This window comes from Talpa occidentalis, unplaced genomic scaffold, assembly GCF_014898055.3.
Source record: "Talpa occidentalis isolate TD23 unplaced genomic scaffold, MPIMG_talOcc4v2.1 talOcc4.9, whole genome shotgun sequence".
Classification (NCBI taxonomy): Eukaryota; Metazoa; Chordata; class Mammalia; order Eulipotyphla; family Talpidae; genus Talpa; species Talpa occidentalis.
The window spans coordinates 112,224,067-112,368,245 of NW_023605305.1; the positions used below are offsets into that span (position 1 = coordinate 112,224,067).

The window sequence follows — 144,179 nt, forward strand, 5'->3', positions numbered from 1 at the left end:
GATTCACTTGGTTTGGAGTTGGCTAAGTAGGTTAAGTTGGTTAATTACCAAAAGAAGTAGAAAAGGTAAGTTAAATGGACCAAACCAAAAGATATCCCCTATGTCTGCTAATCTTATTTTCAGAAGCATTAGCATCCTGGCTCTCTAGAGTACTTAAATGAGACACTTACATTACTTGCTACTCGGGGCAAGAATATAATCATTTGACCTGAGGATTATTTCCCTATCAAAGAAGATTTCCCATTGCACTTAGAATAAAAAAATATTTGGAGCCCCTCCAAGACCCCTTCCTACTTGTACTTTTTTTTAAGATTTATTTTTATTTATTTATGCATACAAGAACTGGGGTGTAGGCCAGAGGTGGGGGGATTCTCCTGTCTTGCCCACTGCTCCCCTCAGCAGATCAGATCTGCCTGTTCTGTGCCCCACTCTATCTGGTGAATCCTCTCAACCCCGTGCCTCTGGCTTACCCCCCAATTCTTGTATGCATAAATAAATCTTTTTTTAAAAAAACAAGAAATGCTCATCCCCCGTGGCTGGTTCCTTCTTATAACTCATCTCACATCTCATCTTTCAGAAGAACTTTCCGTAATAACCATATGTAAACTTGTCTTCTACCCAACTCTGAACAGCTCCTAGCTCATCATTGTCTTACTTCCCTTGCACCGATCACAGCCTCACATTTTCTTTTTCTTATTTCCTTGTTAATTGGCTGTCTCTCAATACTAGAATAGAAGCTAAATTAGAGCAGGAATCTTGTTCGTTACTCACGGCTAAGTCCACCTGCCCAAGCAGGGCCTCATACAGAATACTGCTAAATAAACACCCGCGGAATGAGAAAATGGACAAACTGTGCAGTTGTGTTCCTCTCACCAGCAGACTGAACTTGGGGTAAGAGAAAAGGTTCAGCCTTAACGTGATGTTAACTGAGTTTCCTTCATACACCCTCCCTGTCTTCTGTCTTCATTTCCTCACTATCATCCCTCATTTTCTTTCCACTTAAACTGCTCAGAATTAGGTGATGTTCACTTTCTGGCCTAATGTAATGACGTTACTTTGATTCACTTGATCTTGATCTTCCTGCTGCCTTTGGCACTCTTGCACAGCTAGTCATGTGATTTTTCTCTTCAAATTCCCATTCTGCAACTTTATGCTCTCTCGCTTCCCATTCCTGCCCTTCCTTCTGTCTCCTTTGCAGGCTCCAAGTATTCCCATCCATCTTGGACGCCCTTCAAATCTCAGTCTGTTTTATTTTCATACTGGTCATCACGTGAACCCAGCCCAAAACAAATTTTCTAGGAGCCAAAAGATTTAAAGGGAACAAAGCTTGGCAAACCAGCAAGCGCAGAAACCAGAATTATTAGTAACCAGTGTTGCTAATATCAACTTATAACAATTTTTCTAGACACTTGTGTATCTCAATCATCTACATACTGACTAGAATGGATTTAGGAGTATTATAAGGCAGGGTTAAGCTATTCATAAAAATGTTACACTAGGAGATAAGACCTTAATGCTGAGAAAAAAAATCAAAGACAAGGACAAATATTTATGCCTAAATTTCTTCATTATAGCCATATTCATAATAAGAAAGCATTGGAGAGAAAAGTCAGCATTCAATACATATATTTATTTATGGGGATTTTCAATCATGCTATTAGATATGTTCATACTTTCAAAATATTTTCTGGACTATCTAAAAAAGCAAGGATGATTTTACAATACATCAGTTTTTTTAAGACCATAGGGCTGCTTTACTGTAAGTAACTTATACACATTTCTTTGCATTTATGATGTATTTCACAATGTAATTTTTAAAAATATGACCTCTTGGGGCCTCCCTGGTGGCACAAGGGGTTAAGCACCACACTATGAAGCAGTTCACAGCCTCTGCAGCACGAGTTCGATTCCTGGCCAGCCAGAGAGCAACCCACATGGTGCAGCAGACCTCTCCTGACTCTCCCACTGCTCCCCTCAGCAGTGTATTTCAGTCAGTCTGCCTGTTCTGTTCCCCACTCTGTCTCTGGTGGATCCTCTCAACACCCCGCATCTCTGGCCTGTACCCCGGCTCTTGTATGAATAAATAAATAAATCTTTAAAAAAATAAAAATAAAAATATGACCTCCGATCATTTGCAACGACTCCTTTTTTTGGTAGTTTTTGAAAAAAAAATATGTAAGTTCTGTAGCATCATGGTCAATGCAGAGGAGGGATCTCACGACTAAGGGGTTTGCAGGGTATGTTTGAGTGGAAGGAGGAAGAGGCTCAGCGTAAAATAGGGAATCAGCTCTTACGTTTTTGTCGGTGAAGATTGGTCTTCTTTAATTAATGAAAGAGATTGTTTGTCAATGTGATATCTAGAGTTTTAAAGGCAAGCCTCACACTGAAGAAACAACTGAAATTGCAGAGGATGGGATGGATATTTAATAGACAAGAAGAGTTGATATGCAGCAAATGGATGCTGATTCATAAATTGAAATGCATAATTTAATTATTAGAGATAATCAGCAGATCGTTATATCCACTAATGGAATAAAATACAAATTACACAGTCAGCACAATTCAGGGCTCACAAGCTCTGAGGATAATGCAAAACAATAAAGAACAGCAGCTAAGTTAATTGACCATTTCCATTTTTATTAATTGGGGAACTCTATGGCATTCATTTAAATTGAAAGGAACTGTATTTTGTGGCTAACACATTTAACCATTCCAGATACTTTCTTCAGTTAAGTGTTTAATTTTATGCTACTATCAGATTATTTTTATTATTGGGACTTTTAATAATAAAAGCCCAAGCAGTACACAATACCTCTGGGCCTTCATATTCTCATCTGTAAAATAAGGGGCATTGGAGCTCGAATAGTTCTAATTCTTCGTTCTGTGGCAATGGTGCTGCAGGAGTTCACCAATGCTTAATCCCATTTCATGCAAGCTGGTGTTGATAGATTGCTGTGATTATCACCCATATCCTGGAGTTCCAATTTTTCTTAGTCAAACAGCCTTAATGATTTTACTAATAAGTTTTATAATATGCAAAGTTTAAACATCTAAACTTATAAATAAGTACTGTGATGTTTTAAAATTAATGGATTTTGTTATGGGAACATGATTTACTGTTCAAGCAGAAGCAACAATAAAAAGTTTGAAAATTCTTGAGCTAGAGGAGCTTCAAGGGATGGAGAGGTGGCATGTAAGCACATCTCCAAACTTCTAGTTCCAAGGAGTATTAGACCTTGTCCTTGAAGCACCAAGCACATTCCTATACTACTTTCCAGGTTTGAAAAATCCCTTGAAGAATCTAATGGTCTCTTTGTACTTTTTGTCACTCATGGGAAGAAATTGCTGTTGTATCATTAAATGAATAAAGCAGGTTGTAAAGAAATATCCCATTTTATAAAAATACATAGCTGAATCTAGAGGGATAAATATAAGAGAGAGATAACATTACTTTTCAAGATCTTACTATGCACCAGACATGATTTGAAGCACTTTGTCTATGTTAACTAATTTATTGCCTTCAATTACACTGTAAGGTAGATCCTACAATATTACAATTATCTTCATTTTATAGTTGAGGAAACTGACACATAGCAATTAATTCTACAATGTACCTGAGGCTATTAAGCACGTAGAAAGAAATTTCAGGAAATATTTGTCCCAAAAGTTGTTAGACTATGGGTGACATTTGCTTCTTTGCATGTATAATTTCTAAAATACAGTCATATTACTTAGGTAACGAAAGGAAAGGAGAGGCAGTCAGGAGTCTCCAGGCTCATTTTCCTGGAGATCTTGAGGATCAAAGACCTTGCTGTGATTGGGAGTGGGCAGTGGAGGACCCACTGGGACTTCCAGATGATTCTCTACAATGTGTATTATGGGCATAGTAGCAATTTTATTTCAATGTCAGGAATTGTTGGCTATAAGAAACTGTCCTAGGAAAAAACCTTTGCACTTGTGGGTTGTCTCTCTTTTACGGAGGGTGAGTGTTAAACCCCGCTAGCAGGCAGGCTGACTGTCAGTGGCCAGGCCCCCACAAGCCAGGCTGGCTGTGATTATGTCTTCATCTGGCACCTGTTCCCGCCGGTATCACACTGAACTGCTTATTTTTGATTTGTGTTATTTATCTGTTTTAAGTCTCTGCGTTTAATTTCCCCAATGAGATTGTAAGCTCCTGGACATCAGCAATGCTTTCAAAAAGACTTTATTTTTCCCAGAATGCATTAAACACAAAAAGGGTTTGATGACTAGACATTGGATGGAATGAAATAAAAAGTATATATGAAATGGTAGATTTGGGCAATTTGGAGTATTAACTTAGTTTTTTTTTTTTTTTTTTTTTTAGATATTTGGGCAGTACATTGATAATTAAATCCATCAAGGTGTGTCCCATTGTATGTGTTCCTAAAGCAACAACAAAACGCCTTGGTTAGATGGCCTGGGTTTTGCCAAGTGCTGTTAGCCACCTAGAGGGTCCACCACACAGCGGTTCCCACTGATACAAGCTCAGTAAACAAAGAACTGAAGGGTCTTTGCTTCCTTCCCTTTCTCTTCCTTGGTTTTCCTCCTTCTCCTTTCTGAATAATTCAGCCCTAAAGGCATGATGGGAGGCAGGCAAGGCAGACATCTAATCAGATGGGCTGCTGGCATTGGGTATCAGAACCCAAGCAGAACGGGGCCGCTGCAGGGAAAGTGGCAGTGGCTATGATAAGAGTTGGCGACATACAGAGGAGTTGGTTGAATAAACAAATACATTAAAATTCATAGGAGCCACGTTTTTCACTGTTGTGTAAGAGAGAAATAAGAAACGGGAGAAAATGAGAATGAACACTGTGGGGCTAAATTGACGCTGGAGGTTATCATTGTAAGCTCACAGATTTCCATAAATATATATAGATAAGGGCATCCCCGCTGGCCTAGGGGTTAAGTCTCAGCTCTATCACCATGATGGGCTGAGTTGCAATGGCCTGAGTTCAATCCCCAGCCAGGGAGCCAACCCACCTGGCACAGCAGATCTCTCCTATCTCGCCAGCTGCTCCCCTCAGCAGTGGATTTCAGCGGATCCGCCTGTTCTGCTCCCCACTCTGTTTCTGGTGAATCATCTCACCCTCCACCTCTGGCCTGTACCCAGTTCCTCTATGAAAAATTAAATAAATAAAATCTTTAAACTATATATAGTGAGAGATAAGGAATTAAATTTAGACGTGAATATGTTTATTGTATCTGTCTACATGTGTCTAGACTTACATACATCATATTCCTTACCAAAATATTTTTCTGACTTTTTATATATTTTCAATTCCACATGCATTCTACTGGGATTTATTTTTGTGTACCATGTGAAATGGGGCACCACATTTTTTGACCTAATAGACAGGCAATTTCACCACCACCACTGAATAATTCATCTTTTCCCACTATCTGAGATACTTCCATTTCCATCTATTGTATCGACTGAAAACAGCTTAGAAAAGCAACCTCGATTGTTTCATTAATGATGGAGCAAGGCTGATACATCTCTGTTTCTTTAGCTCTGACTTCTTGGGCCTCAGTGGCCGATTTCCAACTGCGTGCCCAAAAAGACAACCTGAGTCAATGCTTCCCCAAAGAAACTGACTTTGCTCATCCTCATGTCTTCCTGGCCTCAGGAGACAACATCCATCACTCTATCTACCAAACGGATTCTTAACCATGTCTGACCCTGGCCTCCTTCTCACCCTCAGTCTTGGCTCCCTCCCCTGTTCAGTCTCTCAAGCTTCCCTCTGAGCTATACAAGAGCTGGAAAGTGTTTACCCCTTCTAATTCATTCTTCATGCCAATTTCTGAATGATAAATCCAAACAATAAATACAGAATACAGAATAGTAATAATGATTGGACCCTGGCCCTATGACTCTGCAGCTCAAAAACCTTCAAGTTTGTGCATTGTCTTGTTAAAAAGAACAAAAATCACAAATTTCAGGACCTGATTGGTTTTACTGAACAATTCATGAATTAGGCAGCATCCTGTGTAGGTGCTGCGAGGGCTTACACAGAATGGAGTATTTATAGACAGAAAAGGCAAGGTTATTAGCTAAAGAAAAGATTATTTTAGGTAAATCCACCTTCCCTATGGGAAAGGTGGTGGTGGTGGGGATCTCATTCAGGTTACCTCCCTGGAGCTGACTAGAAACTCCAAACTGGCTGGGTTAGGGTTCCACTTTGGGGAGCGATTGGAACTACAGTTAGTATCCAGCTGGGTGGGGACTGCCATGAGGGACTGCGTCTTGGACCTGATTCTTTTTTTTTTAAAGATTTATTTATTTATGCATACAAAAGCTGGGGTATAGGCCAGAGATGCAGGATGGGGTGGGAGGGTGGGTGAAAGGAATCACCAGAGACAGAGTGGGGAGCAGAACAGGCAGACTGACTGAAATGCACTGCTGATGGGAGCAATGAACAGGAGAGGTCTGCTGCACTATGTGGGTTGCTCCCTGGCCGACTGGGGTTTGAAGGATTGAACTCAGATTCCTCCATAGTACAGTGCTTAACCCCTTGTGCCGCCAGGGACATCCTGATTCTTTTATTTTTAACAATCTATCCAGGTCCCTGTGATTCTTCCAGTGGCTCTTTATTCACCTGATTTACCTGCATGCCATTAAGTTTTGGTCCTAGGGTATGCCAAATACTTGCCTATTTTTGTACTTTTTTCCCTGGGAAATTCTATTTTCTTTTAAGAAATTTTACTTTCTTATAATGTCCAGCTTAAGTACAGCCCTCTTCCATGAAGTATTCCCTTAATCCCCCGGTTGGAACTCATTCCTTCCCACTTGTGTCCGAAGCACTTTGTGAGTGTGTTATACTACATGCTTATGCTTCGTATTGGGTGCTAGACACCCTGGTTTCCAGATCTGGAGTCTAATCTCTGAAGGCTGGAACACATCTAGGTTAATGTGGAACCAAGCATAAGTATTCTTAGCCATTGCTTTGTCATTTTGTGTGTAACTGCCATTTTAGAATTTTAGGTTTTGCTCTCCCTGGAAAGACTGCATTCCAGAGATAGTTTCGACAGTTTCGACCCTCACTCCACCCTTGCCCTTGGTCACCAATGAGGGCGAACTTGCTGTAATTGGAGCTGCAGGCTGGAGCTGCATCTTGGCCTGGCCAGTCAGCTTAGAATGATAGCCGGGCAAAGTTGGAGAACGCATCCTTGTAGCCAATGAGTAACTGCCAGCATAATTTAACCTTATTAAAAGACCCCTGCTTCCTTTGTTTGGGGCTCTCGGTACCTGCCCTGCGTTGGTAGGTGCCATGAGCCCGGACTCGAGTCTGTAATAAACCCCCTTTTGTGTTTGCATCGGCTGTCTTTGGGTTCTTGGAGGCTATGCTTGCAGAGTCTGCTGACCTTTGGGCACAACAGTTAACTCTGACCTCTGCCCATAGCCACCAGGTTTAGCCCACTCCCTTAGGCACCTTGCTAAGTGCTGGAAGTCCCTTCTTTCCTCTCTCCCTCCCTACCTCCTCCATCCCCTCCTTTCACACTAATTTGCTAAATGGCAACTGCCCCCACCCACTGCTCTGGCACTGGGGTACTGTGATCACCAAGACAAAGCTCTTGTCCTCAAGGACCCTGAGTTCCATGCTGAGTCTTCTCTAATCCTGTGATGACTCTATCATCCCAGATTTATTCTCCCCATTTAAGTAATTCCTCAAGAGTGGCCACTTGTTCAATAAGTTGCAGAACTTACTGGAATTCAAACTCAGCTTGCTTGATATCTCTCCTCCCTAGCAACCCCCCTAGCTAAAATATCTATGGAATTAGAAAGGGGAAGTTTTCTACTTCAGAGGACTAAATAGGGCACCTCTTTAGAGTCTCGCCAGAGAGGAAAACAATTCTGTGTCTGGTTGAAAAAACTACAGCCCCCTTTTCTGTCTTGACAGGCTCAGGAAGTAATCATAGAAACTGAGTTTTCCACCCAAATTGGATCTTTAACTGAGAGTCTGTGTTGCTTTACTACTGAAAATCAAACAAAGAAACACATTTATTTATTTAGATCCATTTACATATTTTGCTTTTAAAAATCTTTACAGAGGGCCTCCCCAGTGGCGCAGCGGTTGGGCGCTGAGTTGCGAAGCTGCCCGCAGCCTCTGCAGCACCGGTTCGATCCCGGCTGCTCCCCGGCCACCGGAGGAGGGTCCCACACGGCGCGCAGACCTCTCCTGCCGCCCGCTGCTCCCCTCAGCAGTGTACTTCGGTCCTTCTGCCTGCTCTGCTCCCCGCTCTGGCTCTGGTGAATTCTCTCACCCTCCTGCACTTCTGACTGTACCCAGTGCTTGTATAAATAAACAAATAAATAAATAAATCTTTAAAAAAAAAATCTTTATGAGAATGCTGTAAGGTAGATCTGTTTTCTCAGTTTTTATAGGTGGAGAAACAGACCGAGGGAAGGGAGTTGAAACAACTGCCCACAATCACTCAGCTATTTCTGGCATTATGTTTTAAATAGAGCTTTTATAAATGTATAGATGGAACCTGCATAAATTGAATCATACTAAACAAGTACATGGAAAAGTTGCTATTTAAAGGACTCCTATAAAAGGTAGATTATTCAATAAATGGTAATTGGATTTACTGAATTGCCATTTTAGGGGAAAAAAGACAAGTAAAGCTGGATTCTTATCTCATTTCTTATACCAAAATAAGTTCCAGATGGAGAAAAGATTTACATGTAAAACATGAAATCACCGACATCTTAGAAGAACATGTGAGTGCCTTTTATTTTTTTTTATAATCCTAGCATGGGTAAAACTCTTAAAAATATATAAAATCCAGAAGTCATAAAGGAAAAGACTGATAGATTTGATGACATAAAAATTAGATTTTTGTATAGAAAATTTCAAAAAAATAAAATAAAAGGTGGACTTCCCTGAAGGAGTGCTTTGGGGGTTGAATCCAGCCCCTGCAGGTCACACTCCATGGCCTGGGCGCATTGTCTGAATGTAGGTCTCACTGGACCACTGCCAGGGACAGTGGGCAGCCAACCGAAATCAGGCCCGGTCACTGTTCTTTATCTTTGTCTGTTTCCTTCTAGTCTCAAATTACAATGAATTCACAAATTACAACTTGGGGACCTTTATGTGAAGAAGAAATGATGTGTTGTCTGAGGCTTCAAAAATGGAGAAAATGAATGTGAAAGTGAAGCGTGTGGCCTGTTTGACAGTCAGGACTGGTGTGAAGGATAGAATGACCAGGTTCCCAGAGCTGCCTGTCATGCCTTCTTGAAGCTGGGGTGCAGCCGGAAAAAGCAAGAATAAAGAGGCCAGCAAACCTGGCCGAGCCCTGGTGGGAATGAGTTTTCTGCACAAGGTACTCCATGGCTATTTTTAAAAGATATTGAGTTGAAGGTAAGTTGTGACTGAATGTCTGTGATTTCCCTTAGCAAAATTATAGAAATCCATTAATTTAGAAAACATTAGGAACTGGGTTAGAGATCCACCAGGGAATTTCTGTGGATTTACGTTACATTTGTATTTGCAAAGTGGATGTCCTCTATTTGAAGCTCTTTCTTAGGCAGAACAAACTGAGCTTATTGGGGTCCAGCCACAGACTTGCTTTTATATAGATGTGTTTTATTTTCCATGGTCAATAAGTTATCTTCTAGTGAGATGTTTTTGAATAAAGTTTTATAATAGGAAGATAGGGGGGTGTGGATCCATTCCAGTCTAGTCACTTTTGCTTTGTCACAGAACCTCTGTGTGTGTGTGTGTGTGTGTATGTGTGTGTGTCTGTGTGTAGGAGAGTTGAAAGGCAGCGTGACCAAAGAGCTGTCAAGCTTGGGGTCCAGGCAGCTAGGTTGTAGGCTATCTTCGCTGAGCACCACTCAGGAAGGTGGCTGAGGGAATCTTCTTCCCAGTTCAGAAAAGATTACTGAGCTGTTATCCAACCCTGAGCATAAAACATGAGCCTGGAAGGAGACAGTGGGTTCCAGAGAGACCATCACACTTGGAACCTTGAATAAAACAACAAGGGAGAGGGATCCCAAGCACGTGCCATCAAATTGGGCAGCTTCTGAGTGCTGCGCTGTTAGCCAGTCCGAGCTGATGTGCCCAAGTTCTCCCTGGAGTGCATGGAAACAGTTAAACAGCAGAGCCCAAGAAAGACTGGACTCGGCAAATTACCCGGGGAGGGGCAGGAGGCAGGCTCAGGGCTCTGCAAGGGTGAAAATGGCTGAGGCCTCACAGGCTGGTGAAGTGTGAATATTGTTGTTTTAGGATTTCTTCCAGGATTTTCATGACTCCTAATGCTGTGCACACACTTACCAGGACTAATCATTCCCTCAAAGAACTGCAGTCAATTGGCATTTGGAATGGTGTTGGTAGCACATAGCCCTGATGCGTAGGGATAGGTGTGGACTCTCTGCAGGGGCCAGTCAACAGGGAAGAGCCTGAAACTACAAACACCCAACAGGCTTCTTGAAAGATCCTGGAAAAGGATAAAGTGCTTGGCAAGTTTTTCAGAAAGGAAGAGGAAGCAAAGGCAGCCGGCTAGAGCTTAATTACTTTACATCCCCTAGAGAGATAAGTATCTGGAATACTTTGAGCTCTGCTCTCTCTGCTTGAGTACTGAATCGCTACAAAGACCTAAACTCTTCCTAGGTCAAGACAGACCATGAAAATCAGACATTATCCGGGCGCTTGGGTAAAAGGCCGCCTGCCCAGAGGACTTAAACCTAAGCCACCTGCCATAAGCACATAACTTCAAGTTCTTGGACAGAGGGTGGTGGGAGTCATGGGAGAGGCTAGAGGCCCACATGGAGGGGTGGGCCTCCAACTGCTGGATCCAGGAACAGGAACCAACAGCAACGACCTCAGGACTGCCAGGAGAGCAAAGACCTGATCTCAGACCGCAGGCTTCTGAGAAGGCCTACAGGTGGCCTCTTGCTACAAATTCCAGTCTTCCAAGAAAAAATGCAGGGAGCAGTGCCCAGGAAACTGCAACAAAATTGCCCTTGAATGTTTATCAGTGTAGGGAATCAGGCTACATGCAAAACAGAGATAGAGAAAACCCAACTGTACTATTCCCAAGTTAGAGCGTCACAGAGTCAGACACAGGCCAAGAGACACAGCTGTGAATTCTCCCTGTTCCTCGGAACAGCTGTCAGAGCTGTCAGGGCAGCAATTCGAGGATATGTGAGGGGTGGCAAAAGGGATGAGGGGCGATTGGGGTTCAAGTGTGGCAGGAGAGTGGGCCACAGGCAATAATTACTTCTCTAACATGCCACAAAACTGCACCTATCCAATCTCCTTTTACAAGAATTTGGTGGTTAGGATTATGTGGTTTTGTCATAAAAGCTTTGCCCCTACACACTTTGGAACTGTGAATACAAGGCTTGAGTTTTTCTGAAGGAGAGGAAAGGTGGGCATGGCGATACGCCTGAGAGGAGAAGGTAGGAACAAGGAGAAGCTGCAGGAAAAAGCCTGTTCTACTTTATTCTGGGTGCTTGCTCCACACGTGGGCAGTCAGCTGGGCCAGAAAGACCTGGAAGTTCTTCCCCGTCACCACCCCTGCAGACAGAAACTTGCAGGAGACAGGCTTGGGAAGCAGCCAAAGGCTTCTATTCTTGAAGATGTTCCAACTGGATCCCCAAGAGTAAACTGAGAAATCTTAGAGAGTGCCCCTTTTGGGTGTAAAGAGAGATGAGGACAGTGTATTTCCCTTACACCAAACATTCCCTTTCCTTGAATGCAGGGAGACCATAAAAAGAAAGTTACATGGTCCTTTTTCCCTTTGGAGAAAAGTTGGCAAAGATTGCATGACTTGACTGTAATGCAATCGCCTTGAGTAATTCCTATCTAATAAATGTCAAAGTCTTAAGTCCCATAGCTTATATGCATCTTCATGGCAGTGGTGGAAAAATCATTAGAAAAATATAGATTTAAGCTTCTGAGTAAATTAATTAAAACAGATGACTGTACACAATTCTTGCCCCAGAGGAATTAATAGAAATCATGACCTCATCTGTATATAATTTTGGTTGGAGAAATTTGGAAGTAGAATGACTGGCATCTAGGCCATATGTTATTAACAAATATGCTTCGAAAAAGAGCAATGCTCTAAAGCAATAGGAAGACAAAAGCTGGTGTGGTGATTTTAGGCTGGTATTTCCCAAACTTCAGTCATTCCTAAGCTCCCACGCTCGTTATTTTTGCCCTATTTTTGTACCTATTTGTCTTAATGTTTTTCTTTAAAGCGATGTGCACTTTAAACTTACACCTTTTTAAAGAAGAAACATTATAGGACCTCCCCGGTGGCGCAGTGGTTGAGCGCTGGGTTGCGAATCTGCCCGCAGCCTCTGCAGCGCTGGTTTGATCCCCCGCCGCCAGGCAAGGGTTCCACATGGCGCACAGACCTCTCCTGCCACCCGCTGCTCCCCTCAGCAGTGTACTTGGGTCCTTCTGCCTGCTCTGCTCCCCGCTCTGGCTCTGGTGAATTCTCTCACCCTCCTGCACTTCTGACTGTACCCAGTGCATGTATAAATAAATAAATAAATCTTAAAAAAAAAAAAAGAAGAAACATATCATGACTGTAAAAAGAAAACAAGTATCATTTGCCATAAATGAGAGTTAACAATAAAAACAAGCATTTATGTAATAAAAACCAAAATGTTCTAAAACTCCAGCTAGATACAATTACATGCCAAAGGCTCTCAGCCTGAGGCCTGCTCTGTCTTCTACAAAGGGAGATTTGCAGGTGGTAGACCTCCAAGCACCAAATGGAAACTTTTCCCTAGAAGTGATGAGCAGGACTGAGGAGGATTGGAAAAGGAATTAACTCTCACTGTGTGACTCCATGTCCCTTATTCTCAGTGTCTGGGTACCGATAATCATCTCCTGTACCATTTACACCCAAATCATGGGTTATGTGCTTGGAAGTTGACTTGGGAAGTTGACGATGTCAACTTCAGCCCCCCTGAATGGAGAATGGAGAATGGAGATAAGGAATAGGAGAAAGAATAAAAAGCACAAGTATTTTTTAAGTCTAAAAAGCAGGTTAGGAAAATTAAGGAGGAGAAGCAAAGCAGGAACAGAAAATGAACAAACACAAAGCAAAACATGAAAGAACTGGGAGATGAAGTTGTGTTTGCGTGTAAACAAAGACAACTAACAAGGAAGAAGCAAAGCTCTTTAAAAACTGAAAGTAGCTAGGAAGTGACAAACCATTGAACCAAGATACTCTTAAACAGAAATGCAGAAAATTCTACACTAACTGTAGGTCTTGTGGGCTGACGTGCTCAGACTTCTGCCCTTGCCGGCCTTGGAGGGGTGTTGGAGCGCCCCAGTGCCTTCCTTCCCGCACCATTGCATCATCACAGGATGGAACCAGCTGACTGGTGTAAAAGGACCAACTGGTGAAGCAGGTATTTCAGCTTCTTTAAACAAATACATTCTTTACCCCCAACATTCTCCCCACCCCAGGAAAAGCTTGGGAATTAGTCCAGCTGAGTTTGACTTCTCGGATAGCTGTTTTGCATGTGGAATGTGAATTGCCTGTCACTTAATTTGTTTTTCTGAAAGGTAATAAAATGTAATTTATAACTGGTAGGTTCAGTGGCCAGAGAGAGAGATAAAATTCCAAACCCAAAGCATTGGTATTCAGTACCTTTAGTTATTGTACTATATAATCTAGTTTACAGCAAAGCAAAGATGGATCCCTTGGGGCTCCTATAGTTGCCATTTATGCCTCAGAAAATAATTTCTAATAATCAGGGCAGGGTAAATAAATAGACGACCAATAAAGTTCCAGGTAAAAGCTATGTTTAGATCACATCAGAAGCTAAACATATGCTGACATAAAATAATGTTTTGTTGCTTTGAAAATTTCACATCTGGATTCAACAGTGAATCGACTAAGCAAACATATACATGTAATAATATAGTTAATGTGTATGCAATGTAAAACATATGAATAGAAATATACATTTTTAAACTTCAGAATGGTGTTTTTCAACTACTATTCCAAAAGCAATGACTTGGGATGACAAACGACAATCATGAGGTTGAGCGATGGGCATGAGGGAGGGCAGGGGACAGATGTCGAGGGCTGGGCAAAATGTCACGTGTTGACACTTTCAATGCGCTGTCACTATGATCACCAAGTGCGTTATTACCAGCACTACTTCTCGTCACGTGTCCCATTCTAGAAAGGAAGAAATTGAGACCCAAAGAGGTCAACTGATTTGCCCACAGTCAACCGAATAGTATGAAGATGGAATCCAACCCAGATCTCTCTCTTGGAGATTTTTGGGAGAAATGTGGTCATGATTATCTGGGAGGTGGTGATAGTGATGCAGGGGAAGAGGAGAGGAGAGAATGTGGACTGAAGAGGGAGGGGTGGAGAGAGGAGCCGTGGGAAGTGAGAAGGATCCAGCAACCAGCCCTTGCCCTACTTTCCTTATAAGCCCTAATGTTTCTTTTTTTTATTATATTTTTTATTTTATATATTTTTTACATCCTTCATTTTTGTACAATGTATGCTTTCTCATCACGGTTATAAGACCGAATATTTCTAAGTGCTTTCCAGGTGCCAGCGCCAGGCTCGTGGGCCCTCCACACACCACTGTTTTTAATACTTACATCAGTCTGGAGGTTCATGAGATCAGTTATGATTATGTTCATTTTAGAAATGATTAAAATGAGGTTTAGCGGGGCTAAGCATCCCTCCCAAGGTGGAATGGGAGTATCTTGGTTACAAAAACTCTCAAAGATTTAGCCTAAAAAGTTTTCTGACTCAAAGAGTACTTTATTTTATAAAGCTTGCCCACTAAGCCCCCCGATTACCCCCCGAATAATTCCTTGGGACCACTGGAAGCTCACGAGGAGTAAAATATTTGTTTGATGTCCTTTCGAGGCACTGCTTCTTGAGATAATGTTGTCATGGTTGAGCCAGAAGCTGCTTGCTCTGAATTATAACAGAAAAACAGGGGGGAAATTTCTCGTATGGTAGGTTAGGGCGTGCTTTGAATTACAACAGAAAAACAGGGAAAAGCTTGAAAGGAGAGGATCTGTCTACAGGTAAAAACTTCACACGAAGAGCCAGGTGGATTCTCTTTGAGTCTGGCCTGTTGACTGGCAGCATCAGTGAATTTATTTCTTGGAGCTTTATCCAAAGCCGAAGGCATTAAAATGACACCCTCTGAATGCAAGCTCTCCTTCCAGGCCTGCTCTGAAAGTGGAGAGGGGCTGCCAGCCAGACAAGAGGCAGTTCAGGGCTGGATTTAAAGTATTTTTTTTTAAAACTTTTTGAAATTATTTTTAAAAAGGTGACATAAATACCCTACTATGAACATATAATTTGATGAGTGGTAATAGGGAACCCTTTTCTCTTCTCCTTTTGTGAGTTTATAGCTTCGACATTATTTTTTAGAGGTTTGAATATATCATCTCTTCAGGACTCTGTGGATTTTAATTACCAAAGAGCTACATCAGTTTTTACGAAAAGCAGAATGACCTTATTTTATAAGTGAAGCAAAGCCCAAAGCTGGGTCCCAGCAGCAAGCAGTTACTAGGTCATCCCATAAAGATTTATATATACTTTATGGACAGGAGGAATTTCAACTAGGGGAAGTCAGACTGATGGAGGTGCTTACCTTGAATCATGCAAGAGAAAATTTGCTTAAATTAAAGGCTGTCTCATTGCTGAGTAAGGTTTGCTTTTACAAAGACTCCGAAAAACACGGCCATGCAACAACTTAGAAAATAGTAAATTCAGCAACTAATTTTAACGTATCTGCAGGGGAAACAAAATCAAGTAAGTTTTCTTTTAGCATGAAGGTATCTTCACTGCAGGGCTAGAAAAACAGGCCATGTTTCATAATTGTATTTATGCACCTGACATAAGAAAATATTCCTTCAAAGTGAAAGTAAGATCTCGGCCAGAAATAGCTGGATGTTGAAGGGAGGTGGGAATATGTGTGGGAGAGGGTGGGTGGGCTTTTCTATTATCTCTTGGATTTAGCAATAGCAATACCACCCTGTCTTCCAGTTCACTTTGCTCCTGTGAAATTCTTAAGAAAAAAAAATCTCCAATTAAAATCCTCAGTCTCTGCATCCCATTTCCTGAATCCCCTATTTTCTCCCCTCAAAATAATCTGTTGCCATGACTTTGCTATGATCCTTTCTTGTGTGGGTTTTCCCTCTGGAGTAACAGCTAAATCAAGAAAAGGGCTTGGCCACAGCTCACTGCTTCAGTGGCTACCTGCAGCCAGTCGGGGCCCGACAGTCTCAACTCCAACCAGTTGCCTTGCGTGCAATCGCTTTGAAAAGCCGTTCTCGTCACTGCTAACCTCACGTAGAATAATGAAAATGGGAAATGCAGGGATATTTTATTTCGTTTCCTCCTGCTGATTTTAGGAAATAAAATCAAGGGAAGGTACGATTGGGATAAAATAAGGTTTTTATCATTCTACATGCAGAATGAGTGCAAAATGTGATTTAGTGAGGATCTAAAAAAAAAAAAATGAAATGGCTGTTCTTCATCTTTCTATCAGTGAGGGGCTGGGAAGGAAAGTGTCATAAATGGTTTGCAACTTAGAGAACAGATAGCACAATTCTCATTTTGGAAAATGGCATTCAAATGGTTTTTTAGACATTACAAGTGATAACTTTGTTCTTATAGAGAGAAGTGTCCTTTAAGTATGCTTGGATGAGCTACGAAGAAGTGTTTTGAGATCTCTTAATTAACACTCTGAGAATGCCCTGCACGGTCAGGCATCCTTTGCAATTCAAAGCCCAGGCACCTATCCAATTAGGGAGGGTGATCAGGAGGGGCTGGTCCTCAAAGTGAGCAAGAACCAAGCCCAAGAGGAATGGACACAGCAGGTGGTTCCCAAATATACGCCACATCCTTTAGCCTGGACTCAGTAATACACGCCCTGGCTCTCTCTCCCTGGAACCACACTCAGCTCACAGCCTGAGTGCTGTGTCCCCTTGTGGGGAGGTCTCTGGGGCCTGCTTACCCACATGAGCAGAGAGGAGTTGCCGGTCTAATCCTGCCGTGAAATTGTAGCCCTGTCTTCACAGAAGGAAGGTCAAAGAGCCACCACGCTCTCTAGGTGTCCCGGAACAGCAGTAAACATCACCCAGATGACTCAGAGCTTGAGAGACATTGCTTAGCTCAGGAACCAGAATCGCTCAGCCTTAGGATACCAGTCCCCAGAAGGAGGTGGAAATCAGGCCGGGGAGGCCCTGGTAGAGGACGCCAGCGTGTCAGCCTCACTGGGTTCTCTGCCACCTGCTCACTTACTGATCTTGGACACATTTCTCAGCCTCTCCAGTTTCAATAGCCATCCTGTGTTTCCTTATCTCTCAAGCTGAAATAACTCTTCTGAAAATTCTAAGAGATAGCGTGTATAAATTGTCTGGCGTGTAGTATATACCCTTACTGATGGTTCGATAATGTTATCATCCAAATCAGAACACACTGATTTCTCCAATGACATCTGATGTGTGACTCATGGTTCTGTCGTTCCTCAGTCCGGGCTCTCAGATGGGCAAGTGGAGGAACACACTCAGACGGGCTCTAACTGATGGCTTTTATTCCAGTTCTGCAAATGTTGGTTTTGTGTTGGGCTAATTTCTGTGCAGAAGAGCTGGTGTGGAAGCAGGCCGAGCTCTCTGATGGGCATTTTCCCTTTATGCTCTACCTGGCTCCTTCACATTGCCTAATGAATATTAATGAGGCAGTATTAATAAAGGTCTACCTGAGAGAATTGCCGAGCAGTCAACTCTGACCTTTCATCCCTTCTCCCCTGTTTTCTGGGGTTTGATAGTGACAATTGTGGTTGTAACATCCATTTTTATTCAATAAGGAAAGAGACAAAATTAGGAAAATGAAGGGCTTGGGTGCACTTAACTATGCTGCCTTTTTTTTTTTTAATGTGTATTAACTGTTAATGTTGACTTTGTTTTGGGCACTGTGCCAGCTGCTTTCCTCTGCCCTGTACATTGCAAGAACCTATGAGAAAGTAATCTTAGCTCAACTTTATCAAGGATCAGAGAGGTCAAATAATCTGTTCCAAATCACACAGCTGCAGTGGCAGGGTCCTGGTGTATCAACAGTGAGCTCTATCTGTTCACTCCTCAGGTAACTGGGGTGTGTCTGCTGTATGTTATTCACTGTGCTAGGTACTTTGGTCGTAATGGTGAGTCCAAGGACTCCAACCTAGTGCGCAAGAGCTTCCAGCTTGGCAAGGAAAGCTGACACGTAAACAGGTAACTGGAGTTAAATGTCACAATACAGAGGGTGCGGGTGGCAAAGCATCCCTGGCTGGCGAACAGCCTCTGCTAAGCCCAGAGGCAGGGAAAAGCAAGGTGCTGTGGGGGAACTGCAAGGATCTCACTGAGGTGGTAAGTTTTATGGGATAAGCAAAGACCAGGTGGAGAGTTAGGCTGATTATTCTGATTTGGCATCACAAATTCTGTGGTCAGAACAAAGTCTTCCAAAGCAGTGCTAACAGGCACTGAGGATGATTATGTTTCATGTTCCTGGTTAGAATTTCCAAAAAAGTGGGGCCCAGGCTTCCCCACGTTCCTAGGCTTCAACGTGAGTAGGGAAGGTGCTATGACTGGGTCACGCTCATTAACTTCACCAAAGAAGTTATCAAAACAAGATACCACATGTGTGCAAGGGCCCAGGGGAAGGTTCTGATGCCCCAGGGGTGCAGCACAGCTCTCCTGGTGCCATCTGGGCCCTGGGCATCTCACCCCTGTGCCAGGCTGTGTGCTTGAGCTGTGCCACTGCTGCTCACTGAGTCTTATTCATGCTGCTGCAGAGGAGGAAACTGAGTCACAGAGAGCTTAAATAAGGTAGCAATACTCACACAGCGAGCAGGGACAGTCAGTGTTTAACCCATGGAGGGCATTGTGGCCCTCGTGGCTGTGCTTTTCTGTAGCACCCTGTATGTTAGAATTGCCAGAAGCTCATGAAATCATCCCTGTAAGTGATGGAGGGCGAGCCAATTGTTCCATACTCTGGCACTGTATGAATACGACTATTTATGGGCCACCTGGTGGCTAAATCTACCACCACCCACATCCGCCCTCAGCGCTTTTGACTCATTACCTCTATGCTGTCACCAAAAACAATGATGTTGCAAAGCCGGTTACCTTCCACGGAGCGGCGGGCAAAGAAAGGCGCCAGGCTCAAACCTTGACTCCATGGATGTAGTCACTGCAGGTAGGTGGTTGTGTTTTCCACCCAAGCCTAATACCCACTCCTGTCAGAGCGAGCACTCCAGAGAGTCTCAGTCTAGGGAGAATCGTTCTCAGTGAAGCACCTTAGGGTTCACTCCATGATCACATCCTGCTCCAGGAGATCTTGTGGCTCAGAGAAGGGGCTGGGACTTGAAGACTAGAAAAATAAATAAGTTCCATGGGTGATTATGATATGTAGTGAGAATGGAGAAACAATAGAATCGATCATATGGGCTCAATAATCTGTTTAACAGAGAAAGGTAAAGGATGCCTGATACTGATGATGATGAAGAAGAATTATTAAGTCGAATGAATATGTGAGTTAATGCTTCAGTTCTTAGGATTCAAACATTCCCAGCCTATTTGGTTATTTCATTGGAAGTAAACACAATTCCTCGGCTTTTAAAAATTTTTATTTGTGCATATAAGAACTGGGGTGTAGGCCAAAGGTATGGAGGAATGAGAAGGTTCACTAGAGACAGTGTGGGGAGCAGAATAGGTGGATACACCGAAATCCACTGCTGAGGGGAGCAGGAAGGACACAGAAGAGGGTTGCTGCGCCATGTGGGTCAGCTCCCTGGCTGGGGATTGAACTCATGCCTCAGTGGCTGGCAATAGCTTGATAGCGCTGAGACTTAAATCCCTGCACCATCAGGGAGGCCCCAGTTCCTAGCTTTGCTGTGTGTAAGTCTCGTCAAGAGACCCATTTATTTTCTTTTTATTTCTTTTTAATTTTTTTTGAAGATTTATTTATTTATTTATACAAGCACTGGGTACAGTCAGAAGCACGGGAGGGTGAGAGAATCCACCAGAGCCAGAGTGGGGAGCAGAGTAGGTAGAAGGACCAAAGTACACTGCTGAGGGGAGCAGCGGGTGGCAGGAGAGGTCTGAGCGCCATGTGGGACCCTCCTCTGGTGGCCGGGGAGCTGCCGGGGATCGAACCAGCGCTGTAGAGGCTGAGGGCAGCTTCGCAACCCAGTGCTCAACCGCTGCGCCACCGGGAGGCCCAAGAGACCCATTTCTTTTATGGAAAATTATGAACCTAGGATTTCTGTGTCCCTTTAACTCTCAGATCTGTGACCTTGTCCCATGTTCCCTTCAGACTTTGTTCAGATCGCTCTCCAGTACAATTTATATATATATATATATCTATATATATCCATATTTATTTATATCTGCATATATATGTAGAAAACATACATCTATGTATAATTAGAAAACATATATCCTAAATTTACACAGTACTTAGTTTGATTGGTTACCTTAGTGGTTACTGACCAGGCTGCTTTTACCCGTATAGGAATTTCTGCTGCTTTCTTTCACTATTTCACTAGCCTAAGTGAGCCTGATGTCCAGTGGATGCTGCGACCATCATTTCTCCCACCATTTCCAGGAATCACTGATAGAGATGTTAAGGCAAGAGAGAGGTTTGGTTTAGAGGCAGCAAACAACTTTTTATGAAACAGCAAGATATACACTTGAGGAATCCTCACCCTCAGATTCATAGAAATTAGACAGTCAAAATCTTGTGGGGACAGTGTGATTATTTTGAAAAATGAGAGAAAACTCTAAGGATCTTTCCAGGTACCTTGTTGCTACATTATAATGATTAACACTCCACTGTGGAAATGATACAATTAATTTTTTCCTTGTGTTCAAATCTTGATGAATTTCTCTGTTCGGTGTGTGTAGACCTGGAGCATTATTCCCGTGTACTGGCACGTGGCTTCCTCCCTCCTACGCCCCCCTCAACTCCCCAACCCTCCTTTTCTCTCTTCCTTCCATTCACATGTATTTCCAGAAGCACAGAGATGACCACAAACACAAAACACCCCCATCTTTAGCATATTTCTGGCTCAACTAGAAATAGAGAGAACCACACGTTCTATTGCTACGGCCTTTTCCCCTCCATACTGCTTAAATCTAACAAATTGGTATCATTTTGGAAACTATGAGAAAGGTTTGATGCATCTGTTTTTTCAGCCTATGTTGTAGGAAAGAAGAATCCAACCACATCTTGCTAGCAGGACTTCTGTGATTTTAGCATTTTCCCATGAAGAGGGAGACATCTTTGCCCAGGGTGGCAACCAAGTGATGCTTTAGAGCGGGCGAAGTAGCAACTGGCCTCCCGGAACAGAGCTTAGGTCAGTATTTTGCTTCTGAGGCCCCTGAATGCAGAGGGGCCATGATTGAAGAAGCAATATTATCTGATGTGAATTATATAATGATGACTTGCAATATACAGCAGGCTCCAGGTGTGACATCTAGTGCAAAAATTGCCCTCAAAGAAGGGTTAGCTCTAATATTCAGAAACAAACTATTTCCAGTGGAAGAGTAACACATCTCTCTGTGGTCTGTCACTATCAAGACATGTCTAGCCTGCAGAGGCCCAAGCCAGTCCCCTAGAAGATTTGCAGAAGGTTTCGGGGCTATTTGGGCATCCTGTTCCATATGGCAGGCTCACACTTTTATTTGATTCATTAAAATATGAGACTGAAATTGCACAGCATGTTTGGAACTTTAAAATGAAAATTCTTTTGATTTTGGGACTGGTGTTAAGATAAATACAAAACTTAAAAGTTCATAATTGGAAATCCATTTTTTAAGTCCTTAAATCCTTTTCATGCTTAAAGCTGCTAAATAGAGTGCCTTGGGAATGATAACGCCTTCGTTGTCAGCATTTATCAGCGACTTCAGGTTGGGTGTATGATAGGCACACCCCCGCCCTGCCCCACTCAGGTTAAAGCAAAATCTTTGTTCACTGAAGATTAAACACGCAAGGTAAACGCAAACATTAAAGTGATGAATAAAACCAGGAAGAGCAAAGGCGCTTCGTGCCACAAAGTCTAGGACTCTGTAAGATTCACAGGTAGAGAGATTGTGTTTCCTTGTCTTCAAACCAGCTGCATGCGAGGAGAGGCAGGGTGACTTTCTTACTTTCCTGGTTAAGCAGGCAGGTGTGTCTGAAAACCCACTACGTATGGGAAAATAGGAGAATCTGCAATGGCAAATACAAATAATCTTAAAGGACTGTTTTTGACTCTTACAGGGTGTAGGGTCAGGAATGACACAGCAGGTTTTCTGATCCAGCAGACCGGGTAAAGGAGGAGTCCGAGTCCTCAGTGGTTTTTTGCAGGTCTTTTATTGGGGTTCACCAGGCATATGGCAGGCAGGGGTGCTGGGGGGCCAGGAGGCTGGCAGGCCTCCCAGCCCCCAGCAGGTCTTCACTCTGTGGGCTCTCCGGCCTTCTCTCGGCTTCTCTGCTCTCGACTTCTGTTCGTTCTTGGCTTCTACTACTGGCGTCCCCGCGACACCGCCCTTAAAAAGCACAGTCTTAGCACAGGTGTACCCACTTCAGGTGCCTGTCATCAGACATGCATTCAGGATCACAGGGTTCCCTCATCTATCCTGATGGCGGGAGGGCAGAAAAGCCTGATATTTTTCCTTACCCTACACAGGGGAAAATGGTTCTTTAAAATGTACATGCATTTTCCTGGCGTTGTTAAAGTGGAATTCCCCTCCCAGATTATTGAAACATCCCATTGCAAATCTTTCTGGTACTGCTTCAGCACCAGCAGTTTAAAATAGAACACTTTTTCCACAGACACCTTTTAAAACTGATGTATGTACTACTTGCATATTGAAGATACTTTTCTAATGAATTAGTTTAATTGTCAAAATTGAGGGGTGGAGTTAAGTGGTATAATCAGAAGCAAGGACATTATATCTTGGTAGCAGAGCAAAGGGAACAGCCACCACTGGTGGCTACAGGATATATTTCAAAAAATATCAGGAGGAATTTTTTTTTAACTGAATACATTTGGGGGGGGGTTCAAGAAATGGGAAGAGTAAGACGTGTGATGGGAGAAGCTGGCAAGGTTTTCTAGGGCAAGAATATAGATATTTTATTTATTTGATAAATAAAATCTACTCTGCTGTCCAAATCCCTCTTGAAATGCCTGCTCCTCCACCCCAATGGCACAATAGTGCAGGCCAATAATGCCTCCTGGCTGGACGGTAGGAAGAGTTTTCGAGCTGGTTTTCCTGCTTCTGTGTAGTCTCACCACCCTGAAGTCCGTTCTCCAGAGCGATCCTTCTAAAAACGCTCATCTGATCTAATCATCTCTCTGCTTAAAACCCTTTAAAGGCATCCTAGTGCCCTTGAAATAAAACCTGACTCCTTCCTGTAGCCTCCTGTAGGCCCTTCGTGATTCCATTTCTCTTATGTTTGTTTTTTGCCTGCTTGATCAAGAAATGTCCGAGGGGATAGATTGTTAAAATCTCCCACCCAGGCCCTGGTCTTGTCGCTTTCTCTTTGTAGTTCTGGTTGGTTTTGCTTTCTGTAATTGAAAAGGTGTGTTGTTAGGTACGTTTAGTTTGCTGCTGGTGACCCTTTTTAGTTCTAGTAAAAGAGTGTTTTTTAGCCAGTTTGCTAGTAATCATTCTTCTTTTTTTAAAATAGTATTTCAATTCTTTTGGGTCTCTTTTCGTCATCTTTCTGTGTTCTCATTTTTGAATACCTGAAAAATCCAATTTGATGATGTCATTTAATAAATTGTGCTTGCTGATATATTTGGACTTAATTCTACAGTTCTGTTTTTTGTGTGTTTTGCTTGTCAACTTTTTCCCCCTTCTTTTTCTCCCTTTTTACCTTTCACTGAATTATTAGTTTTCTATACCAAATCTTCCCCCTCCCCCTTGGCTACTTTTATCTTTCTGCAGGTTTAGAAGCTCTTGATCATTTTTTATTAAAATACCTTATATACAAAGTATTCGGACAAAGTCATTATTCCTAACCCTCTCCCTGACCACACCTGAGAGTGCTTTATCCAGTGAACATTTCCTTCCTTCATCTTACTTTTTATTTTAACACAGCAGTAGTTATTTTGAATTCTATCACGACATTTTATAAATTTCTCCCCTCACCAGGATTTCTTACATGTTATGCTTTCCCTCTGGGCTGATTTTTCTTACTGAGGGAAGTACATTCTTTGATAGTTCTTTTGGTCCAGGGTGGTGGACTGTCTTTAGTTTTCTCATGATGGAAAATATCTTTGTTTTATCCTCTCCCTTAAATGATAGTTTATTTAAAAATCAAATTCTAGGTTGCCAGTGAGCATTCCATTCACTATTTCTTAGTCTATCTTCTTTGGGTTTTTGTTGTTCCTTTTGAAAAGTCTAGTTATAGTCCCTTTGTAAGTAATATTTTCTCTCTGGTAGCTTGAGGTTTTATCTTTATGCTTATTGATTTGTAGTTTTACTACAATGTGCCATAAGTGTTAGTTTATTTTTATTTATCTTGTTTAGGACACCTGGTGTTGTGTAGTTTTGGTTAGAAAACCTTTAGTCATTTCTTTATTTTTTTTAAAGTACAGCTTTTCTCCATCCACCCTCCCTTCCCCCTTCAGCTTTTCCTTCTGGAACTTCTATTAGATGTATATTGGAGACTCTCAATTGAAACTCATGAATCTTAACTTTTCATTCCCATCTTCTAATCTCCTTATTTTTCTATACTGTTTTCTGTGTGAATTCCTCAATACAGTCCTTTAGTTCATTAGTTTTTCTCTTCAACTTTGGCCAACTCTACAAGTTGGCCATGTATTAAAGTTTTCATTTCAATGACAGTATTTTTAATTTAGAGATTTCCATTAATTCTTTTTCATATTCACCTGTTCTGTATTCAGACTTTACCTGTTCCCTAATTTTTGTCCTTTTACAGTGAGTGTTAGCTTTCATTTATCACTTTTTGAGACTGGAAAGACATTTAAAAAACTTTGTCACAGAGTTCCATCAAGTTCATTTTCTGTGGAGTGAAATCATATTCTGAGCGCTCATCTCGTTGGCCATCTTTCTCAGCATTAGATGTCTCTATGTTTTTGGAACAGGGGTCAGACTCACTTTGAGTGGGAAGTTTTTTACTCCTGTTTTGTTTCAGTGTAGTGCTGCTTTTTCCCTCTTTTGCTCTCTGTGCTCACCCCTCCATTTTTAGTGATTTTTGCTTCCGCTTGCCTCCTTGAACCTCCATCTTAGAACTGGATATAATTTGGGCATTTGATACCCTTATCCTCTTGTTGTTATGTTGAGGGTATCAAGGACCAGTCGCCCGGCCATCTGCTTGGCTTGGTTCCAGATTCCAAGTCTGTCTCTTTGTCCTTCTGCTTCCCAAAGCAGTGGGCTGGTGGCAGTTTATGCTCAGCTTCCTTTCACAAATTCCTGACTTTGAGAATGGAGCTGGCTCCCGGCCTCCATCTTTGGAGCAAATTTAGTTCCTGTCTCCATGCAGGGGACGAACATCTTGGCTTCTCAACTAGGCCCACGGGGATCTCATGGCTTCAGACTTGCTGAACACCCTTTGTTTTGGTTCTATTTTTGACTTATGAAAAGGTTTGTTTTTGGACCTAGCTGTGCATTTTTGGTTTTCTCTTTTGATACTTAGTTATCATTACTATTTGTGTGGAGTAAAGGGAGTGATGACTTTACAGCAGCAGGAAGAATCTGTTGACCTCTCTGGTTTTATTCTGCACCACCCTCCCTGCTACAATCTGTGTTCTAGTCATATAAAACAACTCAAAGGATCAAGAAGGTGATCCTCCAAACGTCCTTCCTAGACCCACCCCACTGCACGCCTGAGTTGGGATGAAATGACGTAGTCAAGAGGAGATATCTAAAATGCCGGTTTAATTACAGATAAGTGAATAAAAAACAAGGCTTTTGACCTATAAACCCAAAAGGGTTTGTACTCTCTGCTAACTCCCAACTTTCGCAGAATTTAGCCTCAGAACAACCCACCAAAGGGCAGGTTGGGGCTTCAGAACAGGTATGTTTACCCAAGTTCACTGTCTAGGGCAGAAAGGGAACAAGGAGATACATTTGCCCATATCTGGGACCTTCTTAATAGATTAGCTCAACAAGTCAAGAACCATGAGCCAATGACTGCAGTGAAGGCGGTGGTGCACACAAATCAAGTGATCACTCCTGAGTGTGAAGAGCAGTGGTGTAAGGACCCACAAGTTATACTCCAGTAGGACAACTTCACTGCTCCCCTGTCATGGAAGCAGGGGCGGGGGTGGGAGGGTTGGGGAGCAAGGGAAAAGGAGGCTCCCCTAACACATACCCATGCTCTTTTTCCTCCCTCTAAATCTTTTCAAGGGTTCTTCCCATCTCTCTCATCTGCTAACTCCTACTCATCTTGATGTCTACAGTAAAAAGACTTCATATTTCCAGAATCCCAGCTATGCGGGAAGCAGTCACATTGTCTCATTTAATTTTTATTTTAATATTACAGATGAAGAAACTAAACAGACTAAGATCACACAAGACAGTTTGAGAATGCTTTATGCATAACTTATATATTAATGAAACACTGTCAGGCTAGGTGCCTTGAGTGGGTTAAAAACATCTGCTTGAACTTCTTTGGCATCAGATGGTTCTTTTTAAAGGTTTACAGGAGCATCCAATTTTGACACTTTTCATAGGGACTGCGAGGCTCTAGATCCCTGTTAGCTCTGTCCAGCCCTTTCCATTTAGTCTTCTCCCCGTGATTGTCCAAGAAGACAGTTGTTCTCTCTCATTTCTAGTCCAGTGTGTCCTTGGCCCAAGCTATTGGCCACCATAACAGTGAGTTCCTGATCCTTCACACTGACACAACTTGGTGCTTCTCATAGTCCTTGGCAGTCACTGAGCCTCTGTGCAAAGACATGCTGTGTATTGTTGTGGGAACCCTGATCCTTCACACTTACACAACTTGGTGCTTCTCATAGTACTTGGCAGTCACTGAGCCTCTGCGCAAAGACATGCTGTGTATTGTTGTGACTACACAGCAAGGCACAGAAGCTAATTGTGACGGAAGAGGAAATGTACAGGCTTGTGTAACTGAATGCACGGGATGAACTAGCCTTAGATATGGCTGGATTCAGAGATTTACTATGAGCGTCATGAAGCTTAAGTTTCTGGATCCTCATGGCTTGACACTGTCTAAGTGACTGGGAGACTAGAAGTGTGTTGAGTCTGTTTTTTTCTAAAATTTGCAACTTCACTTTCCCAGTGCCAAGAGTGTTGGGGTATCAGGGTCAGGCAGCTATTTGTTGGAGAGTAAAGCAGGGGAGGGATGTAGGAAAGAGGTGAGAAAAAACAGCTCAGGGTGCCTGTGTAGGTTCAGGCTGGAAGACCACCCTTCTCTCCTGGATAAGGAATGGCTCCGCTCAGGTGGCCCTTGATGCAGGAACCTTCCCTGACACTCCCAGTCATGACCCCAGGCCCCTTTCAGGTGCCCTTTTAGGGTTCCCATAAGCCCCCCGGCTTTATTCTTACAGTAGACATTTTCGGGTCTTGTAATTGTCGGTGCTGATCTATCCCCCACACCAAGCGGGGGGATGCAAGGTCACTGAGCACAGGATTCTGACTTTCTGCTCCAAATCCTTAGCACATACTAGAGGCCTTGTCGCAGCAGTCCTTCTGCAAAGGACTTAAATAAACAAATGAGCATCAAATACTTGACTGAGAGAGATCGCTGATGGCTCAGCTAACTTTCATGGAGCTAACTTGAGAGTTTCATAACACTGAACTTCAGCTTATCCCTGACCGCAGAGAAAAACAAAAAGCCTCATAGATGAAAGCGAGAGTGGAAAGAGCAGGGCCAACATCTGATTATTTCCTTACATATTTCTCTAACATCTTTCTTGAATACCTAGGGAACCAGCTGAAAGTAAGAAAGATTATGTAAGTAAATCAAAACTTTTGTTTTGTATTATATACCAGCTGTATTATTTTTCTAGTAGTAACTCTCCAGTTTCATTTAAAACAAAGCTTGACAGCATGTTTGTGTGTGTCTGCGCTGGGGCACCCATAGACTAGATGTTTAAATTGTTTCAATAATAGAAAAGTTAACATATCATTGAACAAATAGGAGTAACCTTTACATTGTAATGCATAAGTGAATATAATGGTGAAATATGTTGGGGTAAGTTTTGTGTTGTTAGAATTTGATCATTCCAATTCCCTAAAGCACTACTTTATATGGGTTTCCAAAAAAGGGAACGGTCACTTTATCTTCCATTTTGTAATTTGGTGTTTACCTTCCATCAAACTGTAACTACTCTTTGAAGGTGAAATTGTCTCTAAATTCTCTGGAATGAGAACCTTCCCTATGGCCATGTATATATTTATTTCATGCACAGCCCTCAGATGGGCTGTCCATCTGAGTCTACCTATTTGAAATCTGACTTTTTCTCAAACTGATTAAACCATTTAACTCTAAAGGTAACATATAAAAAATATAAAGGTAACATAAAATCATGTGTTGATAATATAATCTTTTCCAAATAGTCCCCTTTAATCTTTTTATATGCATATTTTTACATATTTATAATCAGAACTTACAAATACATTTGCCACTTATTTTTTAAATAAAGAACAACAGTACTGATTCTTTTAAAACATAGGAACCACTATGTAAGAACCTACACACACCCACACATACCCCCGTTTTTGCTGCTGGTGTAGGATTATAATAAAGTAACTAATATCATCAATGGCCTTAGAAATGTAGACTGCATTTGGACATCCACAATAACTTGTAATTTAAATAATTATTTAAATCTCCTGAAGGAAAAATGAATTTTGCAGAACAGGCAGGGCAACACAGAGCAAGAGGCACCCGTCTGCCTTCTCATCCGGCTGAGAGGTTGAGTTGGTCTGTCACGCTGCTCAGCTAGGACGTGGCTGGTTTTCTATGCTGGGTGTCGCTTGTGTCAACCTGCTATTTACATTTCCAGACTTGTGTCCAACACAACTCTCACTTTGGACTGGGCACTACTTACTGCCATCCTGACTGGGTGAACTAGTGAGAAGTGGCCCTTAACACTTTCATATCTTTGTTTTACTTGGTGAAGCAGGATCAAGAAAGAGTAACTTGTTTTGTCACATGTAGTTTAGACAGGCAGCTTCTGAAAACAGTGCATTCTGCAATGTGCTTTGGATCTTACCACTGAACATGAGGATTCTTGGCTTGCTTTTTCACCCCCTCCACTCCACTTAAGAGCCTCCTGTCCAGTCCCCACCAAAAATCAGCAAGGATGGTAGAGGGAAGTGCAGATGGAATTGTAACAGGGGGGTCCCCAGGAAAGGGGGAGGTTCCCTGCCCCACCCAAGGGAGGGTGGAGCTGAGCAGGGAGAGAAGAAGCTGCAGAAGAGACTGAGGAAGGAAGCAGGATGGAGCCAGAAGGAGACCTGGAGGAGGCGCATGGAGCCTAGAGACACGTGAAGAAACTGCGCCGGCCTTGTGGTCATGGACGGGGTGACACAGATGTGGGTGAGACCCATGGGGAGGTGACCATGGCAGCTTTTATCTTGATGTTGATTTTGCTCTTTTCCTTCAGGGCTTGTCTGGTTGTTTGTGACCCTTTTCTGTGGGTCCCCACTGGAAGATGCTTTAGACTCGTGGCAGGCTTTGGGGCCTTGCTCTGGGCCAATCCCATTTGGATGGACTTTTACCCACGAGGGGACGGGTCACTTTGGGTGCTTCATTTAGAAACTAGACTCTGCCTTACCTGTATTGTTTCCTAGTTTTATTAAAGTTCCTTCCCCTTAAAGTCTCCTATGTTTTCTGTTGATGCGGCGGATGGCAGAACCCATTTAGAATAGGCAGGTTTGCGGGGTTTGGGCTGCCCCTCTCCCTGTCCTATAACAGAATGACAACTTATGAAAACAGTATCAGAACAAAACACAACCTGATAAACCAGATGTGAGAATATATATTGCCAGGACATTCTTTTGGACTGAATCACAATACTATTCTTCTCAATACCATGGACCACAGAAAGACTCGGATTGTTAAGCCTAAATTTAAGCAATCATCTTGTCTTTTTTTTTTTTTTTAAGATTTATTTATGCATACAAGAGCTGGGGTACAGGCCAGAGGTGTGTGTGTGTGTGTGGGGGGTGAGAGGATTCACCAGAGACAGAGTGGGGTACAGAACAGGCAGAGTGACTGAAGTACACTGCTGAGGGGAGCGGTGGGCGAGCCAAGAGAGGTCTGCTGCGCCATGTGGGTAGCTCCCTGGCCGGCCGGGGATCGAACTTGTGCCTCAAAGGCTGGGGACAGCTTCATAGGTTGCGTCTTAACCCCTTGCACCACCAGGGAGACCCAATAATCTTGTCTTTTTAGGCTTTAGCACCTCCTCATTGACACTTCTTTCTTCTAAGGGCGGGCTGGAGGTGAAGCTGATAAGGGGGGGGCACCTTCCAGTAACCGACCCCAGGTTCGGGGCGCAGGCTGCCGTCCCCAAGTGTTCATGAAGGAAGCGAAGGGAGGGGGCCAAGTAGCCATTTTATTTTTGACACCGGTCGAGGCACCCGGTTCAATAGCTGTGATCAAGCCTCAGGTGCCCCCCAACGTGCACCCGGAAGAAGGCAGAGACGCGTCGTGGGGACCCCAGGGTTACCCCTGAAGGCAGGCCCTCCCAGGAGCCAGAGTCCACGTCAACGTCGCCCCACAGCGCCCCCCGCAGCGGCACCTTTGGACCCGAGCCCTCGTCCTGGCCGTCCACTCGCGGGGTGGGCCGCGGGGGCGCGGGGGGGCGCGGGGTGGGGCGCGGGGGGCGTGGGGCCGGCGGCGGCGCGGGCGGGGGAGGGGCGCGGCGGCCCGGAGCGTGCGCGCGCACCTCGCCCTCCGCCGCCCGGGGACGCCCACTCGCGAGTCGGGGCCTCAGGCCCGCGCGCCCCCCGCTCCGGGCCTGCGCGCGCCCAACGGTGCCGGCGCCCGCCGAGCGCGCCGCCCGGGCCCAGCAGGCCGCGGCCAGGCCCGGCAGCCGCTGCGCGAGCGCCGAGCGCCCCCCGGCAGGCGAGCCCCGGCGCGGCGGCGGAGGCGACCTCGGCGCGCCCGCGGCGCCGCCCGCGTCGGGCTCCCGGCCCCGGCCCCGGCCCGGCTCCTCCCCGCGCCGCCGCGGGGCCCCGGCTCGGCGTTCGCGGCCGGCGGCGGCCTCGCCCGGGCGGCGGGCGCGGGGCGCGGGGCGCGGGGGCGGAGCCGGCGGCGGGGGCGGGGCGGGGCGGGCGGCGGGCGGGCGGGGGCGCCCCCTCCCCCTCCCCTCCCCCCTCCCCCCGCGCGCGCCGGGGCCGCTCAGTGGCCGGCGGAGGAGGAAGTTCCGCTCCTGACAGGCCCGGGCGGCGGCGACAGCGGCGGCGGCCGGCGGGGCGCGGGGAGCGCGGCCGCGAATGCCCTTCGCGCCGGCCGTCGAGCGGGCAGCGTCGCAGCTCCGCGCGGGCCGGGAGCCGGGGGCCGCGTCGGGGGGCGCGGGGGGCCCGCACCTCCGCCCGCCTCCTCGCCCGGCGCTTCCCGGCGCCTCCCGGCGTCTCCCGGCGCCTCCCGGCGGCCGGCCGCCCTCCGCGGGGACCCCGCTTTCCCCGGCGGCGGCGCGGAGCGGAGCCCCGGGGCCGAGGGCGCCCCCGCCGCTCCCCGCGCGGCGCAGGCCCCTCCGGGGCGGGGAGCTCGCGAGGCGGCGGCCGGCGGCGGGGATGGCAGCGCCCGCCTCGCCGCTCCGCGCTGGGGCCCGCCCGCCCTGCCCGCGGGGCTGAGGGGGGCGCGGAGCGGGGGCCGCCGGGCCGGGGCCGCCTGCGGGGCGCGAACCGCGGCCGCTCGGGGCCGCGCGCCGGCTGAGGGGGCCGGACGAGCGCGGGCGCGGCGCCTCCTGAGGGGCGCAGCCGCCCTTCCCTGAGGCGCGGGCGCGGGCCGCCCGGGCCGGCGAGACTCGGGGCGCCGCCGAGGGGAGCGCGGCGGGAGGCGATGAGGACTTGACGAGGCGCCCGGGCCGCGAGCGCCACGATGACGACCCCCGCGCTGCTGCCCCTGTCCGGACGCCGCATCCCGCCGCTCAGCCTCGGGCCGCCCGCCTTCCCGCACCACAGGGCCACGCTGAGGCTCTCCGAGAAGTTCATCCTGCTCCTCATCCTAAGTGCCTTCGTCACCCTGTGTTTCGGGGCGTTCTTCTTCCTTCCAGACTCTTCCAAGCACAAGCGCTTCGACCTGGGCTTGGAGGACGTGCTCATCCCGCACGTAGACGCCGGCAAGGGCGCGCGGCAGCCGGGCGCCTTCTGGATCCACGGCCCCGACGAGCACCGGCACAGGTTGGTGGGGCTCCGGGCTCGGGGGGGACCCCCGGCGGCGCCGGGCCGGTGTGCGGCCCCTCAGCTTTTTAAAAAAAAATTAAAAAAATTTGGGTCTCTGTGGTGTCCAGTGTCCCTGCCGCGGTCGCTTCCACGCTGGCCGGCGCGGCCCGAGCTGGGGGGCGCCTGGGGCCGTGGATCTGACCCCCCCCACCGCACCCCACCCAACCCCCGGCGCGGGGTGCTCGTTGCTGTTTTTTAAAGAAGCGTTTTTGCCCGTTTTACGTGGGAGGGACCCTCTGGGTGCCGTGTGAGCACCTGGGAAGGGAGGCGTGAACATGGCACCACAGGGAGCGGGAGGTCCGCGCTCTGCCTGCCTGGGGGTGCGCGCCCCGAACCCCGGCCGCCCGGCAGAGGCTCCCCCGGGGTCGGGGACGCGGAGTCGCGGGGCTTCGGGGGGCGCACCTGTCGTGCCCCGCGGTGCGCGGGCGGGGTGTGCGCCCCGGACACCGTCTCGGGGATGCGCCCCGGTGTTTCTGAAAATGCACTTCGCTCGGATTTTTGTCTTTGTTCGTGGGGGAGACAGTCGGGCAACTCCTAGAATTTGACTCTCAGGTCACCGAGGCTGAGGTGAGCCCCTGGGAAGGGGTGGCCCCCCTGGGGTAGGCCCCCTCTCTGGGATGTGTGTGGGAGGCGCGTGTGGGAGACGGGGCGCTGCTCTCGAGCCTCTCCAGGCTGCGGAGTCTTCCGCCTCTCGGGGTTCTTCAGATAATTTTTGAGTCTTTGAAAAGAATATATGATTTTGTTGTGTTTCTGCCTGAGTTTTAACTTTCCGTCAGGCACAGGTTTTTGAAACACTTGGGTTCAGATGTGATCAATACTTGGGAAATGCACGGTTGTGCTGAGAGCTGTTTTGTCCTTTCTCTGATCCCAGGGCAGGTTCCCCCGCTGTCTGAGAACAGGACATTCCTCTGTGGGATAACTTGGTAGGTTACTCTTTAGGAGTAATAATAATAATAATAAAAAAAAAATTGTGCATATATTAATGGTAATAGTGTTCCAAAATCCAAAGAGTAGCCTATCAGTCCAGCACAGTAGGAATGCCCTACTTTTGGACTGGGGGCAAATTTGTGATCCATTATTTGCTTACTGGTCCCTTGGCTTTGGCTGAACCCTGTGCAGTGGTTATTTCTAAAATGGTTACCTACCATTTTTCTGTAAGTTCATTTGGAATTTTTTCTCATCCTCATCAGCTTCTGTACCCTTTTGTTTCTTATGTTCTCCCCTCTGTGACATTGAGAAAAATCCGTAGTGATCTGTGAAATGTGTTGCTAAAAACTGACATTGTAAGTACTGTTTTCTTTGGAAACCCTATTTCTCCTGGGGGTGGGGTGGGGTGGTTAGCACTGGCTTCAGAGTTCTTGGTGGCCACATGGTAACATTATTTAGCTCTGTTGTAGTAACCTGTCATTTACCAAGTGGTTGCCTGATAGTTTAAGTGACCTGAATGCTACAGTGTGTACATATCTACTCATGTGCACACACTCACATATAGATGTATTTACGGTAGCGTTTTAATTTCAAAACATTTACATCGAAAAATTCTTTTAAGAGTAGTTAAAATATAAAATGTGAATGAAAGTGTAGATGTGTGCATTTTATTCACATTTTTAAAATTGTCAAATTGCTAAACAAGAGTCCTAAGTTTTTGTATCCCATGGCTACATTTACTTGTGTGTTGTTACCCAAACGTTTCAGTTCCTGGAGTTGGTATGAGAGCTTAGGGAGCTAAACTCTGAGTTTTGAATAGTTAATGTTCGGACAGCAAGTGATAATATGTGAAAATTTAGTCAAATCTATTTGGTCCCTGAGTTTTAGAAGCAAGAATTCAGGTAGTAAGAATTGAGGCGTCAAGGGATCGCTAGTATCTCTGCGCCCGTTTCCTGTGTTTCTGTCGGTTTATTTTTATATTAGCATGTTACCTGTTTACCATGTCTGAAAGTGATTTAGTGTTCAGAATTCTAATTTGTGGTGAGAAGAATTCTTCTAATTTGAGCAGTGATACATTTCAAATTAGAGATTTCTCAGTAAGTTTAAACTGTGAAGTACAAACCATCAAACTAATGTTTAAACATCAACTTATTTAAAAATAATTCAGAATAAAAGCTCTTAAGAGTTTGTTGGTACTAAGGTCATTATTGTTGGTACTAAGATCATTATGGTTGGGATGTGGGTTAGGAAAATTTCTTAGTTTAAAAAATGCAATTGTTAACTTACCTTAATTTTGTGTCTGTGGAAAAGGGTTCAGGATAGAGGCATGAGGAACCTGTAACTGATGCGTAACGGGAAACAAGCCATTTCTTATTTCAGTACTTTAGAGATGCTTGGTGAATTGGCTTTTCTTTATTAAGTTATGAATTTCCTTAGTAGGTGTTTAAGATCTGTAGACAGACTACATGGATTCATGCATGTCACCGATTAGATGTGTAATCTTGAGCACAAAGTTCAAACTGTATCTAAATTGCTTTCTCTCTATGACAGTGACATTGTTACATTGTTACATTGTTACATTGTTACATTACAGATTGTTACATTGAATGAGATAGCACATGCAAAGTACTCATGGTTCTTCCTGTTTAATAAATGCTTAATAAATATTATTAGTTATCGACAGTATAGTTTTAGTTGAAAATTTTGTTTTTGAATCACTTACCTGTAACCACTTTATGTGTTCTGAAAAATTGGGTGTAGATTAATATTTCAAAAGTACAACAGAACCTTGTTTTCTAAAAAGAAACATTTTATAAAGAACTGGCTAGCAACAGTGTGTGTTTGCAACTGTGTCCTTGCACGTCTTCTGCCTGTCAGACCCTCCTTTTATGGAGCTTACCGTTTGCGAGGGGATGATGGGCGTTAAGTAATTCTTGAGGTGTGATTAGTGTGTTCTGAAGTTGTATGTAGTTGTATTTTCAGAGCGCATAGCGGTGTGATTTGTCTTATAGAGGGGGTTAAGGGCGGAGGGAATAGAGAGGATTTCTTAAGGAAGCAGTGGCTTAGAAATTTAGAACCAGTTGGAGATTGCTAAGAATTAGAGATGTGGGGGAAAAGTCAAAACTGAGGACACGTAACATGTGTCCTTGGGTAATAAAAGCTGGGTCTCATTGAGGATCTGAAAACTCTTCAGTGTGGCTGGTGTGGAGGATAGTGGTGTGGAGTTAGGTGAAAGGACAAGATGAGCAGTTGGATTTGGCCAGTCTGAATCTCTCTTTTCTTTTGAAAATTAGAGGATATGGCCACAGCCTCATCTGTATTTTCAGATGTCAACATTCAGCTGGATTCCTGCAACAACTGAAGGGTTCATTCAGTTCAGTTTCCAGATTGTTAAATTTAATGAATCAATATTTAACTTGGTTGTTGTTGAGGTTGGAATCCCTAGGCAGGACCCTGGAGAGTTTGTAGTTCAATGTTCTGGTCTTTATCCTAAGTATTATGGGACGTTATTGATGGTTTTCTTAAAGGTGGGGAATGGCATAATCATTTAAAGTTTAAGAAAAATTTGAATAATCACGTTGATTGCATTATAGAGACTGATTAGGAGGGAAGGAGGACTAGATTTAGTGAAATCAGCTAGATGGTCCAGGTCACAGAGGATATTGGCTTGGACCACAGTGGTGATAATGGAAGAGAGAAATGAGTGAAGAAAAGTGGTTGAGTTTCATAAAAATTGTTGGTTGATTGATTATGAGAATTAAGGTAGAAGGAGGAAGGTGTCCAGGCTAAGCTCCCAATTTCTAGGTGGCCTGGCTGTGGGTTACCAAGAAATAGGCGCTAATTAATACTTTAATTTATATAATTGGTATTGCCTGAATTGAAGAAAAGGTATTTTCATGAGAAAACCAGTATGTTCTCTTCTGGTATATTGATAGAAGCCTTCTCTTGTATTCATAAATAATCCAAGGTTTCCAAACAGTAGTATCTACTTTCCAGATCATAGTAACATATGTGTGTAGTGTGATGGCAATTATTTTTAGCTTTTAAAGTAACCAAAACAGGTATTGGTTATAATAGACATGAATGTTGTAAATATACACTGATAATACTTAAAGTGTCACATTCATAATTTGTGTGCATACAGACCTTATTAAAATTTCATTATTTAACTTTTGAAACTAATGTTTTATGTAGTAACATTATACACACACATAGTTTTTGTGATTTTGTTTTAATTTTAAATAATTATTTGAATTGGTAACAGATTTCATCTTCCAATCAGGATTTTGTTAGTCTGAATTGAATACTTGAGGGTCATGTGTATGGTAACTTCCAACAGTTTCTTCAAGCAGAAAGAACATAGATTTTGGAATTAGAAAGACCTAAAGTTGCATTTTGGCTCTAGTAACTAACTAGCTATGTGACAGACCCTGACTAGACATCGCTCTAAACCTGTGCAACTCAGTATGGTGGTCACGAGTGACAAGTGGGTATTGAACTCGAAATGTGGTTAGTTTAGATTGTAGCATGAATTAGTGAGCATTTCTCAAGATTTTCGTTTCTTGATTTTTATTTTTTTCATGATTCAGTTCTATTTTTTTAAAGATTTATTTATTTATGCATATAAGAACTGGGGTACAGACCAGAGGTGTGGGGGGTGAGAGGATTCACCAGAGACAGAGTGGGGAACAGAACAGGCAGAATGACTGAAAATACACTGCTGAGGGGAGCAGCGGGTGAGTCAGGAGAGGTCCGCTGCGCCATGTGGGTATCTCCCTGGCCGGGGGATCAAACTCATGCTACAGTGGCTGCGGATAGCTTCATAGATTGCGTCTTAACCCCTTGTGCCACCAGGGAGGCCCCAATTCTATTTTTCTTAAAGGAGGAGATACTTTAAATCTCACTGTGGTGATTTTAATTTTCCTAAGTCTTCCCTCATCTCATTCCTCGTCTATACCCCTGTCAGCCCCCATCTGATATGTTTCCCCCACCCCCAGTCCTTTTCTTGTGCTCCTGTTTTGGGGAGGGCATACCATTTTATCCTCTATGTCTGTTGAACTTTTCGCTTTGTAACATATTTTTCCCTCAGGGGTCATGGTTATTTTCCTTCCTTAACTCAGATGTGAGTTAGGTCTGTCTACACTTGATATTTGTCCATGGTCTGTGATGTCAGCACCTTTGTTACGTTTTTGGGAGGTCTAGTGTTGTGTGATGGCAATTATTTTTTATATATGTATATATATGTGTATATATATATAGGATATCCTTTTCTGCCCTTTATTATAGGTCTGTTTTCCTCTAATCGTACCATCTTCAGTCCTCACAACTGTTTTGATGTTGCAGTAGGTTTTTATGTAGTTCCCAAATTCAGAATACAGTTGGCAGCGTGACAGCTACTGAGATGCTTCTTGTCTTGTCCCTTACCATCTCGAAAGCAATTTTTCATTCTCTTTCCCATGCGCTTACTGAGAGCTGCTCTCTGGCAGAGCCTAGCATGTTACACAGAAAGGTAAGAGCTGAGAAGAGATGGTGGAAAGGGAAGTTGAACAGTGTTCTGAATGCGTGGAGACTCTCCTCCTTCTTCTCATTGGGACAGGCCCTTGAATCTCTGAGATAAGTTACAGTTGGGGTAGTGTAGTTGGGCCCTTTTTTGTTTCATGACACAAGGCTTAGTTCTATATGTAGGTTTGGCGATAAATAGTAAAGAGTTCTTACAGATTGTGGTATTTGCTTCATGATGGTACTTATATCTGAGTTTTTATCATTTTCTGCATCTTTCAGAGTTGTCATACTGATATAGAAGAGGCTGTATTTGCAGGCTGCTCATCAGATGACATTTTGTATACTCGTATTTAAAGTCTTGTGCTAAGCAAGGTGATAGTGCCTTTAGTTCAGCGTTATAAAATCATTCAAATAATCAGTATGTCATTTTTTTTCAGAAATGAATAAAAGTATTATATGACTTATATTGCTTAAAATCCAGAATGCCAAGCAAGGTAGAAGTCCTGATTTTCAGGTTGGTCAGAGTGTTGGAAAGTCAAGATGACATACTGTATATACTGCAAAATGTTATGCTTATCAAATGTAATCATTTGTACTATTATTTACTATTACAGAAATATTTAACTTATGTTTTGTACTGACTGTGTATGCAGGAGTTAGGAGAATTATTTCGCCCCTGTCATTTTCCATAATTTTGCAAATTCTATTAGAAAAGCTATTTTCACAGCAGTTGACTTTTTGCTGAAAAGTTTTCCCTATTAGAATATGGTAATAATGAGGGCCTCCCCAGTGGCCGCAGTGGGTTGAGCGCAGCACTGTGAAGCTGTCCACAGCCTTTGCAGCACGGGTTCGATTCCCGGCCGGCCAAGGAGATTTCCCACATGGTGCAGCAGACCTCTCCTGTCGTGCCTGCTGCTCCCCTCAGCAGTGTAGTTCAGTCTGTCTGCCTGTTCTGCTCCCCGCTCTGTCTCTGGTGAATCCTCTCACCCTCCCGCGCCTCTGGCCTGTACCCCAGCTATTGTATAAATAAAAAGTAAATCTTTAAAAAATATATGGTAATCATGAAATTTGCTCTGGAGATTCCTTTATAGGTTGAGTTTTAGGATTTATCATGAAGAAAAATCTTCTTTAAAGAGCATTCATTCCAAAGATTTATATTGGAATTTTACTTAGTTCAAGGGAAGGCATCATTGTATATTTTAAAGTACATCGGGCTCAGTGTTAAGAGATAGTGGCTGCAGTTTCAGCATTGTTCTTGTTAGAGTGTATTTAGATAAGCTATTTAATTTGCGCTTTATTTATGAAATGAGGGAATTGATTGAATCTTTAAAGATTCCTTCATCTCATGCATATGAAATACAAGTAATTTTATGAAGTAGGGAACTGAAGAATGTATCGTGATTTAGTTTAAGTAATCATGAATACTTTGAAAATAAAATGTATTCTACTAAACAGGAATTAGCAATGTCATTTTTATATATAAAAATTAAGATTTAAGGAATCATTTTATAAATTACTATAATTCATTTATATATTCTACTATTGTGATTCTTTATATAATGAAATTTTTGTCAATTTAAAAAGTGATAAGAAGCCAAATGCTGTTTTATAAAATTTTCTTATTTCTCATAAATTTAAAAGTATAATTTATTGAGTATTTTATGTGCCAGCCTGAAAGTAATAGGTATATTTATAGAAGTGTTTCCAGGTGTCATTTTTCAGCCCACTTAACAATTACATTTCTTAATTGGTTATCTGAGACTGCAGGATAGATTCTGTAGAGTCCTTAAGACACCAGACCCTGTGAAGGTTCTTACTACTCCTCATGTAAAATTTTCTTGAAAACTATAATTTCCTAACAGTAATATTGGAAAATACCATTCTAAGTGTCTGTTCTCTTTTTTTTCTTTTTTCCTCTCCATATCTTCAAAAGAACTTCAAGGTCAAGTAATAGAAATAGTGGGGGAAAAAAAGGATATAAAGTAATTTGGAGACTAAAAGAATAATGTGTGTATTGTTTTTCCTTTTGACATCTTTGAAATTTACATATTGTGAAATCAATCTGTACTAGTTATGCAGATTTCCTGGCCCCTCCTTAGTGATATTGACGTTACCATTTAAAAAACATTGGTCACATCAGCAAGTGTTTTGAATAGTTATGTGCCTAGCAATATGCTGAGTATTGGAGGTTATTGGGAAATGTTATAAAAGTTTTACTTTGACTCTGGACATTGCTGAAAAATGTCAATCTTAGATTCAAATATTAGTAGCATTCTTATATTGATCATCTTTGGAGTCACATTTTAGGGTCTTAGAGATAGATACCCGTTCTCTTTCACCTTGGTGAGTCTCTGATGGATGCATGTAGGTCATTGGTATCTTTTGAGAGTTTGGATAACTCATTGCTTTGTCTTTCCTCCTTTTTGTTTTGTTTTTCAAATATGCATTTATATTATATATTTATGCATTTCTGGCATATGGATTGGGTTATCTGGAAATAAGGTGTAATATTCTGAAGCTTTTTTCAGTCAGGAGCCAGTTACTGGCATCTGAAAAAATATGCTAAGCATTGTACTAAATTGAAATCTGGCACAATTATATATATTTATATATCTAAAGTCATTTATTTATAGTTAGATATGATCATATGTCTAAGTTTGTAAAGTTACATGTGTTTACATGACTTCTTCAATAACTTGACAGTAAGGTGGAAATTAAGTTTATATAGGTGATGTATATAATAAATGTGAATGATTTTTCTATTAATTGTGATGCCATTAACAAACAGCTTTTCCACCTAGATATTTTTCCTCTACTTAAAAATATTGGAAAGATCGATACTTAGAATGTGGTGAACATAGAACAGTTCACTCCTCTTGTGCTTATACAGTGGGTGTGAGTGTAAACTAACAGAATCATGTGAGAAGCAATTTAGTTTCAGATTTAAAAGTGCATATTCTTTGAGCAGCTATTCTAGGATCTTATCCTTGAGAAATCCTCACATCAGTAACAAAGATATGTTCAGCTTGTCCCTTAAAGTTATAACTTGACATCTTATAAATGATCCAAATGCCTGTCAGCAGGGGATTAGTTAAATAAATAATATATCTCACTATGTACAGTGTTCTCTCTTTCTCTCTCTTTTTTTTTTTTCCCTTTAACTCCCTATTTTTTTTTTTCGGTTATTCCCAAAAGTGCCACACTATTTGGTTTTATCTTTTGATAATAGTATATTTTGATATAAGGTGTGCATACTTTGTATCATTCTTGTGCTTTGAAAGATTATAAGCATTAAAGTCTTAACACATACTATTAATATTAATATACCCATTATTTCAAAACTTAACATTTTCCCAGTTTTGCTGAAGATTACCCTTTTTGAGGTAAAGCTCTAGCCTGACTTGAATTTGTCATTATTAGCACATGGTTTTATACAACTGCAACGATAAGTGTTCATATAAATTATATCTATATATATAATTTCATATTGTTTTGTATGTTCCTAAACATGCAAAACAATTTATAATTCTATAAGTTTTGCATATATCATTCTATAAGTTTCATATTTTGTTCAACAATATTTTTATTATTTATATATGTTGATATATTTACTATGGTTCCACATAGTATCTACATAGTATCCACATAGGTATTCCATTGTATGATTAAATATCAGTTTATGTATTCCCTAGTTGATACATTTTAGGTTAATTTTGTGTTTTGCTGCAGAAACATTCTTATACATATATTCTTGGCTCTTGTGTTTTTCTGTAAGTAGAAGAATTATTGAATTGTAAAGTATGTGCATCCTTGACTGAATTTTGTTGCTAGTAGTCACTAGTGTGGTTGTATCAATTTGTATTCCAATTGCATCTATGTAAATCATGGTATTGTTAGAGTTTAAAAATCTTTACCAGTCTGATTCCAGTTTTAATTTTCGTTGCTCTGATTTACTAGTAAGCTGGAGTTTTCAAAATTTTTAGTTTAATTCTTTTTGCATTTGTTTTGTTTAGTTTTTGCTTCCTAGTCTTTGAGTTGAGTCATTCAGAATTTTTTTTAATGCCAAATTTTCTTTGGGTTGTACTCCTTTGTCTTAAAAACAAGAATTTCTCAAAGTTTTGGGGACTAGAAGACCCACGATCAGGGCTGCACAGTGTTTAGATTTTGGTGAAAACACTTTTCTTGGCTTGCAGATGGCCACCTTCTTGATACATCCTCACATGTTCTTTAGTGCTTGAGGCATGGGCAGGTGAGGATGGTGTGCAGGTGAAGGGAGGAAGGGAGAGAGAGAGAGAGATTAATTGATTGAGTTGTTGTTCTTATTATCAAGAAACTAATCTCATCATGCAGGCCTCTTCCTAATTCAACCCTAATTTCTTCCCCAAAGCCAAATAGCATTGTGTTGGGGTTAGAGGAATTTTTAGGGCTCAAACTTTCAATACATATGCATTTGAGGTACACAAACATTAGTTTAAGAGATAGTGTCTTAGGGAGCAACCAAATAAACATAAAAAGTCCACAGACAAGTCAGTTTGAAGGGACTAGGAAGAGAGGGCGGATGTGAGCTACTAAGATAAGTTAGAGAAATGGGAGAGAAGTTTCAAATCTAGAAATGGGAAAACAGCTTTGAGAAATTAGCTGGAATAAGGCAAGGTGGCTATAGCGTTTGTTATCAGGTTTTACTGTTTTTGGGGTAGGAAAAGGTGGGTATGTGGTAATGATGCTTACAGTGAAAATAGCAGCTTTGGCCCGGGGGCTACACTAAAGCCTGAATGAATAATGTTTTACTCCACAGGACATTAGTGAATAACTTAAAGCATTTTTGAAAGGAGCCTTTTCAATAAACTCTTTTCAGTCTTGAAAATGACTTATGGTGACTTTTTGTTTTGAACTGATGTTCATTTCTTATAATGAACATCTGGTGTTATCTTAGTATTGTCTCTTTTTCTCTCCATTTAATGGTAACATTTTTAAAAAGATTTCTTTATTTATGCATACAAGAGCTGGGGTACAGACCAGAGGTATGGGGGGGATGAGAGGATTCACTGGAGACAGAGTGGAGAACAGAACAGGCAGATTGACTGAAATACACTGCTGAGGGGAGCAACAGGAGAATCAGGAGAGGTCTGCTGCACCATGTGGGTATCTCCCCGGCTGGGGATGGAACTCATGCTGCAGTGGCTGTGGACAGCTTCATCGATTGCATCCCTTGTGCCACCAGGGAGGCCCCATTTAATGGCAACTTTTTGATGGATATGTATCATATTTTGAGAGAGGATTATTACAGTAGTCAGAAACAATTCAGCTTTTATCCTGTATACTTTTTAAGTCAGTCATCCACTAGCACAAAAAATGTTTTGTAAAATATCGAAGTTGAAAGAAAGAGGGGGAGGGAGTTAGTGTGCGTTATAGGTTCTTCTTTTTCCTTTGAATTGTATACCCATTTTCAATTTCTGACTGTGGAAAACTATGCTATATTTTCATTAGAACCTGTGTACTGGGTTAGTGGTTTTACTATTTTTAATGTACTTTTAAACAAAACTATTTGAAGGTCCTATGATTAATGATGGATTTTTACATATAAAGTTTTAGTTATCTGTGTGTCTACATTATCTGTGTTTAGATTTTCGTCTCAGGCTATAGGGAAACTTGAGGGAAGAGAAGTAAATTGACAATATTTTTTTTTAACCTTCATATAAATGGTAAAAAATAATGTTGAAAAACAAGACATTTGAGAAACAAATAGCCATAGTCATCACATAAGTGAAATAGAAATGTACACAGCACTATTTTGTAGGGAAATGAAAAGTGTAATCAGCATAACCAGTCAGCTTGAAATAATATAGGATCTGAGATACCTGATGAGGATTAAGTTGGCTGTGTGGTTATTCATTAATTTTTCATCATATATTGAGTGCTTCATTTCAAACAGCAGGGATAGAACAGAGTAAGAAACCCAACTTAAGGAACTCATAGAAAAAAAGATAAATATGAAAATAAGGTTTACAAATGAAGGGCTATGGGAAGAATGACATCAGCATTCTGCATAAGACATCCCTCATTTTTAACTCCCTCACCACCAAAGAAAACTGGCATCCATTGTGAACAAAAGTGTCTTTGTGTGTGCTGTGAGTTCCTGTACCATATACCAATGCAGCCAGGAAGAGTCTCACCCACACATGCAACAGATAGTAGGTAGACAGCCCTGGGTTCCTGAGTACCTAAACAAAAAGAGATCTATAATAAGACACATAATAGTGAAACTCCCAAGAGTTCACAACAAAAAAAAAGAATATTGAAGCTGACAAGGGCAAGAAGCAGATGACTATTAAGGAACCCTGATCAAGCTAACATCAGCCTTCCATGAAAAAACACTACCAAAAAGGCAAGGAGTGAATGATGTGATCAAAATGCCTAAAGATAAAAACTGCAAGCTAAGAATACTCTATCCTACAAGATTCTGCTTCAACTATGAGGGAGAAATAAAGGCCTTCTCAGACAAATAGGAGCTGAAGGAGTTTGCAAACACTAGAGCCCCCCTCCAAGAAATGTTGAAAGTAGCTCTTATAGGTAAAACCAAGAGAGGAACATACATAGAGAACTAAACAAGTAAGTAGATACAACCACAAACTCAAGGACAAAATGAGAGCAACAGATTTTCACATCAATAATTATTCTAAATGTAAATGGACTGAACCTATCAAGTAAAAGACACAAAGTGCCTGGTTGGGTTAGAAAACAAAGTCTAACCTGCTGTCTCCAGGAATGCACCTGAGCTCCAAAGTTAAATGTAGGCTCAAAATAAAGGGCTGGAAAACAATCCTAAAAGCAGGTGAAACCCAAAGGAAGACAGGGCAGCCACACATGTCATAATAAATAGATTTCCAGTTAAAAAGTGTAAGAGGAATGGACACAACATAAATTGATTTCGAGGGCATTATGCTTAGTGAAATCAGAGAAAGACAGATAGTGTATGATTTTATACATGGATTCTATAAAAGCTGAAATCATAGAGTGAGAATGGTGGTTACCAGGGGGTGGGAGTGAGGAAAATGAGATTTGGGTAAAGTACAAATTTCCAGTTAGAGCATCATTAGGCTCTGGGGATCTAATGTACAACATGGTGATAATAGTAATTTGGTATTATATACTTCCTCTGTTGTGATTCTCCCATATGTACTTACTTTGTTTACTTATCTATTAGATTGTGAATCCTGGGGCAAGTGATGTATCTTAGTTTTCTTTGTATTCTCTGCAGCTAGCTCAATGTCCCTCACATTTGTAAAAGTTTATTGATTATCATTGAGGTAAGCTGAAGTTAATTCAATGACTGATTACTATTGATTTAACCTGGAATTACAATTCAAGTTAAAGCCTCCAAAACTCATTAGATTGATTTATAACAGCTATCTATGTAAACAAAAACTTAATAGCCACATAAATGACCTGTATCTAAGTTTTAGAGCTAGTGGGTTTGTGTTGATTGCCCATGAGCTGCATTATTACAATGGGAGCACTAAAGATGTTCTATGTGAGCAAAGTGACCAAATTAGATTTGGTGTAGAAGCTTGAGGGTTTCTCCATGCTTCACTTTCAGGTGGCTCACTATTTACTTGTACTGTGAAATAATTGGGCTTTTCTATTAACATTACGATGGGTTTCACTCTTATGGAATAGGAAGCCCAAATTGAGAACTCAAATATGCTGTTTGGTTCTTACCCACAAGTCAGTACATTGGAAAGTACATGCCTTAGCTTGAATGATAATTTTCAGAAAATTCTTTGCAGTTTACATGAGGGTGATATTCTGTACAGATACAATGTATTCACTTGCTATTTGGAAACATCTTAGATTGTATTTGTGAAAAAATAAAACAAAAAAATCCCAAATAATAGTTGACTTCGTTTCACCTCTTAGTCACTTCTGAGTTTGAAAAGCTCTTCCTTTATGAAGGAGTGATACTTCTCTTTGGAAGGTCTTAAGTTCTGTTTGGTCAGGAACGGCCACAGTGCAAGTTTTCTGATCCAGCAGACCGGGTAAAGGAGGAGTCAGAGTCCTCAGTGGTTTTTTGCAGGTCTTTTATTGGGATTTACCCAGTACACGGCAGGCAGGGGTGCTGGGGGGCCGGGAGGCTGGCAGGCCTCCCAGCCCCCAGCAAGTCTTCACTCTATCTGGGCTCTCCGGCCTTCTCTGCTTCACTCTTGGCTTCTTCTGCTCTTTTCGGCTTCTCTTTCAGCTGGCTTCCCCGTGACGCCGCCCTTAAAAGCCCCGTCTCAGCCCAGGTGAATCCCATCTACCTCTGCCCACGCCCTATTCCAGGTGCCCGCCATCAGGCATGCATTCAGGACCGCAAGGATCCATCATCTATCCTGATGGCGGGAGGGCAGAAAAACTTGGCATTTTTCCTTACCCTACAAATTCCTTTAGGCTTTTGCCAGTTTTATTGAATACTGTTATTTCAGTATTTATTATTTACTAACTATTCTGAGGTATTCCTGAAATCATCCTTGGCCTATAATTGTGCACAAATAGCTGTTCACATAGCTGCTTCAACTATTTTCGTTGTGCTTTCCTGGATCCTCTGGAATTTCTTTATAGTGCTGTTAAAACATAGGATGTTTGAAGAGGTTATTCACTTTTTTTTTGGTTATTAAAGACCATTGTATATATGTCATCATTTATCTTTTAAAAGATAACATTAGTCTACATAGGGGCTTGGTGAGGTACTCTTAGAATTTGGAGATTAGTAAGAATCAGTTTAGTAAAATTCACTTATAATGGTTGAAAATATATTTCTGTCAGAGTCTTTTTAAGGGCACCCAGATTTCTTAAATCAGAAGTATAGGGCCTAGAAATTTCAGTATTAAAATAATGCATGTGAATGAAAGCCATTGTAAACAATGGTATTACCATTTGGAGGAATAAATGTATCAACAGGAATTTGAATGCATGGAGTATAGAAGGATGGGGCCCAATGAATAGGAAGAGGAGGAAATTATTTTATGAGTGTTTGCTGTATGTCAGTTTTTTCCTCTTCCTTGTTCACTCCTATTTGTAATATTTTGTAGGTCCTTTGGGTTTTCTATGCAGAAATATTACTTGTGTCAGGCAACTTTTTTAACTTTGTTTTTCTTATACTTTAATCTCATTTTTATCTTCTTATTTTACTTTGCTGGCTAGGACATTCAGTGCAATCACATAAACACTTGAATAGTGAGTGTCCTTGAATGTTTCCTTCATTTTGAAGGGAATGCTTCTTTATCTGTTTCTGCTGAATGATTTATACAATTTTTCCTTAGTAATAGGTAAATGAATGTGGATAGAATTTTCTGATGTTGAACTATTCTCATTTCTGGAATAAGTACAGTTATGATGAATTTTCTTTCTATTTTTAATATTGGTGAGTAACATTGCTAATACATCAGTAAAAAAGAGTGTGCTCATGAATGAGCTTAGCCCGTGATTGTCTTTTTTCTGTAGTAATCGTTCAGTTTTCTCTTGGATATTTAAATTGGAAGTGTTTGGCAGTCAATGAAAAGTTTTAGATGGTGTTAGTAACCTGGCAAAGGCTGAACTATGAATTTTGATATAATTGTTGAGGAAATATATTTGGATGATGTTGAATAGGAAAAGTATTATAAAACAAGAATGGAAATAAGGTGGGAATACAACATTTTTGAGATGCATTGATGATGATAAAGCTGCTGATCAGAGGCTTGTTGGAAAGACAGGTGTGAGGAAGAGAGAATTTCAAAGCAACTCAGTCATCAGTTTTTCACGTGGAGGACAGCAGAGACGTGAGGTTAAGGAAAGTGGAAGTAGCAGTACTCTGAGAGAGTCCGCTGGTGAAAGGAAGAACAGGGCTTTTATCAATGAAGGTTGAAGGTGAAGTTAGGAGGAGTTTTTATTTTTTGAAGAACTTCATGTTTGTAGGTGAAGACTAAAACTAGTGAAGAGGAAGAGAGTAAATATAAAGGGGAACTCCTTGTATATCTGCCTCAGTCTTTATTTACTAAACTAGATTTTAGTGTATTTTTTACATATCCTTATGTAATTGTCATAGGCTATGATCTCCTTCTGAATCTAGGTACAAGGTTTTCCTCTGGTCAGGAGGTGAAGTGTCTTTGGAAGGCTGTTGTGCTTTGTCTACCTCCTTATCTTATCTGAGACTTCACTTAGCACCTGTGTACGGAGAGGATGCCCTAACCTGCCTGCATCTCCCTGGCTGCCTCCTCCCCACCCCCCCAACCCCTGCCATATTCCTCCCACACTCAGCCTTTGCAGGCCCCATGAGCTCCCCGCCCCCACCTCAGTGACCTTGTGTGTTCCCAAGTCCCTGGCTTCTCTCCCCACTCTTCTGTCTCCTGTTTCTCATCAATCCCTTCTCGCAACTCAGTTTTTTTTAAACAGTTGACATTTTATTTTTTTAAAGATATGTTTATTTATACAAGAACTGGGGTATAGGTCAGAGGTGTGGGAGGGTGAGAGAATTCACCAGAGACACAGCTGGGAGCAGAACAGTCAGATAGAGGGACCAAGACACTGCTGAGGGGAGCAGCGGGTGAGACAGGAGAGGTCTGCCGCGCCATGTGGGTTCCTCCCTGGCCGACCTGGAATGAACCTGCGCTGCAGAGGCTGCGGACAGCTTCACGGCGCGGTGCTCAACCCACTGCGCCACTGGGGAGGCCCTGACATTTTATTTTTGATATTAAACTTTACATTGATATTTTTCTTGTTTGGCTTAAAGTTCTATAATTTTTAACACATGCATGTAATTGTGTAACCGTCACTAAAAGTAGGTTACATAACAATGCTGTTATTCTAAATACTCTTGTGTTATTCCCTTAAGTTAACCTCTCCTATCCATCACTCCTGGCTCATCTATTCATCATGCTCCCTTTATTTTTGTCTTTTCGAGAATATCATGTCAAAGGAATCATGTAGAATAAAACCTTTTGAGACTGACTTCTTTCACTCACATAGTAATACCCTTGAAATTCACTCAAGTTGTGTATATTGTTTTTTTTTTATTAGTGAATAATGTTGCATATGTCTTTACCACAGCATAAACAGTGGTTTTATCACTTATTTGTTGAAGGACGTCTGGATTGTTTCCAGTTTTTTTAAACATCTGTAAACAGGGTTTTATTTTCCAATTTTTTTTTTATTGTAGCAAGATATTTGTAACATACAATTTATTATTTTAACGTGTTTAGGTGTCCAGTATAGGGGCATTAAGTACCTGCATGTTTTGCAGCCCTCACCACACACATCTCTAGAATTCTGTTGATCTTGCAAAAGTGAAAGTTTATACCCATTAAATAGTAACTTCTCACGTCCCCTTTTCCTCCAGCCCTTGAAAAACACAATTCTAATTCCTCACTGTGATTTCAACTGCTCTAAATATATCCTATAAGTGGAATCCTAATGTATTTGTCTGTGCAGGCTGGTGTAAGGGTTTTTGTGTGAAGATAAGCAGTATTTTCTTTGGGATAAATGCAGTTTGTTGGGTAAGTGCACTTGCTGGATTCTATTATAGTTTCATGTTTAGATTTTTAAGAAATGACTAAACTTCCAGAGTGATTGTGCCATTTTACATTCCCACCAACATGTTCTAAGTCCAGCTATCTAAAGAGTTTGATTTAAAATTCTGGAGAGGTAACTCTGGTCACTATTGGGTTAGATGTTCACCCTTGCAGTGGTCATTATGGGCTGATGTGGAAAATAAATGACCACATATGTACTCATTTTTGTGAAGTTGGGTGGAAGTAGAGAGAACATTGAACTCTCACAAAATTAGGGCTGAGTGGAAAACCCAGAATGTGTACACTGCATTAGTGATTTCTGAACTTGTGTGTACACAACAGTCATCTGGGGAGTTTGTAGTAATACAAATTTATAGGTTGCATACAGACCTACTAAATTGAAATGTACATTTTTTTTTTTTTTACAAGAGCTGGAGAGTTTTAAGTAGTCATGAACACAGAACCATTGTACCTATGGCATTTCCAAAACTTTAAGTTTCAAAAGACTATGATGTATTGTGTAACAAATGAAAAATTTTCCATCCTCTCATCTTTTCCACTAATTTCTCATTGCCCCTATGTGTCTATTTTTGTCCCGTCTCTGATACTTAATTTTATTTTTAACTTTTTTCCCTAACTAGTTTTCCACTTGTCTCTTTTGTTAATTTGTTCAGTCATAAATTACTGATTACTGTTTCCTCTGTTCTCATTTGGCTCTGAAATTATAACTTGCTTTCTAAGCTCCGTCTTTCTTATGGTATAAAGTCAGTTCTTCAGCATCCAGAGCTCATTTTTCTCTCATGGCGTTGTATTTAGCCTGTTCTCTAGGAAGATAGCTGTGAGGTGCTCTCACAGAGCATTCATGCCTTTAAATGTCAGGAATACAAAATTACTTTCAGGGCTTTAGGGAGTAAACTTGAATTTTAGGTTAGAAGATTGAAGTTTCTAAGGATCATTCTTACTAGTTTTTTTTTTTTTTTCCTCCTCTTACAGGGATGAAGAAGAGCGTTTGAGAAATAAAATTCGAGCTGATCATGAGAAGGCCTTGGAAGAAGCAAAAGAAAAATTAAAGAAGTCGAGAGAGGAAATCCGAGCAGAAATTCAGACAGAGAAAAGTAAGGTACTCCAAGAAATGAAGACTAAAGAGAAAAAGCCACTGCCTCCAGTCCCTGTACCAAACCTCATAGGAATAAATGGTGGGGACCCAGAAGATAACGACATAAGAAAGAAAAGGGAAAAAATTAAAGAGGTAATAAATACGCTGCAGACTGTAATATGGATATGTATTTGGGTGTGTATACACATCAGTTACACATACACACACAGGTAATATCAATTACACACACATACACACACACAGAGAAATATACCAATGCTGTCATACTTTGATCTTGTTTGTTTTGGGTTATAGTTGTAGTTCGTTTTCCAAGTTGTCAGTAAGAGCTAGAACTCTTTTTCTTAATTTTGATTATAGTATAATTATTAGACCCTTAAAATTTATGGTAGTGTTTGGGTGGTTGCACTACTCACCATGTGACCAGAGACCTTTTGATATTCAATGTTTTATAAATAATGTAGAATAGAGCCGTAAATAATTTATCATTGAATAAGAAATTTTCTTCAGTGCTTAGTTACAAGGGGCTCTGCTAGATATTATATTAATCTCATAAACTTGCTTCTGAAAACTTAGCATTATATCTGCCACCTTTTAAGGATCATGACATGATACCCTCTCAGCCATCGCTCAGCCATCGCTTAGCCATCGCTCCGCCATCGTGCAGATTAAGAACACCTTCGTTCCAAAGAGTGTGAATGGATTAAAGAGTGGAAAGCTTGATCTCAGAGTTTTTTTAATATTTGTTGAGTTGCAGATGTCTTCCAGTTTGTTATTCTAGGAATTGCTTCGAGAGAAAGAGAATGCCAGAGGGTAGAAGCATCTAGAGAATATTTCAGTTAAGCGTAGTTAATTAGAATTCCCGCCAATTCTGGGTGAAGATTGCAGTTGCAGCTGCCTGTGAAGGTTAAGATTTGTCACTGTAATGGCATTGGCGGTACTTCAGAGGGCGCGTTTCTCATGAGAAAGACAGTAAGCTTGCTTCAGATAGTCATGTCTATTTTGATATATTCTAGTTATGAATATGGACAATTTAGAAGATATTTTAAGCTTGTTCTTATGAATCATTGCAAGACCGTGACCTTGATGAAATCAAAATAGAGTCTATGTTTTACGGAGTCTGTGTTTTATGTTCAGGCTGTTTGAGGCATTTTATTTGGACAATGTTGGGGATTAATAGAGTTTTCTTCAGATGCTTGGCCTGTTTTTTTAAGATGGCACTAGAATTTATTGAAATGTACATAATTCAGAAAGATAACATCATGTAAATGTTTAGGGGACCCGAGGACCACCCACAGTTCAGATACCTGGTAGAAGCACTCACAGAACCCAGAGAAGCTATTGTTTCCTGGTTGTGGTTTATTATAGCAAAAATAGAAGATTAAAATCAGTAATAGAAAAGGCACATAGGACAGAACCCAGGAGAGACCGGGAACAAGCTTCCTTCCAGTTGTTCTCTTCGGTGAGGTTATATGAACAATGCTTATTTCACTCAATGGTAATATGTGGCAAATGTGGGAGAATTATTGCTAAGCAGGGAAGTTTATCTGAGCCTTGATAGCCTAGGTTTTTATGGGAGCTCGTTATATAGACTTGGCTAACCTTAGTTACCCAACTACCCCAGAGTTCAGACTCCTATCACATGGTCTGGGCATCCCCTGCCCCCTTCCCTTCGCCCATATTGTTATATTGCTAGCAAAAGATACCTGAAATGGTCTAAAACTTTGGGTAAACAAAGATAATCTTAACAGTTGGAATGATGAAGGTTTAGAGGTTATTTTTGAGGAACTTGGCATTGGCCAAACCTTTCCTTGGGATGTGGAGGGTTGGGACAACCTAGACCTGCTGAGCCAACCATGGGTAACTCCTGTTAGGAGGTAGCTCAGGTAGCGAGTCTTGATCGTTCATGGGCAGCCTTTGTCTGGTAAGTGCTTCATTCTTAAGTGAAAAGCAAACAATAGATCACCAGACATTTCAGAAAATTTCTCAGCTAATAGAATGAAATGGGGAACAAAGGATACAGAAACAATACAGGGAGCAGGAAAAATACATCAAGAAAGAATTAACATCCTTGGAGTGACAAAAATTCAATTCATGGAATGAGAATAGTATGTTCCAAAAAGGAACAAATACAGTATGAGAAATAACTCTTGGAAATTAAAAATATGATAGAAGTTAAAAACTGAATAGAAGAATTAAAAGGTAAAATTGAGCAGATCTCTAAGTAGGACAAAAAGATTGAGAAAATGAGAAAAATGGTAAGATCAATTCAGAATGTCTAACGTGATTAGTTAGGTGCTTTAGAAAGAGAACAGGGAAAATGGAGGGGAAGAAGTCAAAGAATAATTGAGGAAAATCAGCTAAAACTAAAAGATGTGAGTTTTCAGATGGAAAGGACTTGCTAGGCACCCAATGCAATAAACAGAAAAAGACCCTACTGAAATGTTAGAAAAATAGAGATTAAAGAAGAGATCCTAAATGTATAAGGGCTATGAAGGAAGTAAAATGATTCTGTGAAAAAGACTGGCATTGTATATAATGGGTTCAAATATAGCAGATTCTTCAACAATAATATTGGAAACTAGAAAAGTATGGAGCAAAGGCTTAGAAATACTATTTCAGATCAAATTGTCTGTCAAATCTGAGGGTATAGATCTTATTAGACATTTTCTAAGCTTTCTGCTGGAGAATATATTTCAGCACAAAAAATAGGGAAGAAACAGTTTTGGAAACATGGAACCTGTTGCTGGAGAGTGAGCGGAAAGGCATCTTCAGGGATGTAAGTAAGAAATCTGCATCTTGGCTGTGCTTCAGGCTGAAAGTACAGAGGGCCAGGTTACAGCAGGAGGGCAGAGAGCCTCAGGAAGCACACCTCAGAGTCCAAGATGGGACTGATAGTTTATCTGATGCGTTTGATTGTATTAAGATTAGTTTTGAAACTCGAGTACTTTTTACATTAAGAACTAAGCAAATAGGGTCTCCCTTGTGGCACAGGGGTTAAAGTCTTAGTGCTATCAAGTCATCTCCAGCCACTGTGGCATCAGTTCAATTCCTGGATAGGGAGCTACTCACATGGTGCAGCAGACCTCGCCTGTCTCACCCGCTGCTCCCTTAGCAGTGTATTTCGTCAGTCTGCCTGTTCTGTGCCCCGCACTGTATCTGGTGAATGCTTTCACCCCCTGCCCCTCTGGCCTACACCCCAGTTCTCGTATGCATAAATAAATAAAAATAAATCTTAAAAAAACTAAAAACAATAATAAAAACTAAGCAAACAGAAATCCAAACCCCATACCAGCAATTAATAGCAGAGAAAACAAAAGTTGAACAAAATAATGTAATAATTATAAGAAAAATATGTTGTTAATTATATTAGGAGGATGTGAGCCAGAGAGTATGTGTGGGGAAGTATAAGTGATGATGAGTTGATAGTGGTGTGAGAACTAAATTATCTCAACTCCAGGAGAATGTAATGCATATTTTTAAAATATCTTCTAAAAAATCAAGAAACGGTAGTATATATTTTGAAATACAGTAGTAAAAAGACGAAACACTTGAAAGAATATAAGTAATTCCCTCATGAGAGTGGAAATTGCCAGTGGGGAAGATATGGCAGCCTATTTGATTTTATAAAGTTCAACTTTACTGAAACACTTAATATATAATACAGTGTACCTGTTTTAAGAGTACAGCTTAATGAGTTTTGACAGATGTACAGACTTGTGTCACAGCAACTGCGACTAAGACGTGAATATGTCCATAATTTCAAAACAGTTTTCTTGTGCTTTTCTCCAGTCCGTCCACCCCATTCCTTGCACCCAGACAGCCACTGCTCTGTATTTAGTTGTTAGAGATTAGATGGGTCTTGTCTCAAATTTCAATCAAGCGGTGTCGTTGGGTATGTGATATTTTGTTTCTGGGCCTTTGCTCCCCAGGTTTTTGAAATTCAGCTATGTAGATTGTGCACAAAGGTGACTTTTCTTCTTAATAGTCCATTAAATAAATATACCATGATTTGTTTCATTCACACTGATTAAATATTGGTTAACATTTGTTCTAGTTTTGGGCTCTTAGGAATAGAGTTGCCATGATCACTTTTTGTTTAAGTCTTAGTGTAGGCACATTTTAGATTTAGTTTTGTCTTTTCAGTCTGTGATCTGTTGTGAGTTACTTTTTGTTTATTATGTGAAGTAAGAATTGTGCTTCATTTTTTTATTTACAATAGGACTTTCTAGTTGATCCAGCATCTTTGTTGAAAAGGTTCTCTTTTCCTAATGAGTAATTTGGTACTTTTGATCATATTAGTTGACATAATTAATAGATATTGAGTCTTTTTCTGGATTCATGCCTATTCTTTTAATCTGTCTGCCTATCTTTAATGCCAATATGACATGTTGATTACTGTAACTTACATTATCTTTTGAAATCAGGTAATTCTCTAGTTTATGTGCTTTTTAAAATTAATTTTGCCCAGGGCCTCCCCGGTGGCGCAGCGGTTGAGAGCTGGGTTGCAAAGCTGCCTGCAGCCTCTGTGGCGCCGGTTCAATCCCCGGCTGCTCCTGGCCACCAGAGGAGGGTCCCACATGGCGCGCAGACCTCTCCTGCCGCCCGCTGCTCCCCTCAGCAGTGTACTTCGGTCCTTCTGCCTGCTCTGCTTTCCGCTCTGGTGAATTCTCTCGCTCTCCCGCACTTCTGTCTGTACCCAGTGCTTGTATAAATAAATAAATAAATAAATAAATAAATAAATAAATAAATAAATAAATATTTTAAAAAAAATTAGTTTTGCCCAAAGTCTTCTGCCATTCTAGAATTAGTCTTTCTGTAAACATAAAAGGTTGCTGGGATTTTTACTTGGATCTCATTGAATTTAGAGATGAATTGGGAAAAATTGTTATCTTAGTAATAGCCTCCATTCTGATAAGCATGTCACATCTCCCCACTTCCTGAGGGTTCCTTTTAATTTCTCACAGCAGTGTTTTGTAAGTCATAGGATCTAGTTCTTTCACATAGCTGTGTTGTACTCTTTTTTTAGGTATCTTGTGTTTTTGATGCTGATTTAAATGGAATTCTTAAAAATTGTTGATTTTTAATTGCGGTAACACTGGTTTATCCCCATCAGGTATTACACCATAGTGCACCCCCAACTCCCCCATGCTCTACCGGCACAGACCATTGGGCCTCCCTCCCTCCCTCCCTGTTCTTCTCTCTCCCATTTCTCCCCTCCCACCTCGGTGTCTTAGTTCTGTAGTCAGCTATCAAGGGTTAGTTTTTCAGCTTGTCCTTATCTGACTATTAATTTAGTTACTTTATATGCCACATACTAGTGACAACCATCTGAAATTATGAGTGGATCATAACCATGTGGTGTGTATATACAAAAAGATAAATTCATGCCTTATGCAGCAACATGAGTGAAGTTTGAAAGGATAATGCTAAGTGAAATAAGTCAGAAGAAGAAAGATAAATACTGGATAGAATTGTTTTTTAATTTTCTGTTGTTTAATACTAGCATATGGAAATGTGTTTGGTTTAGTTTGCTGAACTTGTATTCCATTACTTTATTACAGTTGTTTATTAGTTCTAGTGGTTTTTTTCTTTTTTAGATTGTATGGAATTTTCTTTGTACATAATAACCAAGTCCTTTGTGAGTAGAAGTACTTTTCTTTTTACCTTTTTTTTTTTTTTTTGTGGGACCCTCGCTGGCGGCCTGGGAACGAACCGGCGCTGCAGAGGCTGCAGGCAGCCTCGCAGCCCAGTGCTCAACTGCTGCGCCACCAGGGGAGGCCCTCTTTTTACATTTTTATGACCTTTATTTATATTTTTCTTGTCTTATTGAACTGTCTGGGACTTCCAATACATAGTTGAAAAGAAATGATGAGAATGGACATACCTGATTTGCTCCCAACTTGAGGTATTAAACATTTAGTTTTTTATTAAGTGTAATGCTAGTTGTGTTTAAAGATTTTTCTTTTTTCCTAGTTTGAGGATGTTCCCTTGTAGTTAGTTGTAGTTTCCTGGGTTTTTATCATGACTAGGTGGTGAATTTTGTCAAATGCTTTGTCTGCAACTATTGATATAAAAATGATTGTATGGTTCCCACCCCTCCTTAACTCTGTTAATGTGGTAGATTCTATTAATTGGCTTTTGAATGTTAAATTAGTTTTATATTCCAGGGTTCAACTGTATTTGGTCATTGTATAGTAACCTTTTGATATAGTGCTACATTTTTTTTAAAGATTTATTTATTTATGCATACAAGAACTGGGGTACAGACCAGAGGTGTGGGGGATGGTGGTGAAGGGATTCACCAGAGACAGAGTGGAGAGCAGAACAGGCAGACTGACTGATATACACTGCTGAGGGGAGCAGTGGGAGAGACAGGAGAGGTCTGCTGTGCCATGTGGGTTACTCCCTGGCTGGGGATCGAACTTGTGCTTTAGTGGCTGCAGATTGCTTCATAGGTTGTGTCTTAGCCCCTACGGCCACCAGGGAGGCCTCTGTATTGCTACATTTTTAAAGTAATTTTGCATCTGTGTTTTTTAGATTTATTGGTTTTTTTGTTTCCTTGTAATATCTTTCTCTGGTTTTGGTGTCTGAGTATTGCTGGTTGTAAAACAAACAAACAAAAAACACATTGAGAAATGTTTTAATGAATAGTATACTATTAAATGAAAAGTTTTTTGATATGCCATAGTATACTATTAACTAAGTCAGCTGATATGTAATTAAATACTCTGCTGTTGTGTAATTTAGAATTCCTTTGTTTGTAAGAAACTCAGTTCAAACTAATTGATATAAAAAAATATTAGTTGGTGTAGTGGATTTAAACTAGGGCTTCATGCTTGACGGAATTTGTGTTCTGTAAATATTGTCAATAATATGCATCTTCTCCTTCTCTCTCTTTCCTTTTGTTAATTTGTTTTTTCCATGTTGGGATTCAGCCCCCATTGTTTTCAGGATTACATATTACTTTGACCTTGATATTGTAAAATGAGAGTGCTTCTGTAACATAGTGTTTACAATAGTATGCATAAATGGACTTAATTATTCCTACTTGAATCACAGGTTCCCAATTATTTTGTCTAGGCCAGGGGTTGTCAAGATACAATCTGAGCGCCAAATTTGCCTGTTGCTACTTAAAAAATAATAATAATAAAATAAATAAAGTTTAATTGGACCACAGCCATGCCCATTTGTTTATGTATTTTTTGAAGGCTGCTTTTGTATTACAACCACAGTTATGTAGTTGCTATAGAGACCATATGTACTGCAAAGTCTAAAATACTTTACAGAGTTTACTTGATCTATGGAGTAAGGATAAGGGGTTCTCTGTCAGCTTGTGCTAATTGGCTGTAGCATCAGAGCCCCTCGAATGACAGTTCTGTCATAACCACAAAGAGGGAAGGGGAGCTATTCCCAAAAGGACTGGCTGTTTCTAAAATAAAGGACAGACACCATTAGCCTCAATAAAAAGAACTTGTCTATTACACACAATTTTTTTCTGTTGTGTACACCAGGGTTAAACATGGCTATATATGTTATACTTGTTACTAACACGGTTTACAATGTTAAGACAATAATACACTATTGTAGGAGATGCAGGTAACAGTATAGTAATGAATTTCTAAATTACATCAAATATAACGATATGTCAGCAATGTAAGTTGATGGATTTTAATTTTTCTTAGATGATGAAACATGCGTGGGATAATTACAGGATGTATGGATGGGGCCATAATGAGCTCAGGCCTATTGCAAGGAAAGGACACTCCACTAATATCTTTGGTAAGTTTCCTTTTTCTAATTAATATTTCCATTTTCTACTTCCATTTATAAAGCAGGATAACAATTTTTTAAATACTTCCTAAGGTCTGAGTATTATGTACCCTCTTTTTTTTGCAAATTTCATTCAAGATTTATAGTTGCTTTGTACCACACAAATACATGGTAGTTTTCCTGCTTACATGTACATGTTTTTGTAATTTATCTGAATATTTTGAAGCTTTTTCTGCATTTTTCTTCCTTCCATTCTTTTTTAAGTATTCAGAAAGTAGATAACTATTTGCAATTTTTTCCCTTCAACACACTACCAGTTCTGATATTCATGCGTTATAGAGAAGGACGGGAAGAATAGGGAATTCTAATAGGGCCAAGTACACGTGTGTGTGTGTATGTGTGTGTGTGTGTGTGTTTATAAATGACATGATCAGGGTGATTTGATGGGTAATTTCAGTGGGTTTTATTGTACATTCATATATCTAAGGGCAAAGTTAATGTGTGTGGCTGTCCTTTTGTGTAGGCCCAGGGGTTGTCAAGATACAATCTGAGCGCCAAATTTGCCTGTTGCTACTTAAAAAATAATAATAATAAAATAAATAAAGTTTAATTGGACCACAGCCATGCCCATTTGTTTATGTATTTTTTAAAGGCTGCTTTTGTTACAACCACAGAGTTATGTAGTTTAAGAAACAATTGTGTTCAACTTGATTTCACATTAACTTTCTACTTCTTTTTAATTCAATCCTTTTTAAATTCTCAATTTAAAAGAATAAGTTAACTTACAACTTTTGCTTAGTTCAAATACAGTTCTTCAGAATTATCATTATAGTCCTCACTGTTCACCTCTTATAAATGCTTCTTGATATGATGGGTATCTTTTTTTTTTTTTTTTCAGTAAACAAATAAATGTATTTATTTATTGAACAAATAATGCAAATGCCCAATCTATATAAAATTTGGTACAAAAATCTTGTTTTTCTTCTTCCCCCTGTGCCCCCCACAATCCCTTATACCACTTTTCCCTTTTCTCACTTCCCTCTCAGGTGCTTCGTTTTGTCTGTTAGTGATGCTGCTTTTTGTATATTGCTTTGTTGAATTGTCTTCTGTGTAAATGTCCATTATTTGTCTTGGTGATTTTGACTGCTTAACTACAAAGGTTAATTATACTGCATCTTCCTACAAGTAATACCATCTGAGATGAGACACTGGGGTGCAAGTGGAAGCTAGAGAAGCAAGAGTGAAGATGCGTGTGTTCAGTTATAAGCCAGACATGCCTGCTTAACTCTGTCCCAGAAGTCAGGTTCATGGCATGCTGGCACTTGTAGTCCTTGGTTCTTGAGATCTCATAAGCATGGAGTTGGAAATTGAGTCCATAAAGACATCAGAGTGGGGGGCCTCCCTGGTGGCACAAGGAGTTAAGATGCAACCTGTGAAGCTGTCTGCAGCCACTGCAGCACAAGTTTGATCCCCTTCCAGCCAGGGAGCAACCCACATGGCGCAGCAGACCTCTCTTGACTCCCCCGTTGCTCCCCTTAGCAGTGTACTTTAGTTAATCTGCCTGTTCTGTTCCCCACTCTGTCTCTGGTGAATCCTCTCACCTCCCACACCTCTGGCCTGTACCCCAACTCTTGTATGCATAAATAAATAAAATCTTTTTTTTTTTTCTCAAAATTTTTTAAGGAATGAATGAAAGAGCATTTTAAGATCCATTTCTTTCTTTCTTTCTTTCTTTTTTTTTTTTAAAGATTTATGTATACAAGCACTGGGTACAGTCAGAGGTGCGGGAGTGTGAGAGAATTCACCAGAGACAGAGTGGGGAACAGAACAGGCAGACTGATGAAATACACTGCTGAGAGGAGCAGCGGGTGTGGCAGGAGAGGGCTGTCATGCCATGTGGGACCCTCGCTGGTGGCCGGGGATTGAACCAGCGCTGCAGAGGCTGCGGGCAGCTTCGCAGCCCAGTGCTCAACTGCTGCGCCACCAGGGGAGGCCCTAAATAAAATCTTTTAAACAAAAAAGACATCAGAGGGTAGAGTGCATTCATGAAGTCATTCACTGGTTCAGGGCTTGCTCCTTATTCTTCCTCTAACAGTTATACCTACAGATAAGTTGAAAAATTGTAAGGAGCACATAAATGTGATCTAAGTTAAGAATAACCATTTTAAGAACCAATCTGTATAATTTTAAACTGTCAGAAGAAAGCACTACCTAATAGAAAAGGGAATGAAAACAAAAGGAAGGAATACAAAGGTAAGTTGAAAACTTGAACTAAGTGTTGAATGCTGACTCTTTAATATCATCTATTTATCACTAGATAAATTGCTGATAAGAGAAAGCTGAGTTTAATGCTTACCTTGGTAGCCTGTCAGAGGGAGAAAGGACAAAGTTAAGATATTTATCGATATTTTAAGTCTGTTTTAGGGTGGGCCTTTCAGTTGGAGTGCTTGGTTAGGATTATATAACATTATGATATAATAAGGTAAGGTTGGTAAGTGGAGAATTTGAGGTCAGGGCTTCAAACCACCATTTGGTACTTTCTGTTGAAGAGTTGATGGGTCTTTGAGGAAGTTGTTGGAATGAACAATAAATATATTAAAATTATTTTGCAGCTTTTATCTTTCCAGAGAAGAGCTTCCTGGTAAACTCATATTGATGGAGACATTATTATAATAGGATAACAGTAAATTCATGTCATTGTAGATAGTAAGTTGTGTGGAATTCATTATGAAGTCATGAATTGGCTCTTGAGATAGAAGTATATCAAGATGTAGTTATAGATAGAAATGATAATTCTATTGCATTTGGAAGGACCTTTCTGCTTCCTGTTATTTTTTACTGTGCTACTAAATTTGTTTTGCTGTTATTTACTTGGGGTTTTTGTAGTTATATTCATTAGTAAGATTGACTTGTTTTCTTGCCATATCTTTATAGTATCTATCTAATTTAGTTATCAGTTAGCTTTGTTGAATTAGTTGCTTCCTTCCTGAAACATTTCCTTTAAGATTATCTCTGTCTTGAGACCTCCCTGTGGCCTAGGGTAAGTCTCAGTGCTATGACCACTATGGCCTAACTTCAATCCCTGGCATGGGAGCTAACAACCCGCATATGATGCAGCAGACTTCTGTCTCACTTGCTGTTCCCCTTAGCAGTGTTATTTCAGTAAATCCTGTTCTGCTTCCCACTCTGTCTCTGGTGAATCCTCTCACTCCTGTACCTCTGGCCTACACCCCAGTTCTTCTATGCAATACATAGATCTTTTTTTAAGATGGGTACATCTTATTATTTTGACTTTGCCTACTGACATTTTGTTTTATGACTTCTTTCTTCAGTATAAATTACCTGCTTTGCGATTGTTAAGGATTATTATAGTTTTTGTTTTATGATGATTATCCATGCTTGCTCTCCTATGACTTAGCTTATCATCTTAAAGCACTCCTACTTCTTGAATTAATCTTCACTTTCTTAAACTTGTTTCAGTAGATAGATATCTTATAATGTGACCAGGAAGAAAATTAAAGAGAATTGTAATTGTAGTTTTTCTTTATCTCCCTATATGTTATCAATGTGTCATTTGCAGGAAAATGTATTAAACTAGAAAAATAGAATAAAGTGTAAAATTTATTCTATGGAAAAATTGGATATTCTTTTTGATCCTTATATCCCTGCTTTGATTTACTTTTTATATATTAAAAAATTGAAATAGACCTTATATAAAGAGCATTTTTTTAGTTACAGGTTTTTTTTTCCATCCAAAATATAGGAAGTTCACAAATGGGTGCTACAATAGTAGATGCTTTGGATACCCTTTATATCATGGGACTTCATGATGAATTCCGAGATGGGCAAAAATGGATTGAAGAAAACCTTGATTTCAGTGTGGTGAGTATAAGTGATAATTTCTGTGATCAGCTATGGAAAAAATAACAGTTTTTAACCATAATGGTTTGGACTATTACACTAGCAACTTAAAGAAATTTTATTTTATTTATTTTTTTAAAGATTTATTTATTTATACAAGAACCCCAGGGTGTACAGGCCAGATGTGCGGGAGGTTGAGAGGATTCACCAGAGACAGAGTAGGGAACAGTAACAGGCAGACTCACTGAAATAACACTGCTGAAGGCACAAGTCAGGAGAGGTCTATTGCATCATGTGGGTCACCTCCCTGGCTGGCTTGGAATCGAACTTGTGCTGCAGTGGCTGTGCATAGCTTCATAGGCTGCGTCTTAACTCCTTGCGCCACCAGAGAGACCCCTTATTTAATTTTTGCATAAAATGCACACTCTTTCCCATCTTCCTTTTAATGTTCTTCTTCTTCTTTGAAGCAGTGTGTTAAGGCAGGAGTTAGGGAAAAAAGCACATTGACTAAATGCAGGAAACCATGAACTACTTTACATATGATACCTGTGTGTTTCAAAAGATTTGATAATTTTTTACACTTTTGATAAGACTTCATAACTAGGCCTGTACCCATCCTGCCAGCATCCTGGCATAGTTTAAGTGGTACTGCATAGATTTTGAAGCCCATCACATTTACATTCTAGCTCTGCAACTTGGGAAACTTTCTTATTTTTTCTCATCCTTTTATAAAATTGCTATCCCATTGTAATATTGTAAGGATTATTTGAGGTAATCTGGTAATATTCTTTTCAGTTAAATGGTGGCAATTATTTTTCTTTATTACCAGTCCTTCCCTGAGAGATGTATGAACTGTTTTGTCATATTCGTTGTTATCTTTCATGATATGTGTGCTTGCTCTTCTTCCAACTGTAATTGGAAGTCACTCTTCTGTGTTTTTTCCTCTGTCTGACTCTGCATCATTAAAATGCATTGTTAATTAGGCAAAAACTGATTACTTTCGTTTATGTTAATCTAGCATTTTGGTCATGTCTCAATTAGAACACTTTTTATTATCACTTAGATTTTGGCTTGCCTGGGATTGGCAGACAACCTAATGTAAAATGACAAACAAAATAGATATCTTTTTATTTCTCTTTCATGGAAATCAAGCACAGAGATAAGTAGTTTAGGATGTGTTTGAGTAGCTTCTTGATCAACAAGGATCCTTTGTCTTATTTGTTGCTCTGTCACCTTCAGAGTTGTAGACCTTCAACCTCATGGTACAAGATGGTTCCTCAAGATAAGGTGGATAAACCTTCCATATGCAGAAAGTTGGAAGGATTAGGGGAAAGATAGGAAACTGTTCTTTAAGAATACCTTTTGGCAGTTGGTTACCCCATTTTTACATGCATGCTATACAGTAGATTTTACTCTTGATATTCCACCTTATTATTACTGGAGGCTAAGAAATGTAGCCTTTGTTGCTATTGATATATAACTATGTAACCATTATAGTCTTTTTATATCTTTATCTAGGAAATCCCTGCTGCCAAGTCATGAAGATATATTTGTATATTTAATTATAAACATTTAAAATTTTGCTTTTGCATTTAAGTTTTTAATCCATATGAAACATTATGTATATAGGGTGAGATAAAAAAATTATCATTTGATCCCAGCACTATTTATATCCTCATTGTATTAGTACATATTAAAACATTAATACATATTAGTTAAATATTAGTCATATTAGTCTATCCTATTGGCGTTTTTCTTTACCCCTGTATCAGTACTAAACTGTGTTAGCTATAGTATTTTAATATTGATATCTATATCTGATATGTATATACACATACATACAAATGTATACACACATACATATCTTGATGTTTCCTCCTGTTCTATTAGGGAATTATCGTAGCAATTCTCAGTTCATTGCTCTTTTAAACTCTGGAAACCTGTGTTGAAATTCTGCGAGGATTGCATTCAATTCATAGATTAATTTGGAGAGAATTGGCAGTTGTGTGGGTTTTCCTGTTCACTAACATGGCTGCTTTATTAAAGCATGGCTGCTTGTAACACTTGGCTCAGTTAAGAACCAGAATATAGCATTTATTTTAATTAGAGAATAAGTGTGTAGAATTGTTAACCAAGTGATGGCTAAAAAGAGAATATAGTGGTATCATGATATTCTGCACTGCAGGAGACAGGCAGCACCCTGCAACTGTGAGAACAATGGAAAGAGGTTTTGGTGATTAATATGTAGTTGCTGGGGTCTCTTTCTGGTACCTTAGTAGCTCTTAGAAGGCCCTGTTCAGAGCTAGAACTCTGGCCTTTTAGGAGGGGCACCTAGTTAGTGCTTGGCATTTCTGATAAGCACAGTGAGGAGGATTAGAGGAATATGGATGTGTGTCAGGGGTGCTGTAAGCTGAAACCAACTACCACTGCCAGGATTAAGAACCAGGGCTGGTTAGACAGTTAAAAAGGGACAATGAAAAAAAGAGTAAATAGGGTTTAAATCAGTATTTGTGGGACTTATTATTTCACATAGGTTGGCTATTGAAGGACTTTTTGTTGTGGTGACATTTCTGACAAGAGACCCAAGGGAAGCCATGTGGATATAAGGCTTTTTCCCAGTAGATGTTATAAACTGAGTGCAGGACTAGAGGTTGATGATTATTTTCTCGTAACCTTTTAAAGGTACAGTTATATTGTCTTCCGGCTTCTCTTAGACTATCGAAGAGTATGCAGTAGCACAATTTTTAAAAGGTAATCTGTCTTTGCTCCCTTTGTTTCTTTTCTTTTTTTTTTTTTTTGCTTTGTTGTAATTCCACTGTCATGTGTCTACTTGTGGGTTATTGTTTAAAGGATTCAATGTTTGATCAATCTGAGGAGTTATTTTTCATTAATTTGGAAGATTCTTAGTCATTTCTCCTTGAATAATGCCTTTCCCCCACTCTCTAGCTTTTCTCCCTCTGAAATGCTGTCGCTCTTGTGAGGAGGGGTATAATGTTATAAATAAAGAATCAATAGGAATTGCATGGTGATAAATGTTAATTGGGGATGTTAGTGATAAGGGATTATTTCACGACAGTATTTTGCATTATGTGCTCAAACTTGACAGGTGGCATTTGTGCACATATCTGCAGATAAAGTGTAAATACTGACACAGGAGTTAGTTTGACCATTCGGGAACAGTAAGAGTCATAGTAAAGTAGTAATAGAGAGAGGCAAAGGGGTATTGGTAGGAGATGACATCGGAGAGGCTGTAGGGAATCTGGTTATGTATGGTCTTATCAGCCGTTTCCCTCTAAGTGTAACTGGAAGTCCTTATAAGGGTCTGTGTAGAGCAGTTGTCTAAACTGAGTTAAGATTTAAAGGATTCACTGTAGCTCTCTCCTGCTGAAGAGTACAGGGAGGAGGGGAAAGGGGAAAGCAAGGAAACTGGCTGGAAAGTTATTATTCTTCCTTCCTCTTTTCTCTCTATATTTAGGCGCTTCTATTCTGTGCCCTGTGACGCCTGTATATCGGGGCTATGTGAAGGAATATAAAGTACTTTACCTTCAAGGACGGAGTGGGGTGACAGTTGAGTTAAAAAGAATTAAATTGTTGGGCCTCCCCCAGGTGGTGCAGCGGTTGAGCACTGAGTTGCGAGGCTGCCCACAGCCTCTGCAGCGCCGGTTCAATCCCCAGCCACCCGCTGGCGAGGGTCCCACCCAAAAAAAAAAAAAAAAAATGAAATTGTTAATTTCTATACCAGAGAAATATACTTGTGTTAGCAAATGGTGTATCTGCTAGTAATTGTTAGAAAGACTTGAGAGTAATATACACTTACTTAAAAGTTTATTAAAAGTTAATCATGAATGCTATCTTTATATCAATTGTGCATATTTCTGTGGATTCTTTGACCATATTCCCTGTCACTTCTCCTTTTCTTTTTCTGTATTAGAATTTTTCTTAGAAATATCTTTATTTATATCCAAATACAACTTACAGACCCTAGATAGTAAGGTCATTAATACTGCTCTATTTGTGCCACATTTCCTTCTGTTTGTTGTTTACCTTTAATTTTAGGACTTTTTTCCTATAGGTAATTTGCATTTTGGGATAATAAAAGCCTTTCATTTGTTATGATAATATTACTTGTTATACTTACAGAGCACCTGCTTTCTTGAGGAAGTTTATATATTATCCCATTTTTTTCATTTTTTATTATAATTTTTTCTATATTTTGTCTAAATTATTTGCATTTGAGTTTGGTATATATGTGAAATGAGTACCCAAATTAATTTCTTATTTAGGAGCCAGTTTTCTCTACTTTCTCTACTTTTAAATTCCATCATTATTCTTAGTGCTTCTCTTAACATTTATTACATTATTATATAAACTAGGGAAAATATTTAAAATTCATGAGGAGAGATAGAAATAAAGAATGGATGCTATGCTGAAGTAATTAGAACAGAAGGAAAGGGTCTGGTAGAGAGTGCTCTTCCAGAATTAAAGAAGTGAAGGCTTTCGTAAAGGAGAGAGAATACATTAAGAGCATCAAATACAATGATAATTTCACTATGCCATGGAAGGTACATGAAAATGGCCAATTGGGGCCTCCCCGGTGGCGCAGCGGTTGAGCGCTGGATTGCGAAGCTGCCCGCAGCCTCTGCAGCGCTGGTTCGATCTCCGGCTGCTCCCTGGCCACCGGAGGAAGGTCCCACATGGCGCGCAGACCTCTCCTGCCGCCCGCTGCTCCCCTCAGCAGTGTACTTCAGTCCTTCTACCTGCTCTGCTCCCCACTCTGGCTCTGGTGAATTCTCTCACCCTCCCGCGCTTCTGACTGTACCCAGTGCTTGTCTAAATAAATAAATAAATAAATAAATCTTTAAAAAAAGAAAAAAAAAGAAAATGGCCAATTGCACTTGGCGCTTAGGAAGCTGTAGGGAAAACAGCGGCTTTTCAGTAATATTAACAGTGAAAGGTGGGATTGTAGTTCTGTGAAAAATAAAGTTGTGGAATTTGGGAAGAACATTCTCCATAAGGAGTTTGTGAGAAACATAAGACATCCTGAGAATATTTTGAAAATTACGAGACTTTATATGAATATTTTCAACGTTTTTACAGAATTCAGAGGTTTCAGTGTTTGAAGTCAACATTCGATTTATTGGAGGTCTGCTTGCGGCATATTACCTTTCGGGAGAGGAGGTGAGCAAAACCAAGTAATGCATTGATTTGGGGGAAGGGATTGTGTGAGAGATACAATAAAATGAAAGATTCTCCAAGCAGCATATTGTTTTTCTGAATTGTCTGATATTGAACTAAGGTAAAGTTTTGCTGAAATAACTGGGTGCTTCAGAGAGAAGCATGTTTCTTAGGCATAGTGATTTTTTTCATTTTGAGAATATCAATAAAACATAAGTTCATAACAGAGCCCAGCTTATATGACCATGGCTCTTTGGAGGAATGATCCTCCCCCAAATTTGCCGTTGTAATTGATTGCATGGTCAAATTAAAGAGGGGAGGAAATTTAAAAAAAGACCAGAATGAAGGAATGGATCAGGAAGAGTGAATACAGACCCTTAGACCAAAAATTAATTACTAAAACTGCCTGTTTGGAAATTGATTGTAATGCCTTACTATGAATTTGAAAACAAAACTCTAAATCACAGACTTACTTGGGACCCACAGGGATGGGGAAGTGGGTATGGGGTATTCTTTTTTGATAATTAGATGGGTTAAAGGATGGATGGACTTGGAGAATGGGAAAGGTTACCAGGAAGAAATTATAAGTCATTTCTCTTTTGTTTTCTGGGAATCTGTACTTTGTCCCTATATTTGATGGTTTCCTGATCTAAATTATTCTGACAGCTCTTGGTAAATTTGATAAAATTCATCTTTTGTTATTTCTATGTGAAGATTAATTCCTATGTTGTCTTTTGTGTGTTTGTGTTGTTAACTTTAAAATAACCATTTTTAGGATATTTTTCCCTTTATGATTTCTAGAATTTGGTTCTTAGAAAGCCTTCCTTTGTGTTATTATAAACAAAAATATCTATTTTTCTTCTGAATTTTTTATGATTTATATGCTTATATATAAATCCTTTGTCTTTGAGTGCAAAAATTAAATATTCATATATTGCTATTTTCTTTACAAGTAGTATATTTGAAGATGCCAGTGCTTAATATATAATATTAGATAAACAGCATTTAGCTTATTTTAGTATATAATTTTGCTGTCACACTTTTGATAATGGTTGTTCTATACTTTGGGAAACACTGACCTAGCTCATTTATATATATAAAATCATAGTAAATTAATTGATAGGTTTGTTTTTGGTTTTTATTTTCCCACCAAGGTAACATTGGTTGACAATACTGTATGTGCTTCATAGGATCACACCTCCCATGTGAGTCACCACACCATAACCACCACCCAGCCACCCACAGTCCATGAGCCCCACCCACACTTCGAGTTCCCTGCTCCCCTCCCCATTCTTATAGCTTCAATTCCACAGGCAGATTTTTAGGGTTTATAATTGGTTTGGTTTTGTCTATTTCTTTGTTTTGTTTCTCTCCATAACACATATAAGTGAAACCATCTGATACTTGTCTTTCTTCTTTTGAATAGCATTCCATTGGGTGTGTGTGTGTGTGTGTGTGTGTGTGTGTGTATGAAATATATGTATTTTAATCCACTCTTCTGCCACTGGCCACTTAGGTTGTTTCTATAACTTGACTATTGTAAATAGTGCTGCAGTGAACATAGGAGTGCACAATATCTTTCAAATTAGTGTGTTTGCATTCTTTGGGTATATACCTAGGAGTGAATGCTGGATCATATGGTAGATCTATTTTTAATATTTTTGAGAGGATTTTTAATATCTGGTTTATTGAGGTATTACTACTTAGAGAAAAAATTCACCCATTTTGATTTTGACAGATCATACATCTAGTAACCAGCAGCACAATCAAGTGAGAGAATTCTGTCACCCCAGAAAAATTCTCTTTTATCGTTTTATAGTCATCCCACCCTATGGACCATGCTGGGATTGTACTCCCCTTTGCTTGCATGGCCTCACTTTCCACATGTTGGTCCCAATCCCTCTCTAGGATATTCCTTTTTACGCTAGGCGTCCCTTCTGGGCATAGATCCCTGACTTCTGGAGTAAAATTTAAAAACAATGAAGGGGAGGAAAAATTGTTTTGTTACCTTTAGTTTTGGTGTTTATTTTCCAGGTTAGACATTAGTAAGATATCCTTGAGAAATGAGATATTTTTTCCCCTTATCTGACTGTGTAGAGGAAGTTCTCATTTTTTTGTGTGTAGTTGACATACTTGATTAGTTTTCATACCAAAAAGCACATTATTCAAAAGTTAGTTATGAGTACCTGGTGAAAGAGGAACATTGCATTAGGCGCCGGGTCTGAAGGTAGAAACAAAATATTGACATTTTTGTTGCTATTCTAGGAAAACTCTAAAATGCTGAAAAAATGTACATGATGATAGCAATATTTTCCACTTTTGCAATATTTATGCCTTAGTCATCAAGAAGAAACATTTTGAAATGGAGGGAAGCTCATAAGATTTGGAATTGGAAGTTTAATTCCCTACTCTGACTCCCTTTTGCAATGATACTACCATCTAGTCCTTGTTTCTTCAACTATGAAAATGTGGAAGAATTCACTTGAGAGTTGTGAAGATTAAGTTACATGAAAATGCCTAAAATACCTGAGTCAGTCGACATTACTTTTTTGCTGCTGCTTTGACCTTTTTCCTGTGTGATAATAAATATTCTAACATGTTGGGAATCCTTCTACTTATTTTAAAACATAAATCTCTTAGGATATAGTCTATTAAAAGTAAATATAAGCAAGAAAATTAATTATAATTTATAACATGACAAAGTACCATAGTAATATGTAGCTGGAATGAAGAACATTTATATTCATTCTGTTCCTAACACTGGAACCAAGTGAGGGTTATATGCCATCCTCACAAAATATTCCTCTTCTCTGTTGATATATTAATATCATACATGTGAAACCTTATCATTTTATTTTCTCAAAACAAGTCTCTTCATGATTTATTATGTTTACCTCAAATACATGGCATTTCTTTTACAGATTGTCTCTTTTCATTTTTTAGTGGTTATCAAAGTGACATCCCTTTTTTAATAAGGTAATAAAATAATTTACGTAGATAACTGCATCTAAAATCTGTCAGATAAGTAGAGAAATGATTATATGGAGTTTAATGCATGTTTCACAGATAATAAAAACAAACAACACCACAAAATATTTCTTTACCAAGACATAAATGTTCTTTATTGCCCGTGCTGTAGATAGGATAATCTGAGTAAGTTCAGGAAAAATTTTAAAGACAGATATACATTTTTTGACTTAAAATCTTTAACTAAAATTCTGAATTAAAAAAGTGTTAGAGCATTTATTTTTCCTGGTTTAAATAGCTATTATTGTCTTTTCTGCACTAATTCTCATTTTGTTTTTGAAAAACCCAATTGCTGGGCCTCCCCGGTGGTGCAGTGGTTGAGTGCTGGGTTGCGAAGCTGCCCGCAGCCTCTGCAGTGCCGGTTCAATCCCCCGCTGCTCCCCGGCCACCTAAGGAGGGTCCCACATGGCGCGCAGACCTCTCCTGCCGCCCGCTGCTCCCCTCAGCAGTGTACTTCGGTCCTTCTGCCTGCTCTGCTCCCCGCTCTGGCTCTGGTGAATTCTCTCACCCTCCCGCGCTTCTGACTGTACCCAGTGCATGTATAAACAAAACCAACCAACAAACAAACAAATAAATAAATAAAACATGCCTCTGTTTAAAAAAAAAAAAAAAAAGAAAAGAAAAACCCGATTGCTCCAGAAATTGCTGCTATTTTCTTTTTTTTTTTTTTTATTTTATTTTATAGAGGCATGTTTTATTTATTTATTTTTGTTTGTTTGTTTGTTTTGTTTATACAAGCACTGGGTACAGTCAGAAGCACGGGAGGGTGAGAGAATTCACCAGAGCCAGAGCGGGGAGCAGAGCAGGCAGAAGGACCGAAGTACACTGCTGAGGGGAGCAGCGGGTGGCAGGAGAGGTCTGCGCACCATGTGGGATCCTCCGCCGGTGGCCGGGGAGCAGCCGGGGATCGAACCGGCGCCGCAGAGGCCGCGGGCAGCTTCACAACCCAGCGCTCAACCGCTGCGCCACCGGGGAGGCCCATGCTGCTATTTTCACTGAAAATTTGACCTCTTTATTTTCTGTGGATGTGCTGGTAATTGGGAAACATAGTCCACTAGACTTTGCCCATCCAGCTAAAGTCTCAAATACACACCAGCATTTTCCTTGTATACGTCTGAGTTCATTTACACATTATTATATAAGTTCAAACATGTTTAAAGTCACAATACCCTAATACCAATTAATAATTGATGATTACAATACTATAATTGATGTGGTAGTTTGATGGTACCGCAAGAAGTTTGAAGATATCACAAAGATCTTGACACTACACTTTAGAGATGAAACCCAGGATAGGAGGGAGCCACAGAGGAGAAATCCCCAAATTGTACATACTGAGAGCATGTATTGTGACAACATTGCTTAATCCCCCTATTTGTTTATAGAGCTGTACCATAATTTTCTGCATGAAATAGACTCTGATTCTTCCACATTCTTTTCTTGGTAAAGAACTTCAAGGCTTCACTACACAGTTATTTATTTTAAGCAACTATTGCAGTTAATTTACATACTATATATACACACTTTAAATGTACAATATGTAATAAATTTGAATTTTGGCAAGTATTTAGTAAAGAATAATGTAAATGGAGAATATAAATAATATAGCTTTTTGGGAAAATAATTTGATGGTCTCAGGTAAACATTTCAAATTTAAAATATTCTTTGACCCAATAATCTACTTCTAGGAATCTTTTATCTAAAAGTAACAATGTGATATAAGTGAATTGTGGCACTTGGCCTTGAAAAAGAGACCTGAAATTTGCTTATGGAAGTGTGTCAAAGGCATTTTAGTTTCTGAGCTATTGTGTAGAGGTGGAAGGAAGGTACATGAAATTGGAAAAAATAAAAAATAAAAAAAAAAAGTAACAATGTGACTACATAAAATGTATCTAGAATGATATTTCATTGTGGTAGTCTTTGTAATAGCCAGTGTTGAAAGTCCTGAATATTGGTCTAGAGGGGAATGGTTGAATACATTGATGCATCTATTACCATAGAATATTGTGCAGCTATAAACATATGTTTGATATATTTTAACCAAGAAAATATGCTTGAAATACTCAGTAACAAGCAAATTATAAACTAATAATTCCGGGTTGGCTGTGTGTGTGTATTGTTCAGTCATTGCAGTGTTTTGTGCAGGAAATAAGCTGGACTAGGGCGGACTCAGATGGGTTGTAGAGAGGAGAAATATAAATGATTTCATGGGATTTGAGAGGACAATTTAAAATGATTGGGTGTGTTTAGGATGGAGGAGATGAGGCAGAAAGAGAAGCTGGCTCTGTCTCTGTGTTCACCCCTACATGTGTTTTGGCACTAGACAGTTGATGGGATGATTATCAGATACTGAACACTTTGAGAATACTAGATTGAGAGAGGAATTGCATCAGTTCATTTTAAGTATTTTGAGTTTGATATCTTTGGGTGAAAATAGATGGTAGACAATGAATCTGGTGCTTATTTGAGAAGTCCTGACTGGAAATAATTATTTGTGAGCCAGTTGTGCTGTAGCTAGTAATTGAAAACAAGCACATGTGAAATTGTTCAGGGAGACAGTTTAGCATAGGAAGGGGACCTAGAATCAAGTCTTGAGAAACACAGCATTAAAGGTCAGAAACGAGGAGGATGAATTGGTGAGGAGACAAGGAGATTTTAGGATTGTTGAACACAAGGGAAGAAAGTATTTTAAGGAGGAACTGGTCAATAATGACTAAAAATGCTTTTTACTCACTCAAATGTGTGACTAACTTTACCAAGTGTTCAATTCAGTGAGATGATAGAAACAGAAAGCCATGTTGAAATAGTTTGAGGAGTGAGTGGGAGGTGAGGAAATGGATATGCTAAATTAGACAATTTTGTAAAAATTGGAAAAGTGCTTGTGATGTTAGTAGCAGGAAAAGATAGAATAAAAATCCAACTTAAAATGTATATGTATGTATAGGAAAAGGGAGAATGGAAATTATAAAATAATAATATTATTAGGTTCAGAATAGAGGAACTGTATGATTTTTTTCCCCCTATTTTCCTGGTTTTTTAAAATAAGCAAATATTTAATAATAGATAATGTCAAAGTTGGGATGATTTATCAGAGTTCAGTTGAACAAGCCAGTAATTTAAAAGAGAGAATTTAATGTAAAGAGTTACTAACTAAACACAAAGTTAACTAGGCAAGTGCTAGATTAAAAAAAAGAAAAGGTAGTGTGGAGGTGGCTCCTACAGGAAGCAGCCAAGGCTGAGGGAATGTGGAGGAAGGGTTTTAATTACTAATTCTTAGATAATTAAAGAGAAAGGCTTGTGTAAAGCTGAAACTCAGACCTTTAATGAAGGTATGCTTGCAGGTTGGCGCTCCTGCTGCTGGTGTTCGGAGTGAGGGTTGGGGGTGATGAAGGTAGTTCTGCAAGAGTTGGAAAAACTGCAAGATAGATTCTGGTGCTCCTACAGGAAGGAACTGCTGTTGCTTCTGATTTGACAAGTTAGGAAAGCAATCATTGGGGTCTGGGCTTCCCTGCATACTTTCGGTGGGAATACCAAGAGTGCAAAGCCCTGATTAGCCATCAGGGTGATACTTTCAGGGATGAGTTAATGTCTCACCTTCAACAATAGACTTGCTTTCAATTGCTGTAAATGAGATTCTCCAAGCTCATCTTCTGTAATGCAGTGTACTTTGTGTGCAGGGATTCATTATGGGCCCATTGGATCATCCCTGTGGGATTTAGGTAGGAGTGAGGACTGGGGCGTGTACAACTAATGTAAATAAATATTACAGCTTTTGTTGCACCTTTACCATGAATAATACAGTCATTGTTCTCTGACCCAGTAGTCTTGTATCATCTTTTAATATTCCTGAAATAAATTGTGGTGGCAGGCTAACTTTTTAGCTTGTAAGTAAGTATGATAAAATCTTAGATTTCATCAAGACTTTAAAAATAGTTTGCAGACTCATTTTGAGTGGGAGGTGTGTGTCACTGTGTTTCCACCTCTATGTTAGACTATGGTTTTGTGTTAACCTTCACTGGGTCCAAAGGAACACCTGCCTGGTCTTTTAGGATTTTCCTATTCATGGTGATAATGAAAATTCATCCAGAATGCAGTATTCAGAGTCAGAAGAGTTGAGAATACAAAATAGATTGAAGGATTTCAAAGAATGTTTAGTAGGAGTCTCAGGTGAGTTTAAATAAATGATAGAAAATCAATATTTGAAAAGACATCAAGAATGAGGAGGAAATATTAAAGCTACCACAGAGAAAGGACTTAGAAAAGAATGACAGTTGACAGCAGAGTTCTTAGTAGCAATAGGTTTCAGGAGTCTTTGGAGTAATATCCTTAAACTGCTGAGATAAAGTAACTGCCAACCCAGAATTTTATAATAACCAAACTATCACTCCAGAGGAAGGTAAAGAGGAATAAATTAGAAAGATGTTTTGAGGAATTATTAACTAAAAGGTAAGATTAAATAATATGTGATGTAGGAATGTGTGTGTGTGTGTGTACACATATGTATGGCTGTCTTTGTGTGTGTGTGTGTATGACTATATCTGTATCTACATCTAATACAGTGACTGTTCAAGCAAGAACATAGATTCTGGAGTTGGACTGCCTGAGTTTAAATTCAGGTTTACCTCTTACTGGCTGTATGACTTTGGATAAGTTGAACTTTTTAAAGATATTTTTTATTGGGGTCAAAATTGCTTTTCATCATTGCATTTTTTTTAGGGGTTATAGGCTTAAACGTTTACAAATGTATGTTTCCACACCATATTTACCATCAAAGTCTCCAAAATCCTGCTCCCTCCCTCCACACTCCCACTTCGTCATCCTCCCTTTTAGTTGCCTCAGTTTTGTAGTCATATGTCAAGGGTTTGTTACTGCTTTGGTTCTGTCTGACTGTTTTGTTTCTCTGTATTCCAGATGTAAGTGAAACCATTTATCTTTTTCCTTTTGACTTACTTTGCTTAGCATGGTCCTCTCCAGTTCCCCTCTATGTTGTAGCAAATGATAATAATTCATATTATGTAGCTAAATAGTATTCCATTCTACCCCATATATATATAATATATATATCACACATATACACACACATACATGATAACCATATACATATATTGCATATATGTATATGTATCATATATGTATATGTATAAATAACACAGACTCACTACATTTTCCTGTCCTTGAACACTTAGGTAGTTTCTAGAACTGAGACAAATTAACTTATTCATTGTTTAACTCAGTTTCCTACATCATAAAATGGGAGTAATAATACTTCATTGGGTTGTTAGGAGGATTAATTGGTTTACTATATGTTTGTAGTTATATATATTACCATCATCCAACATTTTTGTAAAATAACTTAAAAAGTCTTTGAAACCTTTATTTGTTAACATTGGGTATCTCAGAGAGATGAGAGATGAGAAGAGGTATAGAAGTGAAAAAAGATAATTTACTTGTTTATTACAATATGGGTATATTCTCTCTCCTTTGACTTCATACTTGATAAACATCTATTATATGCTAACCTCTCTTTTAAGTACTGAGATACAATAGTTAACAAAACAAGAAAAGCCCTATCCATCTATGGATTACATTTCTACTGGGAAATAGGCAATAGAGATAGATACATGAGAGTGAGTATATATGCACACTCACTTGCACAAACACATAAACTATAAGAAGCACTAAAGAAAAGAAAAGGTCAGAGAAGAATATTCTGCAGTTAAATGCTCTACCCTTGAACTATATACCCTCAGAATAGAATATTCTGTGTTTGAAAGAGAAAGAGACAAAGACTGTGTGTGTGTGTGTGTGTGTGTGTGTGTGTGTGTGTGAACTATAACAGAATTTCTATTTCTGGGAGGGTAAGAAAATGAGGATTTGATGTGACACAGCTAGGAACCATAAATACCATAGACCTATTTAGCACAAAATATTTACTAGATATTTAAGAAACTGGTAGTTACTTGAATTGTAAAAGAAACTGTGTGGTTGAAGTATTAGATGGGAACAGAGACTTCTTATTTCAGTTTAATGCTTTTTGGATTATGACAAATAAGGCATGCATTGTATGAGAAATAATAATATGCATTACATATTAAAAACTAAATTGTTTAAAGTAACTTACCAAAATTTTTCTGAAAATAGAGGATATACATTATTAGAATTTGTATTTTTTATATATGCATTATTATATACTGTATAAGGAAATTTTGCTCAGTGATATTATTTGTACTATGAACTATAATCAGTAACTGTATATGTCAGTTGCTATTAATGATACAAGGTAGTTGGAAATTAGAAAATATGCCATTAATTATCTCAGTAGTATTTGTATGCTTTGTTGAATATAATCTCAATTTAGAACTTAGATCTGTTCCAGACCTTCAAAAGTAGTTTTACCTTATTTAAGGAACTTTACATTTTCTCCCAATAGTATTCTTGTTCTTTAATATAATTTCAGTTAAGAACATGAATTTGTTCCAGACCTTCAACTGCTTACTTAAGAATCTAATAAAATATTTGACTCCACTGAAAGGATGGAACCTTAAATGAATTTGAAGTAAGTTTGAGAGAGGACAGGCTTGAGGCATACAGAGCATGCCACTTTTCCTAATAGGATGTTATGACCTTATCTCAGTTTGGAGTCTCTAAATTAATACTCTCTGAGGTAGGATCCACACACCTATCTGTGGAATATGTTAAGAATATTAGAAATGTTACTAGATATTGTCTTGGTTAATAGTACATTATTTCAAAAGTTTGGAAATCACTGATACTTAGTTGTTTTGGCTACCAAAAAAGTACAGTTGGGGTTGAAGAATGGAGCATTTGTAACTCTCAAAATAAACGTGGACTATGAACTCAGATATTTTCTTTCCTGTCAATAATGGTTAAAATTTGAGTTGTAGCTTTTTTGTTTTAATATTTGTACTGTTTGTATACCATGAATGGAAACTTCTAGACAAATGTTTTCTCAAATTTCTATGCCAGCTGAAAATACAGATAATATTTATGTTAAAATTGCATTCTTCCCTCTCAATTTGTTATAGTTTCAGACCATTGCATATTGGGCAGCTTGACCAGTGTCCAGTTTGCAAACATTTTCTCTTACTCTGTATATATCATAGTACCAAAGAGATGCTACCTCTCCCCATACCCCCTCCATAACTTCCATGTAACCAATACATTGTGGTGTGCATCCTCTGAGAGAACAGCTTCATGATGCTTCATGGTGACTATAACTTAGGAATATTGATGTTTATATCTCAGATATTCAAGATCAAGGCAGTCCAATTGGCTGAGAAACTCCTTCCTGCCTTTAACACACCTACTGGGATCCCTTGGGCAATGGTGAATCTGAAAAGGTAAATTTTTCTTTTGTGCTTATTCCTATTCTGAAAAAAAAAGATTGATTTTTGGCCTTTTTAGTCTTAAAATCTTCTAATGATCTACCCCATTGTACTTTTTATTAAGACTAATTTTTTAATCTGTACATATATGTAGAAGCCTGTATCTTGAAAACATTTTCAGATTTTGAATATGCATTCTTTTGTTTCATTTATTTATTTTTTAAAGATTTATTTATTTATGCATACAAGAACCGAGGTAAAGGCCAGAGGTGTGGGGGAAGGAGAGGATTCAACACAGAGTGGGAAACAGAACAGGTAGACTGACTGAAATACACTGCTGAGGGGAGCAGCAGGCAAGTCAGGAGAGGTCTGCCGTGCCATGTGGGCAACTGCTCCCTGGCCAGGGATTGAACTCCTGCTGCAGTGGCTGCGGACAGCTTCATAGGTTGCGTCTTAACCCCTTGTGCCACCAGGGAGGCCCACATTCTTTTGTTTTAAACAATTCTTAAATCTGTCTTAATCATTCCAGTTTCAACTGTTTGAGTATAGATTTCTCTTTTTCATCTGTATGGTTATAAAATACTTCTTGTATTTGTTTATTCATTGACATTTGGTGCTATAATGGATTCAGAGTGTTATCTCTCCAGATTTTTTGCACACTGCTTGTTGGTCTTCTTTTAAGTGAAAACAGAACATGGTATGCCTTAAAGTCAGGGCTTCTGCTGTGGAATGTTTGTAGGGTCCTTAGTATATATTTACACTATTAAAGTTCAAAGTGAATTCTTAAAACATTCTTTGCAGTCTGTTTTGTTCTAGGAGAAAGCACTTGTTTCAGTTAGAAATAGATGAAATATTTTCTTTGGACAATTTTATAAACATGCACAGATTATAACTAAAATTTGACTACTGTAAAGATTTTAACTTTCGTTTAAATAATAATTGCTAACTGAAATTTTTGCTGCTCATTTTTTTCTCCAAATAAAATTTACTATCCCTCTTAATGCTGAAACTTGAAAATTATGCAGAAATTTGACTCTTGGTCTGTTTGTCCCCAGACCTTTTAGAATAAAAATTAGGAACATTTGTTTTTTGAGAGGAATGATTCTGTGACAGTTATTATTTGAAAAAGCTAATTCATTTAAGCTGTTTATTGCTAATGCAGAACTTCATGAGTTTAGATTTACATTCAGAAACAAGCATTTAATACTGAACATTAAGTGTAACCTTTTCACTTCAGGCACTATGTCTTTTATAACTTTTGAGTTTACAATCTTGATAAAAAATATTGTCTCTACTTAAGTTTTATGGTCTTATGGATTTCCAAAACAGGTTTGTATAATAATACTTCCTTTAAAAATTTCAGCAAGTGTGATGTTATTTGTAGATTTTTATCAATTGCTTTTATCAGGTTGCCAGATGCATTTCTTCCTGCATTGATGGAGATGATCATATTTTTACAATTTATTTGCCACAGTCAGATGTTAGATCAGTTTTGAATTCCTGGGATATTCCGTGTCTAAGGAGTATTATTCTCTTTATATTTAACTCTATTTGGTATTAAAGTTATCTGGTCTTGGGCCTCCCTGGTGGCACAAGGGGTTAAGCACCACACTGTGAAGCAATCCGTAACCTCTGCAGCACGAGTTCTATCCCCAGCCGGCCAGGGAGCTACCCACATGGCACAGCAGACCTCTCCTGACTCACCCGTTACTCCCCTCAGCAGTGTACTTCGGTTAATCTGCCTGTTCTGTTCCTCACTTTGTCTCTGGTGAATCCTCAGACCCCCTGCCTCTCTGGCCTGTTTCCCAGCTCTTGTATGCACAAATAAATAAATCTTAAAAAAAAAAAAGTTATCTGGTCTCGTAAGATGAGGTGGTGGGACATAGTCTTTCTTTCGTTTGTTCATTCCTGAAAGAATTTCTTTAATACTGGTGTTACTTCATAAATGTTTGATATGTTCACTTATGTAACTATCTGGGGCCAGAAAATTTCTTTGTGGTTATTTTATGATGAATTTAAATTATACAATAATATAATATGGTATATATGCGATTATTCATATTTTATTTTCATTTTGTGTCAGTTTTAGTTGTATTTTTAGGGAATTTGTACATATTTAATTTTTTTTTATTGCAGTAGCATCAGTTTACAACGTTGTAGGCGATTTTGAAGTTTAGGATCACACCCTTCAGGTGTATGTTAAACCCCACCAAGGCTCAGATTTAATGATTGCTCCCATGAGGCTATATGTAAAACAAAAAACAAAAAGTGTTGTTTAGAATTTAGTATTTGAAAAGTGTTTAAATGCACTGTGAATGAAGCTTTCATTTGGTTCATGTGGCCAGTAAGTTTTTATAGCGACGAGTAACCTGTTGGACTTAGTAGGTGCTTTGTGTTATACTTAGGCATGCTGTCACCCATTCCCTGTGCTTGCACTCTCCCCAAATGGCATACTTTATTCCTTAAATGATAAAAGAAAGTATGTTTCTTGAAATCATCCATGGATTTTCATTATGTTCGAATATAAATTTTAAAATTTTGCCACAGCCTGCAAAATCCTTGTGTATTCTGGATTACATCTGGTTCTCTAACCTCGTTCTTCTTCCTTCACTTCCCTCTCTCAGTTACAGCCATTCCAGTGCCTGTGTGAAAATTCATACATTATCTAAATATATATAATTCATGTAATTAATTCTGTATTGGCAACCTTTTAGTGTATTTGAAGAATATATATTTGAATTGTTTATATATGCATTAAAAATTCTGTAGTAATACATAAGAAGCTAATGAAGGTGTTTATATGTGGGACCTGGTAAGGTAAAGAGAAATGAAGATGAAATAAAATCTATTTATAATATAAATTTCTATATTGTTTTGATTTTTAAAACACGTGAATGTATTACCTATTCAAAAGAATTTAAAAATAATAAAATACTACTTTGGATGTAAATAAGCTGTTTATGTTAAATGTAATTATTTCAGAGAGATTTATTTAAAATTTATGTATTCATCAAAATAAAGTTTTGGTCTTTTTCTAACCCAGTCTGCTTTTACCTTTGCCTCCCTTCAGTGGTGTTGGGCGAAACTGGGGCTGGGCATCTGCAGGCAGCAGCATCCTTGCTGAGTTTGGTACTCTGCATATGGAGTTCGTCCACCTCAGCTACTTGACGGGAGACCCAGTTTACTACAAAAAGGCGAGTCTCCTTGTTTGCTTTGCTTTATTGTAGGGTCCTCTATGGTTTACCCAAAGACTTGATTCATGTTTTTAAAATGTTTGCCTTTCTAGAAGTATGTCTATCAGTATTCTGGCCTTTTATTCTTTTTTTAAAATTATCTAAAGAAGTGTCCTTTCTATTTTGAACATTTTAAAAATATTGTTACTCAAGAGGTTGTAACATGAGTAGGCTTTTTTAAAATCCCTTTGTCATTGATACTTAACATTGTACTGAAATGCTGGACTGCATGAGAAGACAAAGAAAACAGAATGAACAGAAGGTCTAAGAATCAAAAAAGAAATAGCCATTATTCACAGACTACGTGGTTATTTGCAATATGAAGAGAGCCTACATTTGTATTATTAAAAGCAAAAAACTGTATATTTAAATAAAAGCTCTATTAGATATTAGAGATGAATAGGATTTTTCTGCATCAGCTATAATGGGCAAGAAAATATCATTTTACAAAAAAGGGATAAATGCTGTACATCTGAAACTTAATGTTACAAACCAGTGTTACTTTAATGAAAAATTTTTAAAAAGAATGAGAAAGTAAACATCATATCTTACATGGTAATAACAAAAGTATGTTTCCTACAAATAAATCTAATGAAAGATGAAGCTCAAAACTATTGAATGGCATTGAGAAGAATCTAAAAATGAAGAGATGTATCATGTTCAGGTACAGTAAGCAGTATCATGAAAAATCCAGTCATCTCCTTGTTGTTCTGTAGCATTGATTCAATACCCTTCAAATCATCAGTGACTTTATTTTAATGGAATATGGCAAGAAACTTTTGAAATTATATATAAAGGAAACATTTCAGATGCTACTGAAGAAAAAATATGTTGGGCAGATTTGCATTATTTCCTTTATCAACACTGACAGTGTGGCTGATGGTCAGCAAAGACCTTAGAACCATCTGTGTGTGAAAGCATCTGTGATATGACAAGCTTGTTGTAGATTATAACAGTTAATAATAGGCACTTAAAGGCCTAAATTTATTTTATTATTATTTTTTAAAGATTTATTTATTTATTTATACAAGCACTGGGTACAGTCAGAAGTGTGGGAGGGTGAGAGAATTCACCTGAGCCAGAGCGGGGAGCAGAACAGGCAGAAGAACCGAAGTACACTGCTGAGGGGAGCAGTGGGCAGCAGGAGAGGTCTGCGCGCTATGTGGGACCCTCACCCGTGGCCGGGAATTGAACCGGCGATGCAGAAGCTGCAGGCAGCTTCGCAACCCAGTGCTCAACCGCTGCACCACCAGGGGAGGCCCTAAAGGCCTAAATTTAAAAGACAAAATTAATAAAGTTAAAATAGATATATGCTATAACCCAGATTTTCCACTTTTGGTGTATACATTTACATCATAGAGATAGAAGTATTGTTTGTATTAGCAGTTTATATAATAAAACTCAATACAGCAATGAAAATAAATTATGGTTATAGTCATTAATTAAAATGACATAGGGAAATATTTTATTTTTCAGAGAACCTTATGTAAACTTTATACTAACAAAGGCAAGGGAGGTGGAGTTGGTTCTGTAAAAGAAAAAAGACCCATAAAACCTAAATTAATATAAAGCCTCAATGACATTTGTTTATGTTAATTGCATTTTAAATCTTGTTTTGCTTAGGTCATGCACATTAGAAAACTACTTCAGAAAATGGATCGTCCAAATGGTCTTTATCCAAATTATTTGAACCCAAGAACTGGTCGCTGGGGTCAGTGTAAGTATTTCTAGTACTATTAATACTTTGGTAGAAAGTTGTTTATCATAAAACTCTTGCTTGATGTAGTGCAAAGTACATCACACATAGAGTTAGAAACTCTCAGTGTGTAACCCTGTTATCTAGTTGAACTTACTTTTCCTTTGGCAAGTTTCTAATTTCTTATAGCTTCAGTTTTTCTACTTATAAAATGGAAACAATAATACCCTGTTACACAGGGTATTTTATTTCATGTATGTGTAAGTATTTTGCTAAAATATAATGTGGCATTTGTGAAGGATTATACTTTAATCCCTTATATTTAAATGTAAATAAGAGCATTCCTTGGGCTAAGTGTCTGTTAAAGGAATAGTAAAAATAAGTGCTTGTGTTGAAGGACTAGAAAGGGCAGGTGCTCTTTGACCAGCTGTGTTCACCCATTGATTTAAAAAGAAGGTATCAGTGTCTATTATTTACCAGTTTTCTTTGCTAAGTTCTTAGATAAATGAATTAAGAGTTTTAATTTTAATGAATTAAATTAAGACTGGGAATGGGGAAAGGATATGTATGACTTGGTCAAAATCAGGGACTGTGCAGGCTAGCAGAGCAGGCAGATGCACTTAGAAGTAGTTAGAACATAATGAGGTAAATGTTATAGTAGGGAAATTTCCCAACTGCCATGTGAGACTGTGGCAGAGGTGATCTCTCTATCTCAGGGAAAGGGTTTTGGTTTGGGAGAGGTAATTCTTTAGAGCTTTAAAATTGATCTTTGGAGAAATTGATTTTCAAAAAATAATAATGTCTTTGTGGCAATGTGGGGCTTATGGAATTTTAATAAATTAAATTATGAGTTTGTCAATGGATTCTCTCCTAAAATATGGTAAAAGTAAACAAATAGAATTTGTAACTTTGCCCTTTTGAGAAGTAGTAAAAAAAAGATAAAAGTATCGTTCACTTAATTTTATATATGCAGAAGATGACATTTCCTACCAGGAGCAGGAAAACATTGGCCGTGGAAATGTCTTTCAGGCTTCTTGAAAGAAAATTGTCTATTTTATGAAAGGAAATTGATTGGTCAGTAGAGTTACTGTGTATCTTTCATGGATATGGGGATAGATCAGAAATTTTTTCCCCTCTCTGAAATTCTTTATAAGTAGTTCATTTCCTCTTTTTATCTAAAGAAAATATAAGGTCTAATGTCAAGACAGGGTCAGACTGGTACTTTCTGAAAAAAACAAAACCCTGAGTGTGACATTTCTAAAATGTAAAATTGTTCTTTTCTTATTCTAGATAACTCTAACTCATTTGGATGTCTACTCAGTAATTTGGGTGAATTTTATTATAAATCTTTTCCCTTACAGTTACATTATGATTTGGAAATAATCTACCATTGGGGAAAATTATGTTCCTTCCCTCTATCATGTGCCAGTTATAGATTTATATAGTGGCATAACTAATTGTAGAAAGTAAAACCATAAAAGTATTTAAAAATGGTTGAGTGTATTATCAGGAAAGTCTCTTGTGAGCAGATCACATGAAACAAAAACCATAAAGAAAAGGTTCAGGTTTTACTATATATAAATAGTAGTCTCCTACATGTCATAACTACAGGCAAGTAACAAGCTATGGAAATATATTCGAACATATTTTATATAAGAACTCATAAGGTCGTAAGAGAAAGATGATCATCCCAGAAAAATCAAGTGAAAAAGCAAAACACAATGGACAATAAACCAGAGAGAGGCTCATCTTTAGCCCTAATGTTAGTGAAGGTATACGACGCATGGAGACAATGTAGTGTGTGGGGATGGAGACCACGCAGGGAGAAACCCTGTCTCTGGCAGCTGGTGCTGCTGCACTTCAAGTGAGGAGCCCACAGTTTTTGCTACTGTATTTGTAGCATTTCCATAGACTGGTCCTTTGCCCCTCTCTTTTCTCACTTAACCATTTCCCTAATCAAATCAATGCAACTTTTAAACAGAAGACACTTCTCTCTCTTAAATTGATAAATCAAATAAACACGTCTGTATTCAGAGCTTTGAGAAGTGTGAAAATTTGTATGCCCTTTGAACCAGTGACTCACTTTTTAGGCATCTATTCCGAAGAAGTTTTCAGAAATTCGTGTGTATGTGGTTTATTTACAGTAACAGTGGAGCAGTTTATAATATAGGGATAATTTGGAAGCATTCTGTAGCAGTGCTGTGCGATAGAGCTTTCTGTGATGAGGGAAATATTCTGTACTGTGCTATCTAAAACAGTAGTCACTGCTTTGGGGGGCTATTGAACACTGGAAATTTAGCTAGTATGATATTGGAACTGCATTTTAAATTTTACTTTTAATTAAGTTTAAATTTCTACTTGTTATTAGTGCCTACCTGATAGGACAGTGCAGTGTTGAAACCTTGTATCAAAGATATTTGGTTAAATAACTTGCAGTTCTTTCCGATGTAGTATATCATGCAGTCATTAAAGGCTTTTTTATAGATAGATGTCTAGAAAGATATTTATAAAGACAACAAACATTTTAAAATTATAAACTGTATTAATATGTTACATGTGTTTTTTTCTGAATGTTCAATTCTATTTCTTTTACCTTTACTAATCTAAATTTGATAATATCTATTGCATTTGAAGTAAGATTTTTATTTTTTCAATAAAAAAGAGAATGCCATCTTCCACACCAAAATCTTTAAATACTGAAAAAAATGAAATCACTATTTGAAAATTGCCAGCCTCTGAAACAGTGAACAGTATAGCACTGATAGCATCTTAATTATTAAAAATACAACTTTCTTGTCATCAGATGGTGTTGTAAAAATTGTATAGCAACATGAATAAGAAATTATGCTGTTTGCAAAAATTAACTCAATTCATCACAGACCCTAAATTTAAAGAACCAGACTGATCTGCCTGTTCTATTCCCTGCTCTGGCTCTGGTGAATTCTCTCACCCTCCTGTGCTTCTGACTGTACCCAGTGCTTGTGTAAATAAATAAATACATCTTTGAAAAAAAAAAAAATAAAGAACCAGACTGATAAAACTCTTAGAACAAAACATGGACAAATCTTCATGACCTTGGATTTGGCTATATTACTTCAAAAGCACAGGCAACAATTAAAAAAATTGAGACATTATATTTCACTAAAATTGAAAACTTTTGTGTATCAGATGGCACTATCCTGAGAGTAAAAACCCGCAGAGTGAACTTTGGCAGCTCAACAAGGAAGGACGAATAGCTGAACAGGCAAATGGCCAGAATAGACATTTTTCCCAAGAAGAAAGGGAATGGAAAAGCAGCATGTGGAATAGAGCTCACATTGTACATGTCTGTGACATGATCTAGCGATGTTAGTCATTAAGGAAATGCAGGTCACGATGAAGCACATGAAATGCCACTTGACACTTGGTAGGATGGCTGTAGTCAGCGACAGAAGGTGTGTGTCTGTGTGTGTGAGAAAGAAACTGGACCCTTGTGCATTGTTGATGGAAATGTAAAATAGTGCAACCACTGTGAGAAGAGGTTCAGTGGTTCCTCAAAAAAATTAAACGTAGGATTCCATGAGACCCAAAATTCACCCTCTAGGTATATACACAAAGATTTGATGACAGTTTCTCAAACAGAGTCGCTTGTCAGTGTTCACACAGCACTATTCACAGTAGCCAGAAGGAACAGCTAAAGTGCCCAGCACTTCAGCACAGACAAGTGAGTAGACGTATGTGATATATCCACAAAATGGAATATTGTTCAGCTGTAAAGAGGAATGATGTTCCTCCACATCCTACAACACAGATGCTAAGCCAGTCACAAAAGAACAAATACTATGTGATTCCACTGATATCAAGTATCGGGAGTAGTCAGGTTCATAGATGGAAAGTGGATTAGACTACCAGAGATTTGGGTGAGAGAGGAATGAAAAATTACTGTTCAGAGTTTATAAACTTCTTTTTGGTGTGATGAAATATTTTGGAAACAGTGGTAATAGTTGAACATTATTGTGCATGTAATTAATATCACCAAATGTTATACTTTAAAATGTGGTTAAAATAGCAACTTTCACTGTTATGTACATTTCACCATAATAAAAGAAATTGTAAGCAAAAAAGATTTTTTTTTCATTCATCCCTGTTTTTTCCAATAAATTCAGATTAGTTCTTCAGAATATATTCACTCTCAGCAGTTAATTAATTTTAAGAATTTATAGTTATTCACTGGTTATTTTTGCAAGAGGTCTTTAAAATCCTAGGGGAGCTGCTTTGATATCGCTTTAGCAGCTGTGGCCCTTACTAAATTGTCCAATTTGTTCCTTTTAATTTTTTTGTATATTTTACATCAGACTCTGCAAAGTATATCAAATTCCATTATTATCTTTGAGCAGTATACATCTGTCATGTCTATAAATAGTCTGCAAAACAGTGAATTGAACTGAAATTTAACAATTCAGCTTTGGCTAACTGTATTATAATTAGAGTAATGATAATGTCTGTGACATGCACATAGCAATCACAGAAAATAATTACTGGTAATTACCTTCAGGAAAAGCACTTGGCAGCACACATAAAAGAACATAGTAAGGAACCTAGATTTAAAGGCACATCATTATTATTTCTCTTTTTTTAACTTTATATTTTCACTGGTTTTCTAAGTGCAAAGCTTAGTCTACATCTTCTTAGGACCAAAGTCAAGAAAATATAGGATATTTGTTATTGCTGATTCATTAATTTTAATGAATAGAGACTGTATCACAACAGAATTCAAACTCCGTGAAGGCAGAGTCCTGTCAGTTTTGCTTACTCTTGTATTTCTGGCACCTAGAACAGGGACAATTTCCAACTCATAAGAGGTTCAGGAGAGAGTTCTGAGCAAGCGAAGTGAAGAAAATAATCAAAGAAAATAATAGAAGAGAATTTTCTCAGAGCTAAAAGATAGCAATATTTAGTTGGACAAATGCCCAGCATGATGAATACAGGGGTGCAGGGGAGACTGTACTTAAATTTAACCAATGTCAAAATGGAGATTCCAAAGCTTAGAAAGGTGAGTTAAGTATGAGGAGGGGGAGTGAGGCTACATTGAGCTATAAAATAACATCAGATTCCTCACTAATGATACTTGATACAACAAGACATTGGAACAGTATCTGCAGGAAGCTCTGAGGGAAAATGATTTCAAATATTGAATTTTTTACCTATATAGAGTAAAAGTGCGAGAGAATAATAAAGACATTTTCAGACAGCATGGTTTAATCAGTATGTCTGCTGATACTGTAATAAGTTCTTATTGGGAAATTGTAGAAGAATATGATTCAGTAAATGTGGTATAAACTAAGACATAACACTGTGGAAATAATTGGTCTCAGGAAAACAAGTAGCTCCAGATGATAGCTGTATAGTGTGTTTAGAGAATAACCAGATTGGGGAGAAGGTCTCTAGGGGAGTAAGAAGGAAAGCAGTGACTGAATGAAAGTGTAATTGAGATGCTGGGAAACAATAAAAATGGTAAAAAGATAAGGGACAATAGGAAGGCAACTAGAAAATCTGAGGAAAGAAGCTTATGTAAGAGGGTCGTGTTTAAAAGGTAAAGACAAGTAAAATATAGCATGATTCACACAGCTGACCAAGCCCAGTAAGAGACTGGGCAGCTAGTAACGATATCGTCCACTGAGTCATTCAAGGCATTTTGACATAATTACATTATCTGGGGATATTTTGTCATGGTTGTTTTGATACAGCTGTTTTAAAACAGTGGTTCTCCAAATAATTTCACTGTCTTTTGGTTTATTACCAAATAATGTGTGCCGGAGGCATCCTTAATCATGACACTGTACAAAGTGCCTCATAAGAATGAGAGGCTAGACTCGTACATGCTATTCATTTCATGTTGTTTTAATATTTTACAAGTCTCTGTTATCTTTTATAATTTTTTGTGATTATAAAATATTTAAATAACATCTAAGTGTAATTTGCCCTCTAAATCTATCATTATATATTACTCCCATCATAAAACTCTTAAATGTAAGTATGATGAGTTTTGGAAGCTATTAGAAATTTAACTGTGATTTTTTTCTGCAGTCTGTAGCTTAGACTTATAACTCTGTCCTTTACTCCTCTAAGTGTCTTCTCTGATACCTCATCACTTAATGTTAGAGAATAATGTGTATCTAAAACAGAGGGTTCCTTCTAAATATTTAGACATAATAAAGGAGATCGATGAAGTAACAAGTAACAAAGTAACTTCATTTGGAAGTGAATAACCATTTTATGTGAACTTAACACAGTAAATCTCTGGTGATTATAGAGGTCATAAAAACTATCCTTGGAGGTGAGTACTGACTCTGAGAACCATATGAGGAAGACTTTGGGTATGCTAGTAATGCTGTGTATTTTTGTCTTGGTGGTGGTTTCTGTTGGTGTATATGTGAAAATTTATCATATGCATGTATATTTATGGTCAAGGAAGAAAGTGAGAAATAAGAGCCTTTGAGACATAGGCTATGTAAGGTGGAAGTGAATTATTAGCCTATCAGCAGACATTGCTTAAACACTGGCTATGTTTTTTTAAAAGGTTTTGTGCTAGGAAGTCAAACTTAAATTCAACCCAAATTTATTTTTGTGAGCTAATAATATAAATAGTATTGTGAGTTTCTCACGAGCAGGCAGGCTTATGGTTGTTCCCATAAACCACAAAGTTGTCCTTCCTCCTTAATTTGAAAAACTATTGATAATATTATATGAATGATTGAAGGGTTATAAGAAATGTGATTATTTTTCTTTTCATGCAGGGAGGATGTAAATGTTAAAACAAAGGTCAAGAATGTAGTTTTATAGGCAGTCAGGGATAAAGGAGTATGGTTGCCTTGGGAGTTACAGTGCTAAATTGGATAGGATTATAAGTATAGATGGGTTGGAGCAAGAATAAACCCAGGACAAACAAATAAATACTGGTGGTTGTATAAATACGATAAAAGTAGCATTTCAACAGCTTACTGTATTATGCAAGGTGACGTTACACAGGAATTCTTGTATTTTCTTTTAGATTTTGAAAAATTTGCTACCTACAGCACAGAAATTACTATTAACCATCCTAAGAAAAATGTCTGAGTGTGCTCCCCTTGGCTGTCAGATTTAAATATATCTCTTATATGTAATTATAGCCTATATAACTAAAGCCATTAATATTTGAAAGATAGTTACTTGCAGTTCTGGAAAAGTTTGGATGTGTGAACGTGCAAGCTATGTGATTGAAGAGAAAGACTAAATATGAGATGCCACATTCAGCAGAAAAATCTTTTGTAGGTAATTGGGTACATATGCAGAGGAGAGTGATTATAGTGTGCTCTTAGTGGGCTAAGTTCAAACTATGTTGGAAATAGGCATGTCAATGTAATTTTTAAACTCACTAGTTTAGAACTTTAAACATTATTGAATTGTCCTTTCTTTCCTTTACCTATGCCCTTTTCTCTTTTGTTACAGATCACACATCAGTCGGTGGCCTGGGAGACAGTTTTTATGAATACTTACTGAAAGCATGGTTGATGTCAGATAAAACAGACCATGAGGCGAGAAAGATGTATGATGATGCTATTGAGGTAATTGTTGTCAGAATTCTCTTTTAGTTAGCATGTTTAATGTACAATATATTTGACAGTGACTGAGGGGCGTCTTCTGTTTTGTCAGATGTATTCACTATAGAGTTTGTTAAGTCTTTTAATATAAAAGTCTTATTAAGTTTACCTTTTTTGTGGTATTTTAAAAGAAATTGTTGAAAGAGGGCCTCCCCGGTGGTGCAGTAGTTGAGCACTGGGTTGCGAAGCTGCCTGCAGCCTCTGCAGCGCCAGTTCGATCCCCGGCCATTGGGCGAGTGTCCCACATGGCGTGCAGACCTCTCTTGCCGCCCGCTGCTCCCCTCAGCAGTGTACTTCGTCCGTCTGCCTGCTCTGCTCCCTGCTCTGGCTCTGGTGAATTCTCTCACCCTCCCGCGCTTCTGACTGTACCCAGTGCTTGCATAAATAAATAAATAAATCTTTAAAAAAAAGAAAAGAAAGAAATTGTTGAAAGAATTTAGTGTAGCATATTTATGAAAATTTATTGTAATTACTTTTAGTTATTATCTAGGAGACAGGAAAAACTTTGACACACATTTCCATAAACATTTCTTCTCTGAAATGATCTATTGAATCCACACATTGAGTATCTTGTGGGTAAACAATAAGGACAAGCACTTGCATAGTACTTTTCACATACCAGCCACTGCTCTAACCTCTCTACATACGTGGAACTACTTAATCTTTATGGCCATTTTGCACATGAGGACCTTAAGGCACAGACAGAGAAGTGACTTTTGCACAATCTAACTTCAGAACTTGCTCTCACAACCTCTGACCTGTGTAGTTTCAGAACATAGTGCTGTGACATTTTAAAATTGGAGCAAGTCTCATTCTTGGAAACACTTACATGTGTTGTTTCCATGCACAAACTGAGAGAGAAAAGTATATTAAGCAATTAGTAAGTTTGTTTTCTTTCTGATCCAATATAAACCCATGTCCTTTAAATAATTTTAATTATTTTTTAAAATAGTATATTTTGTAGATAACTACCATTCTAACTATAGCCAGTGATAATTATTCTGAGTTATAATTGTTGTTTTGTCTTTAAATTAAACCAAGTATGTTATTACCCATTTTATCCCTTACTTTTTAAGGCACTAAATCCCTATAAATTGCTTATAAAAATGTATAGGAGGCAAACAAGTCTGTGGCATGTAGCTCTTTGTCCATGCCCATTGTAGGCATTCAGTAGAAGTTTATTGAGAGATTGTGCTAAGAAATTCAGCTATGGATATGTGACCAAGAATCTACATTTTAGTGTGTGGCTTATAAAATTCTTTATAAAGTATTACAGTTTAAAAAGTTGGAGTTTCATTTGTTATTAAACTTTCCACCTAGATATCTTTGTCATCCTAGAAAAGTCATCAAGGAAAAATGTAAAGGTATTAGAATCATAGTGTTGGAGTAGCCCTTAGTCATTCCCGGTAGACTGAGAGACTGTGTGTGTTTATCATTTTCACTTGCCACAATACCTGAAACATAACAGGTGTTCAATAAATATTTAATAAATGAATGACTAATAGATTTATTTGTGAGAAAGCGTGTTGTCATATACCAACTAATCATTTTTTTCTTCATAGTTGGATGCTTTCTTGTAATATTTTAAATCTAAAACCATTGTTTTGTTTCACTTTGTTTAAGTCTTCCTAATGGAAAAGGAACATTAGATTTGTCATTACCTTTTTAACTGTATGTACTTTGAAAGGCATGATACCTGTTTTGAAAGTTAATCTCATAAAATCATTTTCTGTGAATTAACTGTGTGTTATGTGTTGTAAGAATCTTTCTACATTGTTTTCTTTGTCCTATTTTTATTAGTTCTTAAGTCTAAAATGGGCTCCTATTAAGTTTTTAAATAATCACTTGACCAGCTTTAATTTCAAGACATGATCTCAGGGGTGCAGTTTTTTGCAGTGTGTGTTTTGTTAACTCCAATAACTATTATTAATTCTGCTAGGAGACACGATACACAAATTGTAAGATTAATGACATGGACTGTAAGGAAGCAATAGGAAAGATTATTTCATTCTAATTGAGATAAGTCATATTTAAAATCTGCCTTTCTGAACAAACCTCTTTCATTGAATGCATTCCCATCTCATTCTCCTCTGTACTCACAAATACCCTTATTCCTGGCTCCTCCATCTTCGCTTTCTTTTTAAAAAATTTTTGTTTTTTTATAGGTTTTATTTTCTAATCAAGTTTATATTTAGTCTTTCATTTTTAAAATAGTGATGTGGGCGTGCAGACCTCTCCTGCCGCACCTGCTGCTCCCCTCAGCAGTGTACTTCGTCTGTCTGCCTGCTCTGTTCTCCGCTCTGGCTCTGGTGAATTCTCTCACCCTCCCGTGCTTCTGACTGTACCCAGTACTTATATAAATAAATAAATAAATAAATAAATCTTTAAAAAAAAATAAATAAATAAAATAGTGATGCAAAACATGCTTTTTAAAGATCATTTTGGGACAAGAAAGTAGTGTCAATATTTGTGAAGATTTCTTTAACACTTTTTAACAGAAGAGCAATAATGTTACTCCTTGTTGCCATTCCATAGTTCAGCATTTATATAAATTGAACTCTTAGACATTCTTCATATTTTTATAGAGACAGAGCTGTAAAGGAAATTTCAGGGGTTCATAAGTGAATTACTGGTTAAAAACCCCTATGTGTACCCACCATTTACTTTAGTTCTAGTAAATTCTTTAAAATATATTTGTATATCTTCTAATTATAACAAAGTAAGATTAATGTTAAAAAGAATAGAAATGACAAAAATATACAGAAATTGGAACCCAAACCATAGATATTTAAATATATGTTTATTGAATGCCTTACATCTAGCAAACTTGCTATATGCCATGAGGTCCGCAAAGATAAAAGTCATTGTCCCTGTAACTGAAAAAATGAATTCTTTCTTTTTGTGCTTCATAGTGTTATGGTTAAAAGAAAACAACAATAAAAACTTAAAATCCAGTGGTAGTTCCTTATCATTTTGCTTATCAATCACCCTGTATTCCCCAATAGACCAAACAGTTACTAAGAGTACTGTTTATTTATAAAAAGACTTGCTAATTTAACATTTATTGAGTGTGTATTACACATACAGACATTGCGGAGGATAAGACAATAAATGAGGCGAAGTCCCTATAGTTCTGCAAAACTTACATTTTAATTATAAAAAATACAGAGTAAGTTTTTCCAAAGCTGATTTTTACTGAGCTTGTCAGAAAATAACCCATAATAAAAATGTGGATTAATACTTAAACTCCTTTATTGTCAGAAAAGTATAGTATCTAGTCATTTATAGTAACTTCTACCAAAGAGAAGTGAATTAATGCAATTTTCTTATACTTTTCCATAGGAGTATTTCTAATCCATAACCTCTTCATTAGTCTGAGAGCTTTAGCGGCGAGGAACAAATCTCTTAAAAATCTCATTTTAAAATTAAATATGATTGTTGAACTCTATTTCTTGTCATATTCAAGTTTAATATAAACTACTTCATCACTCACACCTTTTGAGTAAATCCACATTTCAGTAGGCCTCTCCCAGTCACGGGCACAGCAAGCAAAGCAAGTGCCTGAGTTTGCGAAGTAAGGGACTAAGAAGCTAAGGTTGAACTTCCAGGTAGTTCTGTAAGCTTTATAACATAACGTGTTTCACCTAATTGTACCTTTTTAAATTACTTTGACAAAAGGTATAGCTATTGATACCTGGAAAAATAGAAACCATCTTAACTAATTTTTAAAATTGTATTTTTCTGATTTACTTAGGAGTTTTTCCTACTTAGTTTATGTTGTAGGAAAGAAAATAAACTAGGAAGGTATAAACTAGTTATACCTTGTCCTCATGATCTCCATTGACTGGTTATTATGAATTTCATTTAGTTCAAGAATAAAAAATTCTTAAAATGCGTAGTGTTATCTTAAAAGGTGACCTTTAGACTAGGTCTTCCCTCTCCTACTGTGTCTTTTTACAGTATTGACTGAGGAATATTTTTTCAAGGTTAGATGCAACTTAATTACTCACGCCAAAATTTACTTATTATGAATTAAGTGTTCAGTTTAGGAAAGTTACTGTTTTTCAAGACATCCTGTTATTATCAAGGTTTAACAGTAGCCAAAATGATATAAGAAGTTTAAACATAGTTTGCTTTTAAAATCTTAAATATTTACTTTTTCTTGTAGGCTATAGAAAAACATCTTATTAAGAAGTCCCGGGGAGGTCTTACATTTATTGGAGAATGGAAGAATGGGCACTTGGAGAAGAAGATGGGGCATTTGGCTTGCTTTGCTGGGGGAATGTTTGCACTCGGAGCAGATGGTTCCAAAACTGATAAAGCTGGCCATTATTTAGAGCTAGGGGCCGAAATTGCACATACATGTCATGAATCCTATGACAGAACTGGTAAGACTGTTAGTAAAGCTAATTAATTAGCTAAAAGAACCTCTAAGTTAAAACTATGTCCAGGAATTAGAAGGAAAACAGTTTATCAGTTTATTCTAACACAGTGAATCGTAATCTTAAGAACTTAAATTTTAATTCTGGAAATGTGTTCCTGCATCATTTTTTAAATTATTCTGAAAGCTGTTACTGTTTTTGTTAATAAAGATTTTGCAGTAATTGTTTTAAAGACAAGAGGTAGGGTATTTGAGGATGTATAGAATATACATTTGCTATTATTTAAGAATTCATTTTAGCCATTCATTCCAAATTTAATTAAACCAGTTACTTAAAAGAACACAAAATTGACTGATTTAGAGGATGCCTTGCTTATCCTCTTGTGAAAGTAAGACTAACCAAAAGATAATAGTGGTTATATTGAATGTGTAATTGGTTTCTCAGTGACCTAATAATTTGTCTTATTACCAACAAGTTATGAGTTGCTTATGTGCCTTTCACTAAAAAATGCCCTCTGATGCCTGCTTTAGGCAAATATGTAGTATTTCTGGACTTCAGTGTCCTTATCTGTAATATGAGGTGATTCTTAGAGTGACAAAAATTGGTGGTGAAAAATATATATATAAGAGCATAGTTATACATACAGTCATAGATAAGTAAACAGTATTTATTTGTTATAAACTTTTCATGAAGAGAAAAGAGAAGGATCATATGTTTTGCTTTTAATAGAACTTTCTACCATCACTGCAGTGGTTTTGGTTTTATGGGATTTTTCTTGGGATTTTCCCTGAGGGCATTTATTTCTTAGGTTTTCTTTTGGAGTGCTAAAGACAGCTTTACTTACACCTCCTTAGACCTGTGATTATTTGAAGCTTATGGGTTTGCTGTTGTAATGCTGATATTTGGCCACAGCAGCATTTGTCACGCCAACAACGATGGAATGACTATTTCTGGACTGCCAACGTTATGGTTCTTGTGTTACCTTCTCTGCAAAAACATAAAAATGTCTGGCATTGTATGAAAGAGGTATAAGACCTTGAAACTAATTTAACCTTTGCCAGTATTTACAGCTAAGTAAAAAGAAAGAAAGATGCCAGCTAAAAGTGGTAATTGTGACTCCAGTAACCCAATGGAGGAGGACCTTGTTTATATTACACAGGTTTAGGGTACTGATGTAGTTAGAAAGAGGTTTTTTAGAAGTCTTCCATGTAGGTGGCAATACCTGATGGAGAGAATCCTAATGTTACCACAATTAAAAGAATACCTTATTATTTAAAAAAAAAAAAGTCTTCCATGTTACGCTTTATTCCAGCCTGAATGGAAATCATGTTCAAGGAATAGTTGCAATGTTGAAAGATATATATAATGGCCTTGTTTTATTCAAGCTGGCAAATGGGTAAAATTATTGTTGAAATTCTTGGTGACTGACAATTTGAACCTCTTCCTTGCTACAGAGAATTTATTTTTAAGTTTTGAAATATGTTGTTCCTTAAATACTGTTGTTTGCTTTGAAAAAGTTTATTATCTACAGCTAAATATAACTCAAGATCTGAACTCTTAAGTGTTTTCTTATATATGTATTATTTTGAAAGGACTTTAAAATTGTCTTTTTAAAAAATAATTCTGCATTGTACGGTTATCTGTACTGCTTTAGATGAAAACGGAATATGAAATGTGCTTATGTCTAGCTTTGCATTTGTTTCCAAAGGATTACAAGATTCTTGTTAGTATAGGCTTAGAAGTATGTTAATGTTTATCGTTTATGAGAAATACTTCATGTTAAAATAATAGGTATATTTATAAGTCTATTACAAGTAAACCAAGTGTGGATCTTTTAGTCATTGATTTTGCAAAATAGCAATTAAAGTAAAACAAATAACAAAAATAACTTTAACCTCATTCTTTCAAAGGAGAAAAAAGCTCTGGCAAATACGAAACAAATTGTTTATTCTGCTCATTTAATTTTTTTTTTTTTTTTGGTCATATAACAGCATTAAAACTAGGTCCTGAATCATTCAAGTTTGATGGTGCAGTAGAGGCTGTGGCGGTCCGGCAGGCTGAAAAGTATTACATTCTCCGTCCAGAAGTAATTGAAACCTATTGGTACCTGTGGCGATTCACTCATGATCCAAGATACAGGCAGTGGGGCTGGGAAGCAGCACTGGTAAGTATTTTCTCTTATGCACAAGTGTTCAATCAAGCTGCCCCGTTGTACTGAGCATCTTCATCCATGTTAGCCCATGTTCATTACTTGCAGGGCTGCTTTCATTTCATCGGATGGAAAAGCTATTCCTTAGTTCATTTAAAGTGCTAAGATGATCCTTAGTACCCTCTGAATAGTTCTCTGTTACAACTGTTATCTTTTAAATGCTTGCCCATTCTTATTGAATATAGGGAAGCAATCAAAATTTTCACTGTTACACAATTTCTTTGCCTCAATGCTTAACTTCTGGGAAAAAAAAATAGATCATTGTCAAACTTCCCAACTCACAGCCTGTGTAGATTGCCCCCTATTCACTTCAGCTTGTGTTCTGAGTAATTCCTTCATGAATCATCATAAGATGATACATTAGTTTTTTAAGATTGAAAGACAACACACACACACACACACACACACGCACTTGCTAATGTTTCTATCAGACATTTATTGTACATGGACAGCATTTTTCAATCTAGAAAAAAAGATCTACTTGAAATGAGGCGTTTTTTCAAGGTTTACTTGTATAATACTGGTTTTTTTTAGACAACCTCATGACTGTCAGTACCAGTGGAAGAAGAAAATCATTAGTCTTTTCATAAGAGTAGATCTCCCTAACTTTAGAACCATTGCAGAATTCCTAAAGGTCTTTCAAGGGGAAGGAACTAACAAAGGATTTTTAGTGAGAAGTAACAACAAAAGGATCTGATCGTTACCTACAAATAGGTAGGTTTTGAGGACCCTGCAGTAATCTAAGAATATAATAGTCCCCCGTTAGCTGCTGTTTTGCTTTCCAGGGTTTCAGTTGCCTACAGTCCAAAAATACCGTTTACAATCAGGTATTTTGAGAGAGACAGCATTCATTTAACTTTTATTACAGCGTATTGTTATAATTGTTTTACTGTATTGTTGCTAATCTCTTTTTGTGCCTAGTTTATAAATTACACTTTATCACAAGCATGTTTATATACACCAAAAAAAGGGATATAAGGGTTTAATACTGTCTAGTTTTAGACACCCACTGGGGGTCGTGGAATGTATACCCTGCAGATAAGAGGGTCTGCTGTACTATGAACTACAGGACCTGTAGGTATCGTTTGTCATTCAGACCTAGCTAGTCCTTATGGAATTTTAACAGTAAGGTACAACAATAATGAAGGTGGTGGTCATGTAGCACAGGAACCGATGCAGCCCCTATTGATGCTGAGAGAGAATAGTGATATTTTATCTTGATTCCTAAGTAGGAAAAAGTAAGGTGTCATAAATGATTAGTTTTGGTGAGGGAGAAATTCTACAGGAAACAGGATACCTCAGTTAATTTTTCCAGTAGGAGGATATTCCATTTGATAATAAATCTTACCCTAAAACCATACAGTTCTTATATAAATATCTGAGGTTTTGATTATAGTTCCTTTGCATGTCCTTCTAAAGTTGAAATTCTGTGGCATTGATGCTTTCGTCTGGTCTCCTCCACAGGCTATTGAAAAGTATTGCCGAGTCAGTAGCGGATTTTCTGGGGTGAAGGATGTGTATTCCTCCACTCCTACGCATGATGATGTTCAGCAGAGCTTCTTTCTTGCTGAAACGTTAAAGTAAGTAGATGCCTTTTGAAATGTGGTTTTTTTTTCGTGGGCTGATTTTGCTGTATGATTAATATATGATCAGTTATAGGTAAGTGATATACTAAATTTTATTACAAAATTTTTTTAATGTGATTGGGTCTTAGATTTTTACTGGCTTCTCAATAATGACTTAGACTATGGGGTAGATATTTTGTTAATTAAAGGGCTTAATACCTTGATTTTGTCCTTATTTCTTTAGTATACATTAGAATTATCTTCTTAAAACCCAAATAACTGGGCCATCCAGAGTTTTTAATTCAGTAGGTCCGGGGGGAATCTAAGAATTTGCATTTCTGACAACTCTTGATGCTTTTGATGCTGGTTCTGAGAATACGCCTGAACTCTCTGCTGTAGCTGCTGAAACCTGTTAGGATTAATCAGATCTTGATGGTGGTAGATGGTTTATAAGCAAAGCCACACATCTTGCCAAGAGGAAGGTACATAAATGGAACAATGGAAAAGAAAAATGGATTTATCTGGAAGTAATCTTGGATTGCTTATTTGGATTTATCTGGAAGTAATCTTGGTATCTTGGATTAACCTGGAAGAAGCTAGAGACCTTAAATATGTCCCTGTCCCTAAAGACTTAACAAAGTGAAAATCTCTTGATATCTTCTCTTATATTTGCTATTTCTGTTTCCTGTATATCTGTACCTGAATGTCTTATAAACAAACTTCATTCGTTCAAAAAAGAAAAAATATTTTCAGACATTCTTTAAGTCACATGGAAGTAGATTTATCAGTAGATAAATAGGTCAAAAATTTCTACCATCCTGGAGTTTATATATTATACTATTCTTGGTATAATTGAAGGGATTTTATACATTTTGGTTTAATTGAATGTGTGTGTCTCAACATTACATTTCCTAAATGACTATTTTAGTTCATTTGTTCTTTTATTATCCTTAGTACTCTTATTTCCCCCTCTTTTCAACCTATTTATGATGCAGTTATTTTTTTCCTTCTAGTATATAACTGAGTCTGTCGTTTTTGTTAAATTATTTCTTTATGTTGCCCTTCCTTTCCATATGGCAGTTGATCCAAACCCAGGTCTTTATTGCTGCTGAGATAGTTTAGAAGATCTATTTGGTAGTCAATTCCCTGCCCCTAGTCATTCCTTGTTTTTATTCATCTTTTGTGCTTATGTTTGCTACTGTCTGAGGTAGTTGAAAGCTCTGGACCGAAAGGTAAATCCACGGGAACTCTAGCTATACTCTAGCTGAGTGAGCGTGTCCAAATAAAATCCCTTTGCTTTTAGTTTTCATATCTGTAAACTGTGGAATTTGACCCAAATTATGTAAGATATTTTATCTTTTAAAGACAGAAAAATTATAAGTAGTACAACAAATATGTGTGTGTTCTTCACCTAAATTTGCCTGTTGTTACTTTTTCCACATTCTCCTCACAGCCACCCCGTGTGTGAACGTGTGCACAAATGCATATGCGCACACCCACGTTCACATTTGCTCATTTATTACTGTACAACTTGAAAGTTTTGCTCACTGGCATTATGATACTTGTGTATCATACTCTTCTTTTCTCAAGAAGAGGACATAATCCTACATAATCACAGAACAGTTATCACATTTGAGAAACTTGTGCAACAATGCTAGTACCTAAGAGGTAGTCCATTTTTAAAGTCCTCAATTTTTCTAATAATATATTTTAGCAACCCCAATCCAGGGTCCAGCAAAGGATCATTTGTTGTATTTGGTTTCCTTGTCTGTTTAATCCCCTTTAAACTAGAATAGAGTTTCTCTGTTTTTCTTTTGTCTTTCATAACATTGACATAAATATTCAGCCTAGTTGCTTTGAAGAATGTCTTCAACTTATTCTGATTGTTTCCTGGTGATGAAATTTAGCTTAAACATTTTGGCATGAATATTACACAGATGACGTTTTTCATTCATTCTTCTGGCATCGTGCATGAGTGAAATATTACTATGTAATAAAATGCTGATATTTGAGATCGCTTCTGATCTTAAAAAGAAATTGCTTGGTATTATTGCTGTTATATACCATTTTCTTCATGTCACTTTCCTCCCGCGCAAAAGCTAAAGTGGTTCATTCATCTCTAACTTCATTTCTTGTTACTTTGCATTTTATTATCTATTTCATGTTTAATTGGCTCTAACAGAAATGCCTTTATCCTTCTTATCAATTAATGCCCCTCTCATTTCTGAATTCAGTTCAGATCTGTCTCCTACAGATTGGCCTTCACAGTTCATTCTCTAATGACTCATCAGTTCAGACTTTGTGCACTTTAGTACTTGGCCTAGGACTGTCAGTATGTGGCAGCTGCTTTTCCCTGTCCAGCATGTATGTGGAATATCACCAGTTGACCTTGGTACTTTTCCCTGCCAAGTTCAGGCCATATCCTTCTCAACACAGTACCCTAGGTAACTAGTCACATCTATCTGTACATAATTGCTGCAGTATTCACATTCAGAAAAAAAAAAAAGTTTGCATTGGGAGTCATAAAGTGAAAAAGGTAAAGCCAAAGTACTTACACAAATAATTATAACAAAGTCTATTGAATGCTGCTTTCAGCACTGAGCTTCCTGACAGGATGCAAGAAAGAACACATCCTTCCTGCACATTGTCATCGTCATCTTGGGAGTGAGGAGAGCATATTACTTTGACAGATGAGACAAAATATTTTCTTAGTATTATAAGATGCTTTAATTTGCATAGCTCATTTTTTTAAAAAATGAACTATTAGGTAAACCATATGAAATTACCCTTTTTAAAAATCAAAACAGTTGAATACTGGCAATTTCATGATTCAACATAAAACATAATGATAAATATCTTCAGTGATGTTGTAAATAATGCAAAAACACTGTTAATGTGACTTACTCTTTATAAAAAATGACGGCATAATATTAAAATACAATTGAATCAAGACATTTCTGTGATTAGTATAGTTAAAAGTTTGTATTTTTCTCTAATCAGTGAAATAAAGTTTTGTCAGAAGCTGAATAACAATAATTTTATTATGAATTCATTAAAGGGAAGCAATGTGTTTTTGCTACCAGAGATGGCTTGGTAGTGGCAACATTAAATAAGCCTAAGTAGAGGGCCATTTTAGCTTTTCATGTTGTCATGGATGCTGTGCTGTAGATATGCTATATCTATGGCTGTTGGTATACATTTTCTATTTCTTTTGTTTCCATCATTAGTGCCAAATTGATTCATTCATTTACCTTATATACTGATGGCACAATATAAACTGTACTGAGTAAGTTCAGACGTGGATTCCTTCAAACACTTTCCTTAAAACTCTTACGCTATCATGATGGAATTAAACATGCAAATTTGCAAGAAATACTAAATATATTAAGTGCATAAGAGAAATGTTAACAAAATGCAAGACCTTTTAGAGGAGGAAGAGTTTACTTAACCTGAAAGGAAGGTTTCATCAAAGTGGTGAAAGCAGACAGTAGGTATGATACAGTGGTTTAAACAGTAGGTTTAAACCAGACAGTAGGTATAATACAGTGAACTGGTATTCAGGAGAGTAACTCTAATGCAGACAGTGGAGTATTAAGAATGAAATAAGAGCTTTCATGGTGGAATTGACAAGCCTTATTATCTTATTAGATATATGGAGATTCAATAAGAAGAAAGAATCAGGGATAATATTCATTTCCAGTGTGGATAACTTTAATGATTATGACACCAAGTTACAAGAAGAAATAGATTTTCAGAAAAGTTAATGAGTTATTTTGACCTCTGCTCCCAAGAGCCATTTACAAATATAGATCTGGAACTCAGAAAGATTTTGAGGATGAAGGGAACTGAGACATATGTCTGATCCTTTGAAGGTGCCTGTATCTAACAAAGGAAAGGAGGTTCAGGCTTAGCTTGGCAGAATGAACTCTTGCATTTACCCTCTGTTTTCTTGAAAGCCATTGAAATGAGTTTAGGGGGCTAATGATATAGAAAGGGTAAGGACAAAAATAATGAAAAAGAAATTGACAGCAGATAAGAGATGTCAGCAGATTTTTTAAATGTGGAAAACAGAGTAGAGAAAGCTAAATGCCTGTGTCAGGAGAAGTAATTTAAAGCTAGTTGATGACTGCTAGGAAAGACCCAGGACCAAGGTGCAGGTAAGATTGAAAACTGTAGGGTTTTTTTTTTTTTTTTAAGTACATAGAAGTAGTAGTTAGACCCCAGATCCACTCTTGCCTTATCTCCACCATGAATGAGATTAGAGATTTCTTGATTGAAGAGGTCAAATCATAGAGACTCTGACTGGGGAAACTATACCCATCTGAAAGCAGACACGAGATTGGAGGATTCCTTTCTAGAAAAAGTTATTAGTCTCCAAGAAAAATACAGATGCTGATAGGCGAATTTCTCTCAACAAAATGTCCTTGTTCTCACTCAGCCCCTAGTGGTGAAGAAGCCACAGCAAATACCAGTAGGCCCTTAGTCCGAGTTCCGGTGCCTTGTTGTTAAATTATTAGTTTGACAGTGTTGAGTTAGGAATATTTATCAAACTGTGGACATACAAGATTTGTGTGTGTTCTTCGTGCATGTTATACTATGAGTTTTTAAAGTTTATTTTAAAAAGAAGTAACACATTTACCTTGTGTATACACGGAAGGTATCCGGGGAAAAAGTGAGTGCCTCGAAGAAGTGACCTACTTACAATTCAGGCTGAAATACCATTTTAACAGGGGAAGGGGATGTCGGCCAGCAGGGGAGAATCCATGCTTTTCCCCTGTCTTTTAAAGACGCATGCATCTTCCTTAGTAGATGAGACGGGAGAGAGCATAGTTCATGACACAATTTGTGACGATGCCGTCCAGCCTCCTCTCCTGTAATAAGATTCCGTCTTCCGTGATCGATGGAATTTCCGGGGGGGGTGAGGGGGAATGTATTGACAGCAAGTTCCATCTGAAGAGGAGCTGTCTTTAGGAAGAAAAGGGAAATTCAGAGAAAGCTTCTCCTTCCACAGGCTGTTTTTCAAGCATCTATTCTAAGTAGCTTAGAATAAATTCATTTACCGTCGTGGCGTGTGTTGGAATAGCATGTCCTCAACTTCCGCATTCATACTTTGAGGTGGCATATGATTCACAATATATGGGCTTTGGATTCTTTTCATTTTGGATCCATCCATGTTTCTGTGTATATCAGTGCCAGGAAATTTCAGAACCCTTGGGGTAAAGAACAGATCTAATAACTTCCAAAGGGAGGGGGAATAAAAGTGGAAAAATGATCTGTAATCAGAATGACCTCAGACTTGTCAATAACAGTGACAGCTAGAAGCAATGGAGCAGTTAATTCAAAATTAGGAATAAGAATTAATTACAGCTTAGAATTCTAAGTCTTTAGCCAGGCAAGGTCTCAAAAGTACTCTTCTACACTGACTTTCTCAGTGAAGTTTGTAGAATATGCTTCATCAAAACTGAGTCTAAACCAAAAGGCAAGACAGCGAATAAAGGGAACACGTGGAGGGGGATGGAGAGGATAACCAGTCCAGGCTGAATAGGGCAGGAGACTCTGGAGATTACTTTGAGAGTAGACAGAGACCGGTGCATACTAGTCATACTAGTGCTACACCTGATTACTGTTAGGTGAGCAGAGGAATTATGCAAGAAAAAGAAAAAACTGAATAGTTTTTGTTAACATAAAATTGTTTTAAGGCTTTTATTTGGAATCTAGATTGTTTTACAAAAATTGGTAAATAATTCCACTCTCCACATTTCTCCTACAAGAAATACATTCTTTGATAATGGCTTTGTTCCCGCTAAGAATTGTCTTTATATTGGTTTTAGTGAAATTAAAAACTGTGATCAAAGCCAAGTAAGTTTAATGAATTCCAAGCATTATAGCAGGTGGAACACCAAGACTTCTGGGAACAGTTTTCTAGCAGAGGCCCTTAAATTGTTGAATGAGTATCTTCCACTTGGATTCTTGTTAGTTCTGTCACTTTGTACCATTACTATCATAAATCATTTCCTTTTAACAAAAACTTTGAAAGAGGAGCGTGTTATTTTATATCTGTACTTCAGTATCCACCAATTAATCTAGGTCTAACTGAACATTGAATCTCAGCTCAGTTCTGTGCATATTTGTTTGAAGATCTGATAAATTGAGAAAAATGTACATGTTTAAGATATGTTTGAACCAGTTTTTTGGAGTTCATGTTTGTTATTAAATGGCTAAAAGAAATCTTGTTAGTTGGAAATACAGTATTTTTAATAAGTTTCTTATTAAAAGAAAAAGAAATAACATACACTTGAGACCAGGTTTCCAATGTGTTTCCAATGTGTCTGTTTTCACTGGTAATGAAAATCTTTGGGGTGTAGAACTCGTGTGTGTGTGTGTGTGTGTATGTGTGCGCCTTTTTTCCTGCCAATATTTTAAAATTCAGACTTTGAATATAATGGCAAAGTCCTGAAAAATATGTAAGAATATGGCAAGAATCTGAAATATTCAAAACTATGGAAAATTATTTATGTGTCAGGATGTTTATGACTGTTATGAAAATGAGTTATATTAAATATTATACACTCAGTAATAGTTGATGGCTAAAGTAATAGTTAATGTCTAAATTAAGACACAGTGGATGTTCAGGAACCAGTAGCAACTCTAGACTCTTCACAATATAATATTAAGTAGGATATTAAGTGCACACATGCATGTATGTATGTAAAGCTTACAAATGAACATTTTAATATTTATTTCAACATCTAAATGTGTAAAGCATGGTTTAGTTTGATTTTTTAATTGTTCTGCTTTTGCTTTTATAATCAGAACAAAAATTTTATAAACTGCAGCAATATTCTCTAGTTTCAAATTGAGTTGCCATCTTTGTGACTGGAATCAAAAGAATTTTTTTGAGCTGCAAAAAAATTTGGAGGTCATTCAGTTCAGCAAACACCACCACTCTTCTCTTAGCCCCACACACAGACATTCTCATGCTAAACATCTGTTTACAACATGCCATTGTCATAAAGGCTTTTGTTAATCTCATTAGTTCAAAAGCTCCTATTATTAGGAAGCTCTTTCTTATATGAGTTAAGATCTGCTGTACTGTGAATTCCATTCAGTGATCTTTGTTTCGCCTTTTGGCAAGTTTTCTATGTGTTCATTTAAAGATACTTTTATTTACCAGGCTAAAAATTTCATGTTTCTGTAGTATTTCTCTGATACCAGTCTGGTTGCCTTCTCTGGAAATAATCCCATTGTTTTCTAGACTGGGCATTGCATTCAAGACGTAGTTAAATAGCAACCTGAAATTTGTGCATTATACTTCATCATCAGTGCACAGTAATACTGCATCCACCTTTCTGGTAATCCTGTCAATATGGCTTGAAAATATAGTATAGATCTTTACTTTTTGCATGAGCTAAGATAATGATTTTCTCACACTGTTGATATTCTTCACTGTTACACTGAGTAGTTTAGGTGAAGTGCTACTTGTGTCCTGCCAGTCACATCTCCGGCTTGGCCACTTCACCTGTGTGTTCTCTAGCTGCCTACTGTACATTTTTACATGTCTTTGTTCTTGCTGTCCATTCTGCATGGAATTCCTCATTTGTTTACTTACCCCTAACGGAATCTTACTACCTTTTCAAGGCCTGCCTCAGATATCACGCCTCCGTGAGCCCTCTCCAACACTCAGGCGGAATTCATCCATCCTCACGGCACTGCCCTCATTCTGACATGAAGTATGATATCCTCGGTACTTAATAGTGTTTAGGTTAGAGCACACTTAACGCATGTTGAACCAGTTATACAGAATTCACAGCGTAGCACTTGTCATAGTAAAAGGAACTATACAAACATCTCCTCTATATTGTGCAGCTTTTGAAAAATCAGGGTTAATAATGGATTTAATACCGGTTAGTTTTGAAATTACAAAAAAAAAAATATGTGGTTATGGCAAAATAAGTTGTATGTGACAGAAAAAGTGAAAGAGTTTCTGTCTACTTCTCATCCATTCTCACTCTTAAAAATAACTATTCTTGATGTAGCCTTTTAGAAGTTTCCTGAGTATATGTTAACATAACTACATATATATACACTCTCATTAGGCTTTCACTTCCCCCTGCAGATACTGTTCTGAGACTTATATTTTTCCACTAACTCCTTATCTAGGGAAAGTTGCCACACTGACACATGCAGATGCACTGACCTGTACCTGGTGTGTTTCGTCAGTCAGTTGGTCCTAGTTGTTTGCAGCTATACACGGTGTCGCAGTGGTGCCTATCTTTGTTCCCTGTATGAATTTAAGTATTATTAAAATTCCCAGGAAAAAATGGGTGGGTCAAAATACATTAACATTTGAATTAGGAGGGTCTCCCTGGTGGTGCAAGGGGTTAAGATGCAACCTATGGAGCTATCTGCAACCACGAGTTCAATCCCGGCCAGGGAGCTACCCACATGGCCCAGCAGACTTCTCCTATCTCACCCGCTGCTCCCCTCAGCAGTGTATTTCAGTCAGTCTGCCTGTTCTGTTCCCCTCTCTGTCTCTGGTGGATTCTCTCTCTCACACACACACCCTCCTCCCCACCCCCCGCATCTCTGGCCTGTGCCCCAGCTCTTGTATGCATAAATAAATAAATCTTAAAAAAAAAAAAAACTATATACTTAAATATCTTTGTCAGTTTTTTTTTTTTTTTGCTACAGTAGAGGGAGCCACAACCCAAAGTATACTGATGTAACAACAGCACATAAAAAGTTTATTTTTCTTTTCCTTTAGTCTTTTTTTAACTTTAAAAATTCATTTTATTGAAGTGTACATTTCATTGTATTTTGACTAATATATAAGCATGGGTAATTACCACCCTGGTTACTGTGGAACATTTCCATTCTAGTCTTTTTTTTTTTTTAATTAATTAATTTATTTATGCATACAAGAGCTGGGATGTAGGCTAGAGGTGGAAGAGGGTGAGAGGATTCACCAGAGACAGAGTGAGGGCCAGAGCAGATGGATTGACTGAAATACACTGCTGAGGGGAGCAGCGGGTGAGACAGGAGAGGTCTGCTGCGCCATGTGGGTAGCTCCCTGGCTGGGGATCGAATTCACGCTGCAGTGACTGTGGATAGCTTCATAGTGCTGAGACTTAACCCCTTGACCACTAGGAAGGCCCCTTCATCCAGCCATGCAGGAAGTTCAGTCCCACCCCAAATGTATATCTGCTATCACAATTGACTGCTTATTCTAGAATCTCATGTAATTTAAATCAGACAGTATGTACTCATTCTTCTGTTTGGCATTTTTTTCAGCATGGGATTTTTCAGTTTAATCCATGTACTTGCAAGTGTCAGTAATTTATTCCTTTCTGTTGATGCATAGTTATCTGTTATATGGCTAGACCTATATTGTCTATCTGGTAACACTTGAGAGTCCCTTTATCATGTGCTTCTAAAAGGAGTCATAGAAGTAGGAATTAAATTTGTTTACTATTGAACTAAAATAAATTTCTTAATGTTTTTAATGTTGGTGCTTCTTAAAGCAGAGATGGTGAAGATAGAACTGAAGAGCTAAGTTAGTGACAAAAATCTTGCTCTGGGGCAAGGCAGATATAAGTGTACATTTTTGAATATAATTTCCAATGAATGTCTTCGATTTCATTTCATTTCTAATCAGTTCATTCCAAAGATGATGTTTAATATTAGAAGCACAGGTGAAAGTTTCAAGTAAATTGTTTTTCAAATCTGTTTCTCTGAAGAGTTCTAGTTCTTCGTACAAGCCCTTTTAGAATTGTAACACTTGTCCACAGGACACTGGACATTACCATCAGTGGTTGTGTGAAAAGAATAAACTAGTCCTCAAGACTCATACACAAACACAAAGGACTAGGGGTCTTCTGGAGGGGAGGGGTGGAAGTTGTGTTAGTTTCCTAGGGCTGCTATAATGATCAGATCATCACAAATTTGGTGTCATAACAGAAATTTATTCTCTCTCAGCCAGAAGTCAGCTTCTTCTGAAGATGTTTCTTGGCTTATGATGACATAACTTCAATCTTTGCCTTCATGTTTATATGAACACCTTCCCTGTGTGTCTCTGTGGCAGATCTCTTATTTCTCTTGAAAAGACCCCAGTCATTAGATTTAGGGACCACTGTTAAATACTAGGTTATTTTAATCTTTAGATCCTTTATTAATTTATATCTACAGACTCATTTCCAAATAAGGTCACATTCTGAGACTTTGAGTTTTGAATTGGAGGTCTGGGGTGTGCAGGTCTGTAGTGGAACTACAGTTCCACTATAGTATATTTAAGATACTTTTCTAAAATGAAGGTTTAAAAATACCGCGTTCAGTTATCTAAAACTTTCACACTATCTTACTGATTTTCATAGCATTTGTGGTTATGTGATGAAGCACTTCCCTTAACACCCCCGTGCAAGGACTCACCTTCCTGGAAACTCCTCTCCCTAGTAGGCCTTCACTGACTTATCTCCCAGGAAGTGATGAAGCTAGAGTAAGCTCAAGCTGTTAGTCCATATTTAACCGAGAGATGTGGAATTGCCTAGAACACCGCTCCTTAGAGATACTCTTGCTCAGATGGCCAAGAGCATACGTTCTGGCCTCTGTACAGTGAGCCACCAAGCAGAGTCTCTTGTTAGTCCAGTCCGGTTTTTTGGTTTTTGTTTTTTTTCAATCAATTCCAGCTTTTCTGCCTGTAACCTGGTAAATAAAGTCAAGCAGGTATCGGGGCCTAAGGTCAAGGGGTAAGATTGACCTATTATTTTCCATTCCAGTTTTACCAGTTGTAGAGTCACGTAATTCCCATTTTTACCTCAGTACAGTTTTACTCTATCATCCCTACAATGACTGTAATCAAATGATAGTAGCATGCCTGCTTTTTAAATAATGAAATTTAAGTTAAATCTGTAAAGGAATTCTCCACTGAGACCTATTATGGCCCAGGGGGTTATTGCTAATACCAAGAACTAGAACCCAGATTTGCTGACTATATACTTGGATTTTTGATGCTCACTTTAATGACTCCCTGATAGAATTCAGATTGCAATTTGCCCAACATTATAGGTAAGAATCATTGTGTGTATTAATTCTATCATTTACATTTCTAAATTATCACTGACTCACGGTGCTCCTGGAGACGTCAGGAATCCTTGCTTTCATAGGAATGATGTTACTGTCCCTTAAGAGCAGTTAACAAAGTAGTAAACCTGCTGTGAATCTGTAATGTTCCTTAAACCTTTAGTTAGCAGCTGGCAGTACCTGCTCCAAGAAGCGTGAAGACTACTGAAGTATTAGGAATGCGTAAATTTGCTTTGTGAAAACAATGTACTTATTTCTGTCAGTGTTCATTAGTAAACGTAATTATTAATGTCAGGTTATACTGTGAGCTCTGAAGTTGCCAAAACATGATTGGTATAGTATATTATTTTTAAAAGAATGCCTTTGAAAATTATGAATTTATTTTATGCCACTTTTTAGAACATCATTGTTTTATGTACTTTACAGCTGTGTGTGGAATTTTTAACATCTGTCGTATTTCAGCAGTCCTACTGGATTTTCTTAATGCTCTGTACATCTTACTGGATTTTCTTTGTTTTTGTTTTTGTGTTTTAGATCATTTGAGTGAGTAGAGTTCATTTTCTTATATATGTTTTTTCATGAAACCTCCAAATAAGTTGTTTCCTCTGATGTTATAACTGAGATCACTCGATGGCCTTGTTGAATTCTAATTGAAGCTCTTTCCCCCACCCCTCTTTTATTTTCAGATATTTATATCTGCTGTTCTCTGGTGATGACCTTTTACCTTTAGACCACTGGGTGTTTAATACAGAGGCTCATCCTCTGCCTGTGTTACATTTAGCCAATGCCACACTTTCAGGAAATCCTGCTGTTCGATGAAAACAGCTCCAGAAAGACCATTCTCTCCTGTGTTTTGTTTACATGGACCATTACAGAAATTAGTCTGGAGAGGGGGCTTTTGAAGACCTGGACCTCTTAAGTCAACAATGCAGGGTGAAATGTGACTATTCCCCACGAAACTTTTCAGCTTGTAGATATCTCAACTTTGAAATGATTCCATTTTATACCTGACCAAAACATAATAATCCGGTATGTGTAAGACAGAAACTTGATGTACTTTGATTCTTAACGAGATCGTCACATGAAAAATTATGCCTGTTAATACTATTTTATTTTTTAAGAGTTCTGGAGTCTGGAGGCTAGACTGCCTAAGAATAAGCCGAGAATGTGGAGCATCTTACGGAAGTTAGAGATGGCCTTTCGAACCAAGTATATAGCTGCTCCCGCCCATGGGAAGCAGCTTTCAAATCAAATACGTACGCCTTGTTTGCCCTCTTTCTCTCCATTTTTAGTAACGGAATGAACTAAAATAAACAAGAGTAAAAGAACAGAATGACTGCATCAGCAGCAGGAAGACTCAAAAAAGAGAGAGAAGTACCTGTCCCTATCTGAATTTCCACTTCCCTGGATGACCAGACTGGCAGCCATTTCAGGTCCCAATCTACTTCGTTGAAATTTCTTGGTTAGATTCCATGTCTCTGGGGGCATGGTGTAACAAAGATTACTCTTCAAGTCATGTCTCCACGTGGAATCTCTGAATCCGCTCCTCATTGGAACCGTTACTTCCGAGCCTGGGTTTGGGACTTTGTGCATGATGTTCAGTCCAGTGTCGATAGCATGACAAAAAGTGGGGGAAATGCCGCAGTTTGTTGCCTTGAAGCCTGTTCTAAGAGAAAGCCTTGGTTTTGCTGGTAGGAGATTTTTTTTCCAGATCAGCACATCTACCAAGTAAACTTGATCCACTTTAACCTCATTATCAACTTAGAGTCCCTCAGTGTACAACTTTATTTATGTGGCTTGGCAAAATTCATTATACTCTTATGCAACTTTCAATTTACCTTGATGAGCCAAATTACTTTTATAACTTATGAAATAAAAAATAAAATACAGTGAAACTTCCTTAAATATTATATCTGGAATGGGGACAGGAGATCCCTTATTTATTACCAGATGAGTGAGCTTTTCACAAATATTTTATGTAGAAAATAAATTCAACTTTTATTTTCTCCAAGAATATTTATAGAAATCCAAAGAATCACAATGCTTCAAAATAATTTTTAGTGATAAAATATTGATATGATTGATCCTATTACACTAAATCTGGGTCTATCTGAAGGACTTTCTCTTACCATCAGTAAATTTTACAATATTATTTTTAAAGAAACTGCTATTTCTTTATATTTTGGTGGAAGAACTTAAATTTTATCAAGAATTATATTGTAAGATAAATATCTAACAGAATATGCGTTTTCTGTCCCTTGAGGTTTTGTCTCCGTATGAGATGTCTTTTTCTGCTTTACACTTAATACATGCAGCTTCCGTGGACAATAAAAGTTAGGAGTAGTATAATTAGCCTAATATTTACTCTGAATTTGAAGATTTCATGAAACAATGTGCCAGGAAGCCTACTTTGGAATTCCAGTGGCTTATTTACTTATTTTGATAGCTTTTCTTTTTAACCTTATATTAGCATGTAGTAGGTTTAAATTGGGGAAAGATTTAATAAATAAATGTAATCAAATATTTTCTAAGGGTGATCCTCTTACACCAGAAATTGTCAAACTGCTCATAGCACAGCAAATGACCCATTAACGGTAACCACCCATGATTTTCCAGGATACATAGAAAAAGGTGTAGAGTCAGTTGCATTGAGTCTTTAATAACATTAAATTTTAGCACATATTTTGAAATTGTAATATCTTTTACTACTTGAAAAATTAGAAATTTTAAATGTGATGGGGACACGATTGTAACTTTGGGAGGGAAAGCGAAAGTATTTGGCGCCCAAAAAAGCATTGATGCTAGTCCTGAAATAGCACAAGTGAAAAACTTGAGTTGGCGAAGACACAGAACAGCTCCAGAGGGGGCAGTGAATCCCCCCCCCCTGTCCGGGAGAACACAGAATAAAGGGGTGTCCTTGCTTCTCCCAAAAACTTGTCAAGGAATGAAAAGACAGAACCCCACCACAAGGGCTCTGTTTATATTTTTCCAGTGACTGGGGCTTAGGAAACAGCAGAGACGCATACAAGTCTGGCCAGTTTTGAGCAAGCCCATGGCTTGCGGGGAACAGTGAAGAGGTAAAGAGGCTGCTTCACTGCTCCCCACTTCCTTATGATGGTGAGACTAGAGTTCCAGCAATGCTTCCATTTTTTTTTTTTTTCCTTCTCTGAATACCAAAGGCAATTAAAGTCAGCTACAGATGACTTGCTGGTGTCATGTTTTATTTTTGTTAGAAATTTTTAAAATCGTTTCCTCCAATTTCAGTCCTTATCCCATGCTCTGTTTAGTTTCCAAGAGAGTTCTTTCTTCTGTTCTTTATAGTCGCTTGCATTTTGTAGACCACTTCGTGTTAAATACAGAAGGCCTAGAAATGCCCCTTTCTGGATGCCTCCTCAAAGCACTGACACATCACTGTGCTTTGGGCACAAATACGCAGAGCAGGTAGATGAGGGGTTCCCTGGCGGAGGACAGTGGAGACTCAGAGCTCCTCTCTCTCTCAGATGTTTCTGTCTCTTAGAATCACAGTTTGGTTCAAACCAGATTTTTCTTTGTTTTTTTTTTTTATTCAACCAGTATAAAGTCATTAAAGCCAAGGAAATGCGGCCCTAACCAAAAAGAAGTCTCTGCAGAAAAATCAATCCCCGATCAGAGGATTCTTGCTTTCTGGTGGGTCACACGTGTTTGCTGTTTTACCTCTCTGACTCTGACTTGTTCTTGTCTTGGAGTAGATGTTTCTATTTTATATGTAGAAATAAGGCCTGGGCATTGAAGGAATGAGTTCCTCTTGTGGAATATGGACCCTGGTTCTCTCTGCTGTTATCTGGGGTAACCTAGGACTTCACTTGGTAAACTTTAACCAAGCAGTTGAAGATTTTGCTCCTGAACTTCTCATCCCCACTCTCCATTGCCAAAGTCTTTGTCAAAACTACGCATTTGTTCATAAAAGGTTGTGCTTGCCGTCCACATTATGCAGTTTCTCCTCAAGCCTGGATTTCTGTGCATGAATGTGTGAGTGAATCAGAACGAGTGAACAAACACGGAGTACCTGATGTGCCAACCTTTGTGCTGGGCACTCTCACATTTTATGATTCCAGTGGCATTTTTGGTAGAAGAGTAGTCCATACCATTTTAAATGTTTCTAGTATGCGTCATGTGACAAAATCCTTAATTTTATATTTCATTTAAATTAAAGAGGAAAAGAGATGGTTTATAATATATTTTAAGCAAAGTGTTACTGTATCCTACTAACAGCGATAGTTGCAGTCGATAACTAAAGTCTCATGGAAACTGTCAAATACTTGATTTCTCATGCAAGCTTAACTAAAATATTTACTTTAGAGAGAAAAAGCATTCTTTTACTGTCTCACTCTAAGTACTAATTAGAAATTAATGATTTATAGAAGTGCTGGTTATTTTATATTCAAAAAATTGGGGCACATAATTCATGGGAAAAGTTTGCAGTTGTCAATTGTTTTTGCTCTGCTATGAGTCCTGCTAATGTCCCCATGCTGTTAAGTATAAAGACAAATATACTAAAATATTTCTAAGTTCCAAATAACAGTTTCTAGTTAGAGGATTTTGAGTTCTTATTTTTCTTTAGGTTTTCTTACCCTCCAGTTGGCTAGCTTGTCTTATCTACTCTTTACATAGATATATACATAAATTATACATGGAAATTTTATTACTGTCTGTGTTAATAAGTAAGGAACAAGTAATTGTTAACCGGTTTTGGCTGCACAAATTCTAAGCAGAATATTTGAGTTACCAAACATGATTTGGAGATACTTTAATGCACTTATTCTGGTTCAGTCAATAACATTGGTGAAGATGATTTTCTGTTACTTCAGCTCTTTCAGATCACCATGGAGATATACATATATACTGTCTGTATTGAGTCAACAAGCGTTTCTGTAAGGGTCAGATTATAAATATTTTAGACTTTGTGAGCCATACAGTCTCTCTCTGCTACTCAGTTCTGCTGTTGAAAAATGGAAACAAGTATAGACAATATGTAAATGAAGGAGTGTAGCTGTGTTCCAATAAAACTTTATTTATAAAACCATGGCAGGCTGCATTTGGCTCATGAGTCATAATTGTTAACTTTTGGTCTCCAGTTTAATTTATGTAAGACCCTGTAATCTCTGCTGCTTCTCTGTGTTTTGAATTACATAATTCACCTTTTAAAGCAAAAAAGCTATGTGTGTGTATGATTGTATGTGTCTGTGTAACCTAAACTATAGATTTTGTTGTCTTCAAAATGGAAACTGCCCTTCTAGAGTCTCTTCGGGTTTCAGGGTGATAGGACTCATGAAAGAGGCACATTTTTCTGTTCCCGGTGTGTGCTGTCAGCCAGTAGTCACATTGTAAGGCAGTTCCAGAGTCCTCATGGAAAAAGAAGGGTCTCAGTGTCATGCTCAAGTGGTATCTGAATACCCTGTCCGAGCGCTGCCTGCTCACTGACCCTTGGACCAGGACTCTGGGTTGCTGCGGCTACAAAATCCCTGCACTTGAACACTCCGAGTCCTATGACAAGAATATGACAGGATGCCTGACCTTTGTGCTGTAGAAACTGAATCTTTGTAAAATTTTAAGTGGCAGAGAATAGGTTCTGTGCCTCACTTGCTGGTGGGCAGTCACCTTTCAGACGGCACAAAGTCACGGCCCTCCTTCCCTGGGGAACAGTCCAAATCTTGAGAAGTGCAGAGAGCAGTTTTCCTTCCTCTCTGCTTGCGCACCTCACCTCTCACACCCTTTACAAGTCAGTGGCAGTGTTTCAGAATGTCCCATGAATCATGTTGGAATGAAAGCTTTCCTCAAACTTTTATTTTCACCGTTTAACAACTAAGCCATTTTAAAATTGGTTTGCGCCCACAGAACTCGTGAGATTATCCCTGAAAGTACACAGCATCTTCTCACTAGTTGGTACGTTGCAATGCACCCATCCTGAGAGAATGGTTTTTTCACTAAGTTTATGAAATATGTCACTGTCGGGGGAGATTCTCGAGGAGGGGGGTCCTGTGTTTAGGGTGGGAGAGGGAGCGCATATAAATGAGCTGCCTTTCCAGGTCTGCCACGCCATCCGGGTGGTTTCAACTCAGTGTGAATGTGATTACACACAAACACACACACACACACACACACACACTTGCTGGTGTGCAGAGGCCTTTAGATAACGGCTATGCCTTGCAGCTACTTGAATGTTACACGCTGCACGCCGGAAAGCTCCCTGGAGAGAAGCTCAGCTTTCTCGGGAACATTTATTTTTTGGAAAACTTTGAATTATTGTTGGATTCATTAAAATATCCCCAGATTTAATTACTGTATGTGGACATCGAAATGACATTCTTCAGTCTCACAGGTCCCAGATTCAATGGCTCCCTAAACTAATAGCGGGGTGAGTGTGAGCTCCTAACTCGGTACCCACTGGCTGCTCCTGAACTGATCTCCAGTCATTTCCTCTCTGTGTAGTTTTTACAAATTAAAGGTAATATCGTGTATCAAAGATCAAATAAAGATGTTCTTTAAGTGACATTTTTTGTCCTTCATTTGTACTGACTGGTGACAACGCAGTCCAGTCTCCCTAGTTACAAAACAACTGGCTTTTATGGTCCGTGTTCAGGGTCCACATCCAGACAGGATTTCTCTTGGTTCAACTTGAAGTTACGGAAAGCTTGTTTCAGTGGCGATTCTTACTCTGTCTGATTTAAGAAAAACTCTGTGTCCATCTGATTGCATTACTGTGCTTGTACCGCTGAGACTTTGTCTAGTCCGGACTCTCAGATCTTCAAGCTGAACAGTCACCTCAATCCCTTGATCTCATTCTGCCACATTAAAATCTCACCCGACCCTGCTTTAGTAATACTTGGGCAAAAGTAGGCCTAGTGGGCTTGAAAAACAGGATTAGACTGTAGACAGTGATTGAGTCTGTTGACACAGCAAACCTGGGGGGACCATGGTTCGCCCAGTGGGTGGGTCCTCAACTGTGCTTACGACTGCAGGGCAGACACATGCAAAGCAATGACAGGGCTGATGTGTGCGGGGAATGAGGAAAGTGAGCGCTGTGAGGATCATCACAGACTGGCTCGTGGCCAGGCCGCCCTAACCCCAGCTAGCGTCCGCTGAGCAGAGCCTCAGGTCCACGCTGAAGCTGTGTACAGTCAGGCAGCACCTCCAGACGCCCCACCTCACCAGCTGTGCACCTGCTGACGCCCCAGCCACACAAATGCTAACGTGCCTGCAGTTCAGCCCCCAAAGTGCTGAACTTTGGTGAGACAGGCTGCGGGAGTGAGAGCCTCCTGCTCGGAGCTCACCTGCCTTCCGTGTCCCCTGGTCCCCTCCCCTTTGCTCCTTGTTCCCAGGCGCTCCCTGCCCCTGACGTCCCCAGGACCCACCGGGACTTGTAGCCCAAGGTGGCCGCATCCAGGTGGGGTGGGTCCATGGTGCGGGCACGTGCAGGAAGATGGCTCTGTGACAGCGGCCAGAGGCCCGCGCGGGAAAGACTGAGAAGAGCCCGTCCGACTCTGGGGGGGCTGCTCCCCCAAACTCTCACGCAGCCCTTTTCACCCCGAGATGCTGCTGCCCTTGGCCCAGGGTGGGCCAATAGCGGCACCCACCAAAATCCCCAGGGCCCCTCCTTTATGAAAGCCTGAAATTCCACCAATACCATAGAGCCCTTGAGGTACGGAAAAATGAATAGTATTTAGAAGGAGCTTAAGACACTTCCCTGGAATTAACTTTTAAAAATATTCAGCAACACTCCTGGTGACTCCAGAGAGAACCAAGGCGAGCGCAGGATTCAGAAACAGGTCCGCAGAAGGAAGTCAGCAGTGCCTGCCGCCAGGGGGCGAGCACCCCAAGTGTTCATTCATCTCCTTAATTTTGAATCTTCACCTGATGGAAACGCGGGAGACTAGGAAGGGGAGGCCTAAGCTGCTCAGTCCACCCGATGTTGGCTCGCAGAGGGTGCCTCAGGGCCTGGCTACTTGGGCGATCCCGTGATCGACGGCAGCCACCACTTGGGGTTCGATCTGTCCTGGGCACTCGCCCCGCTCAAACCAGCTCAGCACAGAAATGTTTGCCAAACAGAAAACAAGCATTACCTAAAGGAGACTTTTCAGTTTCCTTCCAACTATGAGCTCCCTTCTTTAAAAAGGGTTTGAACTGGGCCTCCCCGGTGGCGCAGGGGTTGAGCGCTGGGTTGTGAAGCTGCCCGCAGCCTCTGCAGCGCCGGTTCGATCCCCGGCTGCTCCCCGGCCACCAGAGGAGGGTCCCACATGGCGCGCAGACCTCTCCTGCCGCCTGCTGCTCCCCTCAGCGGTGTACTTCGGTCCTTCTGCCTGCTCTGCTCCCCGCTCTGGCTCTGGTGGATTCTCTCACCCTCCCGAGCTTCTGACTGTACCCAGTGCATGTATGAATGTATGTATAAATCAATCAATCAATCAATAAATAAATCTTAAAAAAAAAAAAAGGGTTTGAACTCAGGGGACTGTGGTGATGGTGCACGGGTGCCTTGGGGAAGGAAATTCTGTGGGGACTCAATCTGAGGGGGTCTGGGGAAGCAAATATTGTCTAAAAAAATGTAAAAAATGATAAATGTTAAAATAAAATAAATAAAAAAGGGTTTGAACTAGTAGGTAAGAGTTTGTAGAAGATGAAAACCATTGACAAATTCTCATTTGAACCACACAAATGATTTTAGCTCAGGTAGGACAATGGCTTTGTGGAACAGTGTTTTGAACGACATTGTACAAGGTAGGTGGGAATCGGCCACGGCATGTCTAAACCCTGCGGCAGTCTGCCAGGGAGGTGGCCCCCGGGAGCTCAGCCGTGAGTGAGGCGTCCTGGCTCATTCCATGCCTCTGACAGCCGACCCCATCTCCCAGCAAGCCCTGAACCCCGCTTCCTGAACGGGACAGAATCTGCGGGGACGAGGGTGGAGCTGAGTGGCCACATGGACCCCTCAGAGACTGAGCACAGGTAGGTCTCGCCTCCCCCCACCTTCAGCGCTTGGAACAGGGGCCTGGATCTGTCTCTTCAGACCATGGCGACCGTCATCTTGGCCTCATGGGGATCATCCAGCTTGGACGGCACGTGGTGAACTTCAGGCTGCTGCTCTCCCCAACCTCTGGGTCCCGCCTGGCCTCTGGCTAGCATGTGTCTGGGCTCCTGGTAGCTTTGCTTTTGCTTTTGCCCACTCCGCTCCGGGCTGTTTGCTGGCTGTTTGCTCATGAACGGATGGGAGGGCAGCGGTCTGTACCTGGAAATCCTTTACTCATCCTCTTGCCCCTCACACCTCCCACACCCCCCTCAAAATCTGTGCACTCACTCGCGGCCCCTTTGTGTGTGCTAGTGGTGTAAACCCCTAGAACAGGCAACATGGGTTTTCCCCATCAACAGTTTGGGGTCCCCTCAGTTTCACTCAGTATCAGTTTTGGTTCCTGACCAAGAATGAGCTTCCTGGTACCAAGTCTTTTGGAGTGACTTCTTCACACCTTCACTCAGCCCCTGTGTGCCGGGAGCTGGGCCAGGCACCAGAGTGGCCGTCAATGATGGCAGCTGACTCACGGGGCTTCTGGGGTGGCAGGGGGCGAGCGGGCAGCCTGGCATCATGTCCCCCAGGACAGGGTGTTGTAAATGCTATTGGCGCTTAAAGAGAGAAACTGCTGGTGGATGGAAGGCAGGGACATGTGACAGCCGCGTGGTGACTGAGGGGAGCCCCGCAGTTTCCCCTGCCGTGAAGCAAGGGACTGAGCTCATCTCTGCCAGGACGCGGCTGGGGCTGCCCGAGCACCTCTGGAGTCGACAGAGCCAGTTGGTGGGGAGAGAGAGTGGAAAGGAAGTTAAACCAGCCTAACTAGAGCTTTCCAAGAGGACATCCTGGACTGAAACTTGAGGAATGAGAAGTTTGTTGACCACAGCTGCAACAAATGGGCAAGACATTCTAGAAAAAGGAAGCAGCACATGGAAGGTACAAAGCAAAGGGGAGACCGTAGCTCAGGGCACTCAGTCCTTCCAGTCACACAGTGTGTTACTTCGCACAGTGTGACCAGAGAGGTCGCAAGGCCCAGCCACCTGAGACCTTGTGGCGTTTGCCCTGAGCCAAATAGAAGCCCCTGGAAGACTGGGCACGGGTGAGGGTGACCTGCTCGGTGTCCTTAAAGGGTCGCGCTGGCTTCTGTGTGGAGGGCGGGTGGTTGGGAGACCGGCGCGGTGGCTGCTGAAACAATCCCAGTGAGCAATGATGGTGACCTAGGCCCGTGGCAGGGACAGTGGACAGGTCTAGATTTTGAAGGTAAAACTGATGTGATTCATTTCCAGGTTGGCTGTGACTACGGAAGAGGGACGTCAAGGTCAACACCGTAGCTCCTGTAGGATCAACAGCCTCGAGATTTCGGAGGGGCTAGGATTAGAAAGTGCTCTTGACCGTGTGCACTCTGCAGCTCCCGTTGGCCAGCGAGTGGACATGAAGGGACACGTGGCTGTGAGGCCTGGAGCTCAGGGGCGTCTGCGTGGACGCAGAGCTGTGGTCAGTCACGTTCTCTTGCTGCTTAGACTTGGGTCCCTTGAGAGAGAGAGAAAAGAAATCATCCAGGGCTGAGAGACGTCCAGGGTGGAAAGGTCTGGGGGAGGAGAAGCCGGCGTCGTGGGAGAGAACCGGAAACTCCGTGAAGAGGTGGCGAAGCCAGGAGGGCACAGCCCCCGCGCGGGTGGGCGGCGAGCAATGACTGCTGAGAACTGGCCTTGGGCCTGGGCGGCGTGGACAGCCCTGGTGACCTTGACAAATAGTGTCCTGCGAAATGACGGGCGCGGAGACAAGAGCCAGCTCCGGAAACACCCAAGAAGAAACGAGAGGGGCGCGCTGGCCCGGGTGTCAGCAGCTCTTGAGAGTGTTGCTGCGGGAGCGTGGGCGCAGGGGGTCGCCGGGCGCAGGGCTGGGGACGGCCGGGCGGCTCTGCCTGCAGCCACTGCTGCCACATGTGGCCCATGTCCACGCTCTGCCCGGGAACCGCCCCGCAGGGAGGGGAGTTTGGTGTGGGGAGGCCCTGGGCCTGGGCGGCGGCCGGGTGGGGGCAGCGCAGGGCAGGCGTGTCTGGGGCATGGGGGGAGTTCATTCGTCAGAGCCCACGGAAGAGCGCCGTGGGAGGTGGGATTTCTTTTCTGATCCGTGAAATTGGAAGTGACGCTCCTGGCATAAAGACTGGGGTGGGGGGAGAGTGGGATTTAAGGAGAAGGGTTGAGTTGAGAGGACGAAAAGGGGACATACTTTCATAGGAAAATGGGGATGTGAGCGACTCCGGGAACATCCATGTTTTTGTTTTTTTTTTTTTTAGATTTATTTATTCATGCATACAAGAGCTGAGGTGCAGGCCAGAGGTGTGGGGGTGAGAGGATCCACCAGAGACAGAGTGGGGAGCAGAACAGGCAGACTGATGAAGTACACTGCTGAGGGGAGCAGCGGGCGAGTCAGGAGAGGTCTGCCGCGCCATGTGGGTAGCTCCCTGGCCGGCTGGGTGATCGAACTCGTGCTGCAGAGGCTGTGGACAGCTTCATAGGTTGCATCTTAACACCTTGTGCCACCAGGAAGGCCCCGTCCACGTTTTATCATCTGTCAAGCTGCACTGAAAACGTTACTGACGGGAACATCCTACCAACTGTCCCAGTGAGGACAATTTAAAAAGCCGAATGAGATTTTAAAAAGAAAAAAAACAACCCACCTATTAAAAAGCATTCAAGAACGAAAAGCTACTGGGGGGTTCTCAGGCCAGAATCCAGCAGGAACCCAGAGCAGCCGCCATCGCAGGCCCCGCGGCCCCGGGCACTGGCGATTGAAGTACGTCTGTGACCCTGAGTTCCTCAGCTCGGCAGGAGGGACCCGCAAAATCAGTGGCCACCTTGGCTCCCCTTCAAGTCTATGTGCATTTGTGGGGTGCGCTGGGTGCCTCATTCAGCACCAGAGGGCGAGGACTCAGGCAGCGCCTCTGCCTCCCAGTGAGCGGGCTCGGGGAAGGGGGTTCAGACCATGGTCCCCAAAGGACAAAGGTAAATGCACAGTGACCTGGAGATTGGGGGCCCTTCCTCTGGCCTGCCTGGGGGAGCAGCGGGGGTGTGGCTGCAGGAGAGGACCCGGTGAAGGGGGAGAAGAGAGGATAGCTGCAGGGGAGGGTGTTGGGAGCAGCGGTGGGTCTTCCTGGGATTCTGCATGCAGCCCTCGGACCCTCCCCCGCACCACCCTGTACCCCTGGGAGCAGGGAGCACCCCAGCCGGGGCCTGGTACCTGACACTGCCGGGAGAGGGGCTCTGCCCTCGCAGGGGGAACTGGCTCACTCTTGGCAAATCTGCTCATTGCTCTGGCCTCGTCACCCACCGGCCCTGGCTGCTCACCACACCTCTATCACCCCAAATGGAGCTCAGCCCACTAGAGAGAAGGGGAGCGATCGGGGCCAAGGACCCTGGGGCAGATGGCGTGCAGGGCCAACGCAGGATGCTGTGAAACAGGAGCAGAGTACAAGAATGGGGGGCTGTGCTGACCCCGAGAGGGTTATACAGGTGCGCTCCCGACTCTCCCTGCCGAGAGCCCCACCCCTCTTGACCACAGGGGTGCCAGGAAGAACCCCTGCACGCCTGTGCTTGTGCCCGGCTTGTGGGCCAGAAGGAACTGGGCCAGAGCCAGCCAGCTAAGCCTGCCCTGCCCTGGGGCCCAGAGCAGCACCTTCCTCCTTTCGCAGTCAGGATTAGTGCCAATCTCGGGGACACTCGGTGACAGCCGGGAGGCGTACCTCCCGCGCTGGGCGCCTCACAGGCCTGGCCGGCCTGGCCCCTGCGGTGGCGGTGGTGGCCGCACATCCTGGGAGGCCCGCGATCCCTGCGGGCGCAGGTCCCTGTCAGTCACCGAACAATGACTCCCTTGTGTCCCCAGCCCTGCAGCGCCGAGCAGCCTTCTGGTGACACACAGGCCCCGTCTTATGTAACCCCGCAGCACAGCCCAGGGGGGTGCTATGGCTGTTTCCTTCAGATGCAGAGGCGGAGCCTGGGGGACGCTAAGCAGCCTCCCCAGGGGCTGGGCACCCCCACCCCAGCGCACCCCCCATGACTGGGCCCAGCCTGCCACCTTCCCTTTCATAAGAACGCCGGCCTCCTGAGCTGGTCCCCCGGAGGGGTTTTGGGGACCCTGCAGTTTCCTTTCCACCCGGCGAGCTCGTTGCCTGGAGGAGGTGGGTGCAGCCCTGGCTCTGCTGCCCACGGGGTGTGCACCCTGCAGCGCTGGCCCCTGCCTCCCTCCCAGCCCAGCACCCAGGGCTGAGGGGTGGCCTGCAGTGGGGGCGCCCGCGGCCCCGGCCAGCAGCAGTCCACGGGGGCCACGCTGTCTGCCGACCAGACCCCGGAAAGGAAGAGGAGGCGCGGGAGGTGGAAGCCTCCAGGCACCTGCCTCGGTTTCCCTTGAAAAGGGCGCGGGCGAGCCCTGACTGTGTGTGGCCTCCTCGGGGAATTCGGGGCGCCACCCCCGCCCCCACCTGCACCAGCCGGGGTGCTGGGCTTGTGCAGGACAGAGGGACGGGGCTCGGACCTGCGCCAGCGAGGTGGCCTCTTCGTTCCACCCCTTTGCAGAGACGATTCTGAGAAGCGCACAATGGAGCCTCCCGAGGGCTGGGTACTTTTCCACTTGGCCAACAGTCGTGACTGAAAGGGCACACGGGCCTCCCGCTCTGTCTGGTCCTTTCCTCTTCCTCCTCCCGCTTTCTCTGTCCGCCCAAGCCAGGCTTCCCCTGTTCCCGCACAGCTTCCCCTCTGCTGGGGAGGAACGTGTCACCCCGGCCTGCAGCTCCTGGTCAGGGCAGGCAGTGATTGCCGGGGCCTGCGTCCTCCTGGCCTCTGCAGGTGTCAGCAGATGTTCAGTGGACTTGGTTCCTGATTTTCTAGCAACATCTGCAGCAAAGGATGCAAAAGGCAGAGCGGCTCAGACTACCTTAGGCCTGGAGGGACGCTTCCTGCAGCTTGCACTTCTGTTTTGTTAGCGATAGTGTTATAGGGCACCCCGATATTGAGCGGGTTGCCTGGCTGTGGGTCCTCACCCGCGCGCTTACAAGGGACTTATGAATACTCCACTACAGACACACACAGAAGGATCATAAAAGGTTTATTTACAAGGGAAAAGGAAATAAGGAAAATGGACAACTCAGGGAGAAAATAGGGAAATAAAGTCTTTCATGCGTCCTACCCGATCCGATGACCTGGAAACCCAAAGTCACTCTCAGAGCTGTCCGGACGCTGTGAGCTGGCGGAGAGCCAAAATGGGGGACCCCCAAAGCCCACGTGTCTGCCTTTACACCAACCTGGCTGCTGAACCCCACCCTCAGGTCCCAGCCACCTTCCCTTGGGTGGGGATGGGATTTGGAGTTCCCAGTGTCTTTGGCTTTGGCCTGGGGTGGGGGTGGAGTCCACGAAGCCTGTATGGAATGAGCTTTAGGACATCCTGTTCCCCCTAACAACTGCATTGTGTATGACTTTACAGCTAGCCACAATCTTTGGGAGGCTGTTGGCACCCCACACTCGCCCCAAAAACACTGAAATCCCCTGACCATGTTCCCTTGGTTTTTTTTGCCCTTGGGGTTACCTGATTACCTGTCTCTTCTTAAAAGAAGCTAGGGTTTTTTTTTTTTTTTTAAATGTATAGCTGGGAGGGTTTTAGAGATCATCCTTAGAATCCATTTGCAAATTAGGAAAAAGACAATAAAAGGACAATTTTTTAAAATCTTTTTTTAAAATTCGTTCATGTAACATTTGTGTATTTACAGAGCACACTCTCTAATCACTAGTATTGTCTTACGGGAGGGCTTACAGAGATTGTTATATTTTGTTCCTCCCTTCAAGGACGATGGCTGGATAATCATTTCTACTTTGCTCTCAGGATGCTTTATTTTAATGAAGAAAATTGCCCTGAAAAACGCTTCATTCCATCTAGACTTTTGGTCAATAATTAAAAAATCTGATTTGTTTGGGCAACAGTGACTGGGCCAGCAAGCAGGCTAAAGACATTTGCACTCAGCGTCGTGGTAGCCAGTGTGGGTTGAATTCAACTCCACAGCGATGAGAGCCTGTTGTCTGGCAGGACCTGGGTTAGGCGCCGGGGTGAACAGGTGACTGGGGCAGGCTCCTGTTCTCAGGAGGACCACAGTCTAAATCCGTCCAAACTACAAGGTGAGATAAATGCCACATGACTTGCATGGGCAGACAGAGTAAGGTGACGTGACTGGAAGTTAGGAAAGCTTTCTGGACAAGCTGGCACAGGGAGTTAAAATAATCCTCCCTCCCTCTCCTTCTAACGGTCTTATCCCTCTTCCTCTTTCCAACCAGTCTGTTTAATCACTCACTCATTCATTCATTTAGACATTCACCAAGTGATTATCAAGCTCTAAGATGTCTGAGGCATGTCTCTAGACATGGGGATAAGCGCCGAGTAAGATGGATATAAAGTCCCATCAATTCGCGTACTCTCCACTAAGCAGAAGGGTGAAAAATTCCAGCAAGTGAATAAAAATATATTTCTTAAGGTCAGTGATGATGAATGTTGCCAATGGATTCAAAGGGGACGAATAATGAAGGAGGGTAGAGAAGACATGTGTCCCCCTAACACCCTCAGGACAGTTGCAGAGAAGGCAGTGGGGTGGAGACATTTGAGCAAAGACCTGGGTGAAGTGGCCGCAGGAGTCTGGGAGCATTCTAGAAATAAAATAAAGAAAACAAATGCATGGATTTTCAGGAAAAAATGAATGAGAAAAGACAGAGATTTTAGGTTAAAATAAAGTGATGGTGGGTTATTTATGCAAAGCCAGACTAAAGGAAAGGACATGGAGAGTTAGCGCCCATACTGAGGGGGTTAACTCCACAGAGTGACAGGGACAGACTTGTGCTTTTGAAAGATAAAACAAACACGGCAGGTGGGCATGGAGGGACAAGATGGGAGCCACAGATAATTGTTAGGACGCTTCATCAAAGTGTAGAAGTGATGAGAGTCTGAAGGGAGACTGTGGCCGTGACCATTGGGACACATAGGGTGGGCTGGGAGGTCAGTGAGATGTCTTAGTCATCCTGAAACAGAGAAGTAGCCATGCCCTTAAAGTTAAAATGATAGCCAGGCCTGTGATAGCAAAGAGAACTCGTGCTCAAACAGAGGTCTAAATTCTGAACTCAACACCAGGGCCGCAGGAAATGCCAGAGGCTGAGGATTTTGTAGGTTTGTTTGGCTTCTTTCACTTGTAAGTGACATCATTAGCTCTGGGCGGTCTGGGCCTCTACTCCTGCTGTTAAGGGAGATGTTTATCACCTTGCAAACCTGTCCCTAATACTGTCACTGGAAGCTCTGCGCCCTTGGAATTTAGAAAAACACTGGGGGAAAGAGAAACACAATATCTTAAGGCCACCAACCCCAACGTTATTATTGCACTAAAAATTTCTCCCACATGCACAAGTCTTGGCTGGTTACAAATCTTGCTCTCACAAGTTCTTCACACCTCCCCAGTGAGGCCATCCTATTATTTTATTAGGCTGGGCACATGTTATTTTTCACATTTCCTTTTACTGATGATGAGCTGGCAGCCCAGGGAGGAGATGTGACTTGCCCGAGGCCACTAAACAGTCAGTAGAAGCTGAGGATGGAGACCAGGCAGTGTGGTGTGGGGTCAGGTTCCCTTTCTGCTGACTAGCGTCAACTTGTTTTGATAATAACAGGGAGTAAGCGGAAGAGAAACTGGGCAAATCCAGCCATTATTTCTATTCACCCCCACCCACTCGGCTTCCTTATTCTTTATGTAAAGAGGGTTGGTTCTTCCCAAAAATAAGACAAATTTTTACATTGATATAAAATCTTTCATTTATTTTTTATACTGTCATCTGTGTTTTTTAATTTTTGTTATTGAAGTAAGTTGTACTGTACATACTATATAAGATTCAGGGGTGAACCACTATAAATCACCCCTGATTTATCCCTAAAGGTCCAATTCCATCCTCCACCGTACTATGGACCTCTTTTACTCTAATTACTCACCCCTCATTCGCATTGTCTTCTAGTAATCACTAGAAAGTTCTTAAAATATCAAAGTTTGACTTTGTTTAATACAATCGTTTGTTTGTTTTCTCTATGTACCACATATGAGTGAAATGTCTGTCTTTCTCCCTCTGACTTATTTCGCTAAACATAATATCCTGTACATCCCTCCATGTTGATGCAAATGACAAAATGTCATCATTTTTATAGTTGCATAGTATTCCATTGTGTAAATATACCACTTCTTCTTTACCACTCACCTATTGATGGACACTTTCTGTTTCCAACTCTTGGGTATTGTGAACAGTGCTACAATGAACATGGGGATACATACATTGCTTCAATTTTTAAAAACCTTGCATTTAGAATTTAACAAATTTCTGAAGTTCAAACAGCAGACCATTCCTGAAAAAAGGACTGACATCCAAATAATAGTAGTTCCTGAAAGAGAAAATAGAGAAAGAAACATAAGAGAAATGTAGGAAATGTCCCAGAAATAAAAGACTGAGTGCCCATCACAACAAATAAAAATACATTCTGTAGCTGAAACTGGGCGTTTCTAACACTGTGAACAGAGGAAAACTCTCAAAAGCTGCTGAGGAGTCTGGGAGACACACAGGTCACATCACAAGCATCAGGAACCAGAATGGAGCTGGATTTCTCAATAGTAACTTGGAAGCAAGAACAGATAGACCATTAAATTAAATGTTCTGTGACAAGGCGCGCAGACCTCTCTGGCTGCGCCCACTGCTTCCCTCAAGTGTATTTCGTCAGTCTGCCTGCTCTGCTCCCTGCTCTGGCTCTTGTGAATTCTCTCACCCTCCCACGCTTCTGACTGTACCCAGTGCTTGTATAAATAAATAAATAAATCTTAAAAAAAAAAAATTATGTGACAAGCTGATTTCTACCCTCATGTTTCACATTTAGCCCACCTATCAGTGAAGAGGTTAAATAAAGACAATTTCAGATAAAGTCTTAAGAACTTATCATGTCACGACAGATAGTAAATGATGACCAAACTCACAAAGTATTAGGTTTGAAACCAAAACCCACCATTATGGAATGAACTTCCGAGACACAAACAGGAATTTTATAATTATAGTTTACTTATTAATACAATTTTGTTATAAAAATGCTTTATTTTTTAAGTTGTATTATGCTGAACTGCTCACATTGGTGACCTATTTGATTTAGGGGGCAGGTTCATATCTCTTCAGATGAACATCCCCACATCACACTCACAAACAACGTATCCACAATCCTCCACTATAGTCCCCTAGAACCTCACCCCATTTTGTCCCTCCCACTACTCCCCTGCCCCTCCCCCTTTGGTGGACTCAGATTTCTAGGGTTTGTGTGGTTTAGTTTTGTCAGTTCTTTTGTTTTCTTTCTTTATAGTCCACAGATGCACGAAACTGTCCAGTATTTGTCTCCCACCTGCTGACTTACTTCTCCTAACATAATCTCCTCCATCCGTGTTGTCACAAATAGCAAGAGTTCATCTTTTTATTTGTTTAATAGATGAGTAGGATTCCATTGTGTGTCCACCACAACTTCTTTATTTACTCATCTGCCCTGGGGCCCTCACGTTGTTTACATGCAATATAAGTAGGTGTGCATATACCTCTTCAAATGTGTTTTTATATTCTTCAGGTAGATTCCAAGGAATGAAATTGCTGGATCAAATGGTAACTCCATTTTTAATGTTTTGAGAAATCTCCATACTGTTTTCCAGAGGGGCTGGAAAACAGCGTGTAAGTGTTCTTTTTTCTCCACATCCTTGCCAATACTTGTTCCTAGTCTTTTTAAGATGGGCCATTCCCAAGGGTGTGAGATAGTGTCTCGTTGTGGATTTGATTTGCATCTCCCTGATGATAGGTGGATGAACAATTTTTCATGTGCCTGTTGGCCATTTACTTGTTTACTTTGGAGAAGTTTCTGTTTATCACTTTTGTCCTCTTTTTTGGATTGGATTCTTTGTCTTCTTTTTGTTGAATTATATGAGTTCCTTGTAGATCTCAGAAATTAGCATCTTGTCAGATGTATGGTGCGCCCAGAAAAGTTCCAAGGACAAGATTCTGGAAACTTTCTTCCTGAGAGAAAAAGATGCTTCTCTTAGGAAGTATTTGACAGTGCTTTTCCTCTGAGGCAAATTTAGATACAGCACAGAGCAGAGAGGCAGAGCTGTAAGTAGTCTAAAAAAAAAAAAAAACTCAGGAAACAAAATATTGAATCCTGCAACACCACCAAGAGACCTAGCAAACACTTGACTAACTTACTTCTTGAAAAGATTCAAAAGTTCTATGACATCCAAGTAGTGTTGATGAAAAGAAAGTTGATGGAGTGAAAATGCTGAATATCGAAGATAAAAGCAGACAAAGAAAAGACATCTTCAGCGGAGCACTAGTTGACTTTTCTACAGAAGCTTTGACAGCAGGAGCTACTCGCATAATACCTGTCAGGCGCTGAACAGAAAACAAACAACTGCAAACCTAGAATAACCTTCAGAAGATGGATATCCAACAATTTCTGGGAGAGTTTGTTGCTGCACTAAAAAGAAACTCTATTTTTAGGTCAAAGCGTATTATCCCACGTGGAAGCCTTGAAAGGCAGGGGGTATGAGGGCAGTGGTTAGGGTAGGTATGTGGGTGAATCTAAATGACTATGGACGGGATAAGGTGATAATCATTTCTATCGGCTGGAACTTACATTTATGTTTAACACACAGGACAAAAATTGCCCCAAAAGCAAGTTAGTAAAGGGAATGAAAGTGTTTCACGGTCCTTCCCTTATGAAAAGGCAAACACCAGGGTCCCCCTCTCACAACCTCGGCTCACACCAAAATACTTCTGGTTCCCAAATATGTGGGAACACATGCCAGTTCTTTAACACGAGCTAGCCAGCTCGGCTCTGACGCCATCTACCAGGAGTCAGCATCGAACCCCACAGGTCAATCCCGCAAGGCTGTGCAAACTTCCTGAGCCCATTAGCTGTGTTTCTGTCTGACTTGGCAACAAATCATAAGTTCCCACAACCCCCTCTTCAAGCTCAATAATTTGCTAGTTTAGCACACAGAACTCAGGGGAACACTTACCAGTTTATTAAATAACAAAGGATGTGATAAAGGATACAGAACAGGAGACACACAAGGAGGTCTGAAAGGGTCCTGGGTGCAGGAGCTCTGTCCCCAGGATTTGTGGTGTATCACCTGGAAGCAACCTGAACCCCACAGTTTAAGGATTGTATGGTAGCTTTATCAAGTAGACATGATGAATGATTGACTCAATCTCTAACCCTTCTCCTTCCCCAGAGGCTGGCGGTGGGATTGGAAGTTCCAAGTTTCGAATCATGACTTGGTCTTTCTGGGGACCAGTCTCCATATGAAGTTGTCCAGTTGCCCACCAAGAGTCATCTTAGGTCAACAAAAGATGCTCTTATAAGCTGTGAAATTCTAAGGGCTTTAGGAACTCTGTCTCAGGAACCAGAATCACAACCAACTATTATGGCAAAGTTGCTCCTAGCACCTTTTTCACTTAGGAAACTTCTAAGGGTTTTAGAGCACTGGCCAGGATCTGTAGATGAAGACCGAGACAGACAGTTCTTACTCTGTCCTGATCTTATACCATGTCTGGAGGGAGTAAAAATATTAATTTATGGTATATTTTACCGAGTCAAGGCTACCCGTTATAAATTTTAAGGGTAATCATTAAATGCAAAATCAAAACTAATGAAATGGAAGGAAGAAATGCTTTAAAAAATCTTGATTCATTTAATAGCAGAGGGGCGAGGAAAAACCACATAGTCTGGGAGAGACAAATACAAAAGAACGAGATGACAGCTTTAAATCCCAATACCTCAACCACTACATTAAATATAAATGGAACAGTGCACTTAAAAGCAAAGCTTGTCAGCCAGGATTAAAATATAATGAAGTTGAAGGATATGAAGGGTTAAAAATATTAAATGGATTAAGGTCCACCATGAAAAAGACTAATAAAAAAGAAGCTTATCAGAAGTGTTGCTAATGTCACAATTTCATCATCTAGATGGTTCGAAATAAGATTTGTAGCACCATGGTTTATTTTAACCTGGAATGGATGGCTTGACCCTATCTCAAAAATTCATCCTCTTTTCATTACAGGAAATTTATCACAGTGTATTCAATTTTTTCAGCAAATGCATTGTTTAAATCTTTAACTTCAGGGACTCAAAACTATAAGAAACTTTTTGAAAGAATGCCTCTGTGTCTGTTACTTTGAAATCTGAGCAGTGAGTAGAAAATATATTTTTGTTTACCTCATTGTTTACCTAAAAGTTTCTTCTAATATCATAATGTCAATTATATCTTTATTATGTTTAGCATGAAGATTATTTATTATGGAGATAGTGTATGTGATTTTGGATTTTTTTTTTCCTTCTTATGCTATGTAAGGGAACAAAATACATCCTCCCAAGCTGTGGGAAATTTTCTTGAAATACCTCGAACCTAAGTGGAACTAAATAGCAAAAAGCTAAATATTGTTTTTAAAGTTAATTGTGTCTATGGCATGAATGTTAGTAGACCGTTCCATTCTACAACGGTTCGAATAATATCATAACCTAATCTCTATTATTCCTTTTTGTAGTATTTTGTTTTTTGTTTTTAAGATTTATTTATTTATGCATACAAGAGCTGGGGTGCAGGCCAGAGATGGGGGGGTGGTAAGAGAATTCCCCAGAGACAGAGTGGGGAGCAGAACAGGCAGATCTACTGAAATACACTGCTGAGGGGAGCAGCGGGTGAGACAGGAGAGGTCTGCTGCGCCATGTGGGTCACCGCCCTGGCCGGGGATCCAACCCATGCTGCAGTGGCTGCCGATAGCTTCATAGTGCTGAGAGTTAACCCCTTGAGCCACCAGGGAGGCCCCAGTAGTTAGTTTTTGTTAACTTTATTGGTGCAACAATTTCTTGGCTTCTGCTCGGGCTCGGCTGTGGGACCAGCACCAGCAAGGCCAGTCATGCTGGGGTCTTGCCTCATGGAGAGAACAGAGGGCAGCTTGCTGTGCCTCTCCCTCATCCTGGCCAGGGTGTGTTGGGGCGGTCTCATCTCAAGTGGAGACTTGCCAGGCGCCAGGGGGAGAAAGCACAGAGGGCTCTGCGGGGCAGGTGAAGGGAAGCTGCCCCTTCCCTGGGTGCTCCTGAGGACCCCAAGGCTCCCTGAGGTTCCCCAAGCTCAGCTCCAGGGCAGCAGGGCTGGGAGGCCTCAGATCTCCACTGGCGAGCTCAGAAGGAGTGGCTATCCGGCCCTGGAGGCCCCTGGGTGCATCATGGGTTTGGCCTGAGATGAGGTTTATTATTGTTCGTGGGCACCTGAAGCCTCTGAGTGGCCTGGCTTCCTGGCTAGGGCTTCATGACAAACAGCGGGGGGCAGCCATGTCTGTGTCGTCTGCAGGGTGGGCCCAGGCTGTGTGAGTCAGACCGAGTCTGCACCTCTCCCCCAAGGCCACCCTGGCATCAGTTGCCCGCTTCCACCTGCGGGGGACAGCTCCGCCCGCACCCTGCAGGCCTCCAGCTTCTTGCTGCAGCTGAGCCAAAGCAGATGCCAGCAAAGGTGGGGGACAGAGCAATTTGAAAGCAAGCTTGATAGTGGGAGCTTTCCGTGGGCCAGTGAGGAGACCTCATGTTTTCTCACCATGGCGTCACCCAGGCTGGTGTTTCCCAGAGCGTGGGCCCACGTGTGGGGGTGTGTGAAATGTGTTAGACTTGGAGGCCGCGGTGAAACTCTGGAAGCGCCCACTGGGTGCCAGGTGTCCTGCTGGGGGCACATTCTCTAAGGCCCACAGCACTCTGCAGGGCAAGCCTGGCTGTTCTGTCTTGCAGACAAGGACGTGAGGCTCAGAGAGGTTAAGTAACTGGCCAGAAGGCACACAGCACTAAGTGGGGGGCGAGGCTCCAGCTACCTTCAGAGCCCCATGTTTCTCCACTAATGTCCCACTGGCCCCTTAGCAGAAAAGGACCAAAAGTGGTGGCTGCTGGAGACTGAGAACTAGCTGCTGGCCACAGTGCTCCAGCATCTGTCTGCTCTCAGATCGCCCACAACTGAGCCGGAAGGTAAATCCCTCTCCCACAGCAGCACCTGGAAAGCTCTGGAAAATGGCCTTCCTCATCCTCCTCCTCATCACTGTTGTCACTCCAGTTAAGCTGGTGGCATAACAGCCAGTGACCCCGAACACATCCCTTCTTTCATTTAAAGCAGCAGAACCTGGAAAGAAAGTGCTGTTATCCTGTCCATTTGTTTTCTCCTTTTTGGAGAAAACAAAACTCAGAAACTCTCTCTACTGGAACCTTCCTTCCCAGTGAGCTACCTCTGGGCGACAGAGCCCCTGCAGGGGAGGGGGTTGGGGGTGGGACCGGTCCCTGCCCTGGGCGGAGTGGGGCCCTGCCAAATACTTACGGGTGTGAGTCCTCACCCAGGTGAGGGAGGAAGAAGCAGGCGAGTGGATTACTGAGCATTTGAACTGGGCCTCAGAACAGCAAATATTGATTCAAGAAGCTGCCCGAAGGAGCTGACATTTTTATAGTCAACAAATAAAAGCGAGTCCCTCCCAGCCCCCCTGTAATCAAAGGCCCTTTCTCTGCCCAGCTTCCAGCACTGTTGCTGTCATCTGCTCCGGGGAAGAGGAGGAAGAGCCGGTGGGAACTGTCCACAGGGCCCTGCTGACGTCACAGGCTCACCTTTAGAGAGGACGGCAGCCCCGGGCCCTGGGTGGGGCCTCAGGAGCCAGCCGGCCAGCCTGACAGGTGCCAGAGTCCCTTGGAGCAGAGCAGAAACTGGCGCCCGAACTCCCAAAGACAACAGACACACCTCTTGTCCTCTTACCACTGCCCGGTTCCCTCTTTCATGGATGGGGACCCTGAGGCCCGGAGATAAGTGACTCTCCAAGGTCAACAGCCAGAGGAAAGCAAGCTCTGCCCAGACCTGCTGCTGCAAGGCAGCCTGCCCGAGGCTGGAGACAGGTGATCCTTGGAGGATAACCTGACCCGGAGCCTGGCCTTCATGCACCTGCCTCAGACTTCGCTCAAGCAGATCCTTCGACCTGGAACATTCCCTTTTCCCAAAGCTTTTGGAACATCACTCATTAACCTCAGCCTGGCTCACCTGTCACTGCTTCTGGAAGCTTCCGCTCCCTCCCACCGGGTTCCCCCCTCCCTCGGGCAGGCAGGGGTCCCCAGACCCTGAAGTGCTGACTCCCTGTCTTGCACACGAGGTCGTTTTGCTTGGGTGGGCAATACCTTGGCACTAGTCTCTGTCCTTCCAGTCGGGGAGTCCCGGCTGGTGCGGGCCTGTGCTGGACCCATGCCTATGGGCTCAGGAGCCTAGAAAAGTGTCCGTGGACTTGAACTAGAATAAGCTAAGGCTTGATACTGAGAAACCCCAGGAGCAAATTCTGGACCAGGGAAGGAAGCCCCGGTCGGCCTGCCACAGGAGGGGGCTGACGCCACTGTCCCTCTGCTGCCACTCGGCCTTCTTGTCACCAGGCATCCACCACCCAAGCTTGAGCTCTGCTGGAGGCCAGGCCCTGGCTGGTGCTGGGAAGGAGCACCCAGCCCTTCCCTCTGGAGTTTTTGGGACACCCGAGGGGACATGGCCAAAGGAGCCCAAGAGGTCCTTCTGCTCCCACAAGGGGCGGTGGGCAGCCTCTAGGAGCCTGGCCCTGGGCACTGTGGCTTTGGGCTTTGTGTGGCAGGAGCAACGATCCGTGCATGGCCCCAGGAGGAGCTGCAGGAGAAGCTGTGGTCCTCCCCACTGCTCCTCGCCACCTCCCACCAGAGCTAGTTCCGGGCAGATCTGAGCTCTGCCCGCGCCCCCGCCACACCGGCTACACCGCCGGTCCATTTCGTCTACACCAGCCAGGTATCCATTTCATTGCCTGTTCAAGGCCCTCACGGGCTCTGTCTTCTCCTGAGTGGGCAGCTCTGTGACCCCTCACATCTGGCTGTGTCCCTGCAGCTGTGCCCGAGTCCCCACCTCTCGGGGAGCAGGAAGGGAGGGGGGCATGCAGGCTGCAGCTGGTCTGGAGGAGGGTGACCCACAGGTGTTTTTGTTCACATCAGCATAAACTGTCACGTGGTCATGCTCGCCACAGAGGCTCCTGGGAAGGGTAGTTTCTAGTGCACGGTCCGGTGTCCAGCTTCAATGCAGCAAGATGTTGTTGTTCAATGAAAAACGGAGAATGGATCCTAGAAGCAGTCGGTGGTCTTTCTTTTATATACTTACTGTCCTGCACTAAATAAGTGCCTGATTCTTCTCAACGAGCCCTGGGCAGGCTACCTGGCTGTCGCCCACACAACTGGCCCCAAGAACATTTCCCACCTTCACCATCCAGGGTCCAGCTGAATGACCCTGGACAAACCCTGCCCTTGCCAGGACATCCTTTTCCTCCCCTGTACAAGAAGGGGTTTAGACCAATTGATCACCAAGATTCCTTTCAGAACTGACACCTGACAGCCATGATCATGAGCGAATTATTTAACCTAAGTTTCAATTTCCTCACTGAGAAAATAGAGATAAAAATAGTTCCTAGCTCAGAGCTGTAAAATCACCTAGGGTCATACCTGACTTGTAAGAAATCATCAACAATGTTTCTTGTAATCAAAATCATCTGAGCCTCACTGATCAGTTCCTTAGAATCTGATGAACTCTTTGAAGCTAAGGTCAAGTACTGGGCCAGGCACAAGACTCTCATAATCCGCCTCCCTAACAGCATCATTAATCTCTCAGGGCCTCCCCTGCCTGAGCCAGCCTCTCAGCCCCACCAACAATCCTGGATGGCTGCCCCTCCTCCAGGAAGCCCTCCTGGTTCAACCCAGGCATGCCCCAAAGCAGCCTCAATACACCCCTATCATAACTTGTGTTACGTTGTGTTTTAATTCCTTTTTTTTTTACATTTCAGTATCTCACCTCAATTGTGAGTTCCATGAGACAGGGACTGTGATGGGTCTCTTCAAGATCCAGCCCACTGCCTGAAACACTGTATGTGTGAAATAAATGGATTCTAGCTCCTGGAACATGGTGGGTGGGGACAGTGAGGGGGATGGCTGGGGTTATGGGACTGTGTTATATAACGACCCTTATCCCTGCCTCTGAAATCTGCTGCGGAGGCCACAGGCGGGACCCCTGCCGGACTGGGATGGGCCGGACACTCGCCTGAGCTGGGCATTCAGCGCATGTGAGAACAGAACAGGCCATCAAACACGGAGGCTCCAAGATCGCTGGGAGGGAGCTGCTTTCCCAGAACCCACAGGCTGCAGGCACTGCCCGCTTAGCAACTAATGGGCCAGGGGGAGCTCGGGCACCTGCTTTTTATTCTCATTGAGCATTACCTTGGTGACAGAATAGAGAGAGGAGTTGGGTGGGGGCGCGGGGGAGCTGCCACCTGCCTGGTTAGCCCACAGAGGAGTGCTGCTGGGGTGGGGGTGGAGCTGCGAGCTCAGCTGTCCTCAGAGGACCCTGTCCAGTGTCCAGCACATGGAGCACTCACACAGGTGAGATCATGTTTCCAGTGTCCTGGCTCGTGGTCACACAGTGTCTTCTGGCTTTTAGCCCGTGAAGTGTGGTTACAGCCACAGTTCCAGTGCGTGATCCCAGGGACCAAGAAGGCCTATGTTGCCACATGTCCCCGCTCTGGCCCATCACAGAAAGACAGGATCAGTGTGAAGACAGGGCGGTCACCTGGATACCCAGTCTATTCTCACAGTCACTTTACAGATGGAACCAGGACTCGTTGAGTCTGGGGCTCCAGAAAGAGAGGCTTGTCCACACCAACAGACTTGGGGCAGATCCTCTGACCCTGCATGGCAACCCTTAATTTTCAGTGACCCAAGATCCCTTGGCAAATCGCTGATGTCCCTGTGCCCCAATTTTCTCATTTGTGAAATGGAGTTTAGGATCCTGCATTACATGGGATGTCCTATGTTCTTGTCTGCGCCTGTTCTACAGGGCACATTACTAGAAGTAGAAGCCCAAGGTCAAAGCATCTATGTGGTTTTTTTTTTTTAAGATTTATTTATACATACAAGAATTGGGGTACAGGCCAGAGGTGTGGGGGGTGAGAGGATTCACCAGAGACAGAGTCGGGAGCAGAACAGGCTGATCTACTGAAATACACTGCTGAGGGGAGCAGTGGGCAAGTTAGGAGAGGTCTGCTGCCCCATGTGGGTTGCTCCCTGGCCAGGAATAGAACTCGTGCTGCAGTGGCTGCGTATTGCTTCATAGGTTGCATCTTAACCCCTACGCCACCAGGGAGGCCCTGGCATCTGTGTTTTTTTTTTTTAAAGATTGGCTTTGTTTTTTTATTTTATTTAAAGATTTATTTACTTATGCAAGCACTGGGTACAGTCAGAAGCGCGGGAGGGTGAGAGAATTCACCAGAGCCAGAGCAGGGAGCAGAACAGGCAGAAGGACCGAAGTACACTGCTGAGGGGAGCAGCGGGCGGCAGGAGAGGTCTGCGCGCCATGCAGGACCCTCCTCCGGTGGCCGGGGAGCAGCCGGGGATCAAACCGGTGCGGCAGAGGCTGCGGGCAGCTTCGCAACCCAGCGCTCAACCGCTGCGCCACCGGGGAGGCCCACATCTGTGTTTTTAAGCCTGGTGCAACATACTGGCCAGTGGCTTTCCAGAGAAAGATTTCTACTTACCATGGAGCATGGTAAGTGTTCGGTAAATGTTCACTTTCCTTTTCCTTGACTAATGGTAAAATTGAAATTTTCATATTTCTTGTTATTTTTCAGAAAATTAAAGTTAATGTTTGCCCTCTTTTCTACTGGAGTATAGTACTTTTTTTGTTTTAACTGATCTTTCAATATGTCTGTCTCTGTTAATTATACTCACACGGGGCCTCTCACTGTTAGTATTAGAGGCACATTAGAATCACCTGGGGGCTTTGAACGCTGCAATCAAGCTCTGTGGGTGAGGCCTGGGTCGTAGAATTATTAGTGCTCCTCGGGTTGCCCTCCTGGAGAGCCAGAGTCGAGATAGCGTGGTCTACAGCAACAGGGTCATTTCACTGCTCATTTGGTTTATGGACACCTTGAAGTTCTGAAGTTCAAGTTTACACTCGCAGGCACGTTTGTCTTTCTTTTTCTCGGTGATTTCTTTAGTACCCCTTTAACTGTAGGGCCTTCTTTCCATTTGAACGGTCTCCTGTGTTTTCTGGGTTCCTGCAGTGGGTCAGCCCCTGCTTTCTGCATCATCTGGCAGGTTGCTGGCCCTTTCAGACTTTCCTTTCACCAGAGTGAGGGGGTTCAGCTAAACCAGACTCCCCCAGAATCTTCCAAGACACTTTGTAGAAAAAGGGCTTCCTGGCTGAGTAAGCTTGGAAAATGCAAATGAGTAAGTCAAAAGTTCTGAGAGACAGCCCAGGACAGCGAGGGGGTCTGCAGTTCCGCGCCTGTGAGCTCCCCACGGCCCCCACAGAGGGCATCACGGCGGGCAGCCGGGGCCTTCTTGTTTCCATTTCACTTTGTGCCCGTCACTAACTAGCCTCTGGCTGCGGAATATTCTGACGCAGGCACGTCCCTCCTGAAACTGTTTCCCTAGTATTTGACATTTGTTCCTCTTTTATTTTGAAATAAGCAGACAACGTTGTAACGGTGAGATGCATACAGTTCTGTGCACGTCTCTGCCTGTTGCCGATGCCTGGGGGTGGAAGGGGTGACCAGTGGAAGGGGGTGACCCATTTTCGAGGTGCTGCCCACCGGTCCCCAAGGAGCGGCCGCGAGGGCTCATTGCACCCGTAGTGGCGTCAGGCCGGCGCGGGCAGCTCCGTGACCTGGGCCTCCGGCCTTCCTCTCATCCATTTTTGTGATTCCCTGAAGACTGACCTTACTCAACCTCACACTTGTTGAAACTTATGTTAACCAGTAACTTGAAATAGTTGTATGAGTCTGCGGAAATCCCCAGCCACCTTCCCACAGAGCCCTCATGGGCGAGAGAGACAATAAATCAAAGGGGAGTTATTGGTCTCATGACAGTCTCATGCCAGAAACTCTGAGCTCTCAGGCGTCACCACTGCATGGAAATCCAGTCCTGATAGGGAATACGGGACTTTGAATCTGTTGTCATGCAGCCAGCCGATCCAAACACCTCACATTTATTGAGTATTTACTCCGCAAGTGATTTATTGAGTATTTACTCCGCAAGTGATGCAAGTATTTACTCCGCAAGTGGTGCTGAGGCACAGAGAGGTTGAGGAATGTCTCTAAGTCACACAGGAAGTAGGTGAGGGGTTCAGGATTGGAGCTGATTCCCGCCTGTCTGACTCTGAGCCTCCACTCCACTCTGCTGTGCTGCCTGATCATGGGAAGAGCCATCTTGGTCCAGCAGTCTGCGCGGGCAGGCGGGTGAGAGCCTGTGGCTGGGCTGGTCTCTGGTAGCCTCTCGTGAGGACAGTACCCAAGGGAGGCTTTGACAAGACCCGAGTCAACCTAATGAGGGCCCGGGGTCCCTCGGAATCGAGGTATCCAGGCAGAGGGGCGCTGGATACTCTGCTGTCAGTCCTGAGCCCACTGCCTCGTCGCCCTGCTTCTGTCCCAGGGCCTGGCGCTGGGTGACACCACGTGGGAGAGGATAGCCCGTGTCAGGCGTGTGCAGGTGTCGCAGGATGGTCAAACACGTGAACAAAGGCGCCCCGCCCTGGGGAGCTGGGAAAGGCGACTTGAAGCCTGAGGAAGGGAACGCTGAGAAAGATCACTGAAGGGCAGTGAGGTGCAATGCCGAGTGTGGGGGCCAGGCTGAGGAGGGAAGCCTGGGGGGGCACTGGGGGGGGTGGGGGGACTTGCGGGCTGAAGGCAGAGCTGAGCACAGCAGGGAGGCCTTGTGACGTGAGGAGGGAGTGGGAAGGAAGCCTGAGCAGGAACCCCTGGGGGGCATTGCCCTCACTTGGATTTCTCACCGAAACACAAGGCTGCTGGGTGTTCGTGAGATATGGGGCGGGGCCTGGGGCCCAATAATCTGCATTTCTAGCCGTTCCTCAACCTTCCTGCCAGCCTTGGGTCACCCTGACCCTTTACCCCAGGTCGAGCCCAGGGCCTGGGAGCACTAAGGCTGGGGAGCTCCCCGGGAGCACGTGAGGTTGCCGTGAGTGGCGGGCCGTGGAGGTGTGAGGCTGCCCTTGGGCTTCCTGCCGCGGGCGGCCAGACCTCTGTCCCCGGAGGACGGGGTCCTGCTGGGGAAACAAGAGCAGGGGCAGGGCCCTGGGAGGCGCTTCTTGCACCACTCCATGAGTCTGACTCACTGCAAACACGGAGGGCTTCCTCCTCCTCACCCACCCGGGAGCAGGCCCCGGCCCTTCCAGGGGCAGCTCAGGCTGGGGGAGCGCGAGGAAGGGGCTTGAGAAGCAGACTCCTGCGAGCAAGCGCCTGAGCGATGCTGGGGCAAGAATTGCGCATTCATACGCGCTGGGATGAGAGAAACAAGTCAAATGCTGACCCCTGAAGGAAGCTCTGAGCGCCCCCCCAGCCCCCGCCCTGCTCTGCACCCCCTGATCCTGCCCACAGCTGTGTGGATGGGGAGCAGGTGTCCTCACACCAAGGCCCTGGAGGTGGGCGGGGTGAGACCAGGACGGGGTGAGCTTGGGAGCCGAGCAGCATGGGGCAAGTTCTGGGTCTGCGTCAGACTCTAGAACGGTGTCCTAAGCCCAGGAAACTCAGAGTGTCTAATGTGGTGGGGGGGGTGGGGCTGACACGGACTCCTGGGTAGGTTGGCCTGGGGCCCAAGAACCTGCATTTCTGACCAGCTCCCGGGTGAGCCCCATCTGAGAACCGCTCCTCTCTCCTGGCCCACCCAGGGTGGCACTGAGCCTGGCACCACTCAGGGCCCCCTTCCCGGGGGAAATCCCCCTTCCCGGCGTGAGCCCCAGGCTAGCGCTCAGTGTGTCGGCCGCCATGCCCTGGCCCTCAGTGGCCTGTTTCGGTCTTGGGTCTGTCCCCCAGGCCCCTTCCCTCCTGCTGTTCCCCCTGAAACCATCTGTTTCCTCAGTGCTCAGGTGAGGTACCCAAACCTGGGCTGGAATTTGGGGGTTCCTTGCTCCTTGGAGAGCTTTTAGCTTAGGATACAGCTCCTTAAGCTATGCCTGCCTCTGGGGAGTCTCCTGGCTGGCCCAGGCCCTCCTCTGACACGGGACCAACCCCTCTTCATAGGCTTCAGCTCCTGGGGCCTCCTCCAAGTCCCTGGAGCCCCAGCACCTCCCCCCGCCCTCCCCCCACCTCGCTGGCCAGCAGCTTCATCTGCTTGGTTCTGCTTATCCCAGGCCCTTCTCTGGAGCCCTCTGGACCCAAAGACGGGGCCCTGCCGAGCACGCGGGAACACCCTGGTCCCGGTGGGAAATTCTTGCCGCCTGGGGCTCCAGCTGCAAAGTACATATGAAGCAATTATTCAACAAAGGGAAAGGCAGTAGAGGCGCTCAATCAATATTTGTCGAATAAGGAAACAAAAGCTACTTTCCATGATGCACACTCCAAACGCCTCTTGTGGAAAAGCACTTCACTCTGGGAGCCGGGCAGGTGCGCACGGAAAGTCCTTGATGGGTTGACCCCGCATGGGACATGGGAGCCCCGTTCTCTGGGGCAGCGATTTCAGTGGATTCCACGAGTGAGTGTCCCAGGCTGGAGGCCCCAGGGATGTACCCTGGCAGGACTCGAGGCGCATAAGCACAAGTGGGGCCCGCACTTGGGGTCCTCCCTGCTTTGGCCTGCGGCCTCCCTGTGCCAGCCTCCCTGCCGTGGGCACCAGCGTGAGAGAGAGAAATGCCTGGGCAGAGCTGACCCCCTGGGACTGCACCCCTGCTTCCAGGTTTCTGGAATTTGTTGAGGCCTGGGGTCAACCAGCACTCCAGGCAAGTCCCAAGTCCCATGAATTCCACCCACGGAGAGAAACTGCACAGCTGTGTGGATGGGGCCATGGGGAGAGCCGCGGCGGCCACGGGAGAGCTGGGAGCCAGCCTGCTCTCAACGCCGAGACGCGGGGGGTTGGGGGGACCTCTCGAAATGCAACCCTGAGCACCAACCCTGCTCTGGAAACCCTCAAAACTGCCCTCCCATTGTCCTGGTTCTCCCCCGCAGCTCCACTGTCCCTCCTTGCTGGCCCCGGGGGCTTCTGGGGCTGGTCTCTGCCCTGGGCTCCCAGCACCCATCATGCCCTCCCCCGCCTCAGCCCCAGCAGCAGCACTCCTGCCTTGGTCTTACCCACCTGCCCCCCGCACCTGCCGCTTCACACCACAAAGACCTTTGGGGGTGCTGTCCCTTCCTTGCAGAATGATGGTCCTGCGCCCCTCTGCTCGTGACCTCCCAACCTTTCCTTTAGTCTCCCCGAACAGGTTGTCTTCTTTGTTCTTTTAAGCCCCTATTATCGTCGCTGCAATCCTGCTTGTGTTGTGCAACCCAACTAGAGCCTGATGCTGACCAGGCCGCCAGGCCGCACGAGTTGCTGAATTTTGCCCCCCTGGAGTATCCTCAGTGCCAAGCGCTGAGAAGGCTCAGTAGACATTTGCTAGATGGATGGACGAGTGAAAGGCTGGACGGAAGGGTGGATGGACAGATGGTTTCTACTTCGCACGTTCCAGCCCCAGGGCTGATGTGGGTGTCCCTTGGCAGCCCCAAACCATAAGGCCATAAATGCAGAGCCATTTGCTTTGGCCAACTCAACCCTGAGCCCTGGGGAGTAGGGTGGGCGTGGGGTGGGGAGAGAATTCCTCGGAAGGCATCCTTGGCCTGGCTTAACCCTCTGTCGTGGTCTGCTGGGGCTGCTGTAATAGAATCCCCACAGGTGGGTGGTTTAAACAATTTTTTTCCCTCATAGTTCAGCACACAGGGAAGTCCAAGGTCAAGGTACTAAGAAGTGCAAGGTCAAGATTCAGCACCTGGGGAGGCTCCCTTCCTGGTTTACAGTCAGCTGTCTTCTCTCCGCGTCCCATGGCGGGAAGGCTGAGGGAGGTCTCCAGAACCTCCTTGCTCCAACAGCTCACAGAGGGCCAAGGTGCAGGACAGAGACCCCAGCTACCAGGAACTAGGGGCGCTCTGTTCACAGGTGGCAGGACCCCAGCTGTGCCAGGTCGGCATAAGGAAGGAGGGGCACGTTGCCAACTGCTCATCCACCACCATCTGGAACTCACCAGGAATCCATCTCAGAGGGCACCTGGGGTCCCAGAAGGGTGGCTGGTAAGAACCAGGTGTGGGAACAGGCAGAGGTGGTGTAGCGACACCCAGGGTGGGGCAGAGGCGCTGGTTGGGGATGCCTGCCCTGGGCGGCAGCCTGGAGCGCAGAGAGCAGCCCGGGTGCCAGGAGCTGCCTGGCTGGGCGGAGCTTGTTGCTAGAACATCTCCCTGTGACGTAGTTGGCTGAGACCTGCGTCAGGCAGCAGCGGACAGGTAGGAAGGAAAACCAGCTCCATCATCCGAGTGAGGGGGTGTCTCACACCTCTGATTGTTTCCCTCCATGGAAGACTGAAGGCCTGGCAGGTGTGGCGAGCTTCATGTTTCACACTGATAACTGGTAATTACATGGGGTTTTCCGTGTGCCACAATCTGCGAGGTGTTTTGAAAACCCTACCCCACTTAATCCTCGTAACAGCTCTGCGTGGGAGGGGCTGTTACCCTTCCCACTTAGAGAGGAGAAACTGAGGCACGGGGCAGTCAGTGGCATGTTGAGTAGGAGCGGAGCCCCTAATCCCTGCTTCATACCCTGGAGTCCCCAGGGCTGGAGCCCAGGAACTCTGGCTGTATGTGGACTGCCCGCCCTGCCCCTCTGCTCCCCACCTCCACCAGCACTTGGTGACAGGGGTGGGCTGGGTGGGAGGCCAGGCTTGCTCTGAGCTGAGCCTTCCTGTTGCACCTCCCCGACCTGGATGAGCAGGAGGGAGCTTGCACCCGCTGCACCCCCAGCTGAGCAGAGGCCTGGCCCAGCATTTATGAACTGGGTTGGCCCTCCCGGGCCAAGAAGCCACCCGGAGCTGAGTCACCCAGGTTCCCTTGGATTAATGATCCTTTGAGTTCCGTGGTACCTGGTTGTGGTGAAGGCAGCTGGCGCTTCCAGCCAGCGTTAATCCGAGTGAAATACTCGGTATTTCCAGTCATTCCAGCTGGAATTAAACTTCAATCAAGCCCCAATAAGCACAGCCAGGAGAGTGTGAGCAAAGAAGCCAAAGGAACCGGGCATCTGGCCTGCGGGGAGGCTGGTCTCATTCTCGGGAACTGTCCCACCCTGTGCCCGGAAAGGGGGAAGGTTGGGGGCCCCCCCGCATGGCAGCGGCATCCCCCCCACCCCGGGGTCCCCCTGTCTGGACGGCCCTGGGAAACTGCCCGAGGTCAGAGAACTGGCGTCTCAGCGTGAGGCCCGGGCAGAGGCGCTGGGGCCTGCCCCGGGCTCCGGAGAGTGCAGGTCCCTTTGCCCAGGCTCACACGGCTGCACCGGGGGCAGGAGGCAGCTGGGCTGAGGGGCTAGAAGCACAGCCTGGCGCCAGCGTGCTCGACCTCACCCACCACCACCACGCTCCGTTCCTCCTGTGCAAAGCCAAGAACATGAGAGGCGATTCTAAGTACAAGTGGGTTAATCCGTGGAGAGCTTCGAGCTGTGCCTGGCATGCGTGTGAGCTATTGTGAATCTTTAGGCCTCAGTCTCCTCACCTGCAAGATGGGGTTTGGGGAGGGACTTGACCACAGGGGCCACCCCCACCTTTGCTGGTG

At 41.5% G+C, this 144,179-nt stretch overlaps 1 protein-coding gene across 2 annotated transcripts; it reads left to right on the plus strand.

Moving 5' to 3' along the window:
- Positions 1-32,031: 32,031 nt before the first annotated feature.
- On the plus strand, positions 32,032-115,957 carry MAN1A2 (mannosidase alpha class 1A member 2). Of its 2 annotated transcripts, XR_005123150.2 has the most exons (14): positions 32,032-32,348; positions 50,339-50,594; positions 58,145-58,241; positions 61,996-62,114; positions 67,191-67,271; positions 77,562-77,656; positions 80,712-80,835; positions 82,498-82,591; positions 90,038-90,153; positions 94,358-94,577; positions 96,563-96,735; positions 98,245-98,360; positions 110,108-110,450; positions 110,543-115,957. XR_005123150.2 is itself a non-coding variant. In XM_037500645.2 (13 exons), exons 1-13 carry the CDS (start codon positions 32,047-32,049, stop codon positions 110,238-110,240), a joined length of 1,926 nt encoding a protein of 641 aa, XP_037356542.1. In that variant the 5' UTR covers positions 32,032-32,046; the 3' UTR covers positions 110,241-115,957. The 2 variants fall into 2 exon arrangements, 1 of the variants encoding a protein (XP_037356542.1); XM_037500645.2 differs by having other exon boundaries at positions 110,108-115,957.
- Positions 115,958-144,179: the final 28,222 nt, after the last annotated feature.

What these genes read in the sequence shown, in the direction of transcription:
- MAN1A2 (XM_037500645.2), top strand. Translation starts at nt 32,047, where the DNA reads ATGACGACCCCCGCGCTGCTGCCCCTGTCCGGACGCCGCATCCCGCCG. An exon ending in GGGGCTGGGAAGCAGCACTG is followed by an intron (nt 96,736 to 98,244) that starts GTAAGTATTTTC and finishes TCTCCTCCACAG; the next exon opens with GCTATTGAAAAGTATTGCCG. An exon ending in TTTCTTGCTGAAACGTTAAA is followed by an intron (nt 98,361 to 110,107) that starts GTAAGTAGATGC and finishes TTTTATTTTCAG; the next exon opens with ATATTTATATCTGCTGTTCT.